At 32.2% G+C, this 138,018-nt stretch overlaps 1 protein-coding gene across 3 annotated transcripts; it reads right to left on the bottom strand.

Annotated features, from left to right (window-relative positions):
• Nucleotides 1–46,446: 46,446 nt before the first annotated feature.
• On the bottom strand, nt 46,447–136,545 carry SI (sucrase-isomaltase). Of its 3 annotated transcripts, XM_041732071.1 has the most exons (48): nt 136,470–136,545; nt 135,023–135,140; nt 133,820–133,956; nt 129,049–129,166; nt 128,644–128,753; nt 127,587–127,738; nt 126,072–126,243; nt 124,180–124,279; nt 122,956–123,068; nt 120,170–120,295; nt 119,448–119,579; nt 119,238–119,357; nt 117,224–117,337; nt 112,690–112,774; nt 111,616–111,733; nt 110,081–110,252; nt 106,642–106,758; nt 104,554–104,708; nt 103,438–103,522; nt 102,653–102,709; nt 101,633–101,757; nt 99,925–100,013; nt 96,779–96,828; nt 95,911–96,081; nt 93,484–93,639; nt 91,827–92,030; nt 89,204–89,358; nt 87,536–87,704; nt 85,074–85,170; nt 84,860–84,972; nt 84,651–84,776; nt 83,177–83,305; nt 82,279–82,389; nt 80,485–80,547; nt 74,231–74,347; nt 70,194–70,281; nt 69,148–69,286; nt 61,862–61,995; nt 60,630–60,664; nt 60,431–60,547; nt 58,296–58,444; nt 55,965–56,049; nt 55,824–55,880; nt 55,115–55,236; nt 52,431–52,519; nt 50,434–50,483; nt 50,028–50,195; nt 46,447–46,978 (listed from the first exon to the last, which is right to left on the bottom strand). In XM_041732071.1, exons 2-48 carry the CDS (start codon nt 135,138–135,140, stop codon nt 46,910–46,912), a joined length of 5,478 nt encoding a protein of 1,825 aa, XP_041588005.1. In that variant the 5' UTR covers nt 136,470–136,545; the 3' UTR covers nt 46,447–46,909. The 3 variants fall into 3 exon arrangements, 2 of the variants coding, with proteins under 2 accessions (XP_041588005.1, XP_041588006.1); XM_041732072.1 differs by lacking the exon at nt 136,470–136,545 and having other exon boundaries at nt 134,903–135,040; XR_005984299.1 differs by lacking the exons at nt 46,447–46,978; nt 50,028–50,195; nt 50,434–50,483; nt 52,431–52,519; nt 55,115–55,236 and having other exon boundaries at nt 55,831–55,880; nt 55,965–56,048; nt 58,294–58,444.
• Nucleotides 136,546–138,018: the final 1,473 nt, after the last annotated feature.

Genomic DNA, 138,018 nt, shown 5'->3' with positions numbered 1-138,018 from the left:
TGCCTGCTTCCTAATTTCTAGCCACCATCTCTTTCACATCATTTGTAGTTAATTTCAGTGGTTCAAGTGGAGTTCAAGCACCTGGTATTAAGGTATCAGTGGTACTCGAGTAAGCTTAAACAAAGCAATAAAAATAGAAGTAAGAATTAAGGAATTGATTTGAGAAATTTTAGTAAGTGTTCAAATTTCCCTGAATTGTGAAAAATAAAGCTCCTGTGTTCAGAGCTATAAATGCCTTACCTTGAGGCTTAATAAAGTTCGACAAACTTGACTTGTTATCTTACCCTTATGTATTTTAATTGATGTACGTAAAGCTATAAGAATTAGATAAAGTGACATATATCAAGCATAAGAAGAATGTGTGATGGCCATATAAACAGTGATTATTCTGGAAGGAAAACAGAATTTTTGAAAATACAAATATTCAAATACATTATTTTTAATTGAACATTTAAAGAATAGTAAAATTCTAGCACTAATTATTTAATTTGTCTTCTTTCTCTATATGGCCTATTTACCTCAAATTCATGGTATTCAATCATGTAATATGTAAAAGCCTATTAAATTGTTTCAAAAATAATTTTATTTATATTTTAAATATTTTATTCATTTGACACAGAAAGAGAAAGCAGAAGCAGGGGGAAAGGCAGGCAGAAGGAGAAGGAGAAGCAGTTCCCACCTGGGAGCCCAATGTGAGGCTTGATTCCAGGACCCTGGGATCATAACCTGAGCTGAAGGCAGATGTTTAACTGACTGAGCCACCCAGGCACCCCCCAAAAAGTCATTTTAAGTAGGCAATTCTTTTTCTAGTTGAATGTGTTTCACTATAATTGTAAGAGTGACTTAGTTGTCTTTACTAATCCAAAAATTTGTTTCCCAAGTCACTTAAGGCAGTTTTAAAATACATAAATATTTTAAGATAAAATAAAGGCAAAAACACTCATCAAGAAAAACCAAATGGAGAGAAATTTCTGAAAGAACATGTCCAGTATCATAAGCATGTAATACCTGAAACATTATATCCAATAATTGCTATAACTTTTAAATTCTAATAGCAATTATTTTTCTATTACTGTTAATACTGTGTCAGAGGTGGAAGATGTCTTATATTTGCAAAAAAAATGTCAGAATAAATTTAGTTTTAGGGCTTAAAAAAGCCCTATGGGGTATGAAAAGCAAAAGCTATCATCTAGTGCTAATGTTGACATTAGCAACCATGACTTTTTGACACAATCAAAAGAACTACAAATGATGTTAAGTGATATGTTAAAATCACTTGCCTTTGAAATACCAGAAAAAGTTTTGGAACAAATGATACTTACACTATTATTTATAACAGAAGACAGTTGGAATTGTGTGTAGTCACCAATAATGATGCTTATGGGGACCAAATAATTTAATGGGGAAATTCTTAAATCAACTAAGTAAGTGGAAAAAAAAATTGTTTAGAAAAAAATGAGATGTGCCATTATTACTAATATAAAGGACTGAGGGGAAAACATGTAAAATACAACAAAATTTTTATAAAACCATTCAATACCAATAAAATAATATTCTGATTAAAGAAAATTGTGATATTTCAATATTTCAATTGATATTTCACAATTTTCTTTAATCAGAACATTATTTTATTTAATAGCTTAAAGTAATGTATCTATACACCAGTAGATCAAGGTATTTATATCCTTACCTATTTCAATGTATCCTATTAGGGTAAAAAAGGTCATGATTCCAAAATAAAGTGACTAGAAACCAACAATCATTGAATGCTCATAACGTATCCAACATTTACAAAGTGCTTTATATGTATTAGTGGAAATTTCTAGGAAGTCATTTCCTCGTTTATTGATTTTAGAAATAGCATACTTTTAATGATGGATAAAACTTTAAGACTCACAAAAATTTAATATGATTGATATCTAATAACTTTTGAAAAAAAATGTATGGTATGTTTCCTGGTCTGGCAATGTATTTCAGATAAAGATGGGCCGATTTCCATTTGGGTCATGAAAAAACCATCTGTGACTGTGTTTCCTGGTCATAAAAGTAGTCATTGTGAAGTTCAGTTGAGATGTGTAAATGCTGAACTGAAAAAAACTAGAGGCCCAATGCTAGTGTCAAGCCTAAATCATAAAATAAATGAAACAAATTACACATGCATACTCATCTTAATTTTATAAAGTTTCTTCATATAACATTATTTAAAATCTGTAATTCCAGAAGGCTATCCTTCAAAGATAAGTCCAGCTCTTACATTATTAGAATTTGTCCCCTGGATGGACCTTTTTAAAGAAATGGGTATGCCTTTTTCATTAGATTTATTTTTCTCAACCAGAATTCTTCTTATAGTTGAATCTCCATAAAGTGGTGCAATTAGCTATGGTAATGCTGGCCATTGTAGAAAAAGCTTAGTTAGTAACAAGATAATTTGCTTCTTGCCCTCATTACATTCTCATCTGATGTTCCTTCTTTGTCTTCTTTCCTGGACCCTTTTCCTCTTCCCAATCTACAGAGGTTGACATGTTCCCAGGTGGAGGTCTGGAATACAATGATTTCTCAGATGATCTCACAACAGTATCATGGCTTTAGTGATCATCTATACTCTGAAGCTTCCCGAGTAAGGCCTCTAGTACTCCTCTGGTCCCCAAATTCAAAAATCCAACTGGTTATTCTACATCATCACTTACATGTCTAACAGACAATTGAGGAGTAACATGTCTAGAAACAAGCTTTCTGTTCTCATCTATCTACTCAAACAAATCTGCTCCTTTCCAATTCATCTACGACTAAGTGTCTGACCATTGTTTCTCAGGCCAAAAAATCTCCAGGGCCCTCTGTTTTATAATCTACATCCATCTATCAGCAAATCCTTCCTTCTTACTAGACTTTCTTAAGGTCTCAACTTCCAATACTGCCACCTTCATCCAGTCAATTTTGATTATTCAAAATTGTTCATTCTTGTTCATTCTGCTTGCTTGCACCCTTGCTCCATCTAAATATTTTCCTACCTGCCCACAACAATAGGTGCCTAACCACTGAGTAAAAATTGAAACGCTTCCACTGACTGAAACAACCTGCCCAGCTTCCTTTTATTATATCATCTATCAAGTTTTGTTTTACCAATCACCCAAGCCAAGATGGTTCCAATCTCATTTTTGTTCTTGCTGGCCACTATGTCTGGCAATCCTCTTCCCCAGATACTCAAGCATCTCCCTTCCTATAGGTCACTATGCAAATATAACCTTACTAGAGAAATCTTCCCTGCCACTTTACACTTTAGCAGCAACATGTTTATAGAAAAAAAAAAAAATTAGGTGATTGAGTCATTTAAACCTAAGCCACAATCTAAAACAGACACAGCCTCTTTTTATGTTACCATTTCCAGTAAGCAAGTCTAGGAGGAAGCTTCTGCAGAGTTATTTAAATGAGAAGCTATTTTTTAAACCTAAGTAGCTCCTCACATATTGCCATGTTATGAATTCTTATAACTGAGAGCAACAGTTTGAAAGAAAGACAAATGCAGTAGAAGGGACTAAAGTCAAGATAAGTGAAATTTCAGAATTTGGAGGTAACCTGTGATGAAAAAGAAGTAAATCATGTTTACCTTTTTGTAAACTTACTAAATGTCTAGAAGGTGGTTCAGAGCTGGAAAATGCCATATTCAAATGCATTTATAATTTTAAAGAACTTACTTATGCTTATTAAGTATGTTGTTATACCTGCCTCTTTGTTTTCCATGTCACTGTCAATTTAGACAGTCATTGTCATAATAAAATTATTCTATTTACCTTCCTTTCTACAAGGTGCGTTCATATGCCTTAAAAACAGACATAGTTTAAAAATAATTAGTTTTAATCTCTGATAGTTTCCAAATATATTTTCTGACAAACTTATCTTTGATATTTCCTAAATATTAACTGTACTGTTACAATTACTTTCTCTCTTTCTCAATATCCCATCCCCACTTCATCTTTGTTAAAAAATTTGTTTTCCTAGCAACATTTGTCAAAGTATTTAAATGACAACATTGGAATAATGTAGAAGAATTTTCATATTTTATATAGAAGGGCCTGCTAAAGAAATAACAAAGTATCTCATATTTGAGAAAAACATTGTCTGCCAGAAAAAAAAAAAGGAGTATATTTTTTATAATTGATTTCTAGGTGATGATAATAAAGGTCAGATACATGTTTGAAACTAGAGAAATGTCAAATTAAAAATCACTTACAAAATGTTATTGTTACTTTTTCTGATCACTTTAATGCTACTGAATGGACTGTCAGTGACTTCCAGAGATAACTGGGTGTTCGAAGCTGCTGATCCACTGAACTCTAAAATATTGATGAGGGACTATCTTTTGTCATTGGGGTCTATAACCTAAAAAAGATTCACATATATGTAATAAGTATAGTTGGACATTTGCTATTTTCCAAGGGTCATATGTTCATTAATTAAATATAGAACAAGACTGTTACATATCCAGTCTGCATAATTAGTAAATTGAAGTTATCTGCAGCTGAGGGAATACATTATTTAAAATTCAAGAAATGTTACTTTTAAAATGTTTAGGTGACATAGTCAGTGAATATTTTCTAATTTTCTGGTCAATCTGTAAATAAAATTTGGCTAAAATGTGTCATTTTTTAATTAATATAAACCTAAGTCTATAGGCATATGTTACCAGAAATTTAAAACTAATATTCATAAATTTTAGTGTAAAAATAGACAATATAATTTGAAGTTATAGTATTTTTTTAAAGATTTTTATTTATTTATTCATGAGAGACACAGAGAGAGAGAGAGAGAGAGGCAGAGACACAGGCAGAGGAAGAAGCAGGCTCTATGCAGGGAGCCCGACGTGGGACTCCATCCCAGATCTCCAGGATCAAGCCCTGGGCCGAAGGTGGCACTAAACCTCTGAACCACCTGGGCTACCCTGAAGTTATGGTACTTTACATGTTTTTGAATAGCATTTTTTTCTTTTCAATGCACATTTCTTTTAAAATCGATGGAACTTTGTTGCTGCTGACATTACTATTGCCTAAACTAAGTAAGTGTTTACAGAGATTTATGTATAGCAGCCAAATCTGCTTTTCTAATTTCACTAATCATATTTATTTTGCCATTTAATTTCTTTCTTGCAAATATTAGACTTAAAACAATATTGAAGGTATTTATATAGTTTCACATTTTAAAGTATTAATTGATCATTTTCCTTTGCTAACTTTGGGGGACAAAAAGATTCATATAACAGGTCAGTGTACAATACATGATGTAAGAATCACTGTTCCTAGATAAATTCACCTCTGAATCTAATGATATTTCTAGGTGGTAGATTTATTTTAATGTAAAATTTATTTTATTATTTTATTTTATTTTATTTTATTTTATTTTATTTTATTTTATTTTTCATTCTTACCTTCTAAAAAGTATAGAGTGGATATGAATGGTGGTTAGTTAGTATCTGGGCATAAAATGACCATTAAGATGAATATAATTAAGGCAAAATTTTTATGAAACCTATGCCAACATAATGATAATAACTGGTAATACCACACATATTTGTGGTAGAACAGCAAAAAGCCTCTAGGGGCAAAATATAAATGCTCATTTTAAATCTCAATGCTAATTTTCTAGAATAGACGCATCATCTTCTGAAATTTTAATTTCTTAGCTTAAAATTAGCTTGATTTGATTAGACAACTAGCTCTCAACCAGTGGATGTTTCATGGATGCATCTCCAGAATTTCCCTGAAACTACAGTGCAAAATTTAGTTTGCATGTGCATCTTTGGGGAAAGGAGTCTATAGCTATTATTAGTGTCTCAAATTAGGAATTACAGAGAAAGAGAGAGAAAAAAAACAAACTAAAATAGATTGTCACATGGCCCATTTTATTTCCAAATTTCTGTGATTCAATCCTAAATGGAATCCATAAACTCCCTCCTTCTTAACACATCACTTTTGTCAAGAAATATAAATGAGCCTATTACAAATAATTTGCACAGGTAAGAAAAATTTAACTTGAACAACTTGAAAACCATACCTTGAACTGGAAACTATTGTGCGTCTTTGTGCTGTGAGCAGCACATTGTTAATATCATTTCCAAACAAAGTGGGTAAATTTGTCCTGCTAAATTTAAATTCTAACCCTGAAAAGAAATAGAGAGGAAAAAAAGAAAAACAGAGAAAGCTAAAGAGAGAGCATACATGAACACCCCTATAGGACTGTGTAATTAAAGAGATTGTTGTTTTTGTAAAGAAAAGTCTGCCTCAACCAACATTTGCTGTTGTCTTTTGGTCATCTTTATAGCCATGATTGTCTGCAAAGAAGCACCAGGGAAGGAAAGACTCATTCAGTGGATGCCAACTGCAGCCGCGCTGTTCATACACTGCCTGTTAAAGCATCACAAAGAATTGCATTATTTGCCATTTCCTATTATGTCAACCTAGAATGTTCACATAGAGCTTCATTTGGCCCATGCTACTGAAAATTCTCATCTCTCTTTTCTTCAAAATGTGCTTTATCGTAAAACTCAGTAGGGTTTAGTGGGGGAAAAAAATCCCTCAGAGAGCCAGAGACTGGAACTGCAAATCTGCCTCAGTAGCAAATATGTGGTTTAGCTAAAATACCACAGCCTCCACCACCCCTATCTGAACAAAGCTTATCATTCTACCTACCTGAAATTGTAGAGTGAGTATTAACTGTGACAACGCATGTAAGTGTTGGCATGGTATATGGTATGTAATAAGTGATTAAGGAATTGGATATCTTAATACATCACATATACAATGGGAAATTGTAAGCTTCCTGCAATTTATTATAAAATTCTGAACAGAGATGGCTATATTTATTAACCTTAGTTATATAGGTAAATAACAATCAATTAAACTGCTAGTAATTAATCTTTGCAAAGCACTTGCTTTTTAAGGGGAAATACATTCATAGCCAGATTCTCATGTGTATACAACCTGGGAGATGCTCGAGCATTTACAGAACATAATGTAATGAGCAGTAAGACCTGTATCAAGGTAATGACCTTTATCAAGTGCAGCAAAATGATTTTACAGGAAAGGAATTTATATAAATATGCACTGATATGACATCCAAAATGAAATGAGGGTAAATTACAAAGCTAAAAAATTATTTTTAGCACCTTGAAAGTCTTCTAAAAAGAGGAAAAAGATATATCAGGCCTAGGTGGTTATCATTTTCAAATTCTGGTAAGTGTTTCCTTCACATTCTTTTTAAATTCTGTGTTTCAATTGAAATTCATTATGTGTGTGTGCATTAGGTGTATGGTGGGCAAAGTTGTGCATACGTATATCAAACTTTGGTGTTCTCTTTGTTTTCAAGATGGTTAAAAAAGTTGGGACAGAATATAATTTCAAAATAAGTAATGAGAAATACCATTTTGATCTCGTTTTATACTAATAAAAGTGATTAGGTAATTTCATTAGAGATAAAATCTTGATATCTGCACAATTTAACCTCTATTTCTAACAACTTTCCTGGCAAAATATGTTCCATAATTCATTTGAGTGTCTTTTTTTTTATATTGTTGCTGTTGTTCCTTTAAGTGTATTTGACCACAAAGACTGTTTTGCAATTACATTACATTGTACTGGAACTGCAAATTCTGGACATTTTCTATAAATCAAATAAGCTAAAATTTTAGCTCCCCAGATTTAATGAAAACTTGTTTGAATCATGTGCTGCTAAAATGAAATATAAAATGAAGACAGGTCTTGAGAATTTCATGAGCAGAAAAGAAACATTTAAGCCATATAAGCCAAACTAAAGCTAGTTCATTTCATGAACATAAGCTAAACTTAATTGATATATCTATTGTAAATGTCTCTGATAATCATAAGAGAACCTTAAATTGCCTTTCTAAAAATGGAATGAGATAATAACTTTTAATCAATACTCTGCTATCTGGAAACTGCTTGTAATAACAATTATTGCAAAACTTAAGCAATTTCCCCCATTTCTCTTTATAAGCCATCCTATAATGCCATGCCCCTGAGCTTCATTTAAGTCTTTGAACTTGAAAGCTCTTAGTTCATGAAATCTTAACCTACTTTAGTAACAGTGTATGCACAATAAAATTCTACTAACACTATTTATTGATTTAGCACTTATAATTTTGCTATTTCTGGATTTTTGACATGTGATAAGATGAATCATGAAAAATAATGTTTTTGAAAGATTTATTGAAACTAGTTATATTTTTATTTTTTCAACCCTATCTGAGAATATCGGATTAAGCCAGGCAAATCAAAATGTAAGTGCCATTTGCTAAATCTTGGCTAAGTGTTATGAATATACTCAGTCTTTGATAGCCTGAATAACTCTAATGAATGAGTAACGTGACCTTTTCAAAGTCAGATGTTTCCAATTATTTTGCAGTTCAAAAACAAAGAAAGAAAGAAAGAAAGAAAGAAAGAAAGAAAGAAAGAAAGAAAGAAAAAGAGGAAATAACTATTTATATTTTTAAATGAATTCTTTTGCTGAGGACTCCTGGGTGGCTCAGTGGTTGAGCATCTGCCTTTGGCTCAAGGCATGTTCCCAGGGTCCTGGGATTGAGTCCTGCATCAGGGTGCTCACAGGAAGCCTGCTTCTCCTTCTGTCTATGTCTCTGCCTCTCTCTCTGTGTCTCTCACAAATAAATAAATAAAATCTTTACAAAAAGTAATTCTTTTGCTGGTATACAATTATGTGTTTAAACGTGTTCAGATAATTCTAAAGAACTGAGTGACCTGTCTTATACCAAACCCTTTAGTTATTTTATTTGTGTGTACAAGGTTTATCAATTTGAATAATACTTAAAAGAGAAAAATAAGAGTGTAATTGATAGTGAATTCTATCTCATTGAATTAGTAGTTTATGTTAACTCACAGATACAAGAATTGAGAGGAGAAGTCCCATTAAGTGCATTAAGAGATGCACGTTCAATAACATTTCATTTTCTTTCATAAAAAGTGTAATATATTTAAAGTATTCTGAGAAATTTTGCATTACTATTAGTTTTCTACTAAATGTTTTCTTTACCAGAAGAAATGTTTGTAAGACTTGAAAATTTAAAGTAATAGTAAATAAAATAAACTTATAATTTTAATTTATTTATAAAATTCTGATGCTGAAACTCATGACTTAAAGAAAAAGTACTTCATGAAAATATGTATAGTTCTTACAGGCTGGATTTTATGCACTAGATATTACATATATAACATGAACATCAAGAGTACAAAACTCATGAGAGACTTTGGGAAATCAGATTTCTTCTATTCCTCAATAGAAAATATTAATTTAAAAGCCAGCACCAGTGATAAATTAAAATAGCCATAAATTTTTCCACTAAGGAGGCTCTTATTATACAGTGGTTCTATGTTGTGATAAATTGAATAAAGACAGACAATTTCACACTTGCCAACTCTGAGTCCCCCCACAGTATATGAAACCATAATTTAGAAATTCCTTACATTAGCACAAACTGACTCTTTTTTTTAGGGGAGCATAGTATATTTATGTTTAATAATTGGCTTTTTAAGCTTGACTACCCATATAGACATTTGTTAATATCAAAAGTAGACCTCCAAAATTCTTCATGATTGCATAAAACTCCATCACATGACTGAACTACCATGTATGCTGAATTCCATCTTTAAAGATAAAGAGGTTGTTGCCCATTGTTGTCTTTTCTTTTGTTTTTCTTGTTTTTTTTTCTTCTTTTTGACTACTTAGACCATTTTACTTTATTCCATTTTTCTTTCCAGCTTTATTGAAATAGGATTGACCGATAACATTATGCAAGTTCAAGGTATACAGCATGATAATTTAATGCACTCACAAATTGCAAAATTATTATCACCATAGTGTTAGAACTGACCCTTATTAATACTAATTCTTCCGTTGAATTCCATCTACTGTTTCTGTCCTATCAATATATGGAGCTGGATGCCTCTGCTCCTTGTATTTTGACTCTGCACTACTTTGTAGACTTCAGTGTCCTAAAAACCTTCTTCTATAAGACTACATTATTTTTTATAATACCTGATTTGAAATGAGTAAAATTCAAAGTGACAAATCACTCACACATATACACTTATTCACATCTATGTGTATACATATATAAAATGTAACTATGTTTATATGAATTATATAAGATTTTAAAAATAAATACAAAAAAGAAACAGAAAGGAATTACGTTTTTATTCTCTTGTAAATTTTCTGAAAGAGCTTAAGATTTCTATGTGTTCCTGCTACTTTGCCATCAGAAGTCCAAGAATATGTTAAGATTTTTGCTACAAAACAGTCTAATTTATAGTAGGTGAGTTTTATTCCTATTTTCATATTACCAAATCAAATAATGTGAAATGCATTAGAAGAAATTATTTTACTTTCATTGGGAAAACGAAATATTGGTAATGTTTCACTCTAAATATCTGACCTTGGTTGCAGGTTACTCTGGAAGACACTTGATGCTCCAATTTATACTGATATTTGCATCACTTGGACATTTTCCAGAAGTATGAGAAAATGTTTCCAAATTTTTTTAAGAAAGAAAAACTCTGTAGGTTGTAATACTTCACACTTTCGGAATACCTAATTAGGGCTCTATGCAAATAAGTTAGTAGGGGACTGTTAAGCACGCACTGATTTTTAGATCACGAAATCAGTTTAGAATGGGAATGGATTTGGCTAGTGTTTCTCAAAGTCTGGTTCATGGACCACCTACATATTTTAATGTAAAATTCAAGTTTACACCCTCTACTACTGAATCACAATCAATGGGAATAGGGCCCAAGAGGCAAAATTTCAGCTACTCTCCGTTGTTCTGCTATTAACGTTGGAGAAACACCACAGGAAGGAAGACCGCTGGGGAAAAAGCATGTGTGGCATCAAAGTTGAGTATTTCAGGATTTCTCTAGAAATTTTACAATAGAATTGGAGTTACCTTTTTTGTTTGTTTTGTTTTACCAAATTATTCCTTGGCCCATTAAAGAAAATATCAATAAACAACTGACAAAATTTAAGCAGTTACTATGAAACTGTATCCTTAGCTAACAGAAACTTGAGATTTTTTTTTTTAGTTATAATTCCTTTAAATTAGGCAGTATCTTAGAATTTTATCTGTGTATTTGAAATAGTTGATCTGAAAAGAATCTTTTTAGAAATAATGAAACAGCATTAACTTGCTTATCAGCTAGCCCTATGTTAAATTTCAAGAAAAATTACATTCTACTATACCAGGGTTTCTCAACTTTGACACTAAATTGTCCCTTAGGGAAAAAATTGCTCCCATTTGAGAATGCTATATCACGCCAATCTGTGTTTGCAGTAAAATTATGACTTCATTATAATTTTTGCTATAACAACAATTTAATTTCCCTCTAAAATTTATTTTGTACTTTATTAATCACAATATAGACACTTAATGAACGTATGGAGTCAGTAAACGCATAATAATTGAATAAATAATTAATCAGAAATATACGGCTGAATTGTTTCTGAAAATATATTTTTTGAAAATTATTTTTAAAACTGTTTTTACATCTCTAACGGGCAGATTATCCCTACTTATCTATTACAGTATGAATTTATAAATGTGCTTTACCCATGCTAGTTGAAGAGCCCTAACTTCTATTAGTTATTAAAATGAATTAAGGAATACAGAAACAAAGTGTTCATAAAACTTCAAAAAAAAAAAAAAAACACCACACAACATGACAAGCTTGCCTTATAGAGTTATGTTTTTCCAATATTTTGTCACTCTGAAGTAAGCTTTCAGAATTATGGCCAAGTGAACAAGTATGTGTATATATTAGCAGTTGGCATGGTTTTATTGCTCTGTTATCAAGTTTATCAGTAGAAAATGACGGGGGAACACAGGGCTAGCTGAGGACAAAGCACAAGCCCAGGGCAGCACATTGACATATCCTTGAGACAGGCAGAGGGACATTCCTCTACGGACTCAATTGCTTCAATGTTAATACTCTGTAAGGGCAAAAAGCAATCTTAGCCCGACCTTCAGGATCTTATAAGTCTACTTTAACAGTAAAAATTCCTTTAGAAATTTCCTTTATCTCTGAATTCCCCAAGATAAGTGTTGGCAACCATACCCCAAGCACGTGGCCCACTGATATACATCTGAAGGGTCTCATAACTCAGGTTTTATTAGATGGTAATAAGTGACCTTTCCCAGCAATAGCCAGCCCCCTCAAGGTCCTGGTAACCTTGTTTCCAAAATTCCTTAGAGACCTCGCTAACCTCAAACCGTTCCCCACTGCCAGCTATATAATCAGCCACCCCTCACAGGCCAGGGCAACGGCTCTTCCTGCCCACGGATCCTGTCCCTGTGCTTTGATAAAACCACCATTTTGCACCAAAGACATCTCAAGTTTTCTTGGTCATTGGCTCTAGACCTCACTCCATCGAGCCTCACCTTATTCCAAACCTTCATCAGAAAATATATATTTTCATCATAAAATAAAATTTTAACATGGCCCTAAATAAGGCTGCTTTGGACAAATCAGCTTAGAAAATCTTCTTTAACTGTTAATTTCTTTTTGCTTTTTATCCTAATTTTTAAGCTATGTTTTGGCTGTTGATTTACCAAAGTGACTATGTTAAAATGCTTTTATATGCTTTCTTTTCAAAAAAACAAACAAAAAATATATTACTTAAGATATTATTTGTAGATCATAGATGAATGAATGAATTCTATCTAAATTGAATGTCTTTAAGAAAAAATGTCTTTAAGAAAAAGAAAAGAGGGGATCCCTGGGTGGCTCAGCAGTTTAGCACCTGCCTTCAGCCCCGAGCATGATCCTGGAGACTAGGGATGGAGTCCCACATCGGGCTCCCTGCATGGAGCCTGCTTCTCCCTCTGCCTGTGTCTCTGCCTCTCATGAATTAATAAATAAAATCAAAAAAAGAAAGAAAGAAGAAGAAGAAAGAAAGAAAGAAAGAAGAAAGAAAGAAAGAAAGAAGAGGAGAAAGAAGAGAAGAGAAGAGAAGAGAAGAGAAGAGAAGAGAAGAGAAGAGAAGAGAAGAAGAAGAGAGGAGGGGAGGGGAGGAGAGGAGAGGAGAGAGAAGAGGAGAGGAGAGGAGAGGAGAGGAGAGGAGAGGAGAGGAGAGGAGAGAGAAGAGAAGAGAAGAGAAGAGAAGAGAAGAGAAGAGAAGAGAGAGAAGAGAAGAGAAGAGGAGAAGAAAAGAGAGAAAAGAAAGAAGAGAAGAGAAGAGAAGAGAAGAGAAGAAGAGAGGAGAGAGAGAAGAGAAGAAGAGAAGAGAGAGAGGAGGAGAAGAGAAGAGAAGAGAAAGAAGAGAAGAGAAGAAGAGAAGAGGAGAAGAGAAGAGAGGAAGAGAAGAGAAGAGAAGAGAAGAGAGAGAAGAGAAGAGAAGAGAAGAGAAGAGAAGAGAAGAGAAGAGAAGAGGAGAGGAGAGGAGAGGAGAGGAGAGGAGAGGAGAGGAGAAGAGAAGAGAAGAGAAGAGAAGAGAAGAGAAGAGAAGAGAAGAGAAGAGAAGAGAAGAGAAGAGAAGAGAAGAGAAGAGAAGAGAAGAGAAAGAAAGAAAGAAAGAAGAGAAGAGAAGAGAAGAGAAGAGAAGAGAAGAGAAGAGAAGAGAAGAGAAGAGAAGAGAAGAGAAGAGAAGAGAAGAGAAGAGAAGAGAAGAGAAGAGAAGAGAAGAGAAGAGAAGAGAAGAGAAGAGAAGAGAAAGAAGAGAAAACACTTGAGTGGCTCAGTCACATCATCGTCTGGCTCTTGATTTTGGATCAGGTCATGATCTCAGGGTTGTGAGATGGAGCCCCATGTCTGGCTCCAGCTGGGCATGAAGCCTGCTTAAGAGTCTCTCTCTCTCTCTCTCTCTCTCTCTCTCTTCTCTATTTCTGCCCATCCCCTCCCCTCTCCCACCTCTAAAGCAAAGGAAAAGAAATATTTTACTTTGAAAAATTATGACTGAATTGCATATTTAACTAAAATTTTAGAGTGAACTGGAAGAAAATGTAGTTATCCTTCTTTATTTGAAATCTCAACCATTGAAGAATTCAAATAATTAGATACCTATTCCTCAACATATCATCTCAACTAGCTAGTTAGAACTGACTTTGTGAATTGATGTTTGCTGACTGAAGACAAATTGATCTATTCCTCTTTAAAATCTATTTTCAGTATGCATCCTGCCTCAGAAGTGGCTCTACAGCTACAGCCACTGTCCAGATTTTGTGCACCTGAAAGCTCAAGATTTCTAAAATAATTGGTGTTATGCTCCACCAATTTAAGATGTATACTGTTGAAAAGGAAATAAAATAATTTGGTTTGATTGAATAAATAATACTTTTAAAAAAAAAAATCTCTCTTACAAGAAGTGCCTGAATGGCTCAGTCAGCCAAGCATCTGCCATCTGCCTTCAACTCAGGTCATGATCTCAGGGTCCTGGGATCAAGCTCCGTGTTGGGCTCCTTGCTCAGTGGGGACTCTGCTTCTCCCTCTCTCCCTGCTTTTTACCGCCACTAATTCTTTCTCACTGTTTTAAAAATCTCTCTTTTAAGAACTATACAGAGAATATAGGTACTTTCATAATCGCAGTTCAACAACTAGTGATTTCTGTGTTCTTTTAGCTTTTCACATTTACGATGTGGTCCCAATCTCTATATTTTCTGTCCACAATATTGTCACAGAGGCTCAATTAGAGGGGCACCTGGGTGCCCCAGTTTAGGCATCTCCCTTTGGCTCAGGTCAAGATCCCAGGGTCCTGGGAATCCGCCCCACATTGGGCTCCCTGCTTGTGTTCTCTCTCTCTCTCTCTCTCTCTCTCTGTCAAATAAATAAATAAAATCTTAAAAAAAAAAAAAAAGCATGATTAGATCCTGAAGGGTCTTCAGTCTTAAGTCATTAATCAATCAACTCACTTAACATGAAAAGTGTCTTCACCATGAGCCCAGCACTGAATGATTACAAAAGATTTCTGGTCTTAAGATCTATTTCTCACTCAATATTAGGAAATTCCCTTTGTCTTTCAAATGCAAAACCTCACGTTCATACAGGGTCTACTTTCTAAAACATAAATTTGATGAACTCTGTGTTAAACATATTAAGAAGCGCTCTGTAATTTTCTGGATCAAGCACAAAGTTCATAGCTCAAGGCACAAGACCATGAATGTCATTGTTACGCCCTTATCTGTTCACCTACATGCCCTCTTCTTTCAAGTTTTTGGCCTATCTGGGTCCTATTGGGTGCTCTCAATAGCTTCATTTCATTTGTCAATTTCCACAGAAATTTCTTATGAATGAGAGAAAGTCAAAGGGATTCTTTTCAGGAAATGAGGAAATTTTAATGCCTGTGTTCATCAGTACCACCTATCACCTGGATTATTTATTTTCTTTATGCCTTTGTCATTGCCCACCAATTTACTCATGCACTTTTTTTTTTCTCCTTTCTTTCTGTTTCTATTTTTTTTATTTGGAATGTATCTTCCTTTCCCAGCAAGAACAATGAGGATATACAAGAATAAAGAACCATATAAAATCAGGTACAGAATACTGGCACACTCTGAGGAATACACATTCCCCCTGACATTCCTAGTAGCCAACCTACTATAATAGCTACATTTTTGAATTTCAGTATAATTTGCAATGTAAGAATTTCAAAGATGGCAACAGAAAAGAGATTTAACAATTGCAGATCCTGGTGAAAGAAATAACATAATGATTTTTTTTTGTTTTGAAAGTCTTGAAGTTTTGAATATTTTATCCAGGTAGTCCACTTTCAATTATCTATGTTCAATGGAATAATTCTATGGCTCCCCTACATGAAAATATTAGGAAATTCATGAAATATTATATGTATCTTGGTGTTACCAGGAAAACAGTTCATTTGTTTTGTGTATGCTCTTAAGGTGATCATATCACGATTAGGAAGTAAGGTAGAGATATTCATCCTTTGAAGCCAGGCAGTTATTGAGGGAAAATAGGCAGAGTAGAGTTAGAAGTAAGCCTCTATATTATTATATAAATAATGCACATATATAAAATCCAGAATTACATATACCTACTTTATAAATATTAAATTGATCTCAAGCTTTGAGAAAACAATATTATCCTAAATGGTCGTAGGAACAATTATCCTGAATATTTGGTCTAGTTTTCATAAATTACTTCAACAGATGAGTAAAAAATCCCTCATCCTAATAGAGCTTGCTTTCCTTTCACACAAAATATATTCTAAATGGTCTAAAATCATACTATTTTTGTACCTAAATAACAATTGCTGTAATACATAAAGATTCATGTTGCATGTTTTGAGCTCCCGAGAAATGACTCTTGCTTATTCACTTTTGATTTAATTTAGTATCCCCTCACTATCACCCGAAATGGAGCTCACCTTTGTTGGGTGTCTGACCAAAAGACACAATCCAGCCAAAGAATAGGAAAAGAAAGCGTTTTACTTGCAACAAGTAAAAATAAATACCAGGAATATTTTCCCAACTATTGTCTCCTCAAACAACAAAACTGGGGAAGTTTCATGCTAAGGGGGAAACATATTCCTGAAGGGGCTTGTCCAATGGGGAATTCAGCCTCAACTTGGGACCAAGTTATTTCAAGGTGACACAATTCAGGTTGAAGCTATGAGGGCCAAAAGAGTCCGTGCCATCAATTCTCTGGATTTAGTTATCTGAGTGTTCAAAGGGGTTTAGATCCTGCAAAGATAACTCAAGAACATGTTGGAGGGTTAATCTTCACTTTTGAATTAGGATTGGAAATTTTACAACTGACTCATTGCCCTTGATATGATGAGGCCATCTCCCAGCCTGATAGTAGCTTTTCATTCTTAATTTTTTTAACAAGATGGCTGGCCGCCTAAAATGACTCTTCTTATGCCAAGAAGGCTATGTCTGTCTTTTTTTTTTCTCCCCCTGGGGACCCCTAACTCTTTCTGCTTACATCATCTCTAAAGGGTCATGTTTTTGTTCCATTTATGTTCATTCCAGTCATGAGCTTTCCTTAAGTCAGACTTTTTAAAAACTGTCAGCCTAGATTCCATCACAAAATAATTTCAATATGTGGCCTCTAAAACAACCCTATGATTCCATCTTCTCAGTTTCCTTTCTCAGAGTTAAATTAATATGTGAAATTATTTGATACAAGTCATGCAGTGAATTAGTGAACCAGGCCTAAACCTATGACTCAGATTCCTGATTCATTTTATCTAACCTTTTAAGCAACACTTAAGTACTTTAAACCTTTTTTTATGTTCCATCTTTTATCAGAGCATTCTACTAGTTATCTTCCCCAAACATTATCTGTTCCCTATCATTAAATGGTGTAGATAATGACTACTATCTCCAAAAGCTACCTTTTACTGTTTTTGAAGAGAATTCCTTTGTGGTTATATTTGATTTTCACTGCTGTGACCTTGTTCTTTTTATCACAAATGTGTTAGCTGTCATAGGTCATTTTATATCCATTTTTACCAAATGTATTGCTGTCCTTCTAATTTCTTTCTATTGTCAAGGACATTTCTGAATGTCCTCAACAGTAATGAGCAGACTATATAAATTACTGAAATAAAAGTGTATATAAATAAATCTTTTCAGCTCCAGAATTTGAGAGTAGTATAAAAAGACATGGAAGCTGATTTTAAGCTGTGTATATTACACATCTCAATATTTTTCATTTCAAGTTTATAGTGAGTAAAGTATATGAATGCTTCCTTATTTTTTCAGTGTATAAATACCAAAATGCATAGACATAGCAGATGTTTTACAATCAATATGAAGTAGAGGTTCAAGGAATATATGGTAACTTGAATTTATCCTGCATCTTCTGGCCTCAATCCATAGGCAAACCTAGAGCAACATGAGTCATGCAAAACATAGTTTAATGGTTACCTTTTGGTATAGAAAGAAAAAATATTTATGAAAAATTTGTGCAGAACATCAGTTTACAAAGTGTGTTCTTGGGATCCCTGGGTGGCGCAGTGGTTTGGCGCTTGCCTTTGGCCCGGGGCGCGATCCTGGAGACCCGGGATCGAATCCCACATCAGGCTCCCGGTGCATGGAGCCTGCTTCTCCCTCTGCCTATGTCTCTGCCTCTCTCTCTCTCTCTCTGTGACTATCATAAATAAATAAAAATTTAAATTAAAAAAAAAAAAAGTGTGTTCTTATTTCTGATGCCAGTATTTTATTACTTTTTTGTTTTTGTTTTTAAAATTTTATTTATTTATTCATGAGAGGCACAGAGAGAGAGAGAGGTGGAGACACAGAGGGAGAAGCAGGCTCCCGATGGGAAGCCTGATGAAAAACGTGATCCCAGGACCCTGGGATCACCACCTGAGCCAAAGGCAGACACCTGAGACCAGGTGTCCCTTCTTTTATTAATCTAAAACTGTTTGAAAAAAAAAAAGGAAAAAAAAGAAAACTGTTTGAATTCATAGGTTATCCTCATTCTTTCCCATCTTCTCTAAACAACATCCCTCCGCTATCACAATATATACTCTTCACTATCAAAGCCAGTTTCTAGACACGTCCTACCAATACATTATAGTGAATATATGGTACTTCTGATCTTCCTAGCATCCTCTCCATTTTAGAACTTCTCTTTTCTCTTCAGGCTGTCAATCTCATGAGCCTACCATTCCCAAGAACTGGGCTGTCCACTTGGCAAAGATTAGCTGGTCAGCAAATCCTATCCACCTGCTCGCATTAGCTGGTTCAAGGATAGTCAACTCATGTGAAGAAATCAATCAATAAATCTCCCCAAACTGTGCAGGTGCCATTGAAAAAGATATGTACTCTCTTTCCTCTGCAATCATTAACCATAAGAATAATAAAAACCTTGGAGATATTAGTGACTTTTTACTTTCATGCATACAAAACTTGAATGAAATAGTACAGCCTGGGTGGCTCAGGGTTTAGCACTGCCTGCAGCCCAGGGCCTGATCCTGGAGACCCAGGATTGAGTCCCACAGTCGGGCTCCCTGCATGGAGCCTGCTCCTCCCTCTGCCTGTGTCTCTGCCTCTCTCTCTCTCTCTGTGTGTGTGTCTCTCATGAATAAATAAATAAAATCTTAAAAAAAGAAAAGCTTGACTGAAATAAAGCTAAGAAAAAATAGGAAACTCCTCTGTTCTTAAGAGGTACCGGGACAAGTATTCAATATTGCTGCCTTTCCAGCCACTTTGTGTAATAGCCAATTATGCTTTGACCCATGTTATGGCATGAGAATTGCATAAAATCCCAGATGTCTTTGGAAAATGATAGGATGAGGGCATATGAAGTATGTCCTGGAAAACAGAGGCTCACAGGTTAGCTGTAGAAAGAATAAAGAGTTAGTGTGAATATTCTTCAAATGTTTAAAATCTGCAATAATTTATTGTATTGGTATGAGACATTTCTTTAAAAAAATAACAATGGTTCAACATGCATCTTCACTGAAAAATCCTATTCCATGCATTTGCAGAATCTAACTTTGTCAAACATCCAATGGGATCATGAAAAAAGAAAACTTTTTGCAAAGTCTAGTCTTATAAAAAATATTTACTGAAGAAAACCACTCTGAATGAGGGCAAAAAGTAGTGTCTGTAGAAATATTTGAACTAAAATATTTATACATTTCAATACAAAATAATAGAATTAGGTATATGCTCCATTTAGCAGAATTGGTTCTGAGTTTACAAGTCCCTGAGAACCTGTGGGAGAGTATTTTAATTAAAAATGCTATTTTCTACAGAAAAGAATCTATGAAAGGTGTGAAAAATTTCAAGTTTAGAATATAAAATATACCATTAAAAAGGATTCTAGGAGGGGCACTTGGGTTGCTCAGTCCGACTCTTGATTTTGGCTCAGATCTTGGGATTGAGCCCTGGGTGGAGCTCTGCACTCAGCAGGGAGTCTGCTTGAGATTCTCTCTCCCTCTTCTCCTCTCCCCTTTAATAAATAAATAAATCTTTAAAAAAAAAAAAGAAAAAGATTGTAGGAAATCTTATGAAAAATTAGAATAATGAGGCTTTGATGGTTAAATTTATGTGTCAACTTGGCTAAGCTATGGTGCCCAGGTGTTTGGTCAAATACTTCAAAGGGTATCTAGTCTAGATGTCACTGTGAAGGTATTTGATAGCTGTGACTAACATTTATAATTAGTAGACATTATGTAAGGGAGATCACCCTTGATAATGCAGATGGACCTCATCCAATAATTAAAATATTGGATTGAGACTTAAGAGTTAAAATAGGTTTACTGGAGAAAACATTCTTTCTGCATCCAGACTTATATAGAAACCTTGTCCTAATTTCCAGTCTGGTGGCCTGCCCTACAGATTCTCAAGAAAACATCAAGAAGTGATTGTGTTTAGAATATGGACTAAGAGAACCTTCTGGACATTTCCTATTGCCCAGTGTAAGTTGAAAGGAAAAGAGAAATTCCCACATCCTCAAGTACAGAAAGCTATAGCATAAACTGGTCAGAGCTCAAAGTCCAAGAGAGAAGAATAAAGGATACTGAGGAAAACACCATCCTCAGTCAAGACCAAGGGAAAGTAGACAACCACGCTGATGGCTAAAGGGATAGATGGCATCAATTACCAGACAGGGCTACCTTCATACTATGAAAGACCCCCAAACTAAGATGTAACGTTGGAAAACTTAGAAACTGCACTCGCTTAGATAACTGTTCTCAACTGATAGCCAAAGTTATTACTTAAAACGGAAATTAAACTAATTTAGTGGTAAAACATTGTTATGTTTACATGTATTAGTGCAAAAACTGTATGCTCTATTCAACATCTGCTCATGATAAAAATTCTCAAAAAAAAAAAAAACTGTTGGGGGGAACATCTTCAACTACCTAAGAAATATTTAAAAGAAAAAAAAAACACAGGGAATGTCATATCTAATGGTAAGTAAATAGGTACTTTCTTACTAAGCTTAGGAGGAAGGTATGGATGTCCCTTCTTACCATATCATATCATACTCGAAGTCCCCTCTAATGCAATAAGGCAAAAAGAGAGAGAGAGAGAGAGAGAGAGAGAGAGAGAGAAAGAAAAAAGAAAGAAGAAAAAGAAGAAAGAAAGAAAGAAAGAAAGAAAGAAAGAAAGAAAGAAGAAAGAAAGAGAAAGAAAGAGAAAGAAAGAAGAAAGAAAGAAAGGAAGAAAGGAAGAAAGAAAGAAAGAAAGAAAGAGTATTAGGAAGGAAGAAATAAAAAATAAAATAGTCTTTGTTAGCAGACAATAAAATGCCTATGTAGAAAATCCCAACGAATCAACAAAAAGTCTACTGGAATTAGTAAATTTTGCTAAGCATGTAGAATTTAGATTAAAGCAATAATGATCTGCTAAACGCTTTCAAATAACATGATTACAGGATCAGAATACTGTACATATGACGTATATTATGAAATTAACCTACTGAGCCAGCCAGCCCCCCTTCTATCATGTGATTATGTGTAACTACCTCTATGCATCTCTCACTAATGCTTCATATGTAAATTGAGGTAGAATCATCTCAGTCTTATGACACAATTGTATTTTAGCTCTTTAAGGATACTTAAGAAAATCTCCCACGTTTTATTCTTTCATTCTTTACCTAATAAAGGGGGGGGGGGTGGTAAGCCCAAAGAAAATACTAGAAGATCTATGGAAAGAAAAAAGTTTTGAGGGCATCTGGGTGGCTCAGTGGTTGAGCATCCGCCCTTGGCTCAGAGTGTGATCCCAGGGTCCTGGGATCGGTCTCCTCACGGGGAGCCTACTTCTCCCTCCACATATGTCTGTGCCTCTTTCTTTGTGTCTCTCATGAATAAATACATAAAATCTTAAAAAAAAAAAAACAAGTTTTGATAATTTGACTGTACCAGCAAGTCTCAGTTCTCTTCTTTTTAGTATCTACCTCCCAGTTTCTGTTCTTCAACCGTCTTCTGCTACTCAGAATCCTGCAGCCAAAATACATGATTCCTTTATTGCTTTTCACTGCCATGACAAATGTTATACAAAAAAAGTGATGTGCAAAACTATGGGAAACTATCTTATAAATGATAAAAGGTATAAATATGATCCAATCCAGAAAATGTGTATTTCTGACCTGCTTTCCAGAAACTTAAAATGCATTAATTTCTGCCTACCAGGAAATTAAAAAAAAAAAAAAAAACAGTGGAATGAATGGATGCAGACTACTGAGATGAATCTCTGGTACATTCTAAGTAGTCACTTGGGATAATGTGAGATTCCTTGAGTGGAAAGTGGAACTCTTGTCATTTGGGTAGCTAAGCATTTACATAAATCTAAACATTCAGATATTGTGCTCTCCATCACTTTTACAAGGAAAAAGGAGGAACATCTCACCATTCCAAGCTTTAGTACAATGCTGAGCATAGTAGGGCTTCAAAGTACTTTTCAATAACTGAATAAGACATCTAGACAACGGCAATTGAGAAATAGATTATAACTAATATGCAGCTCACTTACAACATGACCTTCTGTGATTTATGGCACCTACTAAAAGCCACTGATTCCTAGATCATATCTCCAAATAACAAAATATGTAATCAAGGGTTATGATCTGGAGGCAGGCATGGAAAGATTAGTGAGGGCTCTAAAACAAATTATTAGTGCTACATATCATGGTGCCTACCCACTTCCTTTTAAAAACACATAGTATTAGCTTTCTAGGGCTACTGTAGCAAACTAGTTTAGAACAAAAGAAACTTGGGGCCTTACAGTTCTGGGGGCTAGAAGTCCAAGACCAAGATTGTGACAGGATTGGTCCTCATGAGGGCTGTGAGGCAACATCTCTGTTCCTTGTATGTCTCCTAGCTGCTGGGTATTTCTGGCAATCTCTGTCATTCTTTGGCTTGTAGATGCATCACTCCAGCCTCAACCTTCATCTTCAGAACACCTTCTCCTTTTGTGTCTTCTGAGAGTCTTACCTCTGTGCTGCCCATCTCTATAACCAAATTCTCCCCCGCCCCTTTTTTTAAAGATTTTATTCATTCATGAGAGACACAGAGAGAGAGAGAGAGAGAGATGCAGAGACACAGGCAGAGGGAGAAGCAGGCTCCATGTGTGAAGCCTGATGTGGGACTCCATCCCGGGGTCTCCAGGATCACACCCGAGGCCAAAGGCAGCACTGAACTGCTGAGCCACCTGGACTGCCCCCCATATTCTCCTTTTAATAAGGACACCAGTCATATTGCATTGTGTTCCACCTTAATGACCTCCATTTAAATATATTGGTTTTAATACTTCCCTATAGTACTCAGTGTTCATCAAGATAAGTGTACTCTTAATCCCCTTCATCTATTTCACCCCTTCCTCCCCTCCCAACCTCATCTCCTGGTAACTATCTGTTCTCTATAGTTAAGAGTCTATTTTTGGTTTCTCTCTTTCTCTCTCTCTTTTTTCTTCTTTTCTGTTTGCCTAACAATCTCATTTTAACGTGATTATTTCTATAAAGACCATATTTCCAGAAAAGGTCACAATTTAAAGTACCCCCTGATGGGGGTTAGTACTTCAGCATATTTTGGGAGGCTAACACACTTCAACTCATGATGATATCATTTGTTATATCCTTATAATTTAGGAAGCAAGGCTAAAACAGTCCAAAAGAGTAGAAAGGGAACTTAACCTAACCTGTGGACAGGTGCTCACTCTGTTCCCGACAAACCAGAAACCATAGGAAGAACTCATGCCAGCAGAGTCTCATTATAAAGGTTACTCTAGGGACTCCTGGGTGGCTCAGTGATTTAGCCTCTGGCTTTGGCTCAGGGCGTGATCCCAAGGTCCTGAGATCAAGTCCCACATTGGTGCTCCCTGCATGGAGCCTGCTTCTCCCATTGCCTGTGTCTCCTCCTCTTTCTGTCTCTCATGAATAAGTAAATAAAATCTTTTTAAAATTTTTTGAAAAATAAAGATTACATGTATAAGTCTAGTCATGGCAAGAAATATTATGGGATTAAAATAATTAAGCAATGCAAGCTTTAATTAGGAGGGCCCAGGGAGATAAACTGGGTAGTTCAGTTTATCATCTGACTCTTGATTTCAACTTAGGTCTTAATCTCCATGTTCTGAGTTCAAACCCTGCATTTAGCTCCACACTGGGTCTGAGTGTGGGCCTACTTAAAAAAAAAAAAAAAAAAGGGCACACATAGTATTTCTCCTAGATAATAAGTCCTAGGCTACCTCATGCAGCCAGGTATCCAGGCAGAGCTGTCCCCTAAAATTATAGAATTAACTTTTTCACCAGACAGAAGAAACTACTTGTATCCTCTCCTCCAATTTTTATATTTAACATCTTGTGACACATATTTTCTTTTTGGATTTTCACAGATTCTTTAGGAAAATTACTCACATACATCACGCTCAATTTTGCCCAAACTTGGTAACTCTTTATAAATAAAATAATTTCAAATTACCATTTTTAATCCTTTTTGAGTTTTAATATCTGCTTTTCTATGTGTTCTAACCCTTTAGCCACTTGCATCCCCACACCATGGTGTTACAACATCTGTTCAGCCGTATCTGAACAGATACGTATCTGAACAGAATCTGCTTTCATGCAGTATACTCTCACTGGCTACTCTTTTTGAATTACACTTTTGAATTTTATAGATATATCAATAACTTCTTTAAAATGACAAAATATTCTTCATGTTTTTACAATGCTATTTATTAGATATCTGTATATTTTTACCACAAAAATAAGGGAAAGATGTGTCAAAAACTACCTTGAAACTCTATATACCCTTTTCCAGTTATTTTAAGCAGATAATAATAAATTATCACTTAAGGTGATAATTACTCACTTAATTTTCTTTCTGCTAATATACACAGGCATTGCTACTTCTTCATCATTGTAATTAAAAGAAGAAAATTTAGGAAAGAGGCTGGGAGTGCAGGCCCCAAAGTGAGGGAAGGAGTGTGGCACCCACCCCATGTGCACAGGGCTTGGGGCATAATTCATGCTCAGTTGGTTGGCCATGACCATTAGAATAAAAAAGAAAAGAAATTTTATAGACTACTCAGGTATAATATAATGGCTAAGATATATTTTTGGTTTAATGATAAATTTTTTAAACAAGTTTGAAAATGTAATTTTTTTCCTGTTGAGTTGAATTTGTGGACAATACTGATAAATGAGGAATTATTAGGCAAAAAACCCCTCACCAATTTATATGCTCTTTTTAAGGAGAAAGCATATTTCCTTCCCACATCTGTATATGACTTATTTTTATAATTTTTAAATAAGTGATTCTGCTTTAACTCTTATTTAAAAAATTTTTTAGCATTGTATATATTTTTTTCAAATACTTAAGCAATAATCAAATTGCCTTACTCTTTTAAACATGAGTATAGTTTTACTGTTTTTCTATGTTTAGTGGACATAAACATTATCAATATACCTGAGGATATCATATTTCTTGTTCTTTCACTCTATTTGTAAATATTTATAAATATTGATACTTTAGGACCACCACCAACAAGATGGATTTTTTTCTGGAAATAACAGGTTTTAGATTTATAGAAAGAGAGAATGAATAAAATTTATAAATTTTTATAGATGATTTTTGAATTATCATTTCAAGATAAATTAAAAATATGTCTCCTTGAGGGACACCTGGGTGGCTCAGGGGTTGAGCATCTGCCTTCCACTTAGGTCATGATCCTGGGGTCCTGGTATGAGTCCCCCATTGCGCTCCCCCTCTGTCTATGTCTCTGCCTGTCCCTGTGTCTCTCATGAATAAATAAATAAAATCTTAAAAAATATATATGTCTTCTTAGTAAGTGTACTCAATGATATGGTTCCTTATTATAATAATTTAGACTGTACCATGTCTATTCAACATATTTTTTTTTAGAGGGCTTATTACCATTATATGACAGGATTCAAAGAATTAGGGGCATGCAGATATAATGCCAAATCCTATGTATTTATAACCAGTTTTGAAACTTTTTACTGTTTTAATCTTCTAGTTTCAGTATGTAAACATTGTAGAAGTAAAACTAGTCTTGTACACTTACACAAATGTTCCATGTAGAGGCCTGCAAGGTAGACCTTCAGCATAATTCATCTATAAGTAATTTCAAAAGCACCTAAGCTCATGTACAAGTGTACATGCACACACTTTTTGAATATAAAACAATACACAATTTGCACGGTTATGAAACAGAACAGCTGGAACTCATTGTTCCTAAACAATGCTATTACATTATAGAAAATTAAATTAAACTAAATAGTTGAATGAAATTAAAATCCCTGTATATTCTCTTTTCAAGAACAATATAGTTGTATTTGTCAACTCACATTTTTTTTCTAAAATCTAAAAGAATATTTCAGCTTGCTTTAAGTACCTAAACCAATATAATTTGATGTTAAGAAATATGTTACTACTTTGGGGTGCCTGGTGGCTCAGTGGATTAAGCATCTGCTTTCATCTCAGGTCATGATCCCAGGATTGTAGGATAGAGCCCCAGGTCCCATCCACACCCACTTTTCCCTCTTCCTCTGCCCTTCACTTTCCTAGTGTGTCCTCTAAGGGATACAACTGTGGAGATGTGCTCCTTCCAAGTAAAAAAAGAGTGAGGAGAGAGAAAAGAAATAACTTGGTTAAAATATCCTGGAATCAAACACATGTCATAGGTATAAGATAACACACTCATCTCTCTCTGAAATTCTAAAGTTTAAAAAATGTTTAATCATATAAAATCTATTTTCTCTTGTTAAATAAGGAAGCAGTACTGCGGAATATAAACATCTGCCCAGTGCATATGACTTTTCATAGATATCCTATTGTAATAGATTCCCATAACAATATTCAAAGAATCAGAATAAAATTAGTTTTTATACCCAGAGAATCATTTGAGTAACAGATGGAAAGCATTGTCCAGTATTCAATGGCAATGAATAAAATCAATGTTAATTCAAAGTCTTCTAATAGTTTGCCATGTTATTCTGAAATGAAAAGTCTTAGATTTCTATTTGTAACATTGGAAAATAGTAATATTTTTACTAAAATATGCTTATGATTAATTTAGAAAATGACACTCTGAATCATGATGTAATTGTGTTTTATAGGAAATCATCATTGTAAGACTGATTAAATTTGGCTATGCAAATAATTTATGTAATCTAGGTAATAAAAATAGGAATTTCACTAAATGGGTTACCTTGCCTCCCCAAAATTAGTATGGTACAACCCAAATCTATGCAGAACAAATAAATTTTAAGAGGACTATATTAATACTCTACTAATTATATTATTTGGAATAATGACTCCACTATATGTTAAAGCATATTATGGAAAATATATTTGATGGACATATGAGCTTGAAAATTGCAATAAAAACTAATTTATATAAGTTTTAATATTTCAGGATTGTATAGTATACTTCATATGCTAATAAACATTTCAATTTCCATAAAAAATATATGCATAGAATCTTTCCATTTTTTCCCAAGATCATCTCCTAAAGCAAGTATTGTAATAAATTATTGTTTGTCAATTCTATAGCTTTTTTAGATTAGACAATTACTCCTATATTTTAGAATCAAAAATTAGGAAACAATTACATTTTACCATAGAGTGAAAAATGAGAAAAAGGTATTTTGAGCCTTAACTATTTTAAAAAGTAGACCCAATATATCTAATTTATCTCTGTATAAGATTTTTATTGCAAATAAGAAACAATATATGCAATGATTATGTTATTTTTATTGTAAAACCTTACTATTGAAATTTATTATAAACTTATCTGATCTATATCTATTTCCAATAAGCATTTGTTATTTATTAAGTACAAAATCCAACCTCATGGGAGCCAACATTGCTAATATAATACCCAGAGGAGATAAATCACCTAAGCAAACAAACAAACAATAAGAAAATGGAGTTTGTCTCTGGAAATTTCAGGTATTTTTCCTTCTTTTTTTTTTTTCCATTAGAATTTCTTTGTGTTTCCCTCACTTTTTTTGTTGGACAAAGAGCATTATAGTGCAAATGGCATATTTATATTCAAATAAATTAACTATACAAAGTAAAAGAAGATATTAATAATCTGGGATTGCTATAAAACAGCTCTAATTTGAAGTGAAGGTAGTCACTCGTATATTTTAGCAGTTTTCCTATTGCTTAACAAAATTAAATATAAAATTTCTAACTTCCCTAAAGAAATGTCTTGAATTACTCCTGGATTATTACAAATTTGGTAAGGGTGACCAGGGTCTTTTTGTCTATAAACTGCTCACTTGGAGTTTGAAAATGCTGAGCCCCAGAGAAGTTAGTGATACAGCTGGGACTAGACTGCGGTTTTTAGTTCTCAGTTCATGTTTTTTTAAATTTTCTTTTCATATTCTACCCTTTCATTATTGAAGTTGGATAACATGTTTTGTTTTCTTGTTTCCTGTGCCTCTCTGATGACTTTTTCTCAATTCAACTTGAAATTATTTAATCCCTTTGACTTCAGGAGATCATTCCCTGTGTTTTTTAATAACACTCAGACTAATCTTAAATTATCTTCAAAAGTTTCTCTTACTTTCCCAAATATTAAATGTTCATCTTTTCCAGAGTTCTCTCTTTATCGCACGTTTTCCTTGTTAGATGCCCTTCAATGATTATTTCACTTACATACATGATTTCAACCAGTATACTGGGTAAGAAACTGACTTTTGAGCCAGAAAAAAGGTGAAATAAAATACTTAACTTCATAAAAGATGATTGAAAGATGCTTGATTGTTTCTACCTAATTCTCTCCTTCCTTGCACATCCAAAAGAAAAAAGAAATTTTGCTAATTTTAGCAAATTCCTGCTGTGCTATCTGCCCAGCAACTCCTCCTCTCTATTTTGGAACTTCCCCTTGTTTTCTTACCTTATCATCAATATCTCAGTTGATAGTACTACCATCTTCCCAGTTATCAAGCTACACAAGAAAATCACACAGGCATTTGCTGAGCCAGCTCTTCTCCACTGCTGCTGTTCCATTTTGATGCTCAGCTCCTGGCAATTGAACATCTGTGTGCTGCAATTCTTTACACCACTGAAATTCTCATTTCTGCAAAATAAAATGTAGAGCAACTATGTCAAAGTGGTTTATAAAAATTCAAAACATCCAGATATTATTAATCTCAGAGCTAGCAGACTTTACTCTCAAGCACAATAATAAATTTATCTGATGGTCTATATGCCCTAAATTTAAATGCACATTTTTTGAGATCTCTAGTAAGAAGAAAGTTGGCCACTTTGCCCATGGTGATTCAGAGAAATCAGTATGTGTAGCCACAAGTTTGTAGTGCCTTGAACTATCCAAGAACCAGAACCTGCCCAGCAGCCTTGCAAATTCAGGAGAAAGATTTTTTATCAGGTCACCAAGAGTGAATTTATTTTTCTCAAGCAATCTGAAAGAGTCAGAGTTATGGCTTTCTTTAAATAATTCAAAGCAACTTCTTGAAATCAAGCCAGAAGTGCAAATATAAATATCTGTAATGAAATGTCATAAAAACTTTCATTTGCATTCTTGGTTCGGACAATTCATGAATGACTGGGTAAGTCTGTGGCATGGTAATTTGCAACTTTGCAGTGGAACAAATTCAATCATACACATGTGGAAAGGAGTCCTATATGTGGAAAGGAGTCATTTATCTGGGAATTGAGCTTAGCTTACTCCACAGCGTCAAAAACTCCATGCAGTTTGCCTCTGATACATGTGTGTCTGTTCCCTCAATATTCTTAATGTGAGGCTGGAGGGTATTATTGAAGATTTCATTGGTAGTTCGTATGTATAAAATTTGGAAATTTGAGTCCTAGGAATGAGCTTACAAATATTTAGTTCCTAATAAAGATAAGAATCGTAAAAACCCCTCTCAAACTACCATATACACACATACATACACACGTATTCACGCACAACATGTTGTGCTAGGAAGACTGTAGTGTTATGGTCATTTGAATGTAAAAATTAAAGTCAAAGAGAAAGAGATTTTTTTTCCTTTTCACAGAATAAAAGAATATGATTTTATCTTTTCTAACACCTTCCTAATGACAACATAAACAGAATATTTTAAAACAACAGTTTTAAATAAAACTGCAATGCGGTAACTCCTACAATTACAAGTCTATACATTTTTCTAAGATAGTACTAGTTATAAAATGTATAAGAAGAACAGAAAGAAGAATATAAAGTCTGTTGGACTTTTTATGCTGCGACACTAATGCTGAAAATTAAATATTCTATAAGAAACAGGTTTGGATGTCTCTTCACATATAAATATTGAGATTTCTAGAATGGTGGTCATCAAATGTAAATGACAGCCATTTTGGGGTGGTGTGATCTGGATGACTTTAAATATTTTCTCTGTAATTTTCTGCTTTGCTTAATTAAAAGAAATGGCAATACGGTGTATTTACTTAAATAATAGACAATTTAAAATAACAAAAACCTTTTCTATTATCTTTATATATTACAGAGGCATTGTATGCTTTTATTATGCACTAAACACAATAGAAAGATCAGGTTTCATGTCAATTGAGTTCAATGCACAAAGGTTCTTTATCGAAATGGAAGTGGGGAGAAAATGTTTTTCATGGATTATTTCTTTTAGCATTCTTTCTCAAGACAAAGCTAGACTTAAAATGTAATCACATGCCCTGTTTTACATTTCATATATTTCTATTCAGCTTTAATTTACTGATGGGCCAAACAAATTAATGTCTAATCAGAAGATATGTATTCAATTTAAATGTATTACTTGTGATAATTATTAATGACATTGACTTCAATATATTGATCATTTAATGTACCAGTCATGTGTTTTTTCATATGTGAATGGATCTACATCTTACAGTTGATGAAAAGAAAGGCTAGAGGATTAAATAATTTAGCAAATGTCTAGAACTAGGAAGTGATACAATAATCAGAATTTAAATCCAGGTCCACCTGACTCTTTTTAATTAAAACAAGAACAGCTAAGCTATATTAAGCTCTTCCTATGTATCAGATTTCCTTGAAATTATTTCCATGGATCATTTTCTTTAACCTATGCAAAAATATAAATAGTAGTATTATCCCTGTTTTAGAGATGAAAATAATTACCTTATTTACCCAGAGTCATATAGCTGATATTTCCAATAATGCCTACTGATATTCAATACCACTCCTGTCTTTCTAAACTCTCACCACAGGGCATTTGGCCTGTAAACATTTCCCAGACTTTCTTGTCAATTAATTCCTGTTAGAGGACTTGTGTTTGTTACAGAATCCAGAAAAGAAGTCATTATTCCATAGTGATAGCTATGGGCTGATGCATGGACATCTTCAGAAATTACATGCAAGATTCTGCCCACAGTGATTAGATATCTTCCTGAATCCAAGTTATAGATTCTAGATATATACATTACTAGCATTTCTTTTTTTTCATTATTAGCATTTCTACTCTAAAATATTACTTATAGATTTAAAGTTCTGTATATGAAAACAACAATTCTGAGTGTTACTTGAGGTTATACTTTAAATATCAGTGTATTAGTTTTTTACAGCTACTGTAACAAAATATTACAAACTTAAACATAGAGTATTAAAAATGATGCAAATTTATTATCTTAGAGTTCTGGAGATCAGAAGTCTGAAATGAGCCTTACCAGCTAAAATGAACATGTCAGCAGAGCTTCATTATTTCTGGAGGCTTCAGGTGAAAATAGGTTTTCTTACTTTTTCCACCTTCCAAAAATTTCATGGATTTCTTGTTTTGAGCCCCTCTTCCATCTTCAAGTCAAAAATGGCCAATCACATCACTCTCCTCTGTATTCCTCTTCTGCTTATAAAGATCCTTGAGATATATTGGGACTACTCAGATAATCCAGTCCTTAACTGGATGACTAGCTGATTTTTGTGATCTTGTGTTTGGGCAAATACAAATGCAAGTTTTTCCAAAGAAATAATGCATTTGCTGTAGTAGTTCTTGTGATGGTAGCTATCTGTGGCAATGTTTTGTGGAGATTTCACTATTATAAATATAGAATATAACATGAAGTTTCTAAAGTTTTCGTTTCATAACATAATTCCTAGCAAGGGAAATTTTGTTCCTTTTAAGGAAAACTCTATTTTAAAAGTTAACAATATTTGAAGAGATAAAACACATTTCTGAATCCCATTTTAAACCAATTTACACCTATTAGGATGTGTTGAACTGAAAAAGGAAACATCCATATTTTCAGTGTGTCAAGTGCAAATATTTCTTGTATTTTGATGTTTCTGGGGTGAGAATGCTCCTCAGATCAGCTACATTTTACCTCATACATGACTAATTAAATGCAGAAATCCATCAGTGCCAAGGTAAATATTATTGATTTCTGTTTCCCTATAAGATACATAATTTAAAATAAATAGAAACAGGGAAATGGAGTGCCCTAGGAATGCCCAAATATAATAACCATTGTGCTAGAGGAAACACTGTATTCTTCTGATTTATGCAAGTACATATGAGGGCATCAAATCAGAGTGTTTAGTAGCCAAACAGCTGAGATTCTCTATTCCCTGTTCCACCACTTTCTTGCTGCCTGACCTTATCAGTCAGCTTCCTCATTTTAAAAGTAAAGGTAAAAGTATAAACTTTGAATGTTGTCCAGAGTATTAAATAAGATCATCTAATTCCTCCAAAAACATGTATTGAGTGCTGACTCCCTGGCAGGCAAGCTTCTAGGAGTGTGGGATAAGGCAATGAGCAAACAAGAAAGCCCTGTTCTCAAAAGAGCTCACATCCTGGGGTGAGGGAAGCCAGGTAATACACGGATACATAAATAAAATATATACTGTGTCTTATGGCAAAAAGTGCTGAATGAGCAATGGAAGAGGGATACAGAGTGCAGGGGCGTGGTCAAGTACAAAGTCACTGAGAGGCTGATGCTTGGCAAAGGCCTGAAGGGAACGAGGAAGCTGGATGTGCTATTACCTGGAGAACAAGATATGTTCATAGGGAAGAGTCTGTTCAAATGTCTCAAGAGAGAAGAAGCATGGAATTTCTAGGAACATAAAGAAAGTGAGTATAATTGGAGCGGGGAGACTGAAGGATAGCTTGACACAAGTAAGTATGGAAACCTAAATCGATACCAAATTAGAAAGAATCCTGGGCTCATATTAAGGCTTTATTTCTACCCTAAGAGTAAAGGCAAGGTAATGATGGAATGCATAGTGGTAATATAACTGTATTTGTGTTTTTATTGAAAATCACTTTGACTTCTGCCAAGAGAATAGAGGGAGAGGGCAGGAATTGAGGAAATTAAAGAAAGTGGAGTTGTTGGCTATTGGCGTGTGCCAGAAGAACCTGAACAATGGCTTCTACTGTGGTGGCAAGAGAGATGAAGAGCAGGAGATAGAGTCAAGAAAGATTTAGGACCTAGATTTGACAGGACTTGGTGATACCTTAGATTTGAGATATAAGAGAGAAGCCACTGTCAAAAATGACCCCCAAATTTGGCATGAGCCACTGGATGAGCTGTGGGGTCATATTCCCAAATAAGAAGAAATAGATGAAGAGCTGGTTTGGCAGTTAGAGTGGAGTTGGGGAGGTGTGCAAGATTATGAGTTTAGTTTTGAAAAGTTTGCATTTGGCGTGTGTGTGAGATGTCCAAGGAGCTGCTAAAAAGGAAGGAGTTGAAAACATAGGTGTGAAGCCACTCTTAGGAGCTGGAGACTGCTAACGTTCAAAATAATAAATAGCCAGAGAAGCAGTGTCATTGGGATCAGCCAGGCTTCAGCTGAGGACAACAGAATGTGTTGAGGGAGTGTCTGGAGGAGAAGTTGGAGATCTGGGCATCTGATGACCACGAAGCTGGAATGTGTTAAGACTTAGAGAAAGATTAGGAGGTGAAGCAAAGATCTGTGACAGGGAAAAGAACCTAGTTGGCCTTTGGGGGGATGTAGAATGTTACTAAGTTTAATTTACAATTTTTGGTATGAGATATTGCATGTTGATTTTCGAGACAATTTTATTTTCATATTCCCAGGATTTGCCTTTATATAACTTTATATATTGATAATAAGTTTCATATTTTAACTAAATACATCAAAGGCAACTTAAGGGTAAAATTAGGGTAAATGCTATTGAATCTTATTATATTTCTAGAAAATTATTCTTCCAAATAACTATCATCTATTTTGATTGTACCATTTTTGCATATTATATCATATTTATGCATATCAAGTATGAATGTCACACAGGTGAGTTATATTTTTTCAAACTTACTAATAAGAAATGAGATACATGTTGTTAATCAGTGAAAAGATCACAGTGATAAAGGGACTAAAGTATAGTAATATGTGTTCTTTTCCTGTTAACATATTTTTGCAGTCTCATTTTTAAAAGAAAGTGTTAGTAAGTGTTACTACATGCTGTTAATGTTTATATTAAAAGCAAACCAATATGCATCTCCATAGTAAACAGAAAGTTACATCAAGGATCCTGAGAATATTTACTAAAGTGACATTACAGAATATAAACGACATGTGTCATAGGAGGCAAAGCTTAACCAGGCATTTGGCAGGAATGTGAGTTAGGAATAAAATGTGAAACCTTGGGTAATTAAGGGAATAATTACTTGATTGAACGGTTGATTGACAATTTCAGGTCCTACATGATATGTTGAGTTTAAAAAGGAACAAACTTATACCCAGATATTTATAGGATTTCCAGAATTCTTGAAATACCCAAGAATATGAGAAGGAGCTAGAAAAACAAACAAGTAGCAGAAGGAGAATTATTTTAATAAAGTACACATTTCAAACAATTTTTCAAGCTTTAATTAAGGACTTGGAATAGAAAGTACAATTTCATTAGAAGAAAATATAAGGAGAAAAATATTTAAATTTTGAGAGAAAACAAAAGATTTATTTTGGAGGGTATAAAAACTAAGGAAAACATATCAATAAGTAACTACAAACCATAGTATTCATAACCATAAAATATGACATGTACTCTCAAAAGAGATGACAAGGGGATTTATTTATTGATTTATCTCATCACATCATTTAATCTTTGAAATCAAAGAGCTGTATATTGAAAAATAGAATTTACATGGGCAAATAAAATAGTTATAATAATTAAAATATTAATTTTGAAACATGCATCCATAAAAAATTGAAATGATCCCAATAGAAAAGCACCTCAATCTCCTCTGCAATTTGTCACCTGCTCAAAAGATGAGTCTCAACATTCCTTACCTGGTTGAACCAAAAGAATTCTGAGGGAGAGCCATCAACACAGTGTACTTCTGCTCTCACATCTTTGATGTAAGTAAAAACATTAACTTCACGTAGACTAAGTTAAACAGATTTGGTTCTCCACAGAGAATATGATAGTGATTAGTTTGCCCCTGACTTATTCTTGGATTTCTCTTCACTTAGCATAACATTCTGAAATCTATGCAAGCAAACAAGCAAGCAAACACTAAAATTATTGTCTCCTTTTTACTTATTAAAAATCTCATCTATTTTTTTCCTAATCTATCAATTTTCCAACCACTATTTCTGTTTATGTCAAATGAAAACTTGCATTGAATGACCTAGTAATCAGAGGAAAACACATTAGTTGTGACTTAATTTCATGTTGTATATGAAGGACAGTCAGAGAAAACAGATATGTCCACAATATTTACATAGTTCAAATTTAATTTCCACATCATTGCCTCTTTTACTTTGTGTTTGTGTCATTCCAATGTTTTTAACCTCAAGTTATTTGGGGAGATTGTTGAGAGATAATTAGAGGAGAAATTAATTTGCTAATAGTGGAATTCTGCTTAATATATATAATGCCTTATGCAATTCCTCCTAAATATAAGTTCCAGTAAAATTAATACTGAGCAGGCAATGAAGATTTTCAATGTCAGCATGGAGCCAAACAACAGAAAGGAGGAGCTGGAGGAAAGAATATAATCTGGTAGTTTGTCAGTTTGCCACTTCTCTAGAGAAAGACTGTATTTCTTCACCTCCTTGAGTCTAGTCTGTGACTGTTTTTACTAGTTGTATCACTTCCTGCCTCTTGGAGCTCTGAGCTTCCACCTAAGAAATCCAAGCAACTCAATTATAGAGAGAGGTCATGAGGACGAACAATGAGTCATCACATAGAAATGAAGGTGTCATTTTGTTTGGTTTTTGTTTTGTTTTTTAAGATTTTATTTATTTTTTCAAGAGAGACACACAGAGAGAGGCAGAGACATAGACAGAGGGAGAAGCAGGCTCCTTGCAGGGAGCAATTGCGGGGGGTGGGGGGAACTTGATCCCAGGACCCCAGGATCATGCCCTGAGCTGAAGGCCAATGCTCAACTGCTGAGCCACCCAGGCATCCTGAATGCATCATTTTGGATTTCTAGGCAATCGAGCCTTCAACTGACTCATGTTCCAATCTATATCTGATACAATACATGACACACCCAATGCAGGGTCATAAAACCATGAAAGATACTCAAAATGATTTTTTAAAATCACAGGATGTTGGGGTGATTTTTCACATCGCACAAATGAACAAACGAATAGGTAGCACCATTTTTTCTTTGGAACTGAAACCAAAAAATGTAGAGAAGTTGGATCATATAAGCAATGAGTAAGCAGAGGAAAATGAGAATTGATAAGCTTAACCAAGTCTGTGCAATGTATTGGTATAGAGTGTGATATCTAGAATAAGGTGGATTTTATCTCCAGTATTTATTGCTATATGGCCTTGGGCAGGTTAACTTTCTGTTCCTTACTTTCCTCATTTATAAAATTAGGATAATGATATTACATACTTATTAAATGTTATTGGAGAAAAACTAAGATTTATAAAGCATCTCACAGAAAGTAAATGTTTTAACTATTAAGATAGCCTATGATCATACATCTAGCATTGTATAATATTAATGCCAAAACAGAAGTCTGACTTCACAGCAACAGAACTTAACTTACTAGCCCACTGTTTCTTCTCAGATTGCAGAAAATATTTCAGGATAGGCTAACAATATTAAACTTTAATTCTCTTGGGGAAAAAATGGAAAAACTTGCAAGCATGCTAAGAAGGAAACAAGAATCATGAAAGTGAAGTTTGGGAACAATTTTCCTGAAATTACAGAATGGATTACAGAGAGATTACAGTAGATTACAGAATGGAGAGATTGAAGACAGGTTACAAAGGAAGTATTTTAATAATATGGAGTTTGAGATGATGAAGAAGTTCGTTAGATGATAGTATTGCAAAGAAAAGAAGGGACTAGATTGACAAATACTGTGGCGCAAAAGAAAAAAAAAATAGAAAAGCCTGAAAGGATAAAGTGAAAGAGATTGTAGACAAATAAAATATCATGTCAAGGTTTTCGAATATCTGAGTGCAGAACTGTGACTCATTCAGTGAAAGAAAGAAAGGGAGACTTCTGATTGAACACGTGGGAATGTAGGTCCTTTGTGTCCTGTAAATATCTTTCTGATACTCATTTTGTGAGTTATATATGTGATGTGTTCAAATTTTAATTGCATGAGTTTGAGAAAAGCAAATTACCTACCCATTTGACCACTTGTGTAATTTAAAAGATAGTGCAGGTGAGAAAAGGATATATAAACAAATGTGCTTCTATGCATATAAAATATTGACAAAGGTTTATTATTTTAAAAACCTAATATATTGTTTGGAGGGGAAATGAGAAGTTAATTTGATAATTTCACAAGTTATGTACTTTTTGATTTTCAATCCCTATTATGTAAGACTGCATTAAAAAATATACCCCAAAGGCAGATTGAAATTTGAGTTTGGGACTGAGCTGAAAAATGTGAAGGAGATACAGACATAAGAGTTGACCTCATTGAGAGGATACTAAAATCAAAAGAAAGAATAAGATTAAGAAATAGAATCATAAAAGAGACCAGTAGAAGACTTAACCAACATACTTCAATTAATTTATAAAAAGTTTTGTCAGGATTTTTTATTGTATGTATATCTGTATTCCATGGTAATTGCTGTAAAATAATCCTGTGCCAGATATAACAGTTCTGATTACATAGAATTATGATTCAAACCTTTTTCACATAAGACAGATATTTCTCCAAGAAGTAAAATATAGGGGGGCACCTGGGTGGCTCAGGTGGTTGGTGTTTGATTCTTGATTTTGGCTCAGGTCATGATCTTTGGGTTATGAGCTCAAGCCCCGTGTCATGGTCAGCACAGAGTCTGCTGGAAATTCTCTTTCTCCCTCTCCCTTTGCTCCTCCTCCTACTCACACTCTCCCTCTCTAAATAAATAGATAAATTAATTAAATATTCTCTTTTAAAAAAGAAAGAATATAGGAATTAAAAATCATCAAATATATTTCTAATTACCTTATCTGTGAAGCCCTTCAATTTTTAAACTATGGACATGTATATGTAAAAATACAAATAAAAGCTAAATGTAGAACTCAAATAATTTCCACAAAATTAAGTCACCTTTGGAATCAAAACTTGACCAAGGGAAAGAACATTACCAGCACCTAGAAACCGTGTTAATGCCCTTCTGGACACAACCCCCACAAAGGTTACTACTCCTATCACCAATTGATTAGTTTTGCCTGCTTTTTATCTTAAATACTTGGATTTGTATTATATATATTTTTTACTTTCGTATATGGTTTAACTTTTATGATAAAATTTATCCTTTTAAGTAAGCAGTTTATAATTTCTCAGAAATACATATCTCAGTGTAGCTGTCACCAAAATAAGAATTAGAACAATTTCATTGCCCCAAAATAATTCTCCATGTTTCTTTGTCACCATTCACCTCCCCCACCTCATGTCCCTGACAACTCTGGTCTGTCTTTTGTCTCAGCTTTACTTTAAGAGAATTTCAAATAAATGAATTTTGAATAATGTGAATTTGTTTGAGTTTCTATACTTAGTATAATGCATTAAGGTTTCTTCCATGATTTTATAAGTTTTAGGCTTTTATTTCTTTTTTTGGGTTCCCATAATTTATTTATGCATCTTGTAGTTGAGGTGTATTTGGATGTTTTCCAGCCTTGGGGCTTATGATTAAAGCCACTCTAATATTTCAAAATAGCCTTTTTCATGGACACAAGCCCTAATTTGATTAAATATAAGATAAATATATAAGATAAATATATAAGAGTAAGATTGATGGGTCACATGATAGGTGAATACTTAACTTTTTAAGAACTCCAAACTGGGGGAAAAGGCAAGGGGAGAAAGAAAAAATCCCAAGCAGTCTCTATGCCCAGTGTGGAGCTGGACGTGGGGCTCAATTTCATGACCCTATGATCACGACCTGAGCCAAAATCAACAGTTGGACACTCAACCTACTGAGCCACTCAGGCACCCCTCTTTTGTCCATGTTTAATCAACATGTTTGTTTTATTTTATTTGTATTGTGTATTAAGAGTTCTTTATATATATTTGGATAAAAGTTCTACATAAGATATATAATTTCTAAATATTTTCTCTCAGTTGGTAGTTTGTCTTTGCATTCTCTACAGTACCTTTAGCAGAGCAGAAGCTTTTACATCTTCATAAAAACAAATTTGTCAGGTTTTTTTTTGTGATCTATTGTGCTTTTGATATATCAACAAATATAAAGCTAATACAAGGTAACAAAGTTTTCTCCTGTGTTTTTATTCTAGATAATTAATAGGTTTTAGTTTTTATATATAGGTCTATAAACTACTTTGAATTAATTTTTAAATATGATTCAAGAGATAAATTTTTCATATACTTAGCAATTGGCCCAAAACCATTTATTAAGAAGATTGTCATTTTGAAGGCACCTGCAAGGCTTAGTTGGTTCAGTATCTGCTAGACTCAGGTCATGATCCCCTGCATTGGGCTCCCTGCTCAGTGAGGATCCTATTTCTTCCACTCGCTCTGCCTGCTGCTCCCCATGCTTGTGCTCTCTCTCTGCCCCACTCTCTGTCAAATAAATAAATATCTTTTTAAAAAGAAGGTTGTCATTTTTCTATGAGCTGTACTTTCACCTAAATAAAAAATTAATTGCCCACTTATTACTGGGGCTATTTATTTACACTTCATTTGTATTAATTCTTTATAGACTTTCGTGCACATGGCATATACCCTCATATAAGTCACATAGACTTTCTCCAAAGATGTACAAATAGTCAATAAGCACATGAAAAGATGCTCAATATCATTTATTATTTTGGATGCAAAACTACAGTAAGGTAGTACTCCACACACCCCAAGATGGCTATAATCAAAAAGAATTTTAAGCGTAGTGAAGATAGGAAGAAATTGAAACCCTCATATACTGTTGGTAGGAATGTAAAATGGTGCAACCACTTTGGAAAAGTTTTGAAGTTTCTCAAAATGCTAAACAAGGACCTACCATATGATTTAGCAATTCCATTCATAGGACTATATTGAAAAGGTATGAAGACATGTCTTGTACACAAATATGTGTGCCTTTATTATAGTAGCACTACTCATGACAGTCAACAAGTGGAATTGATACAGATGCCTATCAATGAAAGATGAATAAACAAATGTAGTATATCCATAAAATGAAATATTATTCATTAATAAAAAGGAGTAAATTGCTGATATATGCTACAACATAAATGAACTTTGAAAACATTATGCTAAGTTGTAAGAATCCAGCCACAAAAGATTATGAACTGTATGATTCTATTTATATAAAATGTCCAGAATGAACAAATCTATAGACAAGTAAATTACTGGTTGCCAGGGGCAGGAACGGTAGAATGAAGTGGATGAATGGATATAAATGTGAATGGAGTAGTTGGGGGAATGATGAAAACAACCTAAAATTAGATACTGGTGCTAGTTGCCCAATTCTGGGACTATATAGTAACAACAACTGATTAGTACACTTTAAATAATGAATTTTATGGTTTGTGAATGATATCTCAATAAAACCATCATAAAATGTATTAACACTGGCAAAGATGATATACATTGAAAATCAATGATTTCAAATTAATTTACTATTAATATTCTTTCAATGTCCAATGTTTATTTTGTAAGAAATATGCAAATTTCATCTGAGAAAATAAGAGATTTATTATGGATTGCTCTTTATTCTGTTAGGCATAAGCAAATAGTGGTTATCGAAGAGCAGAATAGCTTGCTTACTGATATGTACTTTTTTTTTTTTTTCATTTCAGGTCCCAGGGCCCCTCAGCTTTGCTGACACATGAGTCTCCTTTATGTCTTTGCCTCCTTAGCCAATATGGATCCTTCTGTTGGTTCTGGTACTAATATCTCTGCCTAGAAGTCTGGGACTGAGTCTCCTTTCAATTGTGTCACTGGGCTCAATATGACAGTTTTATTAGCCAGGAACTACAAGAATCTCAGGAGTGCAAGCCAGACCTTTGCTTTGCAAGTTAACAGCTTCCCATCCCTCAGGTTAAGCCTATTCTGAAAATCAATTTCTTCCCCAAATTCTCAATTAATAGGAAGTCAGGAATCCTTCATTCTTTTTCCTTCACCTCATAGTGTAAAATGTTTTTTGTTCACTCTGGGTTTTTATGATAACACTAGTTGGGAAAAATGGCACTAGGTTGCCCTTCTTGTTCTTGTTTTTTTAAAATCTTTGTCCCTTTTATGGGCAATTTTCTAGATCTAGGAAAAGTAAGACATTGTATATATATTTTCCTGTATCCTATTCTCTTCTCATTCTGCCATGGAAAAAAAGCCTTAATAAATGATTTATCTTCTCTACTCAACTATTAAGAGCTTAATAAAAATTTTAACTTCCTTTTTTTGTATTTATTCAACACATTTATTAGCATTATGTACTGAGTTAGACAGTAGAAGATGGGAGGCAGTCCCTGTTCTTTGGCCTCAAAACCCTACACTTGGAAGATATAAATAGCCAATTTCAATTTCAAATTAATGTAATACAGGAAGTACCATGGGAATATGAAGGAAGAGAGAACTAATTTTGCTTCAAGGAGATAGAAAATCATGCCCATTAATTTGACAGTGAAGCTTAATGTTAACATAGCAGGAATTTGTTAAGAGAATAAGGCAGAAAAAAAGCAGCATTTTAGGTAGCAAAGGAGGAAGAAACACAATGAGTGTGAGAGATTAAGTTAAAATTAAACCTCTTTATCAAAAACAAGGTATTTCTTTCCAAAATATTTATTTTTTCTCATGCTCTTTAGTAGAACTTTACTTTTTTAAAGGTCTTTTAGTTGGAAACTTGCATATAACCATAAAAGTTTTGGATTTTATTTGAGGTGAATCACAGAAGTGTGATCAAGAAAATAAAATGATATTTGTAGTTTATATTTTTACTGTATTGTGTGGTAATTGGGAAAGTTTGGAAGAGATGAGAATAGAAACAAGAAGAGATATTTAGGAAGCTCTAAAAAAAAATGTTTCCAGATTAGAAACAATGGGGACCTGAAGAAGAATAGAGAGGAGATAATACACTGGAGAAGGGTTTGAAATATAAAGCATAAGGCTTTTTAACACTCAGGTCATTTTATTTTGGGTTATGACAAAGTAAGTCTCCTTCACGTAGTTATCACCAAATTAATCTTCTCAGCCCCTTAAATCAGATTTGAAACATTGACTTTGTGAATCACAGAGGAAGATAGTGAATGTCATGTATTTTCTACTTTATAACTTGTATGTTTTGAAACACGGGCGTTAGTTGCTACTTAGGAACAATAAAGATCGCCAAGATTATGCAGGGGATGCCCCCCAATCCATGTCACACCATTACATGTTGGAAGCCAAAATTAGACTCATCTGTTTGCCCCCGATTTTATGTTCGTTGAGTAGCCAAATGCATAAGTCACATAAACCAGAGCTAATATGAATGAAATGAGGAGGGGGTAGATTTGGCCGGCTAAACCTTTCTCTTTATTTAGCTAGAGAAGGCCTTAGAGAAATGTTAGGGCTGTTGGGGGCTGCATTTCTAAATCATTGGTCTATACTATTCTGTATTTTGTATATTATCTCACTGGCAAGAACATAAAGCAAGCACACTTCTTTTAAATAGACAATCATAATTTGAACATATATATTCAGTGAAACACTTTTCAATGGCAGAGCACTCATTTTGAATATTTTTTTCAGGGTTGATAATATATGCTGGCTTTCTGAGGAATGAGAATGGATTATCAGTACCTGTTGTTTCTATCTCCATTTGAAATTTGGTTCCAAATGCCAACTGGTGTCTTATACAAGCTTTATGTGTAATTAGTACTCAGCAAATACTTGCTAATTAATTATTATAGTGTTTATTGGGTCTACAGACATACTTGTCTTTGGTGTATGGTTTTGAAATCCTTAGTGGATCCTTATTTCTATCAATTTGATAGTGTTCTGTTTGGCACGTGGAAAAGTTTTGGGGTGCAGCAGGTGGAATTTAAGACGACTCCTCTAAGCATCACCTTCTGAAATTCACAACTTTGTGTAATTTTCTACCCTTGAGTGTGGACAGGGCATATCAATTACTCTACTCAAGGGACTATGACAAGTTGATAAGACATAATTTCCATGATCATAAAATGTTATGTAAGGCTCCACCTTACTAGCAGACTTGCTCCAGAGATTCTCCTTAGTGCAATAAGTAAGTGGCAATGTAAAGGAAGCATACACAGTAAGGAACTCTGCATGGCCACTGGGAAGCGAGGGCAATATCTAGAAGCTGAGGGCAGCCTGTAACTTGTGATCACCAAGAAAGCAAGTCCTTAGTCCTACTGATGCAAGAAAATGAATTTTGCCAACAACCTGAGTGAGTTTGGAAGTAATTCTTTCCCAATCTAGTCTCAGGATGAAGACATAACCCAGTCAACCTCATGATTTCAGTTTTGTGAGAGCCTGAGTGGAGGAGCCAGCTAATTCAAGACCCACCTCCTGACTCTTGGAAACTGTGAAATAATAAAATTGAATTCCTTTAAACTGCTATATTTGTGATAATTTGTTACAAAGCAATAGAAAACTAAGGTGGGAAAACTTGTTTTGATAGGCTGAAGTTCCCCAGAGTAAATCAGTTCTTCCTTGCCCAGGTAAGAGGAAGTTAGTGTCTGTGGAACACATTATAAGAAGAAATCACAGTGGTACAGAACAGAGGCATGATGGCCTCAGGTTGTTTAGGAGAGACAAGTATGGGATGGGCTTCTCATTTTTATGTGAACAGCTATAAGTAATTTCTCATTCTCTCTTAAACGTATACCTGGATGCCTCTGCACTTGTATATGAAATATGCCTTTGAGAACTAAATATAATTGCTAGAGTAATAATTACATTACACAAGTTAGCTTTATTTTTAAAGTTAACATATTTTGACCGGTTTCATCATGGGACCAATTTTTTCCTACAAAATGACTTAGGATTCATAAATGCTATTATCACTAAGACCCCTACTAGGACAGAGCTATCTCCACTTCTTTTATTACCATAGTCAACAGTGATGCCTTTTATATTACTGGGTTTCCTTCTTCTCTAGAAGGTGGAAGGAATGGAATGGGACTACAGCTGCAATTGATTTAAAAAAAAAAAAAAAGGCAGATTACTCCTATAAGTCCAGAGAAGCAGGTGTTTGGTATTTTATGATTTTGAGTATTTTTATCGTTTCCTGACTCAAAAATGATTATGGAATAGTCTTGTTTTTGTCTTGCTCCACTGTGGTCAGATGTCTGCGACCTGTTTATTTTCAGTAGAAAAACCTTATGGCTTAATTCTTACAGCCAAACTAACTCCAAGCTAACAGCATTGATGATTTTTTTATCTTTTTCAACAACAAGCAGCAAATATGCTTGTATGTACCTCTGTGCACCTCTGTGAAAGCATCTCAAGGATGGAACTCTGGGTGGAAGCGAATACACCAACTTACTTTTACTGACTACTACATGATTGCCATTCAAAAATGGCTATGTTCATTTATAATCTCATCTGTAGTGACTGGATTCATTGCCAACACCTGATTTTATAATTTAGAATCTGTTTGTAAATTCTCCACAATTGCTATAATATTTCTTAACAGTAAACTTAATTTATTTTTAGTGTTGTTATTATCGCAATTATCATCATTACTATTGTTTTCCCTGGTCCTTGTATTTTGAGTTATGAATTGTCTTAAATATTCCATTATAACAGTATTCTAATACTTTTATTTTGTTTTCTTTTTAATTTTCTTTTTTCTTTTCCTTTCTTTCCTATTTTTCTTTTCTCTCCTTACCATTTGACCCTCCTCTCCCATTTCTTTTAACCTTCCCCTTCCACCCCACTTCTGGCAACCATCAATCTGCTGACTACATCTATGAACTTGTTTTTTATGAGTTTGTTTGTTTTTAAGGTCCACATATAAGAGAAATTATCTGGTATTTGTCTTTCTCTGTATGATTTATTTTACTTAGTAAAATGTTCTCGAGGTCCAACCGTGTTACCACAAATGGCAAATAAGATTTCATTGTTTTTATGGCTGAATAATATTCTGCTGTGTGTACATACCACAATTTCTTTATCCATTCACCTATAAATTGACACTTAAATTATTTCCATATGTTGTCTATTATAAATAGTGCTGCAATGAACATGGAGTGTGTATATATTTTTTAATTAATATTTTTGTTTTATTCAGATAAATACCCAGAAATAGAATTGCTGTATCTTATGATAGTTTATTTTTAATTTTTGAGGAAACTTCATATTCTTTTCCAAAGTGACTATACCAATTTACATACCTGCCAATAGAATGCAAGTGTTCTCTTTTCTCCACATCCTCATCAATACTCTGCATTTCTTGTCTATTTTATAATAACCATCATTATTCTTATTATTATTTCCCCACTCCTTGTATTCTGAGTTTGAGTTGTCTTAAGGATTCCATTATAATAATATTTTAATTTTTAATTAGAAAAGAATTAGGTCAAGTTACAGATATTCTTTGATGAAGTAACTCCAAGGAAACCGAAGTGTTAAAAATACCAATGAATGCTATTTTAGATCATGATTTTTAGGTCTTCCAACCTACATGAATGCGCTAGAATAAGGTTTATTTAACCAACTAAATAGAATAAACTTTAATATTTGTCCTCCTGTATAGAAAGCACAGCTAAAAAAGAAATTTTGATTTCTGCTCTGGACTGAATGCTTGAGTACTTCCCAAATTATTTGCTGAATCCCTAATCTCCAGTATGACAGCATTGGGAGATGGAAGGTAATTAGGTCATGAGAGTGAAGCCCCATGAACGGGATTAGTGCCTGTAAGAATAAACATCAGAGAGCTTGTGTCTTTTCTTTCTGGTCTTCACCATGTGAAGATACAAGGACAAGATGGCCATCTGCAAAACCAGGAAGAGTGTCCTCACCAGACACCATCTGTTGGCACCTTGATCAGACTTCTGGGCCTCCAGAACAATGAGAAATAAATGTTTATTGCCTAAACCACTCAATCTATGATAATTTGTATAGCAATCCAAATTAGGACAATTTCCTTTTAGAAAATAAAGAGAAATGTACACTTTCTATACTTATATACATTTTATTTTCTGTTTTTTAATTAAATGTACATACTAAGAAATAATTAAATCTGATGACAATTACTGTTACATGTCTTAAAATTGCTAAACCTTGAAGAAAATATTTTATAGAATTATACAAAATTTTCATTTAAAAAATCACCTGTTTTAATTATATCTAAGCTACACACATATATATATTTAGTAACTAGTTTACAGTTTTGGTTAATATTTGCAAGGTAACTAGAACTACTTAAATCCTGCTAAATATGTTAAAAATTGGATCCAGAACACATTAATATAAAAAATTAGTTTTAATATTATTGTACACTGTGGGATAACTTTAGATAGATATTATGAAAATCATTTTTTACACAATATAAGAAATCATCAAAAAGGGAAAACTATAAGTACAGTGAAACTTAAATCCAGGTGTTAATTTCCCTTTGACAACTGGAATTGATGGTGATCTTCATGACCAGATGATTTGAAATGGTTCATCTAGAGTAACATTATTCACTGTCAGATCAATATTTAATATCTAAAAAGAAAATAAAATGGTAATTATTTTTTATTCAGAACTGTGTTGTTTTTTGTTTTTCTAAGTAAGACTATTTCCATAAATAAATTTTCTGTAAGTAGCATAATAGTCTTTGTTTCTCTTTTTTTTTTGGTGAATTTTTATTCCACAGAGTTCACAACTATTAAAGCAATAATCTCACCCAACCCACTCATTTTGCAGTTAAAAATAAATCCCAGAGAGGTGGAATAGTTGTTAAGAGACTATGAAAACTAAAACTATTAAAAAAAATAAAAATAATAAAATAAAACTATTAACCAATTATCTTGATTTATATTACTTTATTTTTTCTCAATATTCCTAAACATAGAATTATTTATAATTGCATTACATAAATCTCTATGCTTCCTGCCTTCAAATATTAGAGCACATCTACATGCAAAAATTAGACTGTAAATATGTTTTCTTTTGTATCAATCTTAAAATGCTTTAGGATGATTAATTTATTGCCAATAATTTCAACTTTGTTGTGTTACTTTCTTTCATTGGAAAGAATCTGGACTAAATATGGAGGTGACTAATTAAGCAGCTGCAGTCAACCATTTGTAATATTTTTATGATATGATGATTACATTAGACCTTATTGCTTTTTCTCCAATACACTCACATGACTTTCTGTGCTTTAGCTCAGAAAATTTAGTTTCAATTATCATATATTGAAGAGAAGAGGAGGAGAATTCAACATTCCTTTACTGCTTATTGAATACCAGTTACTCTGAGTCTTTATAAAATATATTCCTCACTAAAACACAACATTCTAGAATTTATTTCCCATATTGTACAGTAGAGGAGTTTAAAAGATAAAAGTTAAGCATTTTTTAAAATATATATTAGCCAGATTTGAAACATTCATCTTACACCAAAACCTAAGCTAGTTCCTTTATATCAAAAGTGAAAAGCAACAAGTACATCAGATAGCTCTTAATACCTGTACAAAAGACAACAAAACATAATTGTTGCTAGGAAAATGTTTTTAAAATTGTATCGATAGAGGAGCACCCGGATGGCTCAGTTGGTTAAACATCTGGCTTCAGTTCAGGTCATGATCTCAGGGTCCTGGGATTGAGCCCTGTGTCTGGCTCCCTGCTTAGTGAGGAGTCTTGTGATCCCTCTCTTTCTGCCCCTCCCCCTGATCGTGCACTCTCTCTCTTTCTCTTTCTCTCAAATAAGTAAATAAAATCTTTTTTAAAATACACTAGATAAAATTGCATTGACAGAGCAATTAAATCATGCTTTGCATATAATTCCCACACTGACGGAGAAGGGCAACCAGGATAGAGAAAAAAATTGACCATTCTTTACTTTTAGCATATATCTATAAAGTTTGGAAACATTAGACACTCATAAATATTTGTTTTATTGAATGAATTTAGAAGGAACTGTTCAATTGTTAGTAATTAAAATTAGTACCTTCTTTTGGAATCACCGAGGTAATAAAATAGCATAGAAATTTCTTCTTAAAACTTAAAATTCTTTTTGAATGAGTTTGGAAGCAGTGGAATGAACTTTTTATAAATGATGTGTTTTTATACCAAGTATCTGGTCAAAATGAACTTGAAATAATACTTGATATGTTAAAATATCTTATTTGACATTGTTCATCTGACTGTATTTAGTTTATTTTTATAGCAAAAAATTAGGAGTTTTATTTTGTATCAATGCAGTACTAAATAAAGAGCAAGAAAATTATATGGCAAATTATCCCTTTTAATCTGGTTGAATATTGGCCAGGTCAAAAACATGGATTCTAATTGTGACCAATAACTATTGACTATTCCTAGAAAATTAATTTTCCTTTTGAAGGACTCAATTTCTTGGTGTGCTGTAGGTGACCTCTAGACTAAATCAGTGATTCCCTTACCCTGCAATTTTACAAACCATTGAAAATTTAAAAAGAAGAAAAATGGGGATGAGGCACTGAGCTATCAACTTTTTATTTTACAAAGGAAGAACATTAAGTATACAAAACTCTAACTTCCCAATCTTGATATAATATAAAGAAATAAAAGCATTTTGATGCTAAAATGGTAATTAAGACATGGTTCTATATTAAAGGGGAAATAATACTTGCCTAGGACAGGTACTAAGTTTCGAATGGATGGAGTGACGTTTCAGGTGCTGTTCACTTGTCACATTCATAAAATCTATAAGAACCTAATACTATGGTCCAAGACACAATTATTATTTTTTTCGGTTGAAGTCAGTCAAAAGACTGGCTGTTTTGTAAGTTAGCTTTATCTGAAGTGACTGGTTGATTAACAACTAGCTATTTTTATTCAGCCATAAACACTAACAGGTGCATACACACACACAATTTTAGCAGTAGAGACATAGCCTTGTACTTGGATCATTTATAACACTTAGCTGTTGTCTAGAACATATGTTTTTTGAACTCTACCTTTTTGAGACGTGGATTCCAGGATTTAGAATTGGAAGGAACTGAAGAAATTGTTTACTTGTGTATACTTACTGAGTTTGAAAGAAAAAGGAAGCTTAAAATTTTTGTTCAAAGTAAAAAACTAATTACTGGTTGCAGTGGGATTTTGACAAAAAAATCCTGAATATTTATTTAACATACATCAGATCCTTACACACCTGTATGTCAAATTATTCATGAGTGCCAATAGACAATCTATTAATTTTGCAAGGATTTCAAATATATTTTATCCGAGATGTATTAAATATTTAAATGTAGACATTTTATTTTGAAAAAAATTAAATTTTGAGGCACTTTACCATATAGGGATAACAATGACTTAGAAGCTTAATGTCAATTTAATCTTGCTTTGATTATGTCGGGAAAATTGTAACACAGATCCCACTAGGTTGATTCGTATGACAGGTTAATAAGGATGATAATATGGAGATCAACTTGGAAGTTTAAGAAAAAATGAATAAACAACGGAAGTCATAGGTAACTCATAATTATGTTTCATTAGGGTTAAGAAATAGAAGACATCCATATAGATGTTTTGAAAAACTCCATTAAAATTGTTTGTGTGTCACTTACCTCCTTGTCTATTTCTTGAATAAATTTAACTGCTTCTGTATTTCCATTATATATGAGATTAACCTCAGTAACAGGAGTCTTTCCTTTCCCCCATATGATGATGAATCCAAGCCTCATTTCATCTTTGTTTATGTAACCATTTTGCAATATAGTGCTTGTCAAGGTATTCTATAAAGACAAAGAAAAATAAGTAATTTAAACCATCCACTTTCAAAAGCAATAAAGACTTTTAAAGCACATACCTGTTAACCAAAATGTATATAATAATATAGTAAATTATTTATTCATATATTTAACATGAGTTCTGCTATGCAATAAATATAAAATACAAAAATGTAAGTATGGAATAAAACTTCAAATATTATTTAACACAATTGCATACAAATAATCGGACATGAATACATACATTGTTTAAATTAAATTGTGCCGAGAAATAGAAGCCTCTTTCATAGGAATCTGTAGAAGGAAAAAAAGTATTTATATTTACAAAGAAGAAACATAGTAAAAATATTTTGCTTCTCTTTCCTAGTTAAAAGGATAACAAATATCATCATTGCATATCTAATTTTTCTCTAAGTTTATTTAACTTAACCATGGATGAGGGAGATCTGTTGAATGTTATCTTTGATTTTCTTTGAGAGAAAAAAAATATGTCAGGAAATAACATTTTATAAAATGTGAATGTACTTAAAGGAGGAAATAATTTTGTGCCTATCAACTAGATTGACAAACTTGCTGTAAGAGAAAACTTCTTCGGAGATTCCAACCTGCTGAATCAGACATGCTAAGCATTTGTTGCATATTGTTGTGGCTGTTTGCTCAAGGGATTATCTGAAATCTTTGTACTTAATTACAACATATATACTGAGTTTGTGAGATATAACAACAACAACAACAACAACAAAAACAAATACAATTTGCCAGAAGAATTTTGTATGTTTACATGGAAAGACTATAAATAAATATTTGAATTAAGTTGTTACTTTCCAGTGATTAAAAAATAAAATCTGCCATGAAACTTTCATAGGGTAATAGTCATACCAAGTTCTTTTATCTGTATCTTAATTTGATAGGGAGAGCTGGAGAAAATTTCTAAGAGAAGCATTGTCTCCTTTTCTGTTCAATTGAATCAATTTATTACATAGGTAAATTCAAAGATTCCAAGACAAAGATGCAAATTATGCATAATTCAACCTTACAACCCTGGGAAACTGTAGGCAAATACAAAGTGCAGCCTGCTGGGCCCAGGTGAGAAAGGCTGCAAACTGCAGAACTCCAGCTAATGTGTTAATGAAGGTCAGGACTCTAAAAATGTAAGATTTTAACTAATAGTGGTTGATTCTTCACCTTAAATCACAAAATACTAGGAAAAGTTTTTTTGTTGTTGTTTTTAAGAGTCTTGCTTTTTACCATATGACTCTTGTATCAACCTTCTGGTATGCTTTATTTACTAATAAATAGATTCCTATTTCTTAGGGTTCCAAAATATTAACTAGGGTTTACCTAAAAATATGAAAGACGTATGTCTTGACTAGTAATGAAAAATCTATCTTCTGTGAATAATTTAAATCCCAGTAAACTGCCTCATGTGACCATCAGTTCCACATGGATGTTAGTTTTTACGACTAACATTTGTGTAAAGAGAATGTTCAGAACTCCCATCTAAGTAGAGTAGCACTGTTAATGGCAGTCAATAAGCCTAAATCCACACTGGTGTATATTTAACAGCATAATAATCATCTAAAGGTGATACCTAGGCTTCTCCCCAAATTAATGGAAATAAAATGCTCCTTAGAATCTGCATCTTAAACTGCCTCAAGTGATTCTGATGACAATGGTCAGCAAAGCACACACTGCTGGAAGCCTAGCAGTTAGTTCTGTGTGGTCTTAAGAAATAGTCATAGAGTAAACATAGATCTAAGTTTAAATCCTTAAACTTCACACGTAAAAAAATATTGAATTAAAAAAAAATAGGCATGAGGTACTGAGACCAAACTTGAATTTTGTTTCTAAACTATCTCACATTTTAGAGGCACACTTTAGGCATTGCCCTGCACACATGGAACCTGGTTTTTCAGCATTGCTGACCTCATGCATATTGAATGTCTATCGTGTGAATGGCATGACAACAGATAATCTATATACATTCTCGGTCCATACACATTTCTTAGTTTTTCAGACATTTACCATAAGGATTAACTATATTTAGGCTTAGAGAAAAGTCTATAATGTTTAGACACTACATTTTTAAGTTGATTTAGCTAATTATTAAGCTACTTTAGCTTTGAATAATATTATTAGCCTTTCACTTAGTTTACAAGGTACAATAGTAGATAACATAAAAGTAATGCGAGATAATATGTATGCCATCAATTACATTTATCTACTAAATGGGACACTCACCTATACTCTCTCCATCATCCCAAAACAGAGACCCCTGTGCCCTCTGATTAACATCTGCAGCAACAATGAGCTTCATGTAATTTTGTCGGCTAAAAAAAAAGATATAATTTCACCTATGTTTATAGAATAGCACATGTTTAGCTATGATGTGGCATCCATATAAATAGCCAAAGGAAAACTAAGAATACCAACTAAGGAGAATACTAACTGTTTTAGACAAAGGAAATTAAAGGACTTTCCTTAATGAGTTACTGGGAATGATATAAACCATAAAATCCTTCATATTTAATAGAAAATATCATGCATTGTCTTTTGATCTCAAGAGATCATCTATTGTAACAAATCAAAAGGGGCCTCATTTATAATAATTAAAGTTAAGTTTATTGATATATTTATTTTTCTCTCTGTTAATCCTGCCACTGCCCATTAACCATGAAACTATATTAATAGCATTATTTATCTATTATAATTTAAGCCTTCTTCACATTTTTATACATAAATCACTGTTATCATTGGAAATTATTAATAAGAATGTGATGAGTAGCCTGCAAGTTGTAATTTCTATCCTTGAAGTGGGCAATACCTCCCAACCTTGCACCTACATGGACTAAATATCTGCTTCCTCACTCACAGTGGTTTGGTTTGACAGCTTCATATTGCTAAGAAGGATTTCTCAGGCATATTATGCAGAGCTGCTATTGCCTTTTCCAATCACAAATGTTGAAAATTGTATTGCCATCGAACTTCCCTAAAATATCCAGATTATCTAAGTTCAAATCTCTATAGTAACTTGATTTTTCCTTGTAAAAATGTTAACAAGTCTTAGTATGAATACATATAGATATATGTTCATATATACTTATATATGTATTTCATTTTATAGTAACTGGGGTAAAAGATAAGAATACCTTATTAGCAACATTAAATATCTGATTTTTCCATAATTTTCCAACATATTTAAAGCTTAAGATTAAACAATGTTTCACAGTTTACATTCTATCCTATCTATATACTTAACCCTGGGGCCTATTTACTTTATCCCCTACACACTCACACACACTCACACACACTCACACACACACACACTCACACACACACACACACACAGTGGCCTCTCTACTGTTCTATTACAACAAAAGGTTTCTTCAAGGCCCAACTTATTAATGGTCTTCTCCACGAAGCTCTCACTTCTCAAGGAATAATTGTTTTTCTCCTCTTTAATTATATCAGGGTAGAATATTAAAAGAAATGGATTTGAATCTTTCTGGGAGATAGAAAAACTCCATTCATTCCACATGGGGGTGTCAGCATTTAGATCACCAAATAAGAGGATACTGCATAAGATGAGAAAAGGAACAGAGACTGAGTCCTCTAGAATCTGAATGTCTAAGCCAGGAATTTAGACAATGAAAATAGACACTCTGAGTGGTAAAAAGATTCACTCTTACATCAGTCACAAAAAGCATAATGGACCCATGATCTCTGGTAGATTGAATATATTGCTGAATGAGAGGGAGAGAATACCAGGTAGGACTCTTAGGGCAAAGAAGAGAAGGTCTTAGCCAGATGATCAGTTATGAATGGTAATGGGTAGGAAATATGAATTATTTTTCGTCTTTATATGGTACAAGGCTGCTAATAAACAGGTCTGGTTCCTCTCTGGACATCAGTAGACCTGAAGTTTGAAGAAGCAGTGATGTTTTCAATGGGCATCTACATTTTCATAGACTAAAGTGATTTGGAGACTATTTCACAGGAGTGACACAGGGAAGTAGAAAGGGGGAATAGAAAAGGTGGAAGGAAAGAGTAATATTTGCTTAAAATTTATAGAAAGGTTCATTTAAAAAATCATGTTTCTATGAAGTAAATATTATTTCTTTCCACAAGTCAGAGGCATCAAAAATGGTGAGTACTTAGGTAAGGCAGCCACTCAGAATACAAGAAGGCATTCATTTATCAATCCCTTTGCAAATTTATACAGAAGACATGAAGTTTTAGTTGTTATTTTCATCCGGAGAGTCTTATTACTATTAGAAGGAATACCATGTTGGAAGACAATTTTTCATGAGTCTCAAATATCTGCATATCTTGCATAGGAGGGAGGGGTAAAGGGAGAGAGAGAGAGAGAGAGAGAGAGAGAGAGAATCCTAATCCAACTCCCCATTGAGCACACAGCCCTATGTGGGGCTCAATCCCACGACCCTAAGATCATGACCTGAGCCAAAATCAAGAGTTGGATCCCCCACCAACTGAGTAACCCAGGTGTCCCTGAATTATATTTTAAGGGATGTTTTTAAAGCAGACAGTATTGGAAGATAGGACAGGTTTGGTTTAAATTAATTTTTAAAGAAATTTACTGGCCATTATAAAGGACTGAGCGCCTAAGCCTGGAATTCCTTAGGTGTGACACAAACCTCCTCCATGTGCAACATCTGCCTAGGCATAGTCCACTCCATGTTATCTCCACGGGACTTTGGGGACAAGGAAAACTTAAGCAATCATGAATTTCACATCTCTTGCTATGCCATGAGTAAGAAAGACCTTTGTCTTTTAGCCAACATCCATGACACTGTGGCAGACTAACTTGAAAGTAGGGTAAAATCTTAAACCCTTCCCAGTTATTGACAATTCTAGCATGACATAATTCAAAATTTAATCTGAGCTCTTGTAAACACTTCACTTACCTGTGAAATGTGTTTTGAGCAGGCTCTTGACATGGTAGGATATGACCACCACGGACATGTAGGTTTATTGTATATAAAGGAGCATTAAATGAAACAAATCCTTTGACACCAATATCTTGGCCCTGGAAACAAGAAGGTTGCAAGGAAGAACACAAGCAGCAAGAAACAGAATCATCAGCAATATTGGTACTTGAGGGGACACATTTATAATTTCAAATGATATATTTAATTTAAAAATTAATAAAAATTCAAACACATATTCAGGAAATTATGTTATTTAAAGTGTATAATTAGTTCTTAGTTATTAAGACCTTTGGAAGTAATTCACCATTATTTATTTTTGTGATGCTCTCATGCAGAAAATATGAGTTTTCAAAAGTCACAAAAGTTATTCCTGATTTGTCATACACATTATTCTCAGAAGGACTATATCACCTTTAATAGTAATTATGCATATTTGATACAGGACAATGACTTTTTGTGTACAATGTGCATTCTCTATATTTATTCAATAAAATAAATCAATGACACCGTAACAAACTATGGTGGAATATATTCTCTTTCACTATAAATTTGATTCAGCTGTAATGAACAAGAGATATCTTTTTAAGTGTAAAGTAAACCAAATATGTCCCTAATGAAAAGGCTGGGATTAAATTGTTAACTCATTTCCTCTTAGTCAATTCCCCAGAATTCCTTAACGACTTACCGTATGATAATCAAACCACCGGGCATCAGGGACGTAGCCTTGTACAGTGTTAGCGTACTGGAATTTAAAGATATAGTCATTAAAAACATATGGGCTAAAGCAAAAAATATTTTGTGAACAAAAATAAATGATAGGACTTACAGGCTCCAATACAGGGGTGACCATAAATGCAGGACCCCACAAGAACTGCTTGAATATATCCCAAGTTATCCTGTCGTTAAAAAACCTTGACAAAATATTTACAAATAATTAAATCAATAAACTTCTTTTTTTTTTCCAGAATACAATGAAATAAGTATTCAAATCACATTTTGCAGTAGATTGAAGTGAAAACCAAACTATAACAAATCAAAACCAATTCTATCTCTTGGAATTTAAAATGTAATAAGTAGTACAATACTTTATGAGTAAATACAGACCATAACTAAACTTCCTGACAAAATACAGAGAATTTGTATAAGGCTAACTAAGTGAGAAATCTTTGAAGAGAATTCACAGAGGTACAAATATTGTTACCTAGTAGATGATCAACAAACTAGGAAGCAAAAATTATCAATACACTGGAACAGAATTGTGAGACAAGTGTGCTATAAGAATCTTAATTTGGTAATTTAAAAAGATTTTTCTTATCCCACTTAAATTAGAGCTCACTGAATAGTGCATTTAATATAGTTCTGAATTTCAGATACAACTGCTTAGAAACACAAAAACCTGTTTTTCATAGTTTGAGAAAGTCACTATTAAATGTCCGCATTTTCTTCTCCAAATGAAATGGAATTGCAAATTTTTGTTTGTTCTTTTGTTTTTGTTTTAACTATAAACTGAGATTAATGTCAAATTGGACTGCTAAATTTACTCCTTCATTGACTTCTCATGGGATAAAAAGGCCCAGATGTTTTCAACAGGACAGGAGTTTGCATAGTTAATAATAACATTTCTGGGGACTCAGTCCAAGCTGATATTCTGACTCTTCTGAGAAGCTAATAGGGAGAAAGTCTGGAAATAAGAGAGGTGAGATACTAATAAAATTTTACCAGAAATAAAGAGTAGATTACTATAGATAAATAAATAAAGCTACTAAAGGAAAATGTGAATCTAGGAAAGCCTAGATTTTTGAAAACCCTATCATCAGAACAGAAGGCATATTGATCAACTTATTATTTTTGTCATTTTGCCTTACATACTATCATTTTACTTAGTAAATATGTCCTGTGTATTTTTACTGATTTATCAATTGTGCAATCTAACAAATCACCTCATGCAATTACTCTGGTAATATAGGGTACACAAGAAGTATGATTATTTTAAAGGTTTTGGTATTTTTTGTTTGAATGTGTGTTTGTTTTTTGTGACATCAACAAACAGTAAAAACTGGCTTGTATTTGCCTTAGAAATAGAACAGGTGGGGATCCCTGGGTGGCGCAGCAGTTTGGCGCCTGCCTTTGGCCCAGGGCGCGATCCTAGAGACCTGGGATCGAATCCCACGTCGGGCTCCCGGTGCATGGAGCCTGCTTCTCCTTCTGCCTGTGTCTCTGCCTGTGTCTTTGGCTCTGTCTCTCCTTCTATCTCTCAAGAATAAATAAATAAAATCTTAAAAAAAAAAAAAAGAAATAGAACAGGCTAAAATTTTTGCAACTATGCTCCATAGAATAGAATTTCAAGATTTGATCATATATCAGTTTGAGCTTTAAGGAGAGAATCCAGAGCAATTGTCTAAGGAAAATGTTAGGACTGTTCTAGGGTGCTCTATATCATACATCCAAGAAGAGGTGAGATGGCTACCTTCAGTTAGGCAAATATATATAGTGGATTTACTTAACTGCTATTAACTTCAATTAATCAAATCATTATATAGAAATAATATTACTTGCCTCCAATTTAAAATACTCCTCATAATAAGGTATGCAAATCTAAAATAATACTAGGTATATAGTAATTATTTCTAAGAATTATTACTCTTTAATAACTGATTAATGATTAATGGACCCCAAGATCACTTTTAATATCATCCTGTTTATTAATATTTTTATATAAATGTTTATTAACCCAAAATGTATACTAAAATAACCGTGAATGGGACGCCTGGGTGGCTCAGCAGCTCGGCACCTGCCTTCAGCCCAGGGCATGATCCTGGAGTCCCGGGATCGAGTCCTGCATTGGGCTCCCTGCATGAAGCCTGTTTCTCTCTCTGCCTGTGTCTCTGCCTCTCTCTCTCTCTGTGTCTCTCTCTCTCGGGAGGAGAGAGAGATCAGGAATAAACGATATATGTAATAATGAAATATAAATAATAATTACATATAAATAAATGAATAAATTCATGATATATATCATGAATAAATAAAAAAATCATTAAACATAAATAAAAAATAAAATAACTGAAAAAGTTTCCAATTTCAAACATTCTATGATATTACTGAGTAAACTAAGTGAAAACTATCTCTTTTTGGTAGGAACAAAAGAATTTGCACTTACTCATGCAAAAGGGGTCGAATAACAGTGCCACCATTAACATGAATTTCATGCATCTGTGTATAGAAATAGGGCAATAAAGTATATCTAATATTTAGAATATTCCTTGACATTTCAGAAAAAGTTGAATTCCAGGAAGCAGGATCTTGTCTCTGAAACAAAACAGAATAAAATAATCATAAGCTCATGTTCTTGTTTAAATCATAATTTTCAAAGACATGTTTGGAGAATAAAAAGTAGAAAAGAATATTCATACACCACATTTGCTATATACTTTCTTCACAAAAATCTTATGCAATAATACTACTATCTCATATGATGAAGAGAAAAAGAACTGATACTTTAATAAGAAAAATGAAAATTACACCCACAGCTTGATTTAGTTTAGGTGAACATATGTAAAGTGCAGTTCACATTTGAATAGGTCACAAATATATTGTCAATCATGGTGATAATCACCAGGGGGTGAAAAGACTGGTAAGTAAATGAAATGCTGTAAAAATGTGGATTGAAATAAACAGAGACAGGCAGAGCCCATCATGGTGACACCCACATTGTGAGTTCTCATGAGAAATGGATAAATTGTGATATGAAAAAATTAAAAGTTATTGGAGAAAGAGAGGACCTAATTAATGCTGGATAAGAAAGAAGAACATGCCCTAGTCTGCCCTGGAATATACACTCCAGGTAAAAAGATGAAAATTGACTCTGGAAAGATTAAAACCTATTTAAAAATTGTTGAGTGGTGCCTGGGTGGCCTAGTGAGTTAAGCATCCAACTCTTTTTTTTCTTTTTAAGATTTTATTTATTTATTTGACAGAGGCCTATGTGGGGCTCAATCTCAGGACCCTGAGATCACGACCTGCGCCAAAGGCAGACACTTAACTGACTGAGCCATCCAGGCGCCTGAAGCACCCAACTCTTGATTTTGGCTCAGGTCATGACCTCAGGATCAAGAGATAGAGCCCCCGTGAGGCTCGGCACTGAGCCTGGAGCCTACTTAAGAGTCTCTCTCCCAGGGAACCTTGGGTGGCTCAGTGGTTTAGCACCTGCCTTTGGCCCAGGACACGATCCTGGAGTCCCAGGATCAACTTCCCCGTTGGGCTCTCGGCATGGAGCCTGCTTCTCCCTCTGCCTGTGTCTCTGCCTCTCTCTCTCTCTCTCTCTCTCTCTCATAAATAAATAAAAAATCTTTAAAAAAAATAGTCTTTCTCCTTCTCTCTCTGTCCCTCTCCCCAGTTGTACAGCTCTCTCTCTCTCTCTTTTTCAAAAAATGTTGTTGCAGTTACTGGTTAAAAATAATAGGGAAGGTACTGCCTTCTATCTATCTTTAAATAGATTTTCATTTTTATTTTCATTTTCTAAAATAAATCCTTATCCCAATCTAACTAAAATTTCCCAGGAGGGACCTAAGGATTTGATAGCACCTAATGAGCTCCACTGCTCAGTTACTGCTGCTAGAATCCATCCTTCAAAGACTAGCTCTATCTACAACTACTCCATGAAGTATTTTTCGATAATTCATCTTTCCTCTGCATTTCCTCACTAAAAATCAGTAGCACAAATCTTAGTGCTTAGTTATATGTTGCCTCTAATTATTCATACTTTTCCATAATTTTTAATATTGTCACCCCTTACTCCAATATTTCTTTCAGACAATTTAGTAATATAGAGAATTGTGCCACCACACAAGAATTAGATCTCATAATTCCCTTTTCCTTTTTCTCAATTTCTCAACTCATTGTCTTAACATTTGCCTTTTAAATCTGCTCATTTTCATGTACTGATACTAGCATTTCAAATGACTTTTCAGTTCTAATATTTAGTTTAAGGCTGATTTTTTTTCTTCTGTCTTAGTTTAGAAGAAGTTTCAGAAGCTGATTTTTTTCCCCTGGCTATTTCAAAATTATACAGAACAGAGCAGTAAGCATGCCAGCTAACCAAGTTCTATATCCCAAAGTATAAGGTAAAGTGACTCAAATCAGAAAATTCTCAAAGCAATGGGCTCAGATATCCTTAGTAAAAGTAAAGAGGCTCATTCAAAGTATGCACTGGAAATGAGCCAGATTTGGTGAATTCTTTTTAAAAATTTCTAAGGTTAGTAAGGAGAAACAAATAAGAGTGTAGTAACTACATACCCTAGTATTTGCAATGTTGTGATTTCTTGAGTACGGATAAAATGCTCCAAGTTGCATCCAGCGGGCACAGAGCTCATATTCTGAATTGTTGAAGAAACCACAGATATCTGCTCCAGTCTAAAATATATTATAATGTTTAATTTTAATGGTTTGTTTCTTAATGTTTATAAGTTAAGGTGAAAGGAATAGAGCTACTTACATATGAGATTCCAAAGAGACTAAATTCCATCATACCTAAAAAAATCAAGAAAAAAAACTTAGAAAGCTATTATTTCATATATTTTAATATTTGATTTTTTGTATTTATTGAGGTGTCCTATTTCTAATAACCTAATGCAATGAAACATTTTCAGATTGTTAATAGAACTTTCTATTATCTCCTCTTAGAATATTCATCGTTTTTTTTGTCATCATGTTAATGACATTTATAAAAATAAGACACTATGCTTCTTTGTCACTTTCAAGATGATATGCTTAGAGCACAAAATAGTGATAAATACATTACAGTATGAGAAAAAAAGTGGTAACATTTTCCTTGGTTTCATTTTTTAAAATGAAAAGCCATCTATGTAATTATTTAACCATAGGTCTCATCATTTGGGAAAAAATAATTATGTTTATTTAAAAAAAATCAGAGATCAATAAAGTAGGATTCATGTAATATCCCAGCTCTTTTATTTTTTTATTTATTTTTATTTATTTTTAAAGATTTTATTTATTCTTGAGAGACAGAGAGAGAGAGAGAGAGAGAGAGAGGCAGAGACACAGGTAGAGGGAGAAGAAGGCTCCATGCAGGGAGCCCAATGTGGGACTCAATCCCCATACTCCAGGATCCCACCCTGGGCTGAAGGTAGGCGCCAAACTGCTGAGCCACCTGGGATCCCCACCCCAATATTTCTAAACACGGGGATTCCCACCCCAATATTTCTAAACATTGATTATTTTTGATCCTGATATAAACAGTAAAGAATTGTTAATACTAGATCTGAAACATAAAAGTATCCATTTCCCCTTCAGAATAATAATGTCTTATTTACTATTTACCCAACAATTGTCAAAAGACTCTTTAAAAATTTGGCTTTAAATGCTTTGTTCATTAGCATCTATGAGCATCATTATTCTCTAGAATCTCTACCCATTTATATTCTTAACTCTAGATGCTATCTTTCCCAGTTCCTGCCCTTTCCCAGGGAACTGAGACCAAAAAGGATGAAATTATTTTCTCAGAATAAACTATATCATTAGTTTCTATAAAGCATCCCAGAACCTGTTTTCTGGCCTACTGCCTTTTCATCAAGCCATTTGTCATAGAACATGATTCAAAAGTATGTTTTTGAAGAGGACTTATAATGTATATGTACTAGTACCAGCAAAAGTGAATACCTAACAGAAAACTCAAAAAAGTAATGATAAAGATGGTGACTCACATACCAATGATTGATTTGTCCAGATTGTCCCATTTTGCATAGTTGTCTCCAAGCCAGTGTCCTCCCCATCGTCCACCAGAAGGATATGTGGAACGAGAAATAACAATTCCTCTTTTGCCAGTTGTCTTCTGTAATGCACTAATATAGATGGAGAGTATTTATATTAAGGTATTCTCAGACATTTCTGCTTATGAGCATCTCATTTAAAAAAAGTGGGTTTTTTTATAGTGTCTTTGTTTTCTCTTACTACAACTAGCTCTTTATAAATGAGTCTTCTTTTACTATCCTATAAAATTCTCACACACATAAAGGACATTTTTCTTCCCTTCCACCATTTACCAGACTGACATGCCTAAGTGGCCTTTGCTTATTTGTTCAACAAATATAGGTTAAGTCAACTACTGAAGTTATCAAATCAACTAATCATATCTTGGGAGATTTTTTCAATGAATTCATTTTATTCTACTTAAATGTGTTCTCGTGAATAAAGGTCTAAGCTCTAACTATTGATTGCTCCAGTCTTTCTCAATTATAATATACTTGTCAACACTTAATCTCCATACTATTCTACAGAGAATCTTTGCTATAATACTCTGTTTTAGAAGGCAGGTTAAAGAGAGTGAGGTTTTTGGGGGTGTTAAAAATAAACCTAGTTGTTCTATTTCAAGCACAGAATCTATCCAAAGCCAGATCTCAAGACAATTTTACAATATACCTCATATTTCTTTTCTTTTCTTTTTTTTCTTTTCACTCAGTCTTTGAAGACTTACTTTTCATTTGAAAACATATTCTAGTGCTAATAGCTATATAATAATGCATTATTTTATATCACCTGCACTCTTTCTGTGATATTTTAGGAGCATCTAAAGTAGAAAAATATTCCACTATTAATTGGAAGTAAAGTGTTTATTTTTATATTATTTAAAATAAATTGCATATGAATAAGGACTACAGAACTGTCTCAGGAAAAAGAAATACTGCAAATATCTAATTAAGCAGACTTTACAATCATTTTCTTATTACAACATGGATGACAGTGTTTGTACTGATTTCTTTATACAGAAAGTTTCTTCTGTGAAACCTTGAGACTCTTGAAGTTAAAGATAATGTCTTATTCTTTTTTGTATTTTTTATACCTAATATAGTGTTTGGTGAATACTAATAGCTCAATAAATTTTTGAATTAATGAATATCTCAAATCAAAATTACGGGAAACTGAAAGTGTTTTCTTTTTTAAAGGCACCTTTTAAAAGATTCTTATTTTTCTTTATTTGATTGAGAGAGAAAGGGAGCACAAGCAGGAGGAGTGGCAAGCAGAGGGAAAGGGAGAAGCAGGCTTTCTGCTGAGCAAAGATGCCAACCAGAACCCTGGGATCATGATCCAGGGCAGAAGGCAGAGTCTTAACCAACTGAGCCACCGAGGCACTTCCTGAAGGTATTTTCAATGGACATCAGATGATAAATCGAACCATTTTTTAACAATAAAGACCATATTGTATTTACTAACTTAAAACTTCCTACTTGCATGTATGCCGATCCTTAAAAAGATCATATATAAGAAAACCATTTTCATTACTTTATTTTCTACAATAAAGGATCTAGTCTATTTAGGAACGTTAATATATTTAACATACATCACATATATTAGCTGAAATCTACCAAGAAATGAATGATTATTTATATAGAGAATAAAAAAACACTGACGATCAATCTAAATATGTATGTGAAAACATACATTCTAAATTTAATTTGCGAACAAAATTAATTTTATTTAACTAATACAAAAACTATTTATAAGGATGGAGTTTTCCCAAATTCTTAATGTGTTCACACTCAAGAAATACATTTTTTTAATTTATTTTTGTCTGCTTCATGCAAAACTTTTTACTGAGGCTTTAAATCAATAACTGGACATAGACCTTGTTAGATTTCTAATTGAGAAGAATTCTTCGTTGTTTTCATAATAATTTTCTCTTAAGGAAAATATAACCTCCTGCATTAGAGGAATCTCCTCTGGAGACACCTGAGTGGCTCAGCAGGTGAGTGTCTTCCTTTGGTTCAGGGCATGATCCCAGGGCCTGGGATCGAGTCCCGCATCAGGCTCCCCAGAGGGAGCCTGCTATTCCCTCTGCCTATGCCGCTGTCTCTCTCTCTGTGTCTCTCATGAATAAATAAAATAAAAGCGCTTGCTGCCACTAAATATACAATTTAAAATCCCATCAGTATAAATATTTTCCAAATAATTTTGACATCTTCCAACTTCACAAATGATTTAGTCATAATGAATTTAGATTAATTTTAAGAAACACTTTTGACCTGTAGGACAGTTTGTCCTCTGTTACCAGTTGGTTTTGAAAAACTTAAAGAAAGGATTATAATATTGTTATTATAATATAGAAGTATTTTTATTGTGTACTTATAGCTGCCTACATGAGCATTTTTTAAAAGAATTTTAAAACTTCTAAAAAATACCTTAAATTATTGGGGGGGGGAAGTCCTTAAAAATGATTTTTAGAAAACTATTCATGTATATTACAAAAGTAGATAATGCGAATAGAGAATATTAAATTGAAACTTTTAAACATATTTAAGAACTTCTAGCCATAACTATATATATTGATTTTTACCATGAAAAAAATAATTTTCACCATGGTTACTAAAGATACTACCTTGAAATTAATTCATTTGGTTATCATTTTTTAATTACTAATAAAATAACTATACTTGAGATACTTCTATCTCTGATCGGGTGGGTATTAAATTATTTTAGATTATAGGACAGGATGTCTTAGAGTAAATAAAGTTATCACAGGATTATTTTCTCAATATTTATTTAAGCAAACTCTTTGAAAGCTAAATATATCTCTTTACTTTTTTAGTAAGCAATCATTCAGTATTATACATTTAACATTCATTAGAAATAGTAACTGGCCCATTTCATATCTCAGACTCACCATTAGATCAGAAAATGTAATTTCAGTTTCAGGTTTAGAGCTGGATAATAAGTTTTTGTAAGCTTAACTATTTCCATTGTTAGTGCACAATAAAAACAAATTTAAATTTCTATTAGTGAGAGGATAATGTGAAGGGGTAAACCATGGAAATAGTTCTATGGATTCAGATCTCAATTTTGATACCAGCTAGATCAACATTCAACTCAGACATATTAATCAGGAAGTAAAGTCCGAAAGACAAGGTTGAGTATCTGTTCAGATAACTAACAAAGTCACAGCTGTAAACAAGAAAATTTCCAAATTAGTGGGAGGGTGAGCTATATTGTGTTTTGACCCACCAATCTTATTTTTTGTTAAAAGAATTACAAGAGGTCACTTCCTACATTACACAATTCTCCCACTCAAAAAGGCATATTTCGGGATCCTTGGATGGCTCAGTAGTTTAGTGCCTGCCTTCAGCCTTGGGAGTGGTCCTGGAGTCCTGGGATCGAGTCCCACATCGGGCTTCCTGCATGGAACCTGCTTCTCTCTCTGCCTATGTCTCTGCCTCTCTCTCTCTCTGTGTCTCTCATGAATAAATAAATAAAATCTTTTTAAAAGGCATCTTTATTTTTCCAACAGATATATTAAACTTAGAAATGGGATATGGTTTTTCCATTTGCCATCTAACCCAGTCTATAGGAATATCTAAGAAAATAACTTGTATCTACTGATTTTTCAAATTCCATTCTAAATTATGATTACAAAAAACAGAGGCATTTACTTAAAAGTTACATATTTAACAAAAAAGGGAAAATTTCCAAAGGGAGACAAAGATTTTGATTTTTCTAAATCCTGTCTAATGAAAAATATACAATAATCTTTTAAAGTCACTCTAGGTATTGTTGAAGTTGAAAATATGGAATATATACTCATATAATTCTTTAATTGTCTGATATTTGAACACAGAATTTGAGGTAGTTTTTAAAGCATACTCATTCCTACATTTGAACCCCAAGCCTTATATCAGTTCAACACTGAATTTAATTTAATTTTTTATATATTTTTTAATTAAAGTTCGATTTGCCAACATATAGTATAACACTCAGTGCTCATCCCATCAAGTGTCCTCCTCAGTCACTCAGTCACCCCATTCCCCCGCCCGCCACCCCTTCCACTACCCCTTGTTCATTTCCCAGAGTTAGGAGTCTCTCATATTTTGTCACCCTCTCTAATTTTTCCCACTCATTTTCTCTACTTTCCCCTATAATCCCTTTTACTGAATTTTAAATAAGGGAAAGAGATGTATTGAAGACAAAGTTTTTGTATGGGATTTAAATATGAAACTTCATTTGCCACTGGTCCAAGGTCCTTCCTCTTAAACTGCTATTTCTCAAGTGATTATCTCCTGTTTTTGAATCCACTCACTGTATTCTTTCCTTGTTTTGCTTGTTTGTGACATGTTTAGTGAAGAGGACAGTAGCAAGAACTAGTTGCATGTTAAATCTGCACCAGTTTTGAAAGGCACAAACTGCGTCAAAAAAAAAAGGAACAATAAAATGCTACAGTCTGGGTACCTTGAAGAAAAAAATTATGTTTTAATCCTTTCACTTTTCCCCAATGATTAATAAAGTCTTTAATATCCATCCTTTGCTTAAATGTAAATGTAATGTCCTTTTACATTTTCCAAGGTCTTTAAAAACACAGACTACGTTTAATCTCTAACATTTCTGATGGAGAGTTCAACATTTTTTTTTAATATAACTGAAAAAAAACTAAATATCAAGAAATTAGGTAAAACATAAAAGTCGAGACAACTGGGTAGTTCAGCGGTTGAGTATCTGCCTTCAGCTCAGGGTGTGAACCCAGAGTCCTGGGATCCAGTCCCTTATCAGAGACTGTGGAGACCCTGCTTCTCCTTCTGCCTCTCTCTGTGTCTCTCATCAATAAATAAATAAGATCTTTAAAATAAATAAAAAATAAAACATGAAAAGACTATCACTATATGTAAATTGAGCTATTTAACTCAACATTTAACATTTATTCATCTCTAATTTAAATAACAAATGTGGTTGACACCTTTACTGAAAATTTTATGAATGGGAGCAAAATCAACACTATTAAAGAAATGTAGTATGACTTAAATTAAAAACTGTTCTTTGGAAGACTGTACTGATCTCCTCCTCATAATGTTTGTTATTTAAGAGTAAAATGTACCTTAAATATCCCTAAATATCACTAAATATCTTTGTATATCAATTATTTAGAAATTTACCTACATTTCCTTAAATTTACTAAGCATCCTACAGTGTGTTAGGAACCATGAAATGTGTTCCAGTACAATTTACTACCTCAGCTGAGAAATATTTTTTCAATTTTTCTTAAACTACAGTTTCATCCCAAAATGCTTAAGTTTTGCCAAAAAGATTATCAATCAATTTTCAGTATTTTTATTCTTTTTTAACACCTATATTTCTATGATAAAATGAGGTTAGCTGAGGATAAAAAAGTGAGGATAATTATACTTCAAAATTATATTCCAGCAGGGTAAATTTAATGAAACATTTATCCCATTAAAAAAAACTTTGTTGAAGACCAATTTGATTACTCTTAAAAACGACATTTCCTAGTCTTTCTATATGATTTTAGTGCCCTTGCATTGGAATTTGGTGAGCAAATCTGTAGTCATTCATTCACGTAATAACATCTTTAAATAATTCATCTCTTATAGGTTGAAAAAGTTTGGTGCTAGAAATGAGATAAGCATGTTTCACTAACTGAGGAAATATTACCCATACCCTTTACTCCAAAATGCTTTTCATTCTTTTACCAACTTCAATCATATACTAGAGCTGTGGTTTTCTTTTTTATTTTATTTTATTTTTATTTTATTTTATTTATTATTTTTGTGTGTGTGGTTTTCAACCCTAGATGCTCACTGGCACTACCTGGGAAATTTTTTAAAATTCAGATCTTAGGCTATAGTACAAACCAAGTAAATCAATACATTTATTAAAAATCCCTAGTGGTTGATTATACTGTGTAGTTAAGAGCCTGTGACATATATTGCACTGTGTGACAAGGTGCACACAAGCCACATGGAACTATTTAATTTAAATTTATTACAATTAAATAAAATTTAAAATTCCATTTCTGGGGATGCCTGAGTGCTCAGCTGGTTAAGTGTCCAACTTTTGATTTCAGAAAAAGTCATGATAGGGTCGTGAGATCAAGTTTCATGATAGTCTCCAAGCTCAGCACATAGTCTCTCTTAGATTCTCACTCTCACTCTCCTACTGCCTCTTCCCCTGCTTGCACTCTTTCTCTCACTCTCTCTCTCAAATATATGAATAAATAAAATCTTAAAAAAATAAAATAAAATAAAAATTCTGAGTCACACTAGCCATATTGTTCAATAACCTTATATGGCTAGTACACACCATACTGGACATCACAGAATCAGAAAATACTTCTATCATTGCAAAAAGTCTTATTGGACAGTGGTAATAAAGACTTGATAGTCAAAGAATGGTTTGTGTTCCATTATCACTGGCCTCACATAAAAATTTTTTTATTGTGGACATTAGGTCAAGTTCACTTACACATATTTTAATTTGGTAATAATGGATTTAAAAAACAGATTAAACCAAACTCTAATGCCTTAATTAATGGACTATATTATTTTATTATTTATTAATACTATATTAATTGTTAATATAAATATAAGATCATATATTAAATTAAAATAATACTTATATAGAAGTGATATGTATATGTAAATATACGTAAAACTGAGGGGGCACTTGATAGGATGAGCACTGGGTGTTATACTATATGTTGGCAAATTGAACTCCAATAAAAAATAATATATAAATAAAAATAAAAATATATAAAATACATATATTAAAATAATTATATATTATTAACTAATCATATATTATTTACTCATTTATTCATTCACAGCTATATTTTGAAGGCCTATTATTATAATCTCTATGCTACTATGAGCTAGGGAGAAACAAAATAACATTATTCGCGATTGCTTTTGGAATGGGATGAAATTTAAAACAATGATAAATGATACAAGGATTGCTTTTGGAATAGGATGAAATTTAAAACAATGATAAATGATACACAATGATAAATGAAAGAGGTAGAGAGACAGAGGGAGAGAGAGAGAGAAATACAATAATTCTAAGTGCCATAAAGGACCAAGTAAGTTACAGAGAACATTGGAAAGTAAAGTGTTATCAGATAGGTCAGCGGGGAAAAACTCTTAAAACTAATTTAGGTATTAAATCTAATATCTAATATCTAAAAGATAACAGTAAAAAAGGATAATATGAACATTGCTTACTCATAAGTAGGTTTCATTTGTGACCATCCATATAGATTGTGAACATTGTAATGCAAAACAGATGATCCATCACTAAGAATCTGCTCGGTTTCCATACACATAGTTCTGAAATGTAATCCACTAGTTCTTTTTGTGAGTTCTGGGGAAAATCAATGGAAAAATATTAATATATTACGAAGTACCCTCTATTCAAATGTGTACATCATACCTATATATTCTTTTGGTAAAACATTAATCATTATTTAAAATAATATTGATTTCTTAACCATTTGTACACTTTGCCTCTGCTAATTAAAGTGAACAAAAATGGCAGATACAACTATGACTGAAAAATATGTGAATAACTTTACTGTACTCAGCAATGAAAATGTTACTAATTAACATGAATAAATAAAAAACCTGAAAAATAGGGGTACTCTTAAATGTGTACTATAATTTATGTATTCATATGAGACATACTGATTAGAAAGACTTTTGTTAAAAATCCATTTGGTAACATAAAGCCCAGGGGTTAAGAACTGAGCAAAATCTATAACAACATTATTTTTTGATCCACTTTTTTTTTCGGCTAAAGATGCATGTTTTCAGAGCTTTGCTGTCACTTTAGGTGTCAACAGTTTATGAATATAGAGTATCAGGATGAATGCTGAGTGACTAGACCCCTCTTTCCTGGGTCAGGGACAATCAAAGAAATGTCAGTATTCTTTCAATTTTTCTTAATGGAAAGAAATTTTAAAAGAAAACTTTATGAAAGGTTCTTTTATTTAATCTTAAGGAATATTGAGAATTTTCAAATCTGGGTAGATTTTAAGAAAATCAAAGCAACAGTTTTAAGCATTCTTAAAATGTGTTTATATAAATAAGACATATTTCTTGATTTTTCTTCCCAAATAGTGTTAAATAGTTTTGGTAACCGGTCAAGGTATGGTTCAATGTGTAAAAGGGAGTGGGAATTAGGAATGTGAATCCTATTCACTACATCATAAGGTATATAAACCTGATTAATAAATACCAATAACATCAAAGGAGTAGCAACAATATTGTACCTGGGAGATAAGGTGGATAATTTAACTCTGTGTTTCTGCATTGATTAGAAACTGTTCCATGTACAAAACTTGATGGTTCATTCATATCCTTAAAAAAAGAGAAAAGTGAACAAAAAGAATTTAGAAAATGTATTCTCAAAGGAACTGCTTCAGATAGCTAATAAAGGAGTATATTTGAGTAATGGCACATTTACTATTGTAAAGGACAAAATATAAAGCATATCAATAATAAAAACTTACTTTATGTGTTTTTTGCATTTCATGACTCCTTTTGAAACACATAAAATGTCCTACTTTATAAATATAAAGTAAAAAGTGCAGTTTATATGCTTTATAAACATTAAATTAAATTATAATGGTGTATCTTCTCCTATGCCCTTCTCTCCATTCCTGCCCCAGAGCCTTTATCGTTTCTTAAAACCATAAAATATAGTTTACATGCAGAAAACTATTTGTTTTATTTGTATTTATTAAGTGTAGAATTTAGTGATTCATCGCTTACATACAATACCCAATGCTCATCACCCATTTAAACCATCCCTCTGCTCACCTCCCCTCCAGCAACCCTAGTTTTGATTTGTATTTCCCTGATGCCCAGTGACATTGAGCATCTTTTCATGTGTCTGTTAGCCATCTGGATTTCTTTGGAAAAACGTTCATGTCTTCTGCCCATTTCTTGTCTGCGTTCTTTGCATTTTGGGTGTTGAGTTTCATAAGTTCTTTATAGATTTTGGATACTAGCCCTTTAACTGATAATGTCATTTGCAAATATCTTCTCCCATTCCATAGCTCACCTTTTAGTTTCGCTGATTGTTTACTTTGCTGTTCAGAAGCTTTTTATCTTGATGAAGTTTCAAAAGTTCATTAGGACTTGCCTCCACAGACGTTTCTAATAAGAAGCTGCTATGTCAAACAGTTGTCTGTGTTGTCCTCTAGAATTCTGATGGTTTCCTGCCTCACATTTAGGTCTTTCATCCACTTGGAGTTTATTTTTTGTGTATGGTATAAGAAAGTGGTTCAGTTTTCTTTATTGAAGAAACTCTTTGTTTTTCATTGAGTATTCTTTCTTGCTTTGCCAAAGTTTAGTTGACCATACAGTTAAGGGGCCTATTTTTGAGTTCTCCATTCTGTTCCATTGATCTACGTATCTGTTTCTGTGCCAGTACCACACTGTCTTGATGACTATAGATTTGTAATACAGCTTGAAGTTCAGAATTGTGATGCAACCAGCTTTGCTTTTCTTTTTCAAGAATGCTTTGGTTATTTAGGGCCTTTGTGATTCCATACAAATTTTAGGATTGTTTGTTCTAGCTCTGTGAAAAATGTTGGTGGCATTTTGATAGGGATTGCATTAAAACTGTAGATTGCTTTGGATAATATAGGCATTTTGACAATGTTTGTTTTTCTAGTCCATGAGCATAGATATTTTTTTCCATTTCTTTGTGTCCTCTTCAGTTTCTTTCATAAGTGTTTTGTAATTTTCAGAGTACAGATTTTTTACCTATTTGGTTAGGTAGCTTATGGTTTTTGGTGCAATTATAAATGGGATCTATTCCTTGATTTCTCTTTGTGCTGCTTCATTATTGGTGCACAGAAATGCAACAGATTTCTGTTCATTGATTTTGTGTCCTGTGACTTTACTGAATTCATGTATGAGTTCTAGAAGTTTTTTGGTGGAATGTTTCAGGCTTTATACATAGAGTATCATGTTGTCTGCAAAGGATAAAATGTTTGGCTTCCTCCTTGCCAATTTGGGTGTCTTTTATTTCTCTTTGTTTTCAAATTGCTGAGACTAAGACTTCCAGTATTATGTTAAATAACAATGGTGAGAGTGGATATCCCTGTCTTCTTCCCCACCTTAGAGGTAACGCTGTCAGTTTGCCCATTAAGGATGTTATTGGCTATGAGTTTTCCTTATATGGTCTTCATGACATTGAGGTATGTTCCCTTTATCCCTAGTTTGTTGAGGGTTTTTAACAAGCATGGATGTTGTACTTTGTCAAATGCTTTTTCTGCATCTACTGGGAGGATCATATGGTTCTTATCCTTTCTTTTATTAACGTGGTGTATCACATTGATTGATTTGTGAATACAGAGCCACCCTTGCAACACAGGAATAAATCCCACTTGATCATGGTGAATGATTTTTTTAATATACTATTGGATCCAATTTGCTAATATGTTGTTGAGAATTTTTGCATCCATGTTCATCAAGGATATCGGTCTGTAATTTTTCTTTTAGAAGGTCTTTGGTTTGAGAATCAAGATAATCCTGTCATTGTTTCTGGATTTATTCTTTGTTTCATTCTAGTCTTTGTTGCTTTTGGTCTTTCCCATTCACAGAGTCCCCATTAATATTTCTTGCAGAGATGATTTAGTGAACATAAACTCCTCTAATTTTTGCTTGTCTGGGAAACTATCTTTCCTTCTATTCTGAATGACAGTCTTGCTGTATAGAGTATACCTGACTGCAGATTTTTCCCATTCAGCATGATGAATATACCCTGCCTCTCTCCACTGGCTTGTCTAGTTTCTGTGGATAGATCTACTGCAAACCTTATTTGATTTCCCTTGTAGGTTAAGGACTTTTCCCCCCTTTGCTTCTTTCAAGATTCTTTCCTTATTGATGCATTTTGCAAATTTTACTATATTATGTATTGGAGTTGGCCAGCTTTTGATGATTCCTGAATTTGGAAGTCTATTTCCTTCACAGATTAAAAATGATTTCAGCTATAAACCCCTCAAATATAACTGCCCCCCTTTTCTCTTTTTCTAGGACTCATATGATACAAATGTTATTACTCATCATAGAATCACTGAGTTCACTGAGTTCCCTAAGTCTACTTTCATGATCTAATATTTTTCTTTCTCTCTTCTTGTCAGCTTCATTATTTTTCATCATTTTATCTTCTATATAAAATTCGTTCCTTTGCTTTTTCCATCTTGTCGTCATTACATCCATCAGTTTGAATCTCACTTATTGAATTTTTTCATTTCAGCCTGATTGGTTTTAAGCTCTTTTATCTCTGAGATATGGGTGTTCCTGATGTCTTATATGTTTTTCTCAAGCCCAGTTAGTATCCTTATGATTGCTGCTTTAAAATCTGGATCAGACATATGACCTATCTGTTTTGATTAGATCCCTGGCCATGATCCTTTCTTATACTTTCTTTTGGGATGAAGTTCTTCATCTTGGCATTTTGTCTAGTTTTCTGTCCTCTTCTGTGTATTATGACAGCCTGCTATGTTTCCTGCTTCTGAGAGTAATGAATTTATGAAGAAGAAGTCATATAATATCCAGGGCCTGACACTTCAGGAAGTGTCTCTAGTGTGTTATGGATGTTCTATCCCTCAGGTCACTCCTTTGCAGAGTTTATCTTTGTCTGCAATGGGGAGTGTTTGGACCTTGACCAGTGTGTGGTGAGTTTTAATTATGTGTGCTTTGATTTGCTTGTTAAAAGAGACCTGATGCTATTTCCATTAGAACTGAAGCTTTGGAAAAAAAAAAAGAAGAAGAAGAACTGAAGCTTTGCAGGACTCTATGGTCAGTAGACATGGTGTTGCAGGGGCTTGTGCTGTTCTCTGTCCCTCATGAATAAATAAATTAAATATTTAAAAAACTTAAAAAAAATAAAAAATAAAATTAGGAGATTGAAAGATAATTTACTACATTTGTAAGTGATTATGATTTCTTGTACCAATGACTGACAGTTGTGAAAGATTTATTTCTACATTAAATAAAAGAAAAATAAATGTTTATAAGCATTTATGAATAATTAGAAAGAAAGATATTTTGGTTCTTTGGTGAAGTTGAAAATATTCAAGAAATAGCATCTGTATATATAAAATGAATTGTTAATACTGTATTTTACAGTCCTTTGCATATTGAAATGCTTTTTCTTTCTATGGAAAAATTAGTATTTTCACAAAAAATACTTTGTTGCCATTATTAGAATCTAGTAAGAACTTTTGCATAATCACTGCATAAGAAATAAAACAACATAACTTAAAATATAAATTGTTCAAAGTTTACTTACAATCCACAAGCCATCAAACTTCATCTGGTTATTGTAGAAATCTATAATTTCTGTTGCCCACCACTCTGCTGTGGAATTCCTGAAAAAGTCTGGAAAAGCTACATGAGCTCTGGAAGCCTGTAAAAAGATGTAGAAAGTCAGAAGAGACATCATGCATGTGTAAGTCAGACATTTATCTATCAAATTCACAAGCTGTGTGCAGGTGATAATGAAGGCAACCTGATCCTAACTTTAATTTCATGAATGCATATAATTTTTCTATAACCAAAAACAATAAAGAATGAAAAGAGAGAGAGATACATGGAGAGAGAAGGGAGAAAGCTTGGAATCCTTATGGATTGTTTTTTTAAAAAGTTCACAACACAACACACAGAAATATATTTTCACTGCTTCTTAGAGTTTTAAGGAATTTTTTTCTTTGTATCCTTAGAGCCTTATACTGCAGATTTACTTTTGTGGAGCATGATAGGAAAGGAAAAGGCCTGGTTTAGCCTATTTATTTGATTAAAAAAAATGTTTACCCTGCTTTCTGCTCTTCCAGGACCAATATATTGCTTTAAAACCAACTCAACCATTTGTCTTTCTTTCTCACATCTAACTTTTCCCACATCAGCAGAGAAGAGATTATTTACTTCTTTCTCTACCAAGAAGATTCCTTGCTTGTCAGCCTACCTATATAAATGCTAAGGTCAAAGTTTATGTGCTGGCAGAGGATGGACCTTCTGTAAGTAAATCAATTGCCTGGAAAACATGGTATCATCTGCATGCTTTCCTGTCACACTAAAGTCTATGTAGTAACGGCCAGAATAGTGTTCTGAATGAATAAAATATGGAAAGGCATTATGCATAGAGATAATGCAAAGGGTAAGCAATATAGGGATTTACAAAACATATGGTACCAGCACAAAAACAGACACATAGATCAATGGAACAGAACAGAGAATCCAGAAATGAACTCCCAACTCTATGGTCCACTAATCTTTGGCAAAACAGGAAAAAATATCCAATGGGGGGGAAAAGTCTCTTCAACAAACTGTGTTGGGAAAATTGGACAGTCACATGCAGAAAAATGAAACTGAACCACTTCTTACACCACACATAAAGAAACTTAAAATGGATGAAAGACCCAAATGTGAGACAGGAAACCATCAAAATCCTAGAGGAGAGCACAGAGAACAACCTCTCTGACCTCAGCTACAGTAACTTCTTGCTAGACACATCTACAAAGGCAAGAGAAATAAGAGCAAAAATGAACTATCGGGACTTCATCAGGATAAAAAGCTTTTGCACAGCAAAGGAAATGCTCAACAAAACTAAAAGGCAACCAATGAGATGAGAGAAGATATATGCAAATGTCTTATCAGATAATGGGCTAGTATCCAAAATCTATAAAGAACTTACAAACTCAACTCCCAAAAAAAAAACCCCAAAAAATTCAGTCAAGAAATGAGCAGAATATATGAACAGTCATTTCTCCAAAGAAGACATACAAATGGTCAACAGACACATCAAAAAATGCTCGACATTATTTGGCATCAGGGAAATACAAATCAAAATCACAATGAGATTCCACCTCACCCCAGTCAGAATGGCTAAAATGAATAACTTAGAAAATGACAGATGTTGACAAAGGGTGGCTCTCTTATACTGTTAGTGGGAATGCAAACTGGTACAGCTGCTCTGGAAAACAGTATGGAGGTTCCTTAAAAATTAAAAATAAAGCTATCAGAGGATAGCTCAGCAGCTGCACTACCAAATATTTATCCAAAGGATACAAACATAGTGATTCAAATGGGTACACGTACCCCAACATTTGTAGCAACAATATCCACAATAGTCAAAATATGGAAAGAGCCCAGATGTCCATTGACAGATGAACACACAAAGAAGGTGCAACTGATGAATCACTAAGTTCTACCTCTGAAACTAATAAAGAAAAACACATGTCATAGATACTTTAGAGCCAATATAATGATATACTTCAATATATCATTTTGCCTGATAATTACTTTTATTCATAAGGAAAGAGGCACAATGGGTTTATAGTCAACAAATATTTTCTCTGCTAGATTGTAATTTCTCCTCTAAATTATAATGAAAAATAAGTACAAAACATAAAACCATGTTTTGTTTAACTTCTATTGTTGTGCTCTTTCCACAATTCATGCATTTTTCTATTTGCTTTATTCAGTTAGGTGGCTGTTTTATTCCTTTAATACAAATCATTAATTATATCCAAAATTTTCATCAAATACATATGATCCTGGGATCCCTGGGTGGCGCAGTGGTTTAGCGCCTGCCTTTGGCCCAGGGCTCGATCCTGGAGACTCAGGATCGAATCCCACGTCGGGCTCCCGGTGCATGGAGCCTGCTTCTCCCTCTGCCTATGTCTCTGCTTCTCTCTCTCTCTCTCTCTCTCTCTCTCTCTCTGTGTGTGTGTGTGTGTGTGTGTGACTATCATAAATAAATAAAAATTTAAAAAAATACATATGATCCAAGATTCTCTATACCTTCTGTGTTAGAGTATCCCAAAGGATTCTACATAAACCACTGTAAATTGAAGGGGTTTTCCAAATTTAAATGAAGAAGCCATCCCTTCCTCTCCATTACTCTTGTGCTAATATTAGACAGCACAGTACAAGAGTAATGGGTAGAACTGCAGTTGAGATAAAACTCTATTTTTCCCAAACAACATTGTTCAGTAGTCTTTTGGCTCAACTCTAGAAACAATTTAGTAAGTTTTAAGTAAGTATTTCTTTCTAATTTTTCACACATGGACTTGTATGACTTACTGATTACAATAACTGACCTAAACTATTGACTGCCAACTATGAAGTTTCACTGATTTTGTTCTATTGTCTTGATATTTTTTCTTTCATTTATTTTTGGTCTAATTTTTATCATTTCCTTTTTTCTGTTAGTTTAGGGTTTAGTTTGTTCTTCTCAGAGTTCCTGGAGGTGTATAGTTAGGTTGTTTATTTGATATCTTCTTTACTGTGGGTATTTATCATTATAAACTTCCCTCTTGCCACATCTTATAAATTTTGGTGTGTGGGATATTCAATTTTGTTTGTCTTAACAAATTTTATAATTTCCCTTTTAATTTCTTTTCTCACTGGCTGTTCAAAAGTGCACTCTTCAATTTCTGCATATTTGTGAATTTTCCAATTTTCCTTTGGATATTGATTTCAGCTTCATTCCATTGTGGTCAGAAAACATACTTGGTATAATTTGACCATTCTTAAATTTAAGACTTAACACCAGTCTTACTTTGCAATCTAATATGATATATCCTGGAAAATATTGCATGTGCTCTTAGGTAAAATGTTCTGCAGCTCTTAGGTAGAATGTTCTGTAAATGTCTATTAAGTCCATATGCTCTATACTGTTGTTTAAGTCCACTTTTTTTCTCTCTCTCTCTTTTTTTTTTAAAGATTTTATTTATTTACTTGACAGAGTGAGATAGAGAGCACAAGCAGCGGGATCGGTGGCAGAGGGAGAGGGGAAAGCCTAATGTAGGCTCCCTCCTAGAACCTCAGGATCATGACCTGAGCCAAAGGCAGATGCTTAACAGACTGAGCCACTCAGGCACCCTGAGTGCCTGACTCCTGTTTCTTTGTTGATTTTCTGTCTGCTTGTTCCATCCATTATTGAAGACGTATGAAAGTATCCTACTAGTATTGTACCACTGTGTACTTCTCCTTCAGTTCTGTCAATGTTTGTTACATATATTTAAGTGTTCAGATGTTGAGTGCATATATATTCACAACTGTTCTATCTTCTTGATGAATTGAACCTATTGTCATTCATCATGTCCCTATTCGTCTCCTGTGACAGTTTTTCACTTAAAATCTATTTTTTCTGATATGAGTGTATCCACCCTTGCTCTCTTTTGGTTGCCATTTGTCTAGAGTATCTTTTTTTCACATTCCTTCACTTTCTGCCTATAAAAAAAAACTATGAGAGGCTAGTATGAATAATTAAACACCAGCAAACTGAATTACCTAGAAGAAATGGATAAATTCCTAGAATCATAAAACCGAATCGTGATGAAATAGATAACTAAAAAGACCAATTCTTTGTAAGGAGATTGAATCAGTAATCAAAAATTTCTTAAAGAAGAGCCCAAGACCAAATGATTACATTGGAAATTGTACTAAACACATAAGGAAGAATTAATGCCAAACCTTCCAAATTTATCCCCCCAAAACTGAAATGGTTAGAATGCTTCCAAACCCATTTGAAAATGGCAGCATAACTCTCATACAAAAGTCAAAGATATCACAAGAAAAAGAAAAACTACAGAATAATACCCCTTATGACTACAGATGCAAACATCCTCAAGAAAATACTAGAGAACCACATTCAGCAGCATATTAAAAAGTTCATACACATGAACAAGCAGAATTTGTTCAATGCAAGGATTGTTCAACATATGAAAATCAATTAATGTGATATACCACATTAACAGAATGAGTATAAAAATCACATGATCATCTGAAAAAGTATTGCAGAAAAAGGTACTTGAAAAAATTCAACACCCTTTCATGATAAAAACTCTTAAAAAATTAGGAATAGAAGGAAATACCTCAACATAATAAAGATCATTCAGTAAACACCCCCAGCTAATATCATACTTATTCAGAAAAAAATGGAGTTTTTTCTCTCTCACACACACAGAATTATTAAAGTTGTAGAAAGTAAAACGAACATGCAAAAATCAGTAGCATTTTTATACACCAACAATGAACTATCAAAAAAGTAAATTAGGAAAATATAATCCAATTTACAACAGCAACACAAATAATACTTATGAATAAAAGCAAGGAGGTGGGAGACTTGTACACTGAAAACTACAAAACACTACTTAAAGATAATGAAAAAGACTCAAACAAATAGAAAGGTAGTCTAAGTTAATGGATTGGAAGAATTAATATTATGAAAAATTTCTGTACTACCCAAAGCAATCTGTAGATTCAAAGCAACCTCTATCAAAATCCCAATGGCATCTTTTATAGAAATATAAAAACAATTCTGCAATTTATGGAACTACAAAAACCCTGAATAGCCAAAATCATCTTGAGAAAGTAGAACAAAGCTGGAGGCATCACATATCTTGATTTCAAAATATACTTCAAAGCCACAGTAATTAAAACAATATAATACCAGCATAAAAATAGATATATAGATTAATGGCAGAGAATAGACAGCACAGAAATCAATCCATACATATATAGTCAATTGATTGACAAGTGTTCCAAAACTACACAATGGAGAGAGGATAGTCAAAAAATGGTGCTGGGAAAACTGGACATACATATGCAGAAGAATGAAACTGGGCCCTTATCTCACATCATACATAAAAATCAGCTCAAAATGGAGTAAAGACATGTAACACATGAAACTGAAAAACTTTTAGGAGAAAACAAAGGGGAAAAGCTTCATGACATTGGTCTTGGCAAATATTTTACCCATATGACACCAAAACACAGGCAACAAAAGCAAAAGTAAACAGGTGACTACATCAAACAAAAAACTTCTGCACAACAAAGGAAACAAACAACAAAGCGAAAGGCAACCTACAGAGCAAGATAAAATATTTAAAGACCATATATCAGATAACATGTAAATCTCCAAATTATATAAGATAGTCCTACACTCAATAGAAGAAGAAAGAAGAAAGAAAAAAAAGAAAAAAAGAAAGAAAGAAAGAGAAAGAAAAAGAAAGAAAGAAAGAAGAAAGAAAGAAAGAAAGAAAGAAAGAAAGAAAGAAAGAAAGAAAGAAAGAAAAGAATGCTAATAACCTGTTAAATTATGGGCAAAGACTTGAATAGACATTTCTCTAAAGAACACATGCAAATGGCCAACAGATAGATGAAAAGATACCCAAATTCACTTATAATCAAGGAAATGCAAAACCACAATGAGATATCACCTCACACCTGTTATCATGGGCTATTATCCAAAAAACAAACACAGTAAGTTTTGGAAAGGATATGGAGAAATTGGAATCCTTGTGCACTGTTGGAAGTGCACAAGGGAATGCAAAGTGGTGCAGCCACTTAGGAAAACAGCATGGATATTCCTCCAAAAATTAAGAATAGAAATACCATACAATTTAAATATTGCCTGGTATAGATCATTTAAAAATAAGTAATTTACTTTTTTTAAAAGAAAATATTCAAATTGAATTATTGGTCAAAGTGATCGTTAAGTCCAAGTGCTGAATTGTAGTCCATCATTGTAAAACTTACATTCACAGCTTCATCTTCTGTTAGACTCTCATCTATTGTTATATTGGGCAAATCTGGCCAAACCTATAGAGAAAGAAAAATGGGAAAATAGTTGAAAATAAATTCAGCACGATACGACTATGTTTTAAAAAAAGTATAATAGAGTTTTGGAAGCATATTATTATACCACAGATGCCCAGGTCAGTAATTCCTTCAATTGTTTTTTTCAGTTTGTGTTTTGGTAAATGTATCATTTGCAAACTATTCCCATTTCCAGATTAATTTCCTCTTTAACATCACAAATAGGAAATAGAATGCCAATCTTTGTAGTAGTAGTTACTTTAAAACCAATGCATGTAACCAAAAGTTCTAGTCAAGAACTAATATGAAGGCATATACTAAATTTAATTTAATGTGGTATATTAAAACTGTTTCTATAATAAAACTGTTTCTATAATTATTCCAGTATTAAAATCTAAAAATAATAAATATATTTTTATTTAAAAGGAATTGAAATTTGAGTTGGATAATGCCATGCTGAGGCAAATATTTTCTTAGTTTTCACAATCAGTACTAAATACTCCTCTTTCTCACCCTCCCTACCTTCATCTCTGTCTGTTTCCATGCCTACCAATGTGTTCTGCTACCTCAACCACAAACACACGTGAGCCCACATTCAATCATGCTAAAAGCTCCGAGAATTTGAATATGTGTAGTAAAAGTTAGATAGTTCCATATAGAAAAAAATCTAGATAATTCCCAAGGACTAATTACCTACAAGGCATTAGTTGCTGATAAGGTATAGTACTATAAAGGAATGGAACAGAAGATAGAAAACTGAGAAAAATGTATAGATATATTGAACGGGAAGAAAATAGGAAGAAAAAAAAACCCTTTCTGTGGCCAACATGCCATGCTCTATACTTGCATGCTTCTTAAATGTTATGATTCCTCATTAAGTTTATTGTATGATGTTTTCTATTTTATTTTTAACTTTTCGTTTTGAAATATTTTCACTTACAGAAAGCTACAAAAATTGTAACTAGAGTTCTATTTCCTTCATTGTTTCTACTAATGTTAACATATTTATAACCTCTCTACAATTATTAAAACCAAGAAATTGCATTCATACAATAGTATAAAGTAATCTAAAGGCCATATTTGAATTTCACCACTTTTATCACTAGTGTGCTATTTTTGGTCCAGGATTAAAAAAAAAAAAAAAAAGGATTTTACATTGCATTTCATTGTGTTTCCCATTACAGAAATCTGTTTTTGTTTTTCATTCTAGCTAGAATTAATGGATTTTTTGTTTACTCTTTTATATATAACCAAAATTAGGATATTTCTGTATTAATATACCCGTCTAAATATTTTTGCTTAAAAGTAATTCAATAAATTATATTCCTTGTTCAAGTCAGGAATGTAAGTATAGCTCTTGAAAACATTGTCTCTTCTTTTGTTAATGAAAGAAGTACAAACATATAAGTGACTTGCAGTGCAGAATAATGAACAGCCATCTTATTAATGTTAATTTTACAGTAAAACACAAGACATTCTAAGAAATGCAATAAAAGACAATTTAAAGATGAAACAAATAGTATTTAGACATATGAACTATACAAATTCACTGTTTCTAATAATTTGAATTGAAATCAGAATACATATTATTTTATTAGCTATTAAATCATTACATTTCTGTATTCTATATCTCTCCCTCTGAATATGTCTTTAACAGTTTTTTTCTTACTCAATAGAAACTTTCAATGAAATAACATTTTATGCTTATTTTATCTCAAGATATCAATTCAGTACCTTTGCCCAACAAATATCATTGGTGTTAGGCCATTTGACAAAAACATCTTTCTCCTGTCCTCTTTCAAATGCAGAATAATACTTTGTTTCATTTCCTGAAATTGCTGGATCCTAAAATTAAAATGAAAGACACACCAGGTAACTCTGGAATAAAGTATAGCCACTCGAGTCACTGTTATGAAACAAATTTTCCACAATTACATTATCATTTTACTGTGTTCTCACATAGACTGACAAATAGACAGTATAGACTTCAATGTTCTAGCTAGATTGTCCTCTAAATCCCATAGAAGGAAATTTTAAGAACTTTTGAAAATGTATTCGTTATGATTTCAAGAAAGATTGCTAGTATTTTTCATTTTGTTTTTATTTCTACCAGTGGGATTACTGCCTGCCTAGCTTGCTTCCTGTAAGATATTGATAAAATATTCTCCCCACTGAATCACTAACTTGAAGTCAAATTTTTAAACATGACCAACATAAGAAGTAGTCCCATAGAATGATTTGAGAATTGTATAGAAATGGAAAAATCCATCATTACTTTGTGATAGCTTCTATAAACTGAGACTAGTTTGTAGCTTCAAAGATTATTAGACGATAGCATGCCTTTGACTTCCAGATTCAATCTTAAATCTCTAAGGATATACCAAAATGTAAAGGTAGTCTGGTAGTGGCCCATGTAAATAAAAATGTTAAAGGAAGAATTTAAAGTAATAGTCTATAAAATAAAATAAAATATAATATAATAAAATATAATAAAATATAAAATAAAATAAATAATAAAATAAAATAAAAGTCTTCTATTTTGAAAAACCTCCCTCCCACCTCATTCTAAGAGAGAAATTTTAAGGAAATCAAGATAATAAGTCTCAGAAAAATATAAAATATAAATACTGACCAGGATAATAATGTATCTCATTCCTTCCTGTCTTATTTTGTCAACAAACGCAGGAAGGTCACGGAAGTTTTCATCAATTGTAAAGTCTAGTTGCCTTTCCATGTAATCAATGTCTGTATACTGAACATCCTAAAACATATGAAGAATATGGTAGTGGGGTAAGAATCACAGGAGTCAGTGCATCCCTTTCTGTCATCTTATAAAAGTAATAGCACTATGAAATTTTAAATGCTTTTTCACTTAATCCTAAAGAGAATTAAGTAAGTAACACAAGGTTCAACAACAACAACAACAACAAAAAAACTAACATATAAAATGCAAAATAGTCCATTAACAAGTTCATATAACTGTTGTTTATTAACAGTACACTTAACAATTTTCATTTCTAAAAATTCTTTCAGATCAGTACCTTTTGTTATGTACTTCCCAAAGGAAATAGGAAGACACAGGAGTAAAGGATTTATGAGGCAATGAAATTACAATAAATGGCAATTTGGAATTTTGTACAACATATACAGAAATAGATGTTGTTATTTTTCCAGAAACATAAACGCAAAAAAAAATAAATGTTTGAATTCTATCATGACATCTTTAATTTAGAACTAAATAACAAAATTTTAAATTATTTTCTGTTAATAGACATTAATTCAATTTCTTCTTCTAGGTGTTATAAAAGTATAGCTGGTAGAGTGGACCCAATTGATAATGGAAAAAACTCCCTTTTTATAAAAAATTTTCACTTGCATATTTCTGTATCATCTACCTATACAATTAATTTCCTCATAATAATGTATTCAGGGATCATATACTTGATTTTAATACATGTACCAAAGTCTTATAACGAGGCCCTTATTCTTCTTTGAGTGAGTTCTTATATACCAAGCATTCTGGATTTCACTGTTTAAGTGCTCCCAGAAAGACACCTGGGATTCCTTAATCTTTCTAAAAAATAAAATCACAGGGATGATTATTTCTAGAGACTCAATAACATTTAGTTTCCTGAATAGTGAGGGAAGAAGACATTCTGCAAGTCCTCTAGTTCTGTGTTCTAACATTCACTTATTCCAGGGCAAAAATCATGCAGTTTCATCTCCAATGTCTTCTCCATAATTTGTCACATCAGTTGATGAAGTAGGTTTCTGTGGAGTCTTATTCGCATATAAAGAAAATATGGGAAATACATCTGAGTCTTAGGCAACTCAAAGTTTGTGAGAGAAAACCAACTGCACAATGACTTGTTTAGTACAACTCAGGGTCATGGAACTAGAGAGAAAGGAGAAAAAGAAATGGTATTTTCCCTTTTCCTCCATCTAATAAAGACACTTTATAAAAATCTTATAACTAAGTCATTAGATGCTACAAAAAAAAACTAAGTATCAATTATTGCCAAATGCTTAATTTTAAAGTCTATTTATTTGCTTCATTTTGCTCTAATAGATAACATATTTAACACTTTTAAAACTACTATACATACATAGGGGATCTGAGCAGCCACCATCTCATCATATACTTGCTGAACTTGTGAAGTATTTCTGTACCCATAACGACATATTTGGAATCCCAAAGCCCAGTACGGTGGCATGACTGGTCGGCCAATTACCTTTGGAGAAAAAAAAATTATTTGTGAACTAAGAGAGTTACTCTATTTTACAAAGAAAACTTTAAAAAATTATATAATCATACTTCATGGTATTGCTTTGTTGCAACTTCTGGAGTTGGGCCCAAAAACATATAAAAGTCCAAGATTCCTCCAATCACACGGTAAGTTAGAGCAGGAGTTGGCTGAAATGTAACATCTGGAAATTCAAAATATGATTACATGTTTATTTACATATAAGATATTAGTTCACTAAAGAGTCACATAAAATATGAGAATTTCAAAAAATGATTGTTTTACCCATTGCATTGCTGTTAAGTAATAAAACTCCATGAGCATAGCCTTCGTCTTCCAGAGCCATGTAATAGGGATGAAATCCATAGGAATTAAGTTTATACTAAAATAAAAATTAAACATAATATAAATATTTAAATAATAAAAGCATAATATTTAAAAATAGCATATGAGTTTTGTCAAAGTAATATTTAAATTAATCATAAGATTAAGCCTATATGAATTTAAAGTTTCCTCTTTGTACACAAAACTATGCTTAAATTAAAATAAATATATTTCCTTTAGAAAATAATCTCTATTATTTGAACCATTACTGCTTTAGAGCATACAAATTCATGTACAGATTTGTAATTCTGTACATGAAAATTCATGTAACCCACAAATATTGTCACATTAACTGATGTAAAAACCATTAGGAAAAAAAAAAAAAAAAAAAACCATTAGGGTAGTTGGGTTTCCTTCAACAGGTATATCTTATCTATAAATTGGAACTTCTTTTTTGATAACAAAATTTCCTAGAAATAATTAAAATGATGAAAGTATTCAAACTTATTAATAACTTATATGGTAATACCTATGTTTATATTTTATGATAATATTTTAAATGATAATATCTTGTTTATATAATAGTTTACAAAACATTTAATTTCATTCTCAGCTAGATCTTTTCACTTTTCAGTATAAAAAACTTATATTCAGGGTCATGAAATGAATTGTCAAAAGTCGCAAAACTTTTAATTTAATGATCCCTAATCAAACTGACATCTTTAGGGGCACCAGGGTGGCTCAGTCAGTTAAGTCTCCAACTCTTGATTTCAACTCAGGTCAGTCTCAGGGCCATGAGATCGAGCCTCGAGTGGGCTTGTGATTCTCTCTCTACTTTTCTCTCTCCAGTCTGCCCCACCCCCACAACTCTTGCTTGTGTTCTCTCTCTAAAAAGAAAGAAAGAAAAAGAAAAAGAAAGAAAGAGAGAGAGAGAAGAAAAGAAAGAAAGAAACTGACCTCTTTGATTCACACTGTATCCCAGTAATTAACATGTGAAAGATTTATATATTGGGTATCAAGATTATATTAAACTAATAATGCCAATACTTAGGTTGCATAGTTTTTAAAAATACATTTTTTAAAGATTTTATTTATTTATTCATGAGAGACACAGAGAGAGAGAGAGGCAGAGACATATGCAGAGGGAGAAGCAGGCTCCATGCAGGAAGCTCAATGTAGGACTTGATCCTGGGACTCTGGGATCACATCCTGAGCCAAAGGCAAATGCTCAACCACTGAGCTACCCAGGCATCCCTAAAAAAATACACTTTGTAAAACATACTGTCAAGTTGATACAAATAAAAACAGCCTTTATAAACTAAATTTGAATTAAGTTGTTTAAGCACAATAAGTGTTTGCAATAGTATACACATTTATGTATTTATTTTTATAGATTTTCTGTATTTATTTGAGAAAGACAGAGATAATAAGCGAAAGTGAGGGAGAACACAAGCGGAAAGGAGGGGCAGTCTCCCCACTGAACAGGGAGCCCTATGTGGGGCTCAATCGCAGGAATCATGAACTGAACTGAAGGCAGAGCTTAAAAGACTGAGCTACCCAGGCACCCCAATACACTTAAAATCTCATACTGAATATATCCTTTCGATCAAATAATGTGTGAAAAATGGAAATGAGCTAGTATGTTTTATTAAAGCGTGTTTTTTTCATGATATGGTTAGAAAAACTATAGTTAATATCAGCTGTGCAATGCATTAAATATTCATGAAATGTATTCCATTAATAAGATAAAACATTGGGAAAAGTGACATGAGTGTATAAAAACATTTTCTACAGATGTAACTAATAGTATGGCCTCATACTATTACACCTGTAGCTGGGTATCATAAAGGAAAATGTTAGCATCAAATCAGTATCAAAGGAGTAAAAAATCAAAGACAACTCTAGTCAGTTATTACTAAAAGCTGCGAGTTAAAGTAGATTTGGCAGGGGATTCTGAATCTGAATATTTTGTTCTACATAGTTGAGAGGATAAGGGATGGGTTGCACCTCACTTTTCACTGTAATCAAGGATGTTATCCATCCAGTCCTCTGCCTTCACCCGTAATTTATTGTGGCTTTTTTTTTTAAGATTTATTTTTATTTATTTATTTATGATAGACATAGAGAGAGAGAAAGGCAGAGACACAGGAGGAGGGAGAAGCAGGCTCCACGCAGGGAGCCCGACGTGGGACTCGATCCCGGGTCTCCAGGATCGCGCCCTGGGCCAAAAGCAGGCGCGAAACCGCTGAGCCACCCAGGGATCCCCTATTGTGGCTTTTTTGTTTGCTTTTTAGAAAATCACAGTAGCAAATCTGGGCCCCGTTGTCATTACTTCATTACTGAAGTCTAGGCCTACAGAGAAGTTGCTGAGATCCTAATCATGGTCTTAACTGCTCATGGAGTGGTCAAATATTGATACCTACACCAGGGGGTTGGTCTCTTGTGAACATTCCCCAGGTATTCCAGTTCAGGTCTCTCTTAAATGCTGTATGTTCCACTTCCCCAAAACCATATATATATTCTGATGGCAGGCGAGTAGATATTTGAATAAACTGGTCATTAAAAGCAAATCCTGGCAGCTGAGAATCCCAACTGAAAAGAAAAGAATACAATTCTAATCCTGAAAATACATACAAATTAGCACTACAAATACTTGGTAATTCTTTCTTAGGTTATCTGAAAAGCAGTAATATTTTTCTCTATATTCCTTATTGTTGTACTGAAACACCAAATGACAAGAACTATCTCACTACATTTTTCTTTTGACTAAGTTAGAGAATATCTAAAGTATGTTTCATTTATTCAACATTATTAATAAAATAAATTATATGATGAATATGATTATATGATTATCTTTAGATATATATTGCTTTTAAAAATAAAATTAATATTAGTATAACTAATATTAATATAACTTATTAATAAAATTAATAAGTTATAAATATGACCTAGAAGTAATATATTTCCAAGGAATGAAAAGTTCTGTTTTCCTGTTCCCTTGAGATAATCACAGTAAACTTTTTCTATGTATAGAATGAAATGAAATCAGTATAAAAATAAACTATAAGGCATGATGGATATTTTAATTCCAAGCTAATTACTACTCCCAATCATTTTCTTTCTTTTATTTTGTATTTATAAAAATTGGTGTTTAAAAAAAAATCCAGAAGAAATGTGTTACAGAGAATATATTGTTTTTCTAGTGATTTGCAAGAATGTAAAGGAAGAAGAAAAGAAGTTAAGGTTGGAAGGAAAAAGAAATGTAATAATTACAAATAATTTGGGACACATAAATTTCTATATTAAGTATTTTGGAGAAGTATTTACTAAAAATAATGCTTTCCAAATAAAAATAAATAATGCCATTGCACCAGAAGTCATTTACAAAATGACTTCACTTCTTATCCTCTGAAACAAAAATATTGTCATCATACAATTTTTAAAACTCTACAGACATAATTTTCTTCATTATTTGTATCCATCCTGACAATACCTGTCAAAATTCTGACACCATCTTCTATAAAGAAGCATGGCAAGCTTAAATTAGTAAAATTTTCTCTTAATATGCTATAGTTTGTTTACAAGCTCTACATTTTACTAAAATAAAAATAATCTTTTTACATAAATTTATTCATTGTAACATAAAAATATAGACAGGTGTATGTATCATAATTTCCTTTCATCAATACCTGGTGGAGATAGTATTAATTGTCAGATTTCAGAATTAATAAACTTCAACTTCAATTAATTTCTTATTAAATATTTACATAATACATTTCCAAATACTTATTTTGTTAACACACACACTTTTCAAGAGGAATCTTGATTTGGGTTGTAACTTGATTAGAAGAATGAGTGTGATAATAACGAAATCACATCCAAAATGTAGATGAAATTTTACTAATGCTTAATGATAGTCTCATGAGTGTGATAATTGTTTAGTTTAAAAATGTTAAAACAGGCAAACTTATTTAATAGAAATAAAAACCTTTTCAGTGTGATGACTGATACTGTAGCACAGTGAAAATCTTACTTTTCCCCTCTAACTTAAAATAAAAATATTCTTCATATCAAATAATTCAATCACTTACATAACTCTTCCTGTACTTCTTCTTCGAACCTGGATGCCAAAAGGATTTTCTCTGATTTCAACATCATAAAGTCTATTTTCATAGGTACTTGTTGGCACGTCTGGAATGTTTAAAGGTATTGGAACTTCATATCTCTTTGTTTGGGGATCATAAATCTATTGCAGAGAAACAATGAAAATAAATGTTTCACTCTTATTGTTAAAACATCATGTAAATAACAAATAATTCAAATAATTCCTCAAACAAGAACATTAGAATTCTTGTTTATATAATTCTTAATTCTGTATCTATGGCCCTTTATCTATAAGGAAACCTCATTCACATGTATTGAGATCAAATTATGAACTGCATTTTATCATTTGTTTAATATTTTATAATTCATTTTGCCATACAATGAGAAATCTTCAAAAAATGAGAGCTAAATATTCTCCTATGTGGATATACAGAATTATTTACCACTTCATGGTTAGACTCAGAAGTTGTTTCCATATTTCTGGTCACATGTATGATCCTACAATGAATATTAATGGTTATTTATGTTTATTCATGTCTTTATTTCCCCAGTACATTTCTGAGAAGTGATAGTATTAGGCTAGTATTAGTGTGCTAAAATTTGTAGGGTCTTTGATATCTATTTTCCAAACATAGTATACTAATTAATATTCTTACCAAAATGTGTACTCTAATACGATTTCCTATTAAACTAAAAGCATTTTTTAAATTGTCATGTATTTCTTTGCTGATGAGAATCAACCTTTTTCTACATGATATTCAACATTTAACTTTCCCATTTTTAAAATTTTCCTTTTGTTCCTTTTATTTTCCACTAATATAAATATTTTAATATTTTTATCTCTAATTTTTATTTCTTCTATTAAATGTCTGTTTAGGAGGTCTTAACCTTTTTTTGTTTTTGGTTACATGAGTTGTAATTGCTTGGTTTCTGTCATGTATATGGCAAATACTTATCCATTTTTTGTTTGCCTTCTAATTTTTTATAGTGTTTGTTGATGTTGAAATATATTTAATTGTTATGTAAGAAAATATAGAGATTTTTATCTGTGGAATTTATATTTTTGTATCTGTGGTTTAAAAGGTTTTCACTAGGCAGTTGCAAGATATAAAAGTAGCTATTTTTTTTTCTGAGCTTATGTTTGGTTGATTTTGTATATACATAAGCACGTCTTTTATACACACACACATATATCTTTTATGCTATCTTCTTTCAATAAACTTTCAGGTAATTCTGGCTGTAGTTCTGCACTGTTTAAATTTGGTAAATTTTATGCCTTCTTTTTCTGAATTTTAACTATTGCCATTATCATAGTTTTTTTTTTTTCCAGATGAACTTAAAGAAAATGAGTCAACGTAAAAAAAAAAACAGAATTAGGATTTTTAAAATTTGCTTGTTTTCATAATGCTATTTAAAATCTATCAACACTTTTTTGGGGGAGTGCCCAGATGGTACAATCAGTTGGGCATTGAACTCTTGTTTTTGGCCCAGGTTGATGGTGATCTCAGGGCCTTCAGATCAGCCCTGAATACTGCTCCTTGCTCAGCAGGGAGTCTGCTTGAGACTTTCCCTATCCCCGCCCCCCTCCATCTTGTTGGAGCAAAAGTATTCAGGTGTATGCTCTCTCTCTTAGATAAATAAATAAATCTTTTAAAAAATCTATCAACACTTTCTAAGTCTTTTTCTTATAAACAATTTACTCCTATGATTTTTGATATTTTTGTTGCTAATTTGTTTTTCTCATTTGATTTTACTAATGGGACTTGCCTCCATTTCAATTTCTAAATGGTGAATGATAGCATACAGCAAAACATTTTTTTGGAGATATTTTACATCTATCATTTGCTGATCTTCTTAATATTTTTAATAGTTTTCTTAATGGACTCCCTTGGAGCTCTTAAGTAAAAATAATGAGAATAAACTGATCGTTGCCAGATGAGAGGAGTGGAGGCTTCCACAAAGTGGGTGAAAGGGCTTGGGAGATGCAGACTTCCAGTTGTGGAATGAACAGATTAGGGAGATGAAAGGTACAGTTTAGGGAATGTACTGTAATAAAGTTATATGGTGACAGATGGTAACTACACTTCTGTTGAACTTAGCATAATGTATAGATTTGTGAAATCACTACTTTGTACACCTCAAACCAACTTAAAATTTTGTGCCAACTATACTTCAATTTAAAAAATAACCAGTAAATGTACTATTGAATGAAAAAAAATTTTTTAGATCTGCTGCATTGGTCTGAAAATTCAGGTCACTATTTAAAAATAATGGAAATAGTATCCTGTTTTGTTAAAATTTTTTGTTTACATTAATGGTACTATAAATATAGTCCGATTCTAAGTAATTTATGTATTAGGAAGAATTTAATAGTTTTTTAAATCACCAGTCCATGTTTAATTATTCACAAAATTGCAAAAATAAGAAGCCTTATTTACTGAGCACCTAGCTATGAGTTGTATAGGAAAAAAGCTTTATTTTTGTAAAATCGAAATAACTCCAACTAAATTTATAATCCTTAATATTACATTAAAATTGAAATATCTAAGCTATTCAGAATCTCATCTTGGGAGATAAGTCATGGATTGGGAGAGTTTATATTAAACATACCTTAAACTGCAGCATATCATTTTTGTGATATTTCACTTCCACACGAAGAGTTGAGATGGGTTCAGAAGGTAGCTTTATTCGAGCACTTGTAGGATTCAGTTGCAGGTCAGTTGTTATACCCATTGATGAATACTGAGTTGAACGGACTAAATATGGGTTGGATTGTCTAGGAAAGTAACAGTCTGGTGCTTTGGAGCTAAAAGACTAAAAACATGATACATGTTTGTTACCAGAAATTGTAAGCATCGTTACATTGATCTCTTCAAAACAGGTAGACATGTTTAATAACATGTATAATTTATAAATTTTATTAATACTAAAATAAAATTATAATCACAACACAAAATACCTATTATGCAACCCAAAACACCATATTCTAAAATGTTATATATAATTTTATATTTTGACTCTAAAGACAGACCAATAGAGGAAGAGAATCAAATATCAGCTTTTCAACAGAAAATAGAATGATTCTGTGGTCTTTGCAAAAATTAAGTATGTTACACACAAATTTTGATTTCATGCTTGTTCTATTCATGTTAACTATTGACTTTTGTGTGTAAAATGGCTCTACAACAGCCCTCAAAGGGCTTGTACTTAAAGTTCTTTTCTTTTACTTATAATGAAACTATATCATTCCTTATTTCATGACTGGTCCTTATACTGGTCAATAATATCCTGACCAGTATTTGAATAGGAACTGTGGCCAAAGATCAAAGTTAATTGGTTTAAAAAAAAAGAAAAAGAAAAAAAGTAATTGATTTATATAAGGGTGGAAGCGAAGACCTAAGAAAAAGAATGATAAATAGTGGTACTGAGGGCTAGTTGCCTTATAATAGCCCATTCTCCCATCTTTCTTATTTATTAAACTGGGAGAAGCAACATGCCCATCTACATGTCCCAGCCACTTCTGAGGAACTTATATATGATCTCTAAAACCTCTTTAAAAGAAAAAAGTATAAGCTGATTAAAATAGGATGGCCTTCTTCCTTCTAGCCATGGGCTTGGAATGCCTACATAATGACAGAAGACATAATACAACCTTGAGGATAAAAAGAAATTGATTATCATAAGAAATTGATGACATTGAGAGGCCAGTATATTAGGTGTGGGACTCTCTTTTTCTTTTTTGCAAGAGAAAAATAAGTCGTGTCTTGTTTAAAATCATCATTCTGTTGAATGAATGACCAAAATAACTGGCTAGAAATTATCCCTTAGTAGAACTTACAATAGTGCATCAATTTCAGAAGTTTTAATAACTTTAGACAATGCTTTTGAAAAACTGTCTCTTAGTGGTATAATACCTTAGTAAATTAAGCTGGTCGGCTATAGACAACATCTAACGAGTCCAACAAATAGAGGACTACTTTACTAAGTAAAATGGGCACACTTTATTAAGTAAAGTAAGGCACACTGTCCAAACTGCCTGGAAAGCAATTTACACATTCATTTAGCCTGACATTTACTAAGCTATGTCTTTGGAGAATTAATTAAGGTAAAAATAAATTATCCATCAAAGTCCTAATTTCAAATTCCCAATGTTTTTCTAGATGAATTTAGTTCATATGTTGTAGAATTAAAATTATAATACATAATCATTATGTTGAGATATTTATGTAAAAGTCATATTATGAATCATAATTAAAATTATCAGTACCGCTTCCCATAAACAGCCACGTGTTTCACATTTTTCTTTACTTGCAGTGTCTGCATCTGGGTAACAATTAAACTTTTCATTTTCTGAGAAAATTTGATTCCACTGAAGAGTAAAGTTTCCTCCAAGGTTCAATTTGAGATTGTAAATTAGGAGACTCTGAAGACAAAGAAACATTAAAGAATATTTGTGAGCACTGGATTATTTAAAAATACTTAACACTTATAAAATGCAGCAACCACAGCAATTCTTCAAAACAAATCGTTTGTAATTTTAATAGAATACTTAAAGAAGAGATGAGAAAGGGGAAAATATGTCATGCCAGTAAAATGGCTAGAACCTCAAGACAAGAAAACTATGAGAAACTGTAGAATACAAACGAAAGACATTATTGCTAAATCCAGACATGAGTTCAGTTCTCAGTTCTGCCATTTAATGCTTATAAATCTTTGGGAAAATTGACTATCCTCTATTATCTTCAATTTCCTCCCCCTATAAAATGGGGATGATGGCTACTACTAAAGGGTGTTGCTATACAGAATGCATGATAAATGAAATCCATAGCACTTAACACAGTGTCTGGGGCAGATTAGGTATGAAATAAATGTTAGTTCCCTCAAGGGTGGGAGAAGTTAACCACTTAAGTTGATATGGAGGACGCCAGAGTCAGAAAAGGGAAATATTTATTTCTTCAGTTCTGCCTCCAATTTCAGGAACAAGTTAGGAAAAGAACATGGCATGATGCAAAAAAGAAAAAAAAAAATTAGACAATGGTTATATACATATATATATTCTAACACATAATTCTTTCTATTATTAGGATATTGAAAAGTTATGTTTGTTGTCTCTATACCCTGAGAATAATTTGCACAAAATTTATCCCAGAGCTTCCATCTTCATAGCTTACTTTTTGATATCAACTTACTTTCATATCTCTTTCTATAAGCATAAAGACAGACACAGATATAAATTGAGATTGCAAAAATGAAATAAAATTATTTTTGTATTATACTCTCCTGATAATCTTTGTTAGAGTCATAAAGTTTTTAGTAGGGCTATATTGTCTAATTTATAATAATTATTACAGCCCTAGGAATATATATATTATATTTGTCTCCATATTATATATATAATATAATATATATATTATAGTATTTTTGCTAAATAAAAATGATTAGCTAATACAAATTTTTATGAAAATTACCAGCTGAAAAACTTGGCCAGAGGACTTAGGAATTAGAAAAATATACTCTAGGAGAATATTGTCTCAAGTAAATCAGAATTTATGCTGATATTACCAGTAATTTAGTATGTATATGAATCGTGGGGGAAAAATGTCAATAAAAATCACTTCAGGGGCACCTGGGTGGCTCACTGGATTAAGTTTCCACCTTCTGGGCAGCCCAGGTAGCTGAGCGGTTTAGCGCCGCCTTCAGCCTAGTTTAGATACAGTGATTTATTACCCAAAGCAAATTTATGATTTAAATGTTACATTTTATAGGTGAGGAAGCTGAGATAAGAGATTATTTTGATATGTTTTAATGCACAGATCGCAGGGCTGGAATTCAAGCCCTATCCTATGACTCCTTTTCCTTCCCTAGTGCACATCTTCAGATTTTATTTTGTTTTGTTTTGTTTTTTAAAATTTTTTTATTCATTTATTTTGATAGAGCACAAGTAGGTAGAGCAGCAGGGAGATGGAGAGGTAGAAGCAAGATCTCCTCTGAGCAGAGAGCTCGATGTGGGGCTCAATCTCAGAACCCTGGGTTCAGGACCTGAGCCAAGGAAGACGCTTAACTAACTCAGCCACCCAGGTATCCCTTGAGATTTTATTTTTAAGGAATCTCTATACTCAACATGGAGTTTGAACTCACAACGCTGAGACCAAGAATCCTATGTGCTCTACTGAGTGAGCCGGCCAGGTGCCTCTCTAGTACATATCTTAAAAGAGACAAAAATTACAATTGCACTAGAAGGGAAAATGTAAACAAAAATTCAAAGAAAAAAATACAAGATATATCAAGGACACTGAGAGTTCTTGAAAGGAGAAGACAGCATAGGGAATGACTGAAGAAAGGGATATCAATATCTTAAAGAGTATTAAATGGGAAGCTAAAGCATTTAGAACCTTTACTGTATGCAACAACTGAGTAAGTTAAAGCTCAGAGTAAGAAAATGGTATGATAAAATATTAAGAAGGAATATATAAGAGATATCCAAGATAAAATGAAATAAGGAGAAGCAGTAAGGAGTCCTTTTAATGTTGATATCTGAAATTGGAATGACCTAAAATGGAATATTGGTAGCAAAAGGGGGGAAAAAAGGAATGCCATGAAGAAAAAAAGTCACAAAACCAAGAGACTGAATGGTCACACAATGTTAAATGTGAGAATATATGACAGCCAAAATATTTTTAAATTTTTAATTTACCTGGTTGGAAGCAGTATAAGTAAAATTGTAGTGATTCTTCATTGGCTGATTATTTTCCACCACTGTAACTTGTGTAACAGAATCTATCAACCCAAGGATTTTTATAGTCTCAAATGCTAAAGTGGTTCCTTCCTGGTATGATGAATGTGTGCATATAATATCTAATTTGTTCTGTAAAGAAATACATAACAGTATATATTAAGTAGAAAGTCATTGGATGTAAACTTGAAAAAACAATACAGGTATGAAACAGAAAAAGAACCAATCATCTATCCTTCTATTCCCACCAGCTCTCCACTTCCAAATAGCCTATACTATAAAATTTATTTTCATAGATAACTTGAATTACCCATGATACAACTCATACATATCTCTTCTCATCCTAGCCTTTGTTGGTGAAGGATAACAGCTTTTGCAACAAAGAATATATGAAGAAATCCAACATCTATGAAAACTATTGCTATCATTTATTATAATTTAGCCTTGTGTGTAGAAGTTTCATCCTGTCTCATAATTAATAACAATTATTACTGTGACTGATATAGTAAACCATTTTCAAATATGTTGACACTTTTTTCCTAGGTCATATCGTTTGAAATAGACACAGCACTTTAAGATGTTTGGAGATTTTTGTGCATCAATCTCATAATTGCAAACTTATGTATTATGTTTAAATATAAACATTTAAAGTAACAATGTATTTATAATTTAACAACTTAAATTTAAAAATTTAACAATTTATTTCATTTCTTTCCATTGAAATCTGAAGGTACATGTAAACATCTTAACAAATAGAATTCCATGATAAAAGCATAACTCTGCATTAGGAAGATAGATGTTTGGCTGTGTGTCCAAGAAGAATACTTACATTGGAAACTGAAAAAGTATATAAAATGTAATTGCCATTTTGTACGGTATCTGAAATGGGAAAAAAAAACGGCATTATTAAATCAAAATGTAATTCTTCACTCTATTAGTTAAATTCTCTATTTTTGTAGTTATACAACAAAACATTTAAGATATTTGAAAAAAAGATACTGTTTAGGGGTGACTGGGTGGCTCAGTTGGTTGAGCATCCGACTCTTGATTTAGGTCTCAGGGCCTGAGATTGAGCCTCAGGTCAGACTCTGTGGTCCATGGGCGGTCCACTTCCCCTTCTCCCTCTCCTTCTGCCTCTCTCCCCACTTGCACGCATGTGCTGGCGCCCACATCCACACCCTCTCAAGTAAATAAATAAATAAATAAATAAATCTTTTAAATTATAAAGAAAGATAGTTTTTATTAATGAAGCAAATCAAAAAATTATCTTTTCAAATTAAAATTTTAATCTCTTGTATACAAAACAATCTTGGCAGTGTATTATCTCAGTAAGTAAAGGTAATGAATACATATGTGCCTAGTTGAATTTTTCAAAGATGGCTAAAATATTTCTGGAAATTAAGAGAAAAGAAACTTATAGTAAAATATAGTCATTATAAATTCATTATTTTGAATATTTTATCTCTTTCTAGTAAACCATATAATATTCAGTTATCTTTGGAAAATATGGGACACTAAGATTTTATTTTGCATATTTAAAAAAATTTTTTTTTCAGGGGCAGCCCTGGTGGCTCAGGGTTTGGCGCCGCCTTCAGCCCAGGGCCTGATCCTGGAGACCCAGGATCGAGTCCCACGTGGGCTCCCTACATGCAGCCTGCTTCTCCCTCTGCCTGTGTCTCTGCCTCTCTCTGTGTGTCTCCCATGAATAAATAAATATAATCTTTAATTTTTTTCATTGTTTGAGGCAATAAAGTGAATCTGTAGATATAGACTGAAATAAAATTTAATGAGGAAAATGGAAGAAGACAATGATTTGCCACACTATCTATGTAATAGAATTTTTTAACATGTTTCTTTAACAGAGAAACTGAAGATTATAGCTACAATAATTAGAAAGAAAGTGAAAAAGTAAAAGGAATCTGAGAACTTATATATATTTCCAACATTAATTTATCTAAAATTTTAATCCTAGCTAATGAAATCAAAATCAGAAAAAAAATCAAAATCAGAACTGAAGTCATTTTATTGTTGTTTATTTACAAATTGATTATTTAGAAAACTCTGATTTTAACTTTTCACAGCACATAACTATGTAGATACCGTATTAGATGATTAATTGAATCCTATCCATCTTTTTAACCATTTTCTTATATGAAAATAAATTATCAATGTATATTTTTATATAGAAAGAAATATATTGAGTATATTTATATAATTTGAGAAATAAAGAGTAACCTTAAAATCAAGACCCACATGCTACCAATACAGGGATTATCTCAGCAATAAAATAATTTAATTCAGCAGGAATCCAATCTTAAGAAACTTCTATGTAGTAAATGTTTGGAACCTATTTTCATAGGAGAGCTCACCCTACTGTGCTTAAGCTCTAAGGCATTTGAGACAGAGTAAGAAGGCTTGTTGTGCTGGAGTAAAATGAGAACTAGAGAGCAGTAGGGGATATGTGTGTGTGTATGTGTGTGTGCAAACATGCAAAAACAGCAACCTGGTGAGTGGTCTAGGTCGGTAAAGGGTATGGCTTCTAACTGAATAAAATGGAGAATCATAAGGGGCTTTTGAGTGGAGGTGTGATGATTTGAGTCATCTTTTAAAATGAGTACTCCACCTGCTGGATTATAAATTTACATTATAAATGTAAATGGGATTTGACAAGAACTATAGACAGACCAGTTAGGAAGATATTATAGGAATTAAAATGGAAGATATTAGTGATAGTGATGGAACTGATGGGAGAACCCAGGTCATGGTTGACCAAGAGATATTTCTAGGTTGTGAGAGAATAGTCAACTAAAGTTTTTTTAGCATCTTGTAGAATTGGAATCATCAACTGACAAGAGAAGACCAAAGGTGAAGCAGATATATTGTGGTAATCTATATTTTCATAGATAAGCCTTAAAAAAAAAACGAACTTTTTCATAGATTCCATATTTTCAAATTATAAGACAGCACACAAATACATAGACTATTTCTTGAAATTAAGCTAGAGAAGTTTGGATGTTTCACACACATAGAGACATATGGGATGTTCTTTTTTTTTAAGACTTTATTTATTTGAGAGAGAGAGAGATAGAAAGAGAGAAAAACAGCAGGAGGAAGGATCAGAGGGAGAGAGAGAGGAGACTCCGCATTGCGCGGGGAGGCTGGAGGTAGGGATGAACCCCAGAACCCTGAGATCATGACCTGAGCTGAAATCAAACGCTTAACAGACTGAGCCACACTCAAGTGTCCTTGGGATATTCTTTAATACATCTGGGAAGTAGTGTGCTAAAACAGTAGCCAAACCATAATTTTTTTGTACACACATATACAACACATATACCTGAGTCTTCTATTAAAAGAAATAGGATAAAAAAAACCCACAAATTTATGAGGGTAATTGTAATTGACCAAATCTAAACAAATAAATTTACTATAGAATAATTATATATTAGCAAAAAAAAAAAAAGGCTCATTTTTTATTCACTTGGGTACTGCCTTCTCAAGTTTGGAGCTCATGAAATAAAATTAAGGATATTTATTAATTAAATTGTGAAACATTTATATGATAACATTCTTACCTCAAACAATTTAACATTAATTAAACAAAATTTTAAATGTGAAGGTATCTTTTACAGTACTAAAATTTTAGTTTTTAACCACTACAATCATTTAAGAGAATTGAAAATATGATGAAAAATTTATGTCTGAATTTATTAACTCATCTAACTAGAAGTTATAATCTAATAAAGATATCTATACTTGTAAAAGACTTTTACAGTGAACCAAGAGACAAAAATATTATAATTCAATATTTATAATTTAAAGAACAACGTTAAATTTCATAAAGCAACCTAATCCCCTAAGATAAATAAAACCAATAATTAAAAAATAAAACGTGACATTTTTAAATAGATGTGATGTTATATCAATAAAAGTCAATTCTCCCATCATAAGAATGAATATCACATTGAGACTTACTCTTAGTTTCTCCATCATCCCAGAAAAAGTCCCCTTTTGCTATGTTATTGTCATCCAATGCAACTATAAGTCCTAGAGGGTTCTTTCGGCTGTGAAGTAAGTTTGTATATATGATTCAAAATATATTTATACTAGTGAAATATCATATAAATAAGTTCATTTCAACCTAATGGATACGTAAGAGTTCTGTATTCATATGATAACATAGATATCAATGAAATTCATGTCTGTTTCTTAATTTTTCCATAAGAGAAATAATTTATATATTTATAAAATATATAAAATAAGTGAAAGAAATATATATAACAAATGTAATATGGAATTTCATGGTGGCTAAGATACCAACAAAATTGAAACAACATAACAATACTTCAAAGAAGAAAAATTAAATATACCTTATGAATGCAAAATACATTCAATATATACTTGCACATCTCAATTAACTCTACCATGCGATTTATCAAGGCTACGTCTTACATACATAATAAAGAAAAGTACAATATGATAAAAATTTAATCCTTAATGGAATATCTAATAATCTTACAAATGAGGCTAATTCTATCATGAGAAATGAGATATGATGAATACAATTTTTTTCTCTATTACTATAGGTTTTTAAATCTAAAATAGTATCCTTGAGGCTATACAGTTCAGGCAACTGCTCTATACAGAATATATTCCATCCTGCATGCTCACCAAAGTGTATGTCTCTCTTGTTCAATACAGCTCTAGAGTAAAACTAATTTTTTGGAGAAGACAGTCATGGAACAGTTTCAGTCTGAAAATAAGCAATTCTAGAACGTCAAAATAATTTAAATTACTAGCACACATTCATTCACTTACGTATTTGTTCCTTCAACAAATATTTAGCAAAACTAGAGAATATATTATGGACTGGATATTTATTATTGGTTTGGGGACTAAAGCAGGGAAAAGTCAAGTCCCTGCCTTAATGGAATTTATAGTCAAAGGGAGTGGACATGCTACATACAAGATAAAGTAAATAAAAAAATTCTAGATATTCTTAACATTATGAAGAAAACACAGCAGGAGAAGTAATAGACAGTGACAATCCCTTGGGGGGCTGCAGAATATGGGGAAATATGTGTATTTAATATAACTCCTCCTGTGCCCTTGTACCCAGAATGAATGGTGCAAGCTAGAGCACTAGAATTTTCAAGATTCTTCTTTTATTCTAAATGTTTCTGGATTTTATTCTTACTGAACTTAGTTTCTATCTAGTTCTTTCCCTAAACAGAATTATCCATCTCATTTATCATATTAAGAGTAAAACATTTTAGCAGAAAGAAAAACCATCGTGACACTTATGTATTGAAAATCTAAGTATGTAATGGACACTTTCAACCATTTATAACTTACTATAATTTTTCATAATTTTATCAAGAATAAGCAATTAATTTTAATTATACATATTCTATAGAGAATGCAAATACATTTTTGGCATAGGAAAAAATTTGTAATCTAATTACATTCATTTTTTAATCAAGAAATTTGTAACAATGTTATATAATTTGAATCCTCTTTTATAAATGACTATATTTAAGAATTCCCTCAAAAAAAATTCCCTCCATGTATCAAATATCTTCTGGTGAAAATAACCAAATATTAATCTTTGACTCTTAATAAAATATGAAATATAAAAACTTGAATTATATTTCATACTTCAGTTAATGAAATTTCATTTTACCTTGCAGTTGTAGTTACAGCAGGTTGCTGAATGGGGATAATATAACCTCCTCTAAGATGTAATCCTATTTTGTCGCCCGGAAGATACATATTAACACGTTGTTTTTTCCATGGCCTTTTTGCACCCTAATATTTGGAAGTTAAAAATATTTTTTTATTAGTGAAGACTTTAATCCCATCTCACAAGAGTTCAATTTTACACATCTAAATAATTTTTACTGTGAGCAATTCATGTCATCTAAATGAATATTAACATGCTCTTTTCTAACCTTGGAAAAAACTTTTTTTTTTTTCAGTTTACTGAACAAAACAGAAGAAAAATAAGTTCACTTTTTCAAAAAGATTTTTAAAATTTAGAGAAGTCGATTTCTCCTCTACAATAATTAATGTTCTTAATTAGTCTTATTTTTATTCTTTGTTTTAGTTTAAAATTAAGCATATCTTTAAAAAGCTTTTAAAAATCATTGTTTCTATAAAAATAGAGTCTGCTTAGCAAATATAAGTGATATGCAAAATAATGCCTTTTAAAATAAATACTTTTCAAGGAATTTTAGCAATTAAAAAATATGTTGTATATGAAGCTACAATGTTGCCTTTTCAAGTTTGAGGTGAAAAACTTTCCCAAACTTTTGAATGTGCCATGTAAAAACAAATGCTTAGAATCACCTCAATACTAAATTATTGTCAATATGTAATGTAGGAAAAGCATTAAAATGTCACCACTCCTTCCTAAAATTACTTCTGACTTTTATTTCCACAATTTAAAAATGAATAACTTTTTACACTAAAGAATATAACTTTGTATTAATCACATGCAACAAGCAGACTTACTTGCTCATATGCAATAAACATACATACTTTCACAAATTTCACACATTATTCAAATTTGGAATTATTCTTTTTTATAATAATAACACAAATGCCGAAAGTAGATATGCTGTGTGTTGGGAATTAGGTTTCCACGTAGAGATGTTTGACCGTATAATACTTGTGAGTCAATTATTCTATTAAGGTTACTTACAGTTTCATAATCATACCAAGTAGCATTAGGGATGTATGCACTCACTGTATCTGTTCCCTAAAATAAAGCAGGATAATTTATATGTTTTCATTTGTTTACTTTAATATTTATCAGAAGAGTATCAGATCAAATAGAGAGTTGGGTTTTAATTGGGTTTTAATATTCAAGACAAAAACTTTCTTTGTACTATCAAGTCCGATATTTCCTATAAATAAAAATCAAAAGACTATTTTACTAATTTTATATAATATAATAATATTTAAACACACCAAAAGCAGAGTTGAAATTAATTTAAGTAGCAAATTAAAAAAATGCATTTCTATTGTCATAATCTACATGGTAATTGCAAATGTGTATACATTCATTTCTGTATATTTCCATGTCCATATAGACTTCTAAACAATAGATAAAAGCCAAAAATCTCACTCCACTATATTTTCAATATTTCCACATGCTGAGTTGGCTTTCAAGTTCCCCTTTATTTACAACTTAGCAAAATTTCAGTGTGTCTAGTTAAATGAGAGTTCATTGTTATTTTGTGAGATTTGACTTAATTCCATAAATAAAGCTTTCTTTTTTAGAAAAATATTAATCTTACATTATTTCCTTCTCCCCAGTTACACATTATATATTTAAAAAGCATAAATTTACCTCACATTTTTATAATTTTTCAGAATTTCCTCTACATTTTAGAATTCAGCATTTATCATGTTGAAACAGTAATGTTACTGAACAATTATTCAAACAATTTAAAGCAATAAATTTATTAAAATTATAAAATTTACCTCTTTTAAGACGGGAGTAATAAGTAACGCAGGGCCCCATAAGAACTGAGTGTCCTCAATCCAGCTTTCTCTGTCATCATAAAACCTAAGAATGGCAATTCACATTACAATGACAATGTTTACAATATAAAGGTAAAAAATAAATGTATCCAAATTCCTTGTTTGGTTTATCATTTCAGTTTTTTCCTAGGAATGATTATTAGCTTAAATTTTACTTGCTTGACACGTCATTTTGAATCTACAATTCTCAAGAAAGAAGAAAGGAAGGAAAGGAGAGAGGGAAGAAATGAGGGAAGGAGGAGGAAATTAGTTTATCTGGACTCAAAATAATCTACCAGACACGATAAGGTTACTTGTTATTTGTAGTAAACAATTAGTGTGCTTAATTCTTTTTCTCCTCTAAGTACCAGAAATCTTTCACATTCTACTTTCTTCCCTTGAAATTTTTCATTATAAATTCCTGTTTTAACCTGGATTTGAAAGAGTCTTTAGTCATTTCTTGAGGAAAGGTCCTGCTTTGCTCAAGATATACAAAGACAGACACAGTTAATTGCTGGACAACTATACTATACTCTTCATCTTTATTTAAATAATTTTGACAGTATATACATAGTATATCTTCAATAACTGCACATTTAATCTTACTAGTATAATTTCCCTAGTATAGTCTATGTATTATTTTCCTTTTATTTATTTTTTTAAAGATTTTATGTATTTATTTATTCATGAGAGACACAAAGAGAAACAGAGAGAGAGAGGCAGAGACACGGGCAGAGGGAGAAGCAGGCTCCTTGTAGGGAGCCTGACATGGGACTCGATCTTGGGTCTCCAGGATCACACCCTGGACTGAAGGCGGCACCAAACCGCTGAGCCACCCAGGCTGCTCTATTATTTTCCTTTTAAATTCTATTCAATTCCTACATTTCTATCTTAACCTTGTCTAATTCATTAAATTAATTATATTTACTTACTATCATTCCACAGTTCACCAAATGATTTATATGAATGTAAAAAAAGCAGAAATCTATTTGACATCTTGATTACTCTCTATTAACTTTTCCATATATGTCTGAATATAATTTGAAAGATATTAAAATTCTTGAATATGGTACTCACTCATGAAGAACGGGCCTTGCTACTGTTTCTCCAAACACATGGGCTTTGTAAAACAGAGTATAGAGGAAAGGTAATAAGGTATAGCGAATATTCAAATAGTGCCTTGATGAATTAACCAAAAGGGAATTCTGGCCAAAAAATGCTGGATCCTGATGCTATGGAATAAAAAGAGAAATTGACATTAAAAAGCTAAAATAATAAATGAAAATTAAAAGAGAAGCATTTAATCTATTTTTGAACAACAAATTTTATACATTTTAGCTTGTTTATAAAAATTTGAAATTGTTCCTCTTTCATCATCAACATATGTATTCTATGTTTTCATTTGGATATACATTTTAATCAAACTTTATTTTAAACTGAGATCTTTCATTTAAATAGAGTTAGAGATGAAAATATATTTTAACAAAGGATTTGTCACCTGTATTATTTGTAGGAGATTGAATTATTGCCTCTAATTTTCATGTTTCCTTGTACCCACAACCTTCGTTGTGTAGTCTGCAGTCCCTACCGCTAAAGGGGGCTTGTACTCCCCACCTCTTCACTTTGCCCTCAGCTCAGTGACAAACTCGGGCCAGCAGAGTCTTAGCACACAGGACACATTCATATAAAGGTTTGAAACGTGCTTGCCTGAGGTCTTACTGCCTTGTGCCTTGTTGTTGCCATTAGAAGAAAAAACCCAGGTACTCTACTGGCCCAGACATACAGGGAACAGACTGCTTGGCCAACACATAGGTTTGTACCATGAAGGACACCTTCCTGCTGAGCCCAAGCTAGACTCTCTGCTGCAGCGACCTGAGCAAACCTGCTTAGCTCTCCTGCTATGAGTAGCGAAATTAACTGAGGGTACTAGCTACTGCCAACCTGGATTCACCCTAATGTTTACACTGAAGACATATTTCCCTTTTGGCTGCTCCCAGCTAATCAATGAGCATGGTGGGGGTACTGTTCAGGCCCATTCCTGGAAGATACAGGACTTTCCCAATGGTCAATTTTGCCTTGAGGACTCACGACTGGACTGAGTGGAAACTTCCTTAGAATTAGGCTGCAGTGTGTGGCTCTCCCTAAAAACCCTTCTTCCTTGCCTTCATCTTCACCAGATTCAGACCCCAACTGTGATGTAAATTTTTTCCTGCTCCCTGCCCTTTATCTTTCACAAGTGTTTCACCAATAAATCTAACACGTCTGTCTCGGCATCTGCTTGTTGGAGACAGAAACGAACATACAGTGTAATGTAATTCGTATCAGCCTCTCCCAGGAGCACAAATTTCTTGAAAGCACCATTTAGGCAGATTAGGAAATGACTAATCTCCAATTTATACCTTTTACTTCTGTTCTGACATGCTTCCTTTCTGGCAGAGTTCTGAGTGGTTGACCCTCTTCTCAAAGAGAATTAATGACTCTGTATGTAACCAGTGTGTGAGCAGTGAATAATTTCTCAACCAACATGCACTTAATTGACTTAATGGTTTCACCTAATTTCCCTCATTTCCTCTGAGAATTATGTCTTGAGAGTCAGAGCATACTGAATTCCGAGGGCGGATAGAAGAGCTCAGTATGTCCTTGTGTTTCCGCTCCCACCAGTTCAGAAGCTTGTGGTGATAGTTTTATTTTCCCCACCCTGTCATTCCAGTTTTACTTATTATGGAAAGACTCTGGACTCTTTTCAAGTCTCTTAAATTTCTTGTGCTTCTTTAATAAAACAAAAAGTGGAAATCCCTAATATAACATTATATTTTTTATGGAAGAAAAGTTACCTGCAACTTACATTTTTAGAATTTAGACTCAAAAAGCTTGGGCATTAAGTATTAAGTTATTTTAAGTCAAAGTTATGTAACACACTTGTATATGCTTAAGGCTAAAATAAATATTTATGTTGTGACATCATTACATTTCATGATTTCCTTAATTGAACCGTTTTTTTAATATATAAAATATTTGCATGCCTTGAGAAGAGGGCTTCTAACTCCTCTTTACGAATTATGCTGCAAATTTTCAGACTATATCTTCTATAGATATGAATTTAAATACATTGGTAAAACTAGAATTAGGTTTTGTTTCAAAACATGGAGAGCAAGAGGCACTTACCTCATATCCATCAGCATTATGGTTCCTGGAAAATGGATAAAATGCCCCAAGTTGCATCCACCTTCTGCAAAGCTCTTCTGTGGTGTTAACCACAAATCCACAGATGTCCGCTCCAACCTAAATAACAAATATATCTATTATTCATAATGTAAAGAGTCTCAAATTTGCCTAGAACGTCGCATTTTATGCCTCAAATGATTAATTTACATTACTTAACAATCCTTTTGCTTTACTGTCTTTATGTATTCTTCCTTAACATAGTTTTATATTTTCCAGTTTTGCTATGTACATACCTCTAATTGCATTATGTTACACTTTTTAAAATTGCTTCCTTATATATTGTGTCATGTATTTACTTTCTCCTTTGATCTAATTATTGTTAACTCAATATAATTTGGAATTATATTATTAAAATGTGTTGTTTCTTAATCCAAAACTCACCTGCCATGATTTTATTTTTTCATTTATAATATATTACTGTAACAGTAAAATTGTAAACAATGTCACTTAGCCATATAAAATGTCATTTCTTTCCTTCAAGGATCTTCCAGAAAAAAAACTATTATCCTTAATTAATTAATTTTTTTTAATTTCCTTATTTATTCATGAGAGACACAGAGAGAGAGAGAGAAAGAGGCAGAAACAAGGGAGAGGGAGAAGGAGGCTCCCCTCAGGGAGCCCGATGTGGGATCATGACCTGAGCTGAAGGCAGATGATCAACCACTGAGCAACCTAGGCTCCCTACTATCCTTAATTTAGTATGTTCACATTTATTTAATATTTTGCAAGCATTTCTTTATTTTTCTAAATAGTATAGACATATCCATAAACATTATAGTATTGTTTCATATGTTTAACTTTATATAAATGGCATATTGCATGCATGACTCAGAATATCATTTTGTTCTCAAAGTATTTCTGTGAGATTCATTTATGTTAAATGTGAACATTTAGCTCTTGTTTTCTATAATAATATATGAAAAATGCTCCTATAATATTTATATATAGTTTTCTTTGTGAATATTAAAAACTTACTCTTATTCTGTGGTATTATATATATTAATACTTTCAAGATTATTCTGGCTTATTAGAAATGCACATTGTTTAATCAAAACTCATTGTAATCATTTGTAAGCATAGTGACAATCTATGAAAATTTCCATTGTTCTGTTTCTTGTCAATTGCTGTTATTTATAGACTTTAATTTTTGCCACCTTATACTTCACCAAAGTTTTTACTTTCATTTCTCTGAATACTAGAGAAGGTGAGAACTTTTTCATATTTTTACTGAGTCTACATGGTTTTCTTTTTCTACAGAATTACCCTTTCACATCCTTTCCTAATTTTTCTATTGTTTTTACCTTCTACAAATTTGTAGTAGGCACTTTGAATTGGGTATTAGGCATTTATAGGCTATATTAATTGAAAAATGTCATTTTCTAGTGTGTGGGCAACTTTTTTTTTTAACTTTTAAAATAGTCTTAAATGAACAGAAGTTTTTTTTTTTCATTTTGTTGTAGTCAAATTTATGTTTTCTATTTTTTTTAATTGTGCCTTTTGTGATCTGTTTAAGAAATATCCCCCTAACCTAACATCACAGTTACTCATATTTTCTTCGAGTATGTCTGTTTACTTTTTATACATAGATCTTTAATTCATCTGAGATTGATTTTTGTGTATGGTGTGAGGCATGGACCCACTTTATTTTACTTTTTTAAATGGATAATCAATTATCCATATGAATATTTGATATTTTCCTCACTGATCCATAGTGATAGTGCTATTAGTTAATATTTCATTAATGCATGGGCCTATATCTTGCTTTGTCATCTTAATCTATTTGAATACAGAGACAAATATCATTGTGCTATATTACTGTTTTATCAGATAGGGTAAATCTTTGTGCTATTTTCTATTTTTTAAAATGCGTTGTCTTCAACATGAAGGTTAGATAATATTGGATGTTCCCCGAATTCACTTTACAGTGTAAGCTGGAATATCACTGGACCTGCATAATAGTTTAGGAGAATGCATATTCCTAATATATTAAGCTTTGTTATATATGGACTTGGCATATATTTCATTTATTTAGTTATTTAAAATTTCCTCCAAAATGTCCTATATTTAGTTTTAATATTTACTCTTGGTTATTTATTAATCACTTGCTATAATAGATAACATCTTAAAATACTAATATTATGAGATTTCTTACTTTTTTCTATTGCAGACAAAACTTGCCAAAAATGCTGTATTTATTCACATTTTCAAAGTCACATTTGTAATTTCATTTTGTTAATATTTCTCTAGAAACTTTGCTTTCATTGCACTAATGTCTTCTCTTACTTTCATTGGCTACTTCCTTCTTTAGGTTTATTCTGTTTTCCTTTTTTCCATTTTCTTAATCAATGCACTTTAGTCATTTATATTCAGCATTTCTTTATTTTTAATCTTAGTAGTTAAGGCTAAAATTTTTCTCTAAAATACACTTAGCTTATATCTCAATTTTGATATGAAGCATAATTATGAACATTCAGTACTAAGGATTTTTCCCCCTCCTTTTCTGTTCAGTTTATTTTTTAACTCATGAATCATTTATAATGTGTTTTTTATTTTCCAAAGTCAAGACTTTGTGTGTGTGTGTGTGTGTGTGTGTGTGTGTGTGTGTGTGGTTTTTGCTGTTGTTTTGTTGGGTTGGGTTTTGGTTTTCATATTATTTTCTGAAGCACTATAATTTACTAACACATTTTACATTATTTTTTTTTAGGTAGTGGACCTCTTTAGTGATGTATGTCAACATTGCACACTTTTTTTAAAAAAAGATTTTATTTATTTATTCATGAGAGACACAGAGAGAGGCAGAGACATAGGCAGAGAGAGAAGCAGGCTCCATACAGGGAGCCTGATGTGGGACTCCATCCCGGGACTCCAGGACCATGCCCTGGGCCAAAGGCAGGCACTAAACCACTGAGACATCCTGGGATCCTCTGCATACTTTTTTAACTTGATATAGAGACATCAGATTTTTTTATGTTAGAGTTGCCTACCATAAATTTTCTTTGCTTTTCAAATTTTGAGATTTTCTCTGTCCTTATTTTTTATCTTTTTTATAATGTTCTTTTATTTTCTTATTTTCCCTATCATCTTATCTGGTACCTTAAGATAATGGGAGCTTTATATATGCTTTGTTTATACTGATATTTGTTTTGTGTATTATCTTGAATTGCTTGAATTTTACTTATTCAATTTTCTCATTCTAATGGCTTGAATATTATAGACATCATTCATATTCTTTTTTTTACATAAATTCCCTAAGAATAAAGATTGAATTTTACTGCAACATACTTTTAGTCATTTTTTTGGAAAATCATTAAGGCGATAATATTACAAAATTAAGAGTAATTCACATAATTTATAAATAACACTCTACGAAATTGCTTACCAATGGCATTCCAAACAAACTGAACTCCAGCATTCCTGCAATAGACCATTCCATTTGTTCCCATGAAGCAGTATTGTCTCCTAACCAGTGTGCAGCATAGTGCCCAGATCCAGCAAAAGTTGACCGGGTGAGAATAAAGCTTCTCTTACTAGGAAAAACTTTTTCTACAGCTCTAAAAATAAAAGTAAATTTATAAATAAAATTTATTTTTAAATAAATAAAAATATTTTATCATTTTTTATAACAATTTTGTATTTATCTATGAATATTTACTTATTTAAATGCATTCCAATCAAACAAAAAATCTATTAGAAGTGGTTCGGAATTTTATTTTCTCTACCAAATTAAATAGATATTTTTTATCCATTCAATATTTGTTTTAGCATATATGGTCTAAATTCATAGAAATCCCTTTGTGATATAAAATTTAGTAAACTGAACTTGAATTCTACACATTTTTGTGGTGCAGTGATGTTAATGATGTATTAATGCCTGTATTTTCAAATATTAGCATGCAATCTTGGGATAAAAGTTACTTTTTGTTTGTTTCTAGAAATTTATCATCCACAACTACTGGACTGGTATTATTCATCTTACCTCTACTGGTACCTGAGTATTATTGATAATTTTTTCCATAAATGGAAAATATTCAAAAAAAGATACAGAATTTTTATTTAGTATATAAAACTATCCAGACTTTCTTAGTAAAAATATAATGTTAATTTCAGGTGGCTTTACTATATTTTAATTTTTATAACATTGAACTATAATGTTGCCTTTTTCTTTTTATAATTTATTTCTTTATACATTTCAATATATGATGCTCTATTGAGTTTAAAATTGAAGTAAAAAAACACTATGAAGACAGTGTATAAAAGTTGTAATATCATGCTGTTTTAGGACTAGACAAATGTGAGTTTTAATTAAACTTGATCATGGTCATTTAATAATGAGAAAACTTAAAATGTATTGAGATCAGGATCTGGGTGCTATTGACTATTGCATTATAGGTCTTAATATAATGCTTGGAAAATAGTTCCTTTGTTCCATATTTTTTTCTGTTTTGTATGCAAGTGACACACTGCTTTAGAAAATTACTTTTCTAAAATATAATTTTCATAATCTATTATATAAAAACTACATCGAAATTCTTGATTTTGAAACATAAAGACTTATTTAGAAACAGCACTTTCCCAGGCCAATTGTCAAGTTCATGCTTAGAACACAATTATATTCAGAGATAGCAAACTGAGTAAAACTTTGAAGCGTAATTTAAATCTTTTTTAAGCATAATTTAAATCTATGAATTAAAAAAAGAATTGCAGCTAAATACTACACCACACAGTTCTTGATTAACTAAGTTCCAAATTCAGGAAGATTAGTAAAAATACTGATGCTTTTAATGCCCTAATTTTTCCATGAAAATACTATCTTTGTTTTCTTACTCTTGCTGTTTTCCAACTATTTTAGTAAATTATAACATATATTTCTCCACAGTAAATATGAAAGAGGTTTCTGAACGAAACTGCACTTACTTCTCTGTGGCTATAGCCATGCTGTACCCATAGAGGCTGTGAACATCATACTGCTTCCCCCAGTACTGCACAGCATCCATGCAAATAGTTTTGGAATACATGAGTTTGTCAAGAATATCTTAGAAAAAATACGTAAGAAATGTTTTTTAAGATATATTTTGCCATTATAAACTTCATAATCCTTAAATAATGTGCTATGTAAGACCATACTTAGTTTTAAAAAATATGAAAGACAATTGAAGTGAAGTTCTAATTAGGTCTGCATCTTCTACTCCTGTTGATTAACTGCAAGGTTTGCACTTACACTAAGAAATACTCTGCTTCCAAATTTCAGTACTAAGTAAATTCATAGAAAAACATCCTTTAAACATATATATAGAAATATATTTATTTATATTATACATCATATACATCCATTTTAAAGCTTTATAGCTTAGTTTATTTAAATATAATTATTTACTTTATACGTGTCAATCTGTTACACAATTACAAACCATTGAGATCTCTGCTTTTCATTTTTTTGTGCTTTCATTTGCAGGCTTATGTGGGGTTTCCATAATTATTGTCTTCTTTCTTTATTTTTTTTCTTTCTTTAGATATACTTATTGCTATCTATCTATTCCCCTAAGAGAAAATCTTTTTGGTTTTTTTTTTTACCCACATTTAATGATGAAAAACTTGTTTTTTAGAATATGTGAGATGTAACTATTCACATTAGGTTCATCCTAAAAACTGCACAGACTTACAGCATAGTGCTCACGGTAAGAATTTGATCATTTAAATTGTAATTTCAAAGAAATTTTGTTTCTTTTCATTGATTATTTAATCATGGGCAATTTATCAGTGATAAAATCAATATGCTATAACAAGATTTAAAATCATCCTCCTTTCTTAAGCATAAAAATTTTGGCTCAAATGTAAAACAGAAACAAACAAACCAACAAAAATCACATTGATTTCAGGGTCTCAAAATTGTATCAGAGTTTGTGATTTATAGATATATGCTAGAATTTGCCAGACAACAAGGCAAACTATTCACAGTTAATGGTAAGTAAATAACGAAGTAAAATTTACCAGGAGTAAAAGGTGGATAATTCAGTTTGTTGTTATTGCATCCATTCTTTGAACCTTGAATAAAGCTGGAAACTTCATTCATGTCCTGCATGGATATAACATAAAGAACAGCTGATTTTAAATAATAACAGAAGTTATCTTAGAAAGGATTCAAAGATTGCATATAACCAAAATGTTTTTAATTTACTTAGATTTAATTATACATGTAAAACATGAATTATAAGTTCAAGCAACTTTCTCAAGTTAAATCAGTCTTTTCACTGTGAGTCCATCACTGTACACATTTCTAGCACCTTCATTTATTCAACATAGTTTGCTCATTTCAGCTAACATTTAGCTAGCTTCTAGATGTGCATTGGTGGCAGCAGGCACACCACTTTTTGCCTAGCCCTTAATTCCTATACTCTCATAAGAGAATGAAAGTGAAAAAAAGGTAAATAGCATTTTAGTATTCTAATGAAAACAGTCAGGACCTTACTGAATCCCTGTAAGAGTCTCAGGGAACCCTAGGGCAGCTGGACCATATTATGAGAACCAGTGACTTAAACATCTCTTGGAGGAAGAGCTGTGTTTATAGATTTTTTTTTGCCATGTAAACCTAAGTCCCCAATATTGTCTTGCCACATCATAGCTCTGTGACCATAACTTTAAATAAAGTCTTTGAAGGGCAAAGATAATGTATATAAAATTATATTTCACACTACACATGATCAAGAAATAATGAATTTTTTCTCCTCTGCTAATTGCATTGAAGCACTTCTATAATTTTTCAACTTTGTTTTCCACAACTCTGTAATATGTAGTCTCTGCTCTCACAAAGGCATAGACTTTCTTCACACTCAGTCAAGTCCCTTGTTAATTTTATTTTCCTCAGAAGAAATATATTTTCTTTATTACTCTTCCCTTCTGTTATCCACATTATGCTCAGATGGAATTAATGTGAAAAACTAAGGTTGCTTAAGGGAGGAACAAAATAAATTTCTCATTGTGATAACAGATATTAAAAGATAAATGTTTCCATTATCCAAATATTCTCTTAATAGTCATAAAGAAGAAAAATTATGTGGTTATTCTAAAGTATTGGGGTTACTTTATTGAAATTACCTGGAATATTCTATTCAATTTTATTTTCCTATGTCTAGCGAAATTAATATAAAGACATACTACAATTACACAGCCAATAATTTTAGGTGATCTTAAATATTTTTTCTTCATGAGTCCAGCAATTAAATTAAATTTAAATACAACTTCAACTGCTGAAATTCATAATTGGGAATTGAATTGCATTATTTTACATTTTAAGACTTTCTAAACCACTTAACATCCTTTGTATATAATTACTCTTGAGAAAATACAAGGCAAACATTTAACTCTGAAATTTATGTTATTCTATGTGAATTACATATTTGAAAATTTGCAATAAAATTTACAAGATCTTCAAGCATTTGCTCAAAATAGACATTATTCATGTAATTTAAGAATAGACAATTTTAAAGATTATTTATTTCACATGAAAAATTGATAAAAAATATTTGTTTGATCATCAATATTTTATTGTATGTTCACTAACTAGAATTTAAGTAAATATTTTAAAAAACAAAATAAAATATTTGTTTTATCATACAACTATCTTAGCAAGACTAAATCAAATGTATTATTTCACCAATTCACAATAAAGGGAAAAGAATCTTGTGTTCTCAAAAAATAAATGTATTAACCTGCTAAATGAAAAAATAAACACCTTTATACTATTTTAACCATATTTTACAACAAATGCAATATTTGTTATTTGATTATTTATTTTTAAAAGACCCTGTCTACTTGGCGAGATTGTATTATAAATATATTAAACATACTATACATAGTGTAATCGAATTTATTAATACCCCTTTTAATGTACTTTGTATATTTACACTTTTGAAAATTCTGAAAACATTTTTCTCTAACTTACATACATTAAGTGATGCTACATGTATTTAATGTTATGTAGAAATGAACTCAATCAGTATTTTTAATATTACAACCAGCAGATTCAAAGCAGTGGAAATCATGTGGCAAAAGCCTCAGTGCATTAACAGTAATAAGTACACCTACAGATATTCAAGTATCATTCAAATTATACCAAATCGAGTAACTACCATTCCTAGAATTGTCAACAAAATTTTTAGAGACGTTTCTAAAGATTCTTTTCTTTAAAATCCATTGAAAATTGTGTATGAAAGTTTGGTGGCTAATAAAAATTTTTTAAAAACCTGTTGGCATTCCATAGCTTCACATTAAAAGTCAATTTAAATAAAAAATAACCCAATTTTTCAAAAAATTTATAAAATAACTCAATTGTTATAGAAGCTTATAAAATGTAAAGAATATTCCAAAATAGACCCTGGTCCTTTAGATATATGAATTGTTTGGATATATCTCCTCACTGAATTTTAAGTTTCCTAGTAGTATTATTAAATTATTGAGTTTCTTTTGGAAGAATACTGGTTATTAGATTTTTAAGCATGAAATAATAATAATAACATTATCACAACAATATGTATATTTATTCATAAAAGGTGGAAATGATCTTTGAATTTTAAAAATATTGATTAATCTTTTATTTTAAAATCACAGCTTCAGTCTTTGCACCAAATGAATTAGGCTCTTATTTTTCAAGTATTAGAAGATTATCTGAATCACTTCTTGGCCTTTTGGCAAAGATGAAATGTAGAAAAGATTATTTCAAGAATGATGCCATAAGAGATAATTCAAGTACATAACATGGTTATGCAAAAATCTATTCTTTCAATGACAATTAAGCTCACATAATTTTCTGAAGTGATTGTGATGTTTACACTAAAATTCAAAACAATAGCATGGAATTTAAATTAGAAATCTAGTAAATTATAACACTACTTTTAAATTTGACATAAAATAAAATTTCAGCCGTTAAATAACAATACTTTTTACTGTATGCTCATCCTATCAGAACAAATCTGAGGAAAGTGAAAGAATCAGCAGTAGGATTTGGCAGTTATTCAAGTAAGAATTGGAAGCAGAATAACCACTGCTTATACATCATATAAATTAATTCAGTGATGCTTTGTGACTTTTGAAATCATACTGATTATCATGTGTTTTGCTTTTTAAGCTCAATCAAATGCTTATGTATTAGTATGAGAACAACTCTGCCTTTCTCAGATGCTCTTCCTCGTCCCATCCCCTCCCTCTCTTTGGAGATGAATCAAGTATTTGTCTTCAGTGGCTATAGGAAATGAAGTATTCTCTATGTACAGCACAGTCAGATTCTCTTTTACTATTCCTAAAGTGTCATTTATGCTGTAACTCTGCTCTAATGGATTCAAACTGTTCCTAAGCAAAAACAAAAACAGTAATAAAATAAAAAAAAAAAAAACCAGAAACTTTTAACATGTAATACATTGAAATTGGGGCTAGAACTAAAAGCAAAACTCAAGAATGGAATGCAAGTTTTTATTTCTATCAGCAACTAGATATTATTGTGATCTCAGTAGTTTTGTGTCAAAGAGCTAAAGCCTCACTCTCTATCTTTATTTTATTCATCATAAATAATCCTGAAGATTATGCTACCCCCTAACTCAGTTGCAGGTTTTCAGCTAAAAACACAATTTTCTTTTTTGTATTCTCCACGGCGTACTTGTTTTATTGATGGTGCAAAGTAAATGCTTCTTAACAAAGTTAACTGATTAAATAAATAATCACTGAATGAATAATGAGCAATTGTAGAGATATTGTGTAACCATACAGCCTAAGAAAAGTATAGCTATCCCTAGGACACCCATTATCTCCTTCCAAAATTCTGTGCAGTTGTAATACCTTTGAATAAAATCCCTGATGGTCTCTCTGTATTCAGGTTTATTAGATTTTTTTTTTCTGAAATACAGAATTCTGGAATCACCAACTAGTTTCATTCCCCAAATGTGATTGTGGTTTCCATAACAAAAGACACTAAATCATTGACTATCATCCAGTATCATTGTATATAATAAACCCAGAAGCAAGCAATCAATAGTTATAGATATAAAACTTCATTCAAAGAAACTTTGCCTACTGCAATTGTGATTTGTTCTACCCCATAAATTACTAAAAAGAAAGTTTCTAAAGGCTGAGGACTCATTTATTATTATAGCCCACATTGCACATTGTGGCAATCGCTTGAATACTGTAGACTATAAATATTTTTAGAATTGCATTACTTATCTCCAAATCTTAACTGTTTTCAAACATAAATTATGACTCAGAAAAATATAGCACCTTGTGACAGAAATGAAATTTATTCTATAAAGGGTATTACTGAAGAAGAAAACTCTCAATTTACAGTTTTAGCTTTTATTCTTTTCTAACTCAGGAACATGACAGTTCTGAATTTATACATTCTAGAAAAATATTCTAAAATTTTTTAGTTTCATGTTCAATACATTACAAAATACACCTTGTCAACTTAATAATTGTTTTATAGAAAAATAATTCTACATTAATTGTTCAAAATTACTCGTTTAAAATAACTACTTACAATCCAAAGTCCATCATATTTCACTTCTTGATAGAAAATGCTGCATTCATTTACCCACCAATCTATGCAGTTTGGATTAGTAAAGTCAGGGAATACTGTTAATCCTGGCCATACCTAAAAGAATAGATCATTCACATACACATATAAAAGGAAAATAGTGATAATACAATTATTGAGTGGAAAATAGTAAAAAATATTAAAGTTATTATACTGTACGATCTATATATTTTTTAATTTTTTCTTTCTCTTTTACTTTTTCTCTTTTACTTTTTCTCTTTTACTTTTTCTGGGAGAGAGAAAAAGTGTGAACGGGGGTAGGGGAGGAAGGGCAGGGGACAGGGCAAGAATCCCAAGCAGGCTCAATGCTCAGCTTGGTGCCTGACACAGGGTTAGATTTCACAATCTTGAGTTCATGACATGAGAAATTAAGAGTCAGACATCCAACCAACTAAACCGCTCAGGCGCCATTGTACCATCTGTATTTATAATAATCTTAGGCCTACTTTAAAATGCGTTTAAGTGACAGTAAAGTAGATAAAGACCGTAAAGCATATAGGAAGGCAAAAATATAAGAGCATGGAATAAGGCTGGTCTTTTGATTGCAACTAAATTTGTATCTTAGCATCCTCCTAGGTTAAGTTAAAAACAAACAAAAACTATATAATATATTCATTGTCTGATAAAAGAAAGTATACTATTTAATTTCCAAAAAGGCATTTGCTTCCAATAAATTCAAGTAAAAAGAAGTCTTTTTATATTTATTTTTTGTTTAATGAGAATATGACACTTGTTATGTGATGGGTAGTGTTCCAAGAATTATTATAATTATTAGCTCATTTAATCTTCACTAGAACTATAGGAGAGAGGCATTATTTTTTAATCACTACTTTACAGACGAGTTATTTACTATAATTAAACTGACTCTGCAGATGAGAGAAGTGATAAACAGAGAAGTTAAGTACATTTTTCAAGATCACACTACTAATATGTGGCACAGGAAGAATTCAAACATAGCAAACACATATCTGAGTCCATGCTATTAAACACTGTACATATTATGCTATCTCTTTGTGATTTATACTTCTTCAAATTATCTACTTATTACTTAAAATCATGACAGGCAAGAGAAATTCCATTTAAGGTGATCTGAAATAAATCATATTGTTTCATATACTAATTATGAATATAGGCGATCTGATCCATCCATATCAAATGGAGCTGGTCGTAACAAAGCATATTCTGTGAGATACTAATAGGCATTATGAGAAAAAAAAATTCAACTTTTATTTCCTGATGGAAACCTATGTATTTGAATAGACTTTCACCAGAAATTTTGACTGATGAATGTAATAAAAAGTGTTAGAATATTCTTCATTATAGTAAATAATGCTATAATAAACATGTTTTTTTATAAATCGACATTATCTCTTACTTTATTTCCTTGGACTAAAGTACAGAAGTGGAGTTACCAAGACAATATAGTTAGGCCTTACAGTTTTGATATGTCTTAAAGGTGTCTCCAAAAGAATTTTTGTTCTTGTTAAAATTATGCATTTGAGATCTACTGTTTCCTAACTCTGCTTATATTAGCTCTGTGACATTAGGAAAGTTACTATGCCCAAATTCATTTTTTCACCTATAAAGTAAGAATTCTAATCATAGCTATCTCATTATTTTATTATGAGGATTAAACATAAATCATAAAATTTAATATCTAGTATTCAATTTATATAAGTAATTATTTTACACATCAAATTACTAGAATCTAATAATTTGTAATTAAGTTATATTTTGTTAGTTTTGTTTTAATGTGCATAACATTGAAAATTACCTGTCTTCTCACAAAAAATGTTTTAGAGATCACTGAAATATTTCCTCTGTCTAAAAAATTCTTTACACAATTAAAATACCAAGTCCTGATTTGTAAGCAAATACACACATACTCTTACAAAAACTTTGTGGTTACCCAACAGAATATCTCAGCAACACAACTTTAATGAATATCATAATTTACCTCTCCAATAATTGCTGTAGTCCCATCTGAATCATTTACCCACACATTTTTTGCATTTCCCCTGTCATAGGTTTCATATGCTGCTCCATTGGCAAGCTTATCTATGGAAATTGCAGGGTCCTAACAATAGAAAGAAAAAAAACTATTAAAAAATCTATTAAGATACAAATGCATAAATACTAAAAACAAATTAATAAATAATGTCATTACCAAGATGATGACATATTTCTGTCCATGGTCATGTAAATCTTGAACAAATTCAGGGAGCCCCTGAAATGCAACTTTATCATAAGTAAAATCTTTCTTGGCTTCCATATAGTCAACATCAGTGACTTGTGTATCCTGAAATTAGTAGAGTATATTTCAACAAATAGTAATGAAAGAACTCACTCTAACCTTTAGGTCCAATGAATTTGTATTATAAACATAATGATTAAAAAGTAAATGAACTTAGATCTTCTATTTCACTAAAAACACAGTGAAATTGTTTATAAAACTAATTTTTTAATTGTAAAGTACATAAGCATTAAATGATTATTCACGCTTGTTTCCATGATGATCACTGGGTAAGTACTATATTTTATATATGGAAATCATTGTATAGAAAACAAAATATACATATTGCACAAAATGCTTTACATTTTAATTATATTAAAAAGCACATAGACTGTAAAAGTTAATCCATATTAAAAAACTGGATGTCACATTCACTGTTAAAAATATATTCTATTCTAATGTAACTCATAATCAGTTCTTAAAATTTCAAGAAGACTTGGCTTTGTGTATGGGTTTAAAAACACTTTATCATTAAAATGCAGTTTAATAATTCATACTTATACCATATTATATAATGCTGACAATCCCTACATTTATAATTATGTGATAATATTTAGCTTGGTGTTATAGTCCCACAAACCCTTGATCCCACTTACAAATGGTATGCCAGCATCTCTATTTCTTTTTACCACTTCTTTCACTACATCAAGTGACTTATAATTCCAGCGACTCAGTTGGAATCCAAGACTCCAATATGCTGGCATTGCTGGTCGTCCAATGAGCTTTAATTAAGTAAATGAATATTTGATTAATTTCAATAAAGAGCATTAAAATTATTATTAATATGTTTCTTATTCTGTTATCTCTAGTATTTGAGTTAAATTACATATTTTGAAAAAGATTTAGTGTTACCTGAATTCTATGCCCTGGATATTCTATTAGAACTTTATTATAAAAAAAATAAAAATAAAAAAAAAAAATAAATAAAAAAAAAAAAAAAAAAAAAAGAACTTTATTATAAAACACTTTACATTTTGTCCCTAATCTCTGTTTTGTTAAAAAGTTAGAAAGTTAGCTCTTAATAAAATAGCATTTGCAAAGGCATATTCTGCCGAGCATGAAAAGTTAAAAGAGAGAATATAAAAATAGCATCAAAGAAAAAAAAGAAAATTGTCCCACCATACCCTCACTTCCTGTAGCAATAGAATGAATGAATAAGTGAACAAATGGTCCTCATGTAAGAAAAAAAAATGTTTAAAAGTATACAATTTATATCCCCTTATATTTTGGCACATATTTTTCTCCTTTTCTAAAGATTAATATTTTCAAAATATTTATAAAATATGTGTTCTGTAAGCTCTAACCCAGTTATTATATCATACTTGTCTCATTCACATGCAGGGCATTGGTTCCCGCCCCCCCATGGGCCAACAAGAGTCTCTTCTGTGCACACTCTCTCTGTGCGCAGCAGCAACAGCATATCAGTGTGTCATCACAACAGAGGACATAATTTTGCACATGGAAATTTTGCACATGGGTGTAACTAATAGCAATCGTTTTCACTAAAACAAAGTATTAGGTTATATAAAGACATTTGTAACATAAGACTTTATTGGCATGATGGTTTTTTTTAAATATAGGCACATGTGTATATATTCCATGATTTCTTATCATATATGTCTAAAAAACTACAATGTAACATTTAAAAAAATTACTCATAGTGAATTATTGTATTCTACTCATTAAACACTAAATTTATTTTAAAAATAAATTAGTATCAAAACTAAAAAAATTAGCATTTTAAAACTCATTTCATAAATATCTTAGGCTTCATAGAATTTCATTAAATATTAGGACATGTAATTGAAATGTCTTTGTGTGTGTATCATATATACATGGCATAATTTATTTTGAATAAAGGTTTACAAAATATGATTATATATCATATTAATTTATATATTATTTTAAACTTTATATATAAACATTGTTTTTAAAACTATTTGGTCAGTCTAATGAATTAAATTTTAAATATTAAAATATTGAAACCTCTAGTGGGCTAGCTTATGCAAAAAAAAATTGTTTTTCTTCAAACAAGAAATAAAGTTCTTTTGCCTATTATCTACATAACTATTATCTACATCACAGTGATTAATTGTGCCATATTCTACATATCTTATTGCTAAAAATCAAGCCTCTGCAAGGCTATCCATAAAATGAAGCAAGTGTGCATTATATGCTATACTACATGTGTGCTGTATTCATACACCACACATGACTCAAGCTCAGCTGCTGCTGACCACAGACTTTACTCAGCACGTAACAGATAACAATCTAAGCTAATATCTCACAAACCCAATGTAAAATTCTTTCTGAAATGTACTATCCACTGTTTTGATAGTTCGATTACCATACGCACAGTCTGTCTAAAGCTCAGCCTAGCACTGTAATTATGACTTAGTATGACAGACTGTAAATTTTGTGTGCTTTTCTGAAATGCATATTTCTTAATAGCAATTTGGGAAATGTTAGACACTGTAAATTATTTACTTGTGTAAAACCATACCTACTCTCATTTCACATTTTTGGATCCTAATTAAAGAAAGTTTTTGATAGTAATTCTCCTTTAACATCATTTTAGCAAATGGGAATTGTATATCAGAGATATATCAATTAAACAAGTTTTTAAATTTAGGTATAGTCCTTAAATCTTATGCCAATAAAAATAATTTATTTTTCTGCAATAACACTAGGAATTATATATTCCAACATTCACAGATCACGTAAAAAACTTATAAAGAAGAAATACAGTGTTATATTTAGAAGCAGGCTCAAGATAAGCCCTGGATTTCTTAACTCTCTAACCCATCTTGGATTTAGGTACATGAAGACATTATTTAATAGGTAAGGAGGAGTTGCTTAGAAGATATAAGACTCCAGACTATATTTCAAAATCTGTCTTTCTATGCCTGAGCATCAGAGCCAATTCTCCTGGAGTTTACCTACTGTGCAGCAAATTAACAGCAAATTTCATTAGCCCTCCTTATAACTCACTTGCCTCTAGGATTTTTATCAACAAGGTATATGACCTGTACATCTGTTGCCTATCCTCAGCCTTGAATATAAGATACTTCCCTCTGCTTTATCTCACCAAAGTAGGTCATGAATAAGCAAAGATTTAATATGCACTATTTCAAAGAAATCCAGCTCCTGAACTCAGCTTCCTAGAAGCAACAAAAATTTGATATCAGAAATATAGACATTTATTATATACATAGTTTTAATGGTATTGGAAAAATAAAAACCACCTACTCATACCCAAAAAATGGTAAGATTTAAAAATATATTTAGCTAAGAAGCTGCAGATATCTTAAATAAAATTAGACATGTGAGACGAAAGAAAATTATGGTAGAAAATAACTTTATAAATATATGTAAAACATACCTCTTGATACTGTTGAACTACCTGTTCTGGTGTATCTCCTAGAAAGATGTAAAAGTCCAGAATTCCACCAGTAACTCTGTAAGTTACTACTGGAGTAGGCTGGATGAAAATTTCTACAAATAAAATTGGAGAAGCATACATAATTAGGAAAAATAAACACAGTGGTAAAATAATTGCAGTGCTTCATATCAACCACATATTTTTACACTGTTTTAAATAATTAAGGTAAAATAAGATACTGAAAATAGGCAGAATATAGGAGAATAATAGAATGCTACCATATATGAGGTTTATGATAGGATATCCCAGATGTTTCTTTTTACAGATGTTGGCAGAGTCTCCCCCTGGAAACTGCATAACAAAGGATCAGTCCTTTTACAATAAATATATTGTTTTCTAAAATTGGATTTCAATTAGTTATTTTATTTAATTTTTTTAAGATTTTATTTATTTATTCATGAGAGACAACAGAGAGAGGCAGAGACATAGGCAGAGGGAGAAGCAAGCTCCTTGTGGGGAGCCCAATGTGGGACAAGATCCCAGAACCCCAGGATCATGACCTGAGCTGAAGGCAGATGCTCAACCACTGAACCACCCAGGCGTCCCTCAGTTATTTTGGTTGAAGATTCTCTAAAAGATTATATTACCTATCACATGCTAATATCTAAGAATAAAAGTTTTTATTTTTTCTGATTGTAGACAATATGCCTGGATAACCATAAAATATACTGTTCTTGCTGGGACATTGTTCAATTTTGTAGCTTTTTATTATCACTGATTCATCTGCTAAACATTAGTGTTGCACTCACAACATTTAAAAACATTCTATATTAATTGAATTATAATAAGCTAGAAAATTAATCTTCCTTTTTTCTCTCCCCATATGGACCTTTCTCTTTTATGGTTATAGTGGTACATTAACTTATCTTAACAAGTGAGGCTGTGGAAATAGGAATATTCTTTTTCATGAATGTGTTCATTGTTTCTCTGAAGGGACAAGAAAGTCCCAGAATATCATAACATGGTACACTCTCCCGAAAATAGAAACAATGATAAGCAAAATTCCATTTTCATACTACAAAACCTGCTTGTAATAATTTCACATAATAAATCATTACCAATAGAGTGTATTCTGACATACAATACCTATGATTGGAATAAGAGAGGGTTCTAAAATTGAAGTTAAACCTCATTGAAATATATTATCAGAAAAATTGCTCTTACCCATTGCATTGCTGTTCATTAAGAAAACACCAAATGATTTTCCAGTCTCGTCTTCAATACACATGAAGAATGTATGATGGCCATATAAATTATTATTATTCTGTATGGCAAAAATTTGAAAAATAATTTTTAAGGTATACTTAAACAATAAAATTATATATTTAAAATGGCCTATATTGGGGCACCTGGGTGGCTTAGTCAGTTAAGCGTCTGCTTTTGTCTCAGGTCTTAAGATCGAGCTCCATGTCATGCTCCCTGCTCAGTGGGGAGCCTGCTTCTCCCTCTCCTTCTGCCCTGTTTGTGCTTTCTTTCTTTCTCTTTCAAATAAATAATCCTTAAATAAATAAATAAATCCTTAAATAAAAATAAATAAATAAATAAATAAAATAGCCTTTATTCCAATTTGTTTCTGTAATTTACTCTTCATATCTCTATACTAATTTCCTCTACTATACATAACCATATGAAACACTGTAGCAAAAAAATTAACTCATTTTAATTATTAATATGTTTATACATAAAACATATAACAAACTATTCTTTAAGAATACTTTATGTTTTATTATGATTGAGTTTTAATAAGCTATTAATGATAAGAAAATCTCATATTTATTCATTATGCCCTATGTTTGCCCAAGGCACTTCAGGGAATTCCAAGGTAGTGTCTATTCTCATAAAACTTCTGCAGTTCATTTGCTAAGAGCTAATGAGTATGTGAAATGGTTGAGACCAACTGGAAATACACTTGAAAAGTAAAGGAAAAAAAGAATTTTTAGCTGGAAATGGAAGTTCAAAGGAAAGAATGTATGGAGTATAGCTAAGGAGTTCTCAGCCTGGTGTTTATTAAGTGTTCATTACAGATAGTGATGCTATAAAAATAATTGTTAGAATTATTATTAGTAGTTTGTTAATAATAGTTCTCTACCAAATAAAAATCTTTAAAGCAACAATCCACTTATTAATTTGAGGGAATGAAATAGTTAACACTAGCATTTTTTAAAAAATCACTAAGAATTGACTCAAAGCAATCATGAATCAATAAAAAATATTTTTTTTAATGATATGGTCTTTGTCCTGAAGAATCTCATATTTTAGAAGTACAGATACATATAAATACATATACTAACCTGTGGTGACTGTCATACTAAAATATGAATAAAGTGTTAGAAAATAAAGACTAATTACGCATAGGGAATTTGGGAGGAGTTCTTAGGAGTTTGAACTTCAAATTAGCTCTCAGTGACTTATTGTACAAATGATAACCTCAAGTTTCAGTGTTTACAAAAGGAACCAATCCCCAGATATATAAACGTATGGAAGATTATCATATGTTATGGAAGAGGAAGAAGCAGGTGTAGATATACAACATGATGTCCAATAAATAGGCAGACACCATATAATGCAAAGTGATATAGAATACAGTATTCAGAATTATTCTAGTGCAATGACTAGTCATGGATAGATTTTTGTTTTGTTTTTGCTTTTGTTTTTTTAAGTAGGCTCCATCCCTTTAGCATAGAGTCCAATATGGGGCTTGAACTCACAGCTGTGAGATCAAAATCGAAGCTGAGATCAAGAGTCAGATGCTCAACAGCTCAGATGCCCCGCGATGGATACGTTTAAGCATAAGGACTGAAAAGACAATGACAAAATATAAAAATCAAAATCAAAGAAAATATTCATAAACTAGCTATATCTATTTAAGTATTCATAAAATCTGTTGGTTACTTTTTGAGTTAATTTAGGACTTTACTATAAATCCTCACCCCTAAAGTAAACAAGCTTCTGGATTAAGTATCACTGACATCAGTAAAGGATGGTTTCAAATAGACTAAAATTATCAACTGCTCCAATATATTTTATTTATTAAAAAATAAAAGATAGTTCCTTACATCACCAGGAAGTTGATCCCGGGTAAAAATTGGCCATGTTTTCCAGTTTATATCATGACGAAATCTCTTATGAATATGTTCCCCAAGACCATACATATATTCACTAGGAAGTTTGGTTGAGATCTGTAAATACTGGTCAGAGTAAACTAGGGGACCAATGCTGGTATCAAACCTGTACAATAAAATAAGTAAATAAATTATTTAGAAACATACAAATCTTCTACCAAATAAGGGTCTATGTTATCATCCAGAATATTTCATTTTAAATATCATTTCTTGGACTATATGAATTGCATCATAAACAGAATTTGTTAATTCCATCAACACAATTTGCTTCATCACCACCAATATGATTCTTCATACACATCCTTTCTTTTAACTTTTATAACAATCCTAAAGCATAACTATCATTGTTTTTAAAGATTTTCTTTATTTATTCATGAGAAACACAGAGAGAGAGGCAGGGACACAGGCAGAGCGAGAAGCAGGCTCCATGCAGGAAGCCGATGTGGGACTTGATCCCAGGGCTCCAGGATCATGCCCTGAGCCAAAGGCAGATGCTCAACCGCTGAGCCACCCAGGCATCCCCATAACTACCATTATCAATTCCATTTTACAAATAATACAAATTGGGAAAATTAATTTATGTTTTCTAAGGAGACATATTGGGAAGCAGCAGAGCCAGATTTCAAACCCAGTTCTGCCTTGCTCCAAACACAGTTTTAAAATACAGTCGCATACTGGCTTTCATACCTCTAGCATACGTATTAGGATTAATGAAATTCAAAATAATTTTTCCAAAATGAAAAAGACTGTATGTTTGAGGCATATCAAATATATACTACAAGAAATGTTATATAGTATTTAATACTTTTGTGATTTAACATAATGTCAATTGCAAATTATTAAAATATATTTAAGAAAAGTAATTGCTAAGATTTGATCTTGACACCTGCTTAATTAACCTTCTTAGAACATGAGACCATTTATCTTGAAAATCACTAAAACCCTTGCTACAAATACCCCTCAAAATACATTCATAATGAAGGCATTTGAGCAATATTTAATTTAGTTATTATATATGCTTTCATATACATTTCCTATATGCATATATAAATTCCTTTAATATTACTATGGGAATTAGCCCTTTTCTGAATAGTAACTATTTGATCCTACTAACTGGCAACAAAATATAAGCAATAGGGAAAGGACACAATAAGAATTCTAGCCATGTAAAAATATAGGCAAAGCTAAAATTCTATCAGTGATGCTCTTTACCTTCACCTTTGGTTGGCTCCAATTTGTATATTTTCATTCACCTTCTCATACCTTTAATCCACAGGAAATAAAACTCGTTTTCCATTATTCTTTACAAGGATGTACCCTCACCCTCTCTGGGGAGGAAATTTTTTTTTTCAAGAAAAGCCTTAAAATTAAAACTTTCCTAATTCTATGATAATAGAATAAAATTGACCAGTTATTTAACCTTTTAGAAATGTAAAATAAGATACTTACAAAATTCTCCCATTGCTTTTTCTAATGACTTTGATGCTGAATGGATTATTTATAACCTGTACATCATACAATGTATTAGAAGCTGCAGTTCCAGTAAATTCTTTTACAAACTGGTGAGGGACTTCATATCTTTTGTTATTTGGATCAGTAATCTGCAAATATTTAAACAAATTAGCATTATTTGATTCAAAACCATTATTTCACTTTTCAATTCTGAATTATCAAATGCAAGTTTTGAATGAAAAATACTAAATATAATAATTTTATAGAGGAGCTATTAATCTAGTCAAACTTAATATTGTTGAATGGTTATGCACAGAATTGTATAAATTATTAAGGAATATAGAATTGGTTATAAAAGTATTGTATATAATATAAAGATTAGTATTTACTGATTTAAAATATACAGAAATTAATGATAATATTACCAGATATTTATTTTTGAATACAGTGTTTTTGTGAATATAAAAATTGTTATTGCTTTTCAGTGTTCATCCCCTTAGAAATCCCATGAAGATTTTAAATTTGCTTTAAAAAGGCCCTCTTAATTCTTGTGAAATTGCTTTAAAAAGTAATATACTAGAGATACGGTGTTGTTTTCACATTCAAATCCAAAAGACCATGCAAGTAAACAACTTGCTTTAAAAATAGCAAGAATTAGTTTATTTAAAACCACGAATAAAAGTGATACCAGTAAAAAAGAACTAGTAAGTATAAGTCCCATTTATAGAGCACAATTAATGTTTCTTAAATTGTAATCTAATTCTTCATCCTAGTCTGGGTTGAAATAATAAAAATTACAAAGTTTATTGAGTACCTATTCTTATCAAGACACTGTATCCAATATTTTACACTGACTATAGTATGAAATTCTAACTGCTGGAGAAACTAATGTTACAGTTCAGTACACAGGTTCAAGTAAGTGGCATAACTAGCCCAATTAGTCCTTTGCTTTGGAATAAATAGTTCTTAAGAGGGAAAAATGTCTTGGTAAGATGAAGGGTATGATCATAACTGCTTTTCATAATTAACTTCTCTTTATAAATAAAAAACAAACCTTAAACCGGAAACGATTGGCTGTTTGGTTTTGAGTTGTGAAAAGAACATGAGTAATGTCATTTCCAAACAATGTGGGTGAAGATATCCTGTTTAATGTGGCTTCAAGTCCTTAAAGGAAGAAAAAAGTTGTCATGACTGATGATTTTATTTATAAAGATTAGAAAATATTAAATATTTTATAATAATATTTCCTTTATCACAAAAAATGACTTATTTTGTTATTTGGAAAATATAATTATGCAAAAAAATAAATCCTTGACATAAAAAATTTAAACATTCTTATGTACAAACTTTCCATTTGATTCTATTTAAGATATTTAACCAAAGAAAAATTTTAAACATATTTTTTGTTTTCCACTTAAAATATATTCTTTTGGATCACTAATAACAGAACATTTCTCACCAGTACTTGTTGCTGTCAGTTGTCCAACATTATAACCATGGTTATCTACGAAGAAGCACCAAGGAATAATAGAGTTATTCCATGGCTTCCAGCAGCAACCTCGCATTGCACAAACTGCCTGATAAAACATTTATAAAAGGAACCATAGGTTAGTACTCTTATCATGTGCCAGGCTCTATTTTTCTAAAACATTCACTCCAATGTTTGAATTAAATGTTTGAAAAACAAGCTTATTTCTTCAAGAATATGTTAAAGCATCATCTATTTTCTTGTTCCTTTCACTTGGGAGAAATAAAAATTGAATTAATTTACACCCTACCAGGAATTGATGCTCTTAGTTGTGATTTATCAAATCAACATATTAATACACATTATTACAAACCTATGGGGTTTTTTTGCTGTTTTTTTTTAAGATTTTATTTATTTTAGTCATTTGACAGAGAAAGAAAGCACACAAGCAGGGGCAGCAGCAGACAGACGGAGAGGGAGAAGCAGGTGCCTCACTGAGTTGGGATGCTGACACATGGCTTGATTCCAGGACCCTGGGATCATGATCTGAGCCAAAAGAAAACGCTTAAATGACTGAGTTACCCAGGTACCCCAACTTTTAATTTTTTTATTTGAATAAAGCAATCTACAGGTTCAATACAATCCGTATCAAAATACCAGCATTTTTCACAGAATCAGAACAAATAATACTAAAATTTGTATGGAACCAGAAAAGATCCCATGTAGCCAAAGTAATCTTAAGAACTAAAAACAAAGCTGAAGGTATCACAATCCCAGATCTCAAGTTATACTACTGAGCCCATATTTTTTTTTTTAAATGTCCTGCCCTGGGTGCCTAGGTGGCTTAGCTGGTTAAGCATCCAACTCTTGATCTTGGCTCAGGTTGTGATCTCTGGGTCACAGGTTTGGGCTCCATGCTCAGCACACAGAGTCTGCTTGTCCCTCTCCCTCTGCTCCTCTATCTTTTTTTTTTTCCTCTCTCTCAAATAAATAAAATCTTTTTTAAAAAAATTAAAATAAAAAAGTAAAAGTTCCTGCCCTATGAGGAATTATAATCTATTCTGTTGTCATGTAGTCAACCCAGAAATATTGAAATATTTTTTGTGTATCAATTATGTATCAAGCTACAAGTGAATTTTGGCTGCCCTGAATTCAAGCCTACAGAAAATGCTTAAGACAGTTAGTTCCAGCCACTTATTAGTGCAGTACTTAAGTAAACTAGTTAAACTAATTTATGGGCCAGGTGTCTCAACTAGTTGAAGACCTTATATCCAATGGATAATATAAAACACTGAACTCTTGAGTAGTATTGTGATCTGTATGGAAAGATTATGTGAAGTGGAAAAAGTTCTAAATGCTTATATACCAAAAGTGGTAATGCTGTGTGCTAACATTGGTATAATTAAAAATCTACTTAATATTTAAATGTAATAGTGTGAAACACTTTCATATGAGCATCTATGGTATTTTTTTCTTGGTTATTGACCTTGAAAAAAAGTTTAAAGCCTACATTTTTAGTAGCTGACATGTTAACTTCTCTCCTATTACAACATAAAATTAAAATGGCTTCAGATACACATATGCATGCAAATGGTAAGTACAACTGGTTCTGATATTTTAGAGGGTCATTACCTATCAGAATATAAAGTATGTGTGACTTCTATCAGGCAATTTTCCCTTTACAGTAGTCTTTCTAAAAGACTTTTTAAAAAGGTTGGTACAAACAAAAAGGCATAGTTAGATGTAGATACACTGACTTGGGAAAGTGTAAGGTTCAAAGAAAAAAATAAATAAGCAAATTAGAATCACATTTTGCTAAAATAGAAAATATACATTAAAATGGAATTAGATGAAGTTCTTCCAAACATACTGTATTGGGTTACTAGGTATTGTAACAACCATAAACAGGATTGTCTGAATCAACAGAAATGTATTTTCTCACAGTTCTGGAGTCTAGAAGTCCTGCTTCAAGGTGGTGGCAGAACCATGCTCCCTCTGAGGCTCTAGGGAAGACTGCTTCCTTGCCTGTTCCTAGGTTCTGATAGCTCCTGGTAATCTATAATTTCTTGATTTGAAGATGCCTTACTCCAATCTCTACTTCCATCTTTACTCTGCCTTCTTCCCTGTAGTTCTCTGTATGTCATCCCCTTTCTTATAAGGACACCAGCTATGGGATTTAGGGCCCATCCCACTCCAGCATAACCTCATTTAACATTTAATTACATCTGCAAATATTCCTATTTCCAAATAAAGTCATATTTTAAGGCTCCAAGTAGACATGAATTTTTGGAGAACATCCCTCATACCACTACATATACACACCAAAATATTAATTTAAAAATGTATATCCTCATTGTTGCTTTTAAAACGAATAATTTTGGTTTATTTGGGGGTATTTTTGTATATTTTTTATTAGAGTTTGATTTGCCAACATATAGCATAACACCCAGTAAATTTTGGTTTATTTTTTATAGATTTCGATATTGGTTATTTATGGTTAGTCATTTTGCCTAGTTTTCAAAATTTCAGGTATTTTCCCCTCTTATTTTAATTCCTAATTTTTTTAAGTTTTTATTTAAATTCCACTTCGTTCAGATACAGTGTTATATAAGTTTCAGGTGTACAATATAGTTGATTCAACACTTCCTTATAATACCCAGTGTTCATCACAAGCACCCTCCTTAATCCTCACGATCCTTTTCACCGCCCCCCGCCCCGCATCCACCTCCCCTCTGGTAACCATCAGTAAGTCCTCTATAGCTAATACTCTGTTTCTTGATTTGCCCCCTCTCTCTTTTTTTTTCACCTTTGCTCATTTGTTTTGTTTCTTAAATTCCACATATGAGTGAATTCAATTTTCTTCTTAATTTGAAAAAACAAAAAAAGTAAAACACATCAATAGGCATAAACTTTGGTAGGTAAAAATACAATACACTTGTTATGTTCTTATCTTTATTATATGTGTGTGAGTATGCATATAGAAATATATGTAATAATATTTATATTACTGTATACGGATAGACTGTATTATGGACTGAATTGAGTCCTCCCCACAATTCATAATTAGGAAGCCCTAATCCCCTAACCCCAATGTGACTGTATTTGGTGATAGGGCATTTCAGAAGGTAATAAAGGTTAAATGAAGTCATAGACTGGTGTACAAATCTGATAGGACTGGTGCTCTGATAAAAAGAAGAGACTCCAGAGCATGGTCACATATATATTGTCTCTCTCTCTTTCTGTGCATGGAAAGACCTGTGCATTGGAAAGACCATGTGGAGACACAAGAATGCAGCTGTCTACAAGCCAGAAAGAAAAGTCTCACTAGAAACCAACCCTGATGGCATCTTGATTTCTAGCCTCCAGAACAGTGAGAAAATAAAGGTCTGTTTTTAAGCCACCTAGCTTAACATTTTATTACAGAAGTCCAGGCTGACTTATGCACTCTGGGTAGAATTATAGCTGCTCTTAAATTAAGTTCACCTTCTTTTCTTAAATGACAAATTACATTAGCTGAAATTTGCTAAATTCATAAATTTAACTTGTTTCACATTGAAAACACTCTTTAGCAACCAAACCGACTGACATTAAAAACAGCAGGCATCAAAACCTTAAACCTTTGGCTTTGAAATGTTGTTTCCCTTTAAGATCTTAGCAGCCAATATTGTTCCTAATAGAATTCCATGTTAAGCTTCAACTGTTTCCTAAGGAGAATATGCCTGAAGAGAATATCTGGACAATTATCTTAGCATGTCACATTAAACACTATTTATCTAGCTCTTTTATCAGTTACAAAGACCCACTATTCCTAATGTTGTCCTAAGAAAAATCTCATCTATGTGCAACTTTTCACAGCAAATTAATCAGAAAATTATGTGTTAATTATGAGGTTGCAATGGTAGGATAAGGCTAATAGAAATTTTACTGTTAATTTAATTATTTTTGTGATGGAGGGAGAGAGGTGAGATTTAGATATGTTTATTATAGATTTAACATATATTATAGATATGCATGTTACATGTATATAATAATATGCTATAGATGTACATATTATATTATAATATGTATATAACATATAATATTTAAAAGCACTGATTAATATATATTTACATTAGTATATATCATAATATATTATTGATTACATACAATACATAGATATTGCAAAATGTGAATGCACACATATTCACACACACACTCTCATTGACCTTTATTCCCACATATATTATGAAGACCACAGAAGAGTCAACTTAGGGTTACATGAACCCATTAAGTTACCCTTAATTTTCTCCATTTGAGCTTCTTCTCCCAAACTACCAAATAATAATAAAAAACTAATAATAATTTTCCAAAATATCAGTATTATTTCATTTTCCAGACACTTCTTAATACCATCATTACAAATACTTTTATGGAGTATTCATATTGTCTCTCAAACATTCTATATGGTCAAAGGCTATACTTTTTTAAAGTGTAGATTTGCAAGGATAGAATTTCATAAAGGTTTTTAAAATTAACAATAGCTTATTAAGCATGGAAAAATATTAACTTGTTAACTTAAAGTGATTAGAAGTACAGAAAAGCAAGCTCATCAACTTCAATTATCTCTCATCTCTTTATATGGAGCATTATTAAAAAGATAAATGAAGCCTAATGATGACTAGAGCTTTTAAAAATATGGAATTGATCCAATATTGAGCAATTATCTTAATATAATTACTATTATATATATATTCATAAAAAATTAAAGTCTTTTGTTGCAGACCTGTGTTGGAAATTGTTCTGGAATGCAGTTTATTCTCTCATTGATAGGATCATTTAGCTCGCTTGGACATTTTCCTGAACTAGGATACACAGTGGTTGTACGAGTGGTAGGTGGAGTTGAAGTAGAATTACTAATTGCTAGGAAAGAGAGAGAGATCAATAAAATAAACCATGGTGTTTTTTCAGATTATTTGGGTAATAAATACCTTACATTGAAAGAATACATTAATTTATATATAAGAAAAATAAATTTTACACTACTTAAATCCCCACAAATTCAAGTCCTAATTACCAAAAGAAAATACTGAAACAATATTTAAAATTTGACTGTGCAGAGCCCTATTGACTATTTCTGCAGAAAAACAAAATATTATCACAGAAAGTCTTGAGGTAGATTCAAAAGGAAGCAAAATGTTCATTTTACCACATTTATGAAAACTGTGTTTTATAGATCAAGAAAGAAGAAGGAGAAATATGGATGGGAAAAGGATATAGAAAAGGAGATAAGAATTAGAGCAAAAAAGGGAGAAATAGGAAGAAAACAATACCTTGAAGTGAATAGTAAAGAAATCAGGGAACTATAAGGAAAAATAAATCCCAATTCTATATAATAAGAACTTGCCAGCAATAAGATATAGTAAAGATAAAATGATCACGCCACAATGTAGTGAGCTTTCAGTTAACTAGGAGAAGGTAAAACAAATGCCTAATAGCAGTAGAAAACTAAGTTAGACTAGAAGATAATCAGAACATCTTTTCTAAGAGAGAATGATGGAAAAAAAGAGATTAGTTGGATCAGAGTAGTAAGCATTTACTCTGAATTAGGATAAAAATATTCAGAAAAAATGATAAACACTTCAAGCTTTGTTTTACCTTCCTTTTACCTGTTTTTGTTATACATCATCTGTTTCCTTTGAAACAAAAATGAGACTAAAATAAAGAGGATGTCCCCCCCCCCAGATTCTCCACCCCTCCTCCTACTTTTGCAAGTATCTGAAAGCCAAACCAAAAAATTACAACAGTTCTTCATTGAAATAACTATAATATAATGGATAGAAAAATTTGGAATAATTATGTAACTTACTTGAGATCTTTCTTCACATGTTTCATCTCATGCAGATTTACTTTTAAAAATCCATAACTATTAAGGGGTAAATTTTTTTTAACTTCACTATAATGTGTAAGTATCTTTAACATTAGTTACCTTCAACAGCAGGTGTCTTAGTTGCTAAAACAGCAATTAGGGCAATAGCTATTATAGTAACTATAACAAAAAGGACAATCAGAGAGATTTCTAATCCAGTAAATTTCTTCTTTGCCATCTAAAGAAAAAAAAGGAAATTATATATTTAATAAATATGTATTTATATATTTTTTAAGATTTTATATATTTATTCATGAGAGATACAGAGAAAGGCAGAGACACAGGTAGAGGGAGAAGTAGGCTCCCTGTGGGGAGCTCAATGTGGGATTCGATCCCAGGACCCCGAGATCATGACCTGAGCTGAAGGCAGATGCTCAACCACTGAGCCACCCAGGTGCCCCAAGTGCATACTATTTAATCTTTCTTTAATCCTTCCACTTTTGCTCTTCTAGGTTGGTCCCAATTTATGCCATGGTCTTGATGCATCCTTCCCTATTACTCTTAGAAGCAGAGTTAATCTATCTTTTTCCATCTTACCATACCACATAACAAATCTATTGCCTTTATTAATGTATATGTTAATTTCCTTAATTGGATTGTTTTGTTTTGTTTTTAATTTTTAATTTTTTTTGTTATATTCTTTAAAAAAAAAAGATTTATTTATTTATTTCAGAGAGAGAAAGTGGGAGGGAGGATTAGAGGGAGAGGGAAAGACTTAAGCAGAATCCACACTGAGCTCAGAGCCTCACACAGGGCTTGATTTCACAACCCTAAGATCACAGCCTGAGCCAAAACCAAGAGTCTGACACTTAAATGACTGTGCCACCCCATCACTCCAGTATTATTATATTCTTAATAACAATAATCATGGAAGTAGTTCAGAGCCTGACATCAAGTAAGCATTAGCATTCAATTTTAGCATATGGTTTCCTATTACACATATGAAAGTTCTTTATTGAATCTGTAATCTTCAAAGACACAAGTGTAAACTAGGCTTACAAGGGGGTATATGGAGCTGTTAAGAAAATGAAACTGAATTGCTCAATGTTCTCTGAGAAAAGACACAGTTGAATTTAATGTTTAACTTTAAGTAAGTTTATCTCACTGAAAGTTTTATCTTACTTTGGTATCAAGAAGTCAATAAGAATTGTGCCTTTCTATTGTTAAGAAAAGTCTAAAAACAAAAATGCATCTTGTTTCAAAGGAAACCTTTTATCTAGAAGAATCACAACAAAATTATTGTATTAAAATTAAATTACTCATGTGAGTACTCATATACAATCAGTACTAAAATTGTTCATATGCTACTCTCATATCTTTAAGAAAAACTAAAAATATTTTGTCCTGTTTTAGTACAAGGACTATATATTTAAAATGGCAAATGAAAATATATTATGTTTTCTATTTTAATTAATCACCTATAAACAGGAGTATTGCTAACACGTAATAAGGGGGAAAATTACTTGGAAACATGAGAGAAACAAAGAAATATGATTTGCATACTTACCTTATTTCATAGCCTGTTCTGTTTGCTAAGTTGTACCAGAGTTGAGTAAGACTGCCAAAGTAATGATCAAGGAAACTGCTCAGCTATATATTAAGCTACTCATAAAGTTTTATTGCATCTTCACTGGCCTATCAGTATTTAATAAACTTCTGTTCAACGTGCATTGGAAAAACATGTAACCCTGAAAATAGCTGCATAAATATTTCTGTCTAGAAACATAAGTCAATTAATAATTAAGCCCTCAGATAGTCTTTGATTTCTGGAAGCTATTAACTAGTCCAAAAATATAAAAGTATTTATTTATATTTTTTCAAAAGTTTATTTCTTTCATTATTTATATAGTTTGAAAATTATTTTACCAAATTATGTGAAATTTAAACTATCACTAAAAAGTAGAAACACTGGTAAAGTAGGATCTGAAAAACATTTGCCAGAACAATCAGAAGATAATATTTAATAGAAGATATATAACATAGTTATAAAATAGAAGATAATATAAAAAGTAATGCTAAAATAAAAGCTCTCTCTTGTGTCTCACTATTAATGTTAAGTTTGACGGGCTGAACAGATCCATTAGAATACAATGTAAAAGTAGAGTTATATAAATAAGTAATCCAGAAATAAAAATTTTATTTATATATTTTTTATTTAAGGCACATATTTCATTATAAAAATTATACTAAACACCATTTCATACAGTAAAAATTATGGTATCAATTACATTACTGATTTAAGCCAGTATAGTGTTTAAGATCAAAAGATTTGATACAAGAGACGTATATATAAATGCTAGGTCTACTACATATTCCTAAGAAATTGGGGGCAAATTTGTTAATGTTTTTAAAACTAAGTCACTTTACAAAGAGGAAATAAAAATACCTACCCACAGATTCATCATGAGATATGCACTAATATAGTCTATTATTATTGCGGTTCTGCTATCATAGATACAATCTGAAATGCTTAGTGTCAGAGTTCTGCACACAATCTGGGCACTACTTTTTAAAAGGAATATACATTAAAATAATAAAATAAAGGAATATACAATAAAATAATACAATAAAATACATTAAAATATACAACTGCACCAATAATAAAGGAATAATAAAGGAATATACAAATAAACATACTTTTTAAAAGGAATATACAAATAAAATAATGTGTTCATACAAAGTAAAGTAACTGGTTTTTTGAGGCAACTTGAATATGAGTTTAAGGAGAAACAGTCGAAGTGAATGTATGGATTATTGTCAAGAATCTGGGGTTGGGACAATTGGGTGGCTCAGCAATTGAGCATCTGCCTTCAGCTCAAGGCGTTATCCCCAGGATCTGGGATCACTCCCTCATTGGGCTCCTTGAGGAAAGCCTGCTTTTCCCATTGCCTGTGTCTCTGCATCTCTCTCTCTGTGTCTCTCATGAATAAATAAATAAAATCTTAAAAAAAAAAGAATCTGGGGAATAAAAAGGAGAACTTCCAATATATAAAGAGCAGTATATGGAAATAACATTAGAATCATTCTAGATTGACTCAGTGGGCACAAACTAAGCT

The sequence above is a fragment of the Vulpes lagopus genome, chromosome 17 (assembly GCF_018345385.1).
Source record: "Vulpes lagopus strain Blue_001 chromosome 17, ASM1834538v1, whole genome shotgun sequence".
NCBI classification, from domain to species: Eukaryota; Metazoa; Chordata; class Mammalia; order Carnivora; family Canidae; genus Vulpes; species Vulpes lagopus.
This window is presented reverse-complemented; position numbering and strand designations above follow the sequence as displayed.

Bases quoted from the DNA above. Each gene is read 5' to 3' on its own strand.
- SI (XM_041732071.1), bottom strand. From the start codon at position 135,140: ATGGCAAAGAAGAAATTTACTGGATTAGAAATCTCTCTGATTGTCCTT. The intron at 85,171-87,535 runs GTAGGTATCAAT...TTTTTATTTTAG, and splicing joins CAAGAGACCAACCCCCTGGT to TATAAACTTAATTCCTATGG. The intron at 69,287-70,193 runs GTACAATATTGT...GATTTTCCCCAG, and splicing joins TTATCCACCTTATCTCCCAG to AACTCACAAAAAGAACTAGT.